Below are 138,741 nucleotides of genomic sequence, written 5' to 3' on the forward strand. Positions count from 1 at the left end.
AGAGAAAAAGCCCAGTCTGCCAAATCCAAAGTTCCAGATGGGATTCCGAATAGAGCCAAAGGCAAAAAAAAAAGACCACGGGCAGACCAAGAGGATGCTGGGAGAATCACAGCTTTATAGATAGCTTGGCAGGCCTGCATACAGCTGATATAGCACAGTGGGGAGGAGAGCCTGGCTGGGAGTGTAGTCTGTGAGTTCCAATCCCCGCTCATGTCTCCTGGGCGTCAAGGGCCAGCTAAAGATCACCCCCACGGTGAGTGGCTCAGGGGTCACGTGCCCTGCCACCTGTGCAGCCGTGGGCAAGCTGCACAGTCCCAAGGATCCCAGTTGCCCCCCAGCTGGCAGTTGCGGACAAGGAAGGGGCTGGCGTGTGTAGCTGTGGCAAGCTGAGCAGGCCCTCGCCAGCTGGGGAGGACTAGCCTCAGAGGGAGGCAATGGAAAAACCCCTCTGAATACGCTTACCATGAACACCCTATTCGTAGGGTCACCATAAGTCGGGATCGACTTGAAGGCAGGCCATTTTTGGCAGGCCTGCAAGGGAGTCAGTGATGGAGTCAGTCTCCCTGGAGGCATTGGTCCCACTGTGTTCCTGGTACCTGTTCAGAGATTAACCAAACTGAGCCCAATCTGCACTATGCATTTTAAACCCTATGATACCACTTCAAGCTGTTTGGTAAGGGTCCTGAGAGTTCTTAGGAGACTCTTATTCCCCGCCCAGAGCTGCCATTCCCAGAGTTCCCTGGGAAGAGTAGTCATGTAGCAGCAAATCTCAATGTGCAGAATCCCTTCATGATAATCATAGCCACGCCACACCCTTCTTTTTCCTGCTGGGTTGAGAATGTGATCCTTGTTAAAACCTTCTCCCACAACAGCAGACATCCCTAAGAGCCATTAAGCATGAAGGGGGAGTGTTAGCTACTGAGAAGAGTCTTCTCAGTGGCCGACTCTCACTTCTTTCACTCTGATTGGCTCCAATCAGCAGGAAAGGACAAGGAAGCATGTTAGAAGACTTAGTGGCTAACACATTCCCCTTTCATGCTGATTGGCTCATAAGATGCTGGAGACATAGGGACACTGCTGGGACCCTGCTGCCCAAAAGGTAAGAGGTTTAAGACCCCCCAAGACCCTGGACGACTACACCCCTGGGGAAGAGGGACTGAATGTTTAACCACTCTGGGAACTGTAGCTTTGGGAGGGGAAGAGGGAGTCTCCGGACTGTTCCCAGGACCGAACCTGGGACCCTTTGCCTGCAGAGCCGATGCTCTACAGCTGAGCTGCGGTCCTTCCCCATTGACATGATTTGAGGTTAAAGGGGTCTGGCAAGTCAATGGATACAATAAGCAGTTAATAATACTGATCTACCTTACAGGGCTGTTGTGAGGGTGATAAAATAATGGGCATGGGGTGTCTTGAACGCTCTGAAAGTGCTGTATGCTAGGAAGCTGCCTTATACCGAGTCAGACCATTGGTCCATCTAGCTCAGCATTGTCTTCACTGACTGGCAGCAGCTCCCCAGGGTCTCAGGCAAGGAGTCTCTTCCCAGCCCTCCCATGAGATGCCGCTGGGGACTGAACCTGGGACCTTCTGCATGCAGGACAGCTGGTCTCCCACTGACCTATGGCCCTTCCACAAAGCACTCAAGCCGAGTATCCCTCTCTAACTCTTAACATGGTTTCAGCGAAGTCTGGTTCAGGGAGGCAAAAGGAAGCCATCCATGCCACACTATGGATGCACAAAGGCCGCCAGCAGTTTCCCTTCTCGACAGCTTTCACTAGGCGTCTTTCGCAAGGCGTCTGGGCAGGTCTTCCCGTTGTGGTCGCTGTGGACACCATGGCCGTCTGGCCACACTCGGCTGCTGGATCAGGCCAGCAGCCCATCGAGTCCAGCCTCCTGTCCTCACAGCGGCCAGCCAGATGCCCCGATGGGAACCCCGCAAGGAGGACTGGAGCGCAAGAGCAACTCTCTTATGGCAACTGGTATGCAGAAGCATCCTGCCTCCGACAGAGGAGGTAGAACAGAGCCACTGTGGCTAGTAGCCACGGATAGCCTGATCCTCCATATATTTATCTAATCTGGTTTTAAAGCCCTCCAAGTTGGTGGCCTCTGGTGGGAGCAAATGCCATTGTTGAACTATGTTATTAAAAACAACAACAACAATAAATCACACCTTTTCTGCATCTATAAGCATGAAGAAGCTTGCCGGGGGTGGTGGTGTCAGTCAGTCTGCCAGTGGTCTGAATGCATGATTTGAGGTTATGTTGAGGTGCAGCAGGGTGCTCTTTCCTTCAAGGTTTCCCATAGGCATCTGGTTGATCACTAAGAGAACAGGATGCTGAACTAATTCAAGGTTCTTGTATTAATTTACAAAGCCCTGAACAACTTAGGTCCAGGGCGCTTTAGGGACCACCTGAAGCCTTACATCCGAGCTCGATCACTGAGATCATCTGCAGGAGTGCCGTTGGTCGTCCCCCATGACTCATCTCACAACAACAAGCACTCGAGCCTTTCATGTCATGAGCTCAGTCCCGTGGAATGCTCTGCCGACAGAGGTTTGGCAGGCACCTTCTGTTCCGAATGTTAAATGCCTGCTGGATTTTTTTCCCCATGGCACCAGGCTTATGCAGGCAATCACAACATCTTTCTGTGATTGCTTAGTCAATTGATTTCTGATTTTAAATTTAGACATGGTTTTATTCTGTGCTTATATGGTGTGAACTGCTTTGATTATTTTTTTTTACTGAACAGCGGTATGCAAATATTTATATATATGAAAAATGGAAACGGACTACCTTCAAGTCGACTTATGGCGACCCTACGAATAGGGTTTTCATGGTAAGCGGTGTTCAGAGGGGGTTTACCACTGCCTTCCTCTGAGGCTGAGAGGCAGTGACTGGCCCAAGGTCACCCAGTGAGCTTCATGGCTGGGTGGGGATTTGAACCCTGGTCTCCCAGGTCGTAGTCCAAAACCTTAACCACCACACCACACTGGGTCTCCAGCTGTGGCCCAGTCCAAAAGTCAATTTGATGCTCACAGGTCTGCCAACAGGACAGTTGTATCCTATGCCAGCCCTACTCAGGGAAGGCCACTTTGAAATTAATGGACCTAAGACGATCATGTCCATTACATTCAGTGGGTCTACTAAATCCAGAGTGTCCCCCTAAGGATCCCTCCCGCTTTGAGAGAGAGAGGGAGAGGGAAATACCCTCAGAATCAGCGACTGTAAATTGGGAAGGTGATTTCCTAATATAGGAGTTGCAGAGAATCTGCCTCCCCACCCCCTTTCTGCGCTCCAAGGGGTTTACACACACACACACACACACACACACACACACACACACACACACACACACACACACACACACACACACACACACACACACACACACACACACACACACACACACACACACTGCTGTTCTTCCAAAGGTTGATGGTGGCAGGTTGCCATGGACACCACATCCAGGTAGCACTCTCGGCAACGTCTCCCTGAACCAGCAGAGCCTGGGACTCAAGGCGCTTGCAGTTACAAAAGCAGCAGGAAAAGACCCCTGATCAGAGCCCCACATTTGTTCGGCAAGGTTTGAAGTTCAAAGTGGTCAAGTTTTTTTTTAAAAAAATCCATCTGTAATACTCCTGGGATCTGCTGTTAGAAGGAGCACTAGTGTAAGCACTCTGGAGCCAAACAGCATAAAAATATTTAACTCATTAAATTAACAAAGCACTTAACACCACCGTGGCCAGTAAAATGAACAAAGGGGACCATTCGTGAAGACTTAAAAAAAAAACCCAGCCCACAACTGCTCAAATTGCTGCTGGTCATTTGGAAACAGCAGATTTCTGGAAAAAATGAATCAGTAATGGCAGTTAATTGCAGCTATTTAGGTGGCAGGGTTGGTCTTGAATCCAGTTAGCCCTACACAGAGCAGACCCATTAAAATTAATGGACATGACCTCACTTAAGCCCATTAATTTCAGGGGGTCTTCTCTAAGACTTAGTTGGCTACCACGTATTGGACTGCCTTCAAGTCGATCCCGACTTATGGCTACCCTATGAATAGGGTTTTCTTGGCAAGCAGTATTCAGAGGGGGTTTCCCATTGCCTTCCTCTGAGGCTAGTCTTCCCTCGCTGGCTAGGGCCTGCTCAGCTTGCCACAGCTGCACACGCCAGCCCCTTCCTTGTCCGCAACTGCCAGCTGGAGGCAACTGGGCTCCTTGGGACTCTGCAGCTTGCCCACGGCTGCACAGGTGGCAGGGCACATAACCCCTGAGCCACTCACTGTGGGGTGATCTTTAGCTGGCCCTTGACACCCTGGAGACACGAGCGGGGATTTGAACTCACACACTCTGCACTCCCAGCCAGGCTCTCCTCCTTGCTGTGGGCTTCTGACAGGCATCTGGTTGGCTATGGTGAGATCAGAATGTGGACTAGATGGGCCATGGGCCTGATCCAGCAGCCAGGCTCTTCTGGTGTTCTTACCTGGAGACAGACAAGCCGAGCAGAGACAGAAGGTTGCATCTGCCAAACTTTTCACTTCAAGTAGACCCATTGACATTAATGAACCTAAGTTAGTCATGTCCATTACCTCCAGTGTGTCTGCTCTGAGTAGGAGTTCCTTGGATGCAACCTAGAAACAAAACCTTCTTGTGTCCAAATGTATCGGTGCTGCAGTCATTTAAAATTATGTCTAATTATTATTTCTACTGCGAGCGCTGCTTTCCGAACAATTTTTTTCAAATTGTATTTTGGCAGCTATATTATTTATTATTCCATTATTAAATTTATATCCCCACCTTTTGTCTTCTAAATAGCTCAAGAGGGTTGTACACGGTTCTCCCTCCCTCTCCATTTTATCCTCACAACAACCCTGTCAGGTAGGTTAGGCGGAGAGATGGTGGCTGGCCCAAGGTCACCCAGTGAGCTTAATAGCCAAATGGAGGGGTGTGTGTGTTGAACCCTGATCTTCCAGGTCATAGTCCAACCCTCAAACCACTACGCCACCACTGGCTCTCAGGGTGTTGCCTTGTATTGGCACCAGCGGCTCCATGTCAGTGGGGCAGTGGAATCCGCTCCGGGTTTTAGCCTGAACTTTCAAGGAGCTGCTTCGGACGCTCCGTGAGCAAAAAAAATGTTAAAACAGAGCTGAGGAAACACCGGCGCTCCAGATTTTGTCGGAAGCCACCTCCCATCAGCCTCAGCCAGCAGTGAAGAATGCAGCATCTGGAAGGCCGCACGTCTCCCCTCCTAGGTCAGCCATTGCGCACATTATCCAGAGCTCCTTGAAAGAATATGGGGGAAATGACATTTATAAGCGGGGTAAAGATCCTAACACCGAGGAAGGAGTCGCTTCTTTTTCAGCTCTTTCTCTCTCTTCCCCCCCCCAACAGCAACACACAAAGGCAGTAATACCCCAGTTAAAAGAATCTTCTAGGAATGAAGCTCCTTTTATAAGGCTTTTTTTAAAAGATGAAACTGACCAGCTTTGATTTCCTATGGATAAATTTTCAAGCCTGTGCCTTTAAGGTGCAACTGACACGTGACCAGGACTGGTGGTGCACACACACACGTTCATGCTGATGGGCTCATACATGGGACCCCACTTCCAAAACAAGTAATAGGTCTACGACCCACTGCAAACCTGGATGACTACACCCTGCATCTAGCTCCATACTGTCCACACTGGCTGCCAAGGTTTCAGGCAGGGGATCTTTCCAGCCCTACCTGGAGATGCCATTGGGGATTGAACCAGGGTCCTTCTGCACATAAAGCAGGTGCTGTTACTGGGGAGAGACCTATCCTGTCCAGATTCTTATTTTGCATCTGACCCACCTGGCAGAGAGTGCCCCTTGCCGGCTCCTACACTAGCCTTCCCTTGCAGGCTGGATGCTTCCCTTTCGCTAGCACGCCCTGCCCTGTGCTCCAGGGAAACTGGGCATTGTAGACAAACAAATGCGAGCCGGAAACCGTAACCAATCCAAAGCTTTATTGTGAATACAACCATTCCCTTCCTCTCCAAAGGGAAGAGAGGAGATGGGCATTTGGTTCGGCAGCAAGTGGTGTTAGCAAAAGATTATGCAGCGGCAAGAGGCAGAACTGCCAGTCGGAGAGGGTGTGTGAGGAGGAAGGCTGGTGTGTCGAAGGAAGGAGGGCTAGCATCCCATCCCGTGCACATGGGCTGCATTTGCACATCACACTTAAAAAAATGGTTCACGGCAACATTATCAAGCCTCACCTCCTCTGGGGCTTACGTGATCCGTAGCCTCTTATGTAGGCAAGACAGTTTCGGATGCTTCTGCAAGCTTTTAAACTCGGCTTGCATCTGAACCCGGTCCCACGGTTTAACAATAACGACGTTCAGTTTCAAAAGAAGCCAAATGCAAACCACGGTTTCATGAGGCTGGCTTGCTGAAATTAACCCTTGCTGTTGTGAAACCAGGATCCCCAATACTGGACACAACAGCATGCCAAGTTTAAAGGAAAGGTGAAGCAACAGCTTCTAACATCCTCCACTCCTGGCTGTGAGGCTGGACAAGGAGTGTGTGATCCCAGGAGGAGGCTAGGCTCATTTACAGGGCGCTAAACCATGGTTGAGTGTAGCACACAAACGTGGCCAGAAAAAATACTAGGTGTCCTCTAGCTATAGGGCAAATCAGGTTGCAACAGCTGCAATCCTTCACTCTGGTCCTAATTTTGCTTCCAATGCCAGCCCACATGACTACCTTAACACCCCCCAAGCATTTAACTCGCAATTCTGTCTTCTTCAGCTGCTAAACCCTGTTCTGGAATGTCTCAGTTTAGAATCCATTTTGTTCAGGTCGCCAACTCCTTTCCTCATAGAGGCTCCTGCGTAATCCCAAGTTGCCAAATGTGTTCCTGACGCGAGTAGAAAAAGCTCTGTGCCTTTGCTGTCACAGGCTCAAATCCAACAGGCTCAACCACTCCCACCCTGGCCTGGTTACACCCCCACAGCTGTTGAACATCTATCCCCTGCTCTCTCTCTCCCCCCCTCGTCACAAAGCTATAAAAAAGGCACAGGAGCCTTTGTCAGGAAGGAAGTTGGCAACATTACATGCAAATTAAGGATCCGGCAAGGGTTTCTGGGAAGCCGAGCAAGCAGGAATAGGACAACACTTAAGAATAAGGCACAGCAAGTCTCCCACCCCTTTAAGGAAAAGAGTGGGTGGGTGGTTATTAACAGAAGAAGCTAAAGTAGTGCTTGAAAACATTCCTGCCTAGGATAAAATCAGCTCAAATCTGGAACGGGCAAGGGGCAGGACTAGAAAACTCCACCCCAAAATAACACGCATATATCCTGTCCGCTGATGGGACCCGATCCTGCCCAGAGACAGCCGGATCCGAGTGGACAAAGCTTGCAGCAGGACAGGCAAACAGTTTGAAGTAAAGAAATAAGATTTATTGGGAAGCAGGTAAGTTAAGCTTGAGGTTACTCTGCCCCCTGGTGGCAAGAAGCTGCAAAAACGTGAACTGCAATCAAAGAGAGGGTTTGTTACTTTCGGGGTGGAAGTAAAACCTGAAACGGATCAAGAGAATCTCAGCACAAAAATGCATCCTTCCTGCAAGCACCATGCCCCGTTGCTAGATTGGGGGAGGTGCCAGTGCCAGATACGAGTGCGAAAGAGTTACATGTGTCACGGCAAGCAGGCAGCAGCTGGTCAGGATGGGGATGCGCGCGCGCGCGCACGCACACACACACAGAGTGCCTGGAATGGAGTTGCAGGAAGGGAAAAATGGCACTGGATTATGGCACTCACTCAAATGGACTCTTCTAAAGAAAAAAAGGAGCATGGGGTGGAATAGATCCACACAGCTCTGGAATTAAACCCCATCATCCCAGACACGCCTGGCCTGAGGAGTATCCGACCGCAGCAGAGTGGCTGCAACAACATTCTCCAGCTTTCTTTTCTTCGGTGATTCAGCCACGGCCCAGCCCAGCCACCGAAGGAATGGAGGCGGAGACAGAGAAAGTGAAAAAACGACGGCCGTGGGCCTGGGTTTCGCTACAGCTTGCTGTGCAGAAACTGGAGAAGTTCCTCCAGCTGAGCATCTAGAGACAGCTGGTCTCCGTCGTTGGTGATGACCCAGTCAAAGGCCACGCCTTGGTCTAGGCCGCATTCGGATTCTGTGTCGTCGATCCCTGGGAGAAGAGAGACAAGACAAAAGCTGGCATGCTCCCCAAATTCAGGTGGCGGGCGGGGCAGGGGTGGAGAGGGGATCAGATTCCCTGGGCAGGTTTTGGGCCAGAGGTCCTAAACTTTGAACACGTCATAAGGACTAGAAGCTTTTCCTTTTTTTGAAGGAGAACAGAGACCCACCAGGACACCGGATCCTGCACCAATGTTGCCTCCTACCCATGATGTTCCTTCCATGAGACAGTCAATTCTCCCCAGAGCTTCTATCCATGTTATGACTACGTTCTCCCTCTGCCGTCGGAGGTGGGAGGCCTCTGAATGCCAGTGGCTGGGAATCCCAAGTGGGGAGAGTTGCTGTTGCACTCAGGTCTTGCCTGGGGGGCCTCCCATTGGGGGCATCTGGTTAGCCGCTGTCAGAACAGGGCCACTGGCCTTGATCCGGCAGGGCTTTTTGTATGCTCTTAGGTGTCTAGATATCATACAATAGCAGAGCTAGAAGAGGCCTCTAAGGCCATCAAGGCCAACCCACTGCTCAATGCAGGTCTAGAGCCCACATGAGTGAACATTAGGGTTTTTTTAGTCTATAGGCAAACAATCTGACCAAGAACTGACTTTGTTTTCACTATTCACCAAGAATGTAGGACGCTGCCTTCCACTGAGTCAGGCCATAGATCCGTCTATCTCAGGACTATCTGCACTGACCGGAAGCAGCTCTCTGGGGCATCAGGCAGGGGTCTCTCCCAGACCATACAGTCTACTGCAAGAGTATTATTTTTATCATTACCATTATTATTATTACTACATTTATATCCCACCTTTCCTCCAAAGAGCTCAAGGTGGCATACATGGTTTTCCTCCCCCTCGGTTTTATCCTCACAACAACCCTGTGAGGTAGGGAATGCTGAGAGATTGTGACTGGCCCCCAAGATCACCCAGCAAGCTTCACAGCTGAGTGGGGGATTTGAACCCTGGTTGTCCAGGTCCTAGTCCGACACTCTAACCACTCCACTCCACTGTTCCCAAACTACGTGTCTGTAGATTTGTGGCTGAAGACAAGAGGTGGCACATCCATCGCTCTGCGTAGTCATATTGATTTTTAATCGTATTTTTATGGCTTTTACTCATCTTTCAAAAGCCCTGGCGCTTTTGCTCCCAAGCCACAATGGACAGAAACTTGTCCACCGCCGCAAGGGGCCAAACGTCTCATCAGACAGCAGGCCCTGCATTTCCCAAAGAGAAGAAAAATATGCATAGGCCTGCCTGTTGCCCACTCACCCATTGTGAACACCCAGTCTCGTCGTCTGCGGGCCTCCTCGGTGGCTATGACACGCACCACCTGCACCAAGTCGCCGTAGACGTCCCGGAACCACTCAATGTCCGACATGCGCCTCGTGTCACTGACTACCTGCGTGGGAAGGCCAAGAGGTCACAATCTGGGGAAGCGGGTTCAAATCGAGCAGGGCTCACCCTTTGCTGAAAGCAGGCCGTCACCCAACTCTTACCCAGATGGGCTGCGTGGCGCCCTCCACCACGATGCGGCAGAAGAAGCCGGGGTCAGTCCGGCGCCTCTCCTCTCCCCACCGGATCATATCCTGCCGATGCACCTCCTTATAGCTGCTGGCATCCAAGAGGCGCTGGAAATCCAAGCTGTGTTCCTAGGCCGGAGATGCAAGGCTGTTTATCACAGGTCCCCAACGGAACCGAATGGCCACTTCCGAACAAGACTTACCAGAGAGTGTGCTCCTGATTAGTCAGTGGGACTCGCTTCCACAGGAAGACAGGAAAGGCTAAGAGTTTTATGATAGGGTTAAGACAAATTTACAGAGGAGGAGAAAGGAAGGAGAGCGAATCTGCCAATCACCATTGCAGCCCAAAAGCAGTATATAAATAGGTAAGTAACAGCCAAGGTATCTAAGAATATCAGAAGAGCCTGGCTGCTGGATCAGGTCAAACGGCGCCACATCTAGCCCAGCTTCCTATTCTCACAGCAGCTAACCAGATGCCCCAATGGGCAAAGCCCACAAGCGGGACCTGAGCACAAGCAGCAGACCTCTCTCCTTCTGCAGTTTCCAGCAACCGGTATTCAGAAGCTGCCTTCAACAATGGAGGAAGGACGTAGCCATCATGGCTAGTAGCCATGGATAGCCTTATTCACAACAAATTGATCTTGTCCTTTTTTTAAAGCCACCCACGTTTGTAGCTATCACTGCCTCCTGTGGTAGTGAATCCCGTGGTGAATTCTAAACAGAGCCTCCGTAGTCACAGGAAGTATATCTCTGAATAGCGGATGCTGGGGGCAGGGGATGGGACACAAGGCAGGAGAGCTGTTCCTCTTATGACCCGTTTGTGGGCTTCCCAGAGATACCTGGACAGCCACTGATGGGAACAGAGTCCCTGGATAGATAAGGCCTTGGTCTAATGCAGAAAGGATGTTCTTATGCTCTTGGAACAAATGCTGAATGAATACTTAGAAAAAGCAGATAGAATACACGCACGTGTACACAAATTAAAACATGCTTATTACAGATATGTTGAAGACCACGTTATTGGTAAACATGCAGTATACTAGAGCGCTCAGAAGGTGAGGACCTCTTGCAGATACCATCTTATCAGGAGGTCCGTTCTGCACAACATAGGAAACGGACCTTTAGTGTGGTGGCACCGACCCTTTGGAATCCCCTCCCCTTAAATATTGGGCAGGCACCATCTCTGTTATCTTTTCGGTGCCTATTGAAGACCTTCCTCTTTCAACAAGCCTTTTAAGTAGAGACCTTACCCCAGTCTGCATCTATGCTGGAATTGCTTTTTAAGATGTTTTTAAAGCTTTTTTAAAAATATGTTTTTAAATCTTTTTTTTAAGGATGTTTTAATATGTTTGTAAAGATGCTTTGCTGTACTATTTTTTAAAGTCTCTTTTTATGATGTTTTAGAGTGTTTTTAGTGCTTTTGTCTGCCGCCCTGGGCTCCTACTGGGAGGAAGAGTGGGATATAAACCTAATAAATAAAAACAAATAAATAAATAAAATACTCTTGATGGGAATGTAGGTCTTTACAGGATCCCGATACCATCCTGTTTCGCAACACACGCTTCTTCAGAAAAGAAACATCTTTATAATACAAACTCAGTCACTGCAAAGAGATAATATATGTTTACCGCTGTGGTATTCCACATAATTGTGCATGTTTTAATTTTGTTCTAAGCTCCCCACAGTTCATAAATGATATATCTGTGCATACAACAATTCTCCGTCTGTGTGCTTCTTAGCACCGGTCTTTCGGTGTCACATTCAACGGGTGCCTTAGCCTGTATTGCCTCTTATGCACTTACCAGGCAAGGTAACGGGTACAAATGGGAGCGGAGACACAACCTACCTTCGCATACTGCTCCTTAAGGGGTCCCGACAGTCGGAGGATAGCACACACGTCAGGGCCCAGCCTGCCAGGGGAGGAAAGAAGAGAGAGCAGATACAGATGAGCCAGGCATGCCCAACTTCAAGAACCCTTTCTGGGGAAGGGCCGTAGCTCAGTGGTTGGACATCTGCCTTGCATGCAGAAGGTCCCCGGTTCAATCCCCAGCGGCACCTCCAGTTAGTGCTTGGAAAGACACCTTAGAGAGAGTCACTCTAGTCTAGACAATCCTGAGCTGCTAGATCAGGTGTGGGGAACCTTTGGCCCTCCAGATGTTGCCGAGCGACATAATGTTGTTGCAATGTTGCAGCTGTGACGTCTGCTTGTGGGCTCTGCCCATTGGGGATTCTGGTTGGCCACTGACAGAACAGGAGGCTGGCCTAGACAGGCCACTGGCCAGATCCGGCAGCCGGGTTGTTCTTATAGGATGAGACTAATTCATGGAGATTAAGGCTACGGAGGGCTACGCTCTATTATTGTCTTATTCCATTTGTACCCTGCTTTTCCACACAAATGCGCCCAAAGCAGCTCATAACACTACAGAAAATAAATAAAAAGGCGTTATCAACGTGGCACCGAATATATCACCAGATACTTCCACTGTTGGAGGCAGTGTGCTTCTTCTGAAAGCCGGTCACTGGGCATGAAAAGCGGGGATGGGCGCTGTGGCGCTCAGCACGTGGGCTTCCCATCGGGGCATCTGGGTGGCCACTGGGAGAGCCTGACGCTGGCCGAGATGGGCCACGGGACTGATCCAGCAGCAGGGCTCTTCCGATGGGCTCAGCCCTGGCTTAGGCGACGCCCAGTCCAAGGCTCTTACCCCTGGTGGGAGCGCCTTGCATACTTTGAGAGGTTCTCGCCTCTTTGGCTGTCCCCCACCAGAGACAGCTCACTGGTCTGAGGGCTGCGCCCATACCCATTTAGGCCAGTTCCTTCCCTTCCCCACCACCACCACCACTACCCCGACGCCGCTGCAACGGGGGCTTCCTCCGGCTGCCCAGGCGAACTTTTTCACCTTTCCCCGACCGTCACGCGTGAAGCGGCGGAGTGAGAGAGAGGCAGAGAGAGGTGGAACCTGAAGCGCCGAAAGGAGCTTCGCCCCGAGCACCGGCGGAGGGGGAGATTGCCTTTCTACCCCTTCTGAAGCGCAGGGAAGCCGAGATCGCGGCGATCTCGCCTCCCGCTTCAGACGTTCGCTGTAGACACGGGGACGGGAAGGAGGGAAGTCTTGCCCCCCTCCTCCAAAACAAAGGGGGGAAGTGGGGGAAAAGGCACGTTGGGAAGGTCTTTCCAGGCACGTGGATCGTGGGGAGGGTCTTTCCCTGCACGCACGTGGGCCGGTGGGTGGTCTCAGGCGGGCTTAAGCCAGCACCGGGCCGCCGTCCGACCCCTTCCTACTTACCGGCTCTGGATTTCCTCCGCCACGAAATCCTTGCCCGACTTCCTCTTCCCGTTCAGGAGCAAGAGCAACTTGGGCGCCCGAGCCATCCCGGCGAGAACTCCGCAGCGCCACTGACCAACTCCCCCCTCCCTTCCCGGCTGTCTCAATCGTTTCTTCCGGGACTGAACGTTCCAGCCAATCCTCCTCCTCTCCTCGCACCAATGGGGACGTCTCAGGCGGCGCTTCCTGCGACGCGGGCACTACCATTGGGGAAGCAAGAAGAAGGGGTGGGAGGGAAGAGGAGAAAACGAACCTCCGGAGAGGCGGAGGAGAGAAAAGCTGAATCACAGTGGGGGGCGGAGCTATTCTTGAGCCACGCCCCCGTTGGCAGGGTTGTGAAACCTGCATCCAGGTGAGCTGGAAAGAGAACATAAGAACATAAGAAGAGCCTGCTGGATCAGGCCAGTGGCCCATCTAGTCCAGCATCCTGTTCTCACAGTGGCCAACCAGGTGCCTGGGGGAAGCCCGCAAGCAGGACCCGAGTGCAAGAACACTCTCCCCTCCTGAGGCTTCCGGCAACTGGTTTTCAGAAGCATGCTGCCTCTGACTAGGGTGGCACAGCACAGCCATCACGGCTAGTAGCCATTGATAGCCCTGTCCTCCATGAATTTGTCTAATCTTCTTTTAAAGCCATCCAAGCTGGTGGCCATTACTGCATCTTGTGGGAGCAAATTCCATAGTTTAACTATGCGCTGAGTAAAGAAGTACTTCCTTTTGTCTGTCCTGAATCTTCCAACGTTCAGCTTCTTTGAATGTCCACGAGTTCTAGTATTATGAGAGAGGGAGAAGAACTTTTCTCTATCCACTTTCTCAATGCCATGCATAATTTTATACACTTCTATCATGTCTCCTCTGACCCACTGAGGAGTGAGGTGAGCCGCGAGGTGAGGCGAGGCAGGTGGTTATTTGCATATTTAAACGTAAGGCGTGGTGGTTTTTTTAAACTATAGAAAACTATGCAAGGATTCAGTTTAAGGACCTAGGTCACATTTACCAGAGATCAAGTAGAAGCCTTATGCCAGACTAAGGCTGCAAGTTCCAGGGCCATTGATCGACTTTTCCTTTTCCATTAAATTATGTACACTTTTTATATAAGGTGAATAGGCATTGCTCTTTCTTGTGACAGTGAATTCCATGTTGAATTGTGTGGTGTGCAAAATAGTATTTTTAACAGTCCTAAATGTAAACCCGCCCCCCAACAACTCAGTCTGTTACCACAAATTCTAGTATTAAGGGGGAGGTTTAAAAAAAGTAAAGCTGTAATTTGTCAGCCAGCATGCTTTAACCTGTGTGTGTGAGCGTGTGTATATGCACATACACACCCACCAACATTTTCACCGCCCAGAGAGCTATCGCTAGTCGGGCGGTATGTAAATTTAATAAATAAATAAATAAAATAAATAAAATTTTGGTTCAATTTAGGCACGTGATGGTGTTGGTTACAAAAAGCATGTGTCCAAGGGTATAGTTGTCCAGGGTCTCAGGGGGTCTTGGACCCTTTACTTTTTTGGGAACCGGGTTCCAATGTCTCCAGCATCCTATGAGACAATCAGCATGAAAGGGGAGCGTGTGAGCCACCGAGAAGAGTCTTCTAACACGCTTCCTTGTCCTTTCCTGCTCATTAGAGCCAATCAGAGTGAAAGGAAGTATGTCAGCAACCGAGAAGACTCTTCTCAGTAGCTAACACGCTCATCTTTCATGCTCATTGGCTCTTAGGAACATCTGTTGTGGGCAAAGGCATTAACAAGGATCTCATTCTCAACCTAGCCGCAAACAAAAGGAGGGGGAGTGGGCATGGCCATGGCTATCATGAAGGGACCCTGCACTTCTGAATTTGCCACTACACTGCTGCATATGCCACAATGGAAGCATTTGCCTCCCAAGGTTTGACAGCACAACTTTGCACAACCGTGAAAAATCGCTTGCGGATCTCCGAAGATGTCATCCTGGCCCTGGCCAATTTGCGGTACATCTGGTAAGAAAATGAAACTTCTCTCTCTCTCTGAAGGCGAACTCAAACACACACACAAATCCAACCAGTTGCAGGGACTTGACTAGTCAGGAAAGTACACAACTCTGTGGTATGACTGGTGTCTGGAGGACCCATCACAGGCAGCTGGGAGAAGACGCGGAAAGTAGACAAGGGTTGACGTTCATTTCTATATCCAGCAGTCTGTGACCTCTGGTGTGCATCCAGCTTGGCAATAATATTTGCACACTTGAAAACATGTCTTGCAAGTGGCATGCTGCTCCCAAAAATATGGTGCAGGAAGAGTTGGGGCTACCTAATGTTGTGGGAAAGCATTCTGCACATGCTCAGAGGTCCTGTCCCTCCTTTACACACACTCGCGTTGTCAGGAAGGATATGCGAGTTTGCACAGGGGCGGGAGGGACACAGGAAGGTCCCTTACACAGAGTCAGGATATTGGTCCTGCTAGCTCAGTATTGTCTACACTGACTGGCAGTGGCTTTCTAGGGTTTCTGACATGGGACATGCCTAGCCCTACTTAGAGATCTGCTGCAGATTGAACCTGGGACCTTCTGCACGCCAGCCTGGAGCTCTACATGCCAGCAATGGTTCTTTCCCCAAATTTAGGAATTCCTCAGACATCTAAGCCAGGAGAATGACAAAAGGCATTCTCGGCAGTTGTCCTTGCTTTTTTAAAAAAGATCGAGAGCTGTTGCCATGGCAAAACTCAAGGAGGATAGGTTGGAAGGACATTTTCAACCTGCCACCATCAAAACCTCCCCCCACAATCAATACCCACCACATCCACAACTTGCCCTCTGCTGGCCGCTCAATCCAACACAGCCTTCCCCCCCCATTTCATTCAGTGCCTTTATTTCATTTCTGACACACTCACAGTGCAAGTAGTTGAGGGGGTGGGTAGTAGAGTGGGGCGGGAAGGGAATTTTCCACAGTTTCTGGATTTGTATTTCTTTCGGCGGCGGAACAAACAAGAACTGTGCAGGAACCCCAATGTTTAGCGATGTTTCGGAGTCTAGGGGTGACAACAGCAAGGTGACGCACCCTGCACAAAACAGGCACACACTGGCAGGATCCGGTTTCTGATTTGGCCCACTTTTTGCTTGACACGGCGGCCTATCCCGAGACGATAGAAAAGCCAGCCGCGACCACCTGGATCTTGGGCGGGTTGGTTCCTGTGTGAAGACAAGCCTTTTTTTTTGCATTGGACGCAGAGGCCACACAGTGGTGGTGTTAGGGGTGGGCGCTCTAGCACCAGCGAAAATTTCACCCAACAGCGCAGCCTGGCAAAGAGTGGGTGCACAGGGAGGAGGCAGGAAGGACCACTTCTCTGGCTGAAGATAAGCGATCAGCCGTGTCGCTGCTGGTGGCTGCTACTGAGTGGGCGCACACTTCGGGGAACGTTGGAGGGCTCGGAGTGGACATGGGTGGGGAAGAGAGGAGGATGGATTCAGATGATCCCACACATCAGAAATTGGCAGGGCGGTACCTGCTGATAAAACGCCTACTTCCCCGCCAAGTTTCAGCATTGGAGCAATACCTCCAAACCCTCCCTTGGTATGTCAACAAGTCCTCATTAGGTCCAACTCTCCCTCCTTGCCCCGAGCCAAATTAGTACCGGCAGGTCCGCCCTCCTAGCCGTGGGACTAGCTGGTGCTCTCTCGGCTATTCTTGCGCCCGTGTCCCTCAGGGTTCCGCTCCTTGGCGTGGTGCTGGGCACCGTCTCGCTGTGTGAATCTGGAAAGGAGGTGATAACATTAGGGACAGAACACCAGGGAGCGTTGGGGAGACTGCCTCATTGTCACACACACTCGCACCCCACACATTGTTTCATTTGTTTCATTTCTTTGTCGCTTCCGACAAACCAAGGAAGTCTCCAAGCAAAAGACAGCAAAAGGAAAACAGAGAAGCCAGAGGTAGTGGTGATACTGTGGTAAAAGTGTCAAGACTAGGACGTGAGAGGCCAAGTTTCAAATCTGCAATCGGCTGGGAAGCTCACTGGGTGATCCTGGGCAGGCCACTGTCTCTCCGCCTTAATTGACCTCACATAGTTATTGTGAGGATAATACGGCCACCTTTGAGCTCCTTGGAGGAAAGGCAGGATATAAATGCCATAAAGAAATAACTAATGCAACACATTGCACACCTATCCATTAAAGTGGATCATGGAAGAATATGATATCCTTGCTTAAGGTGTTTGCCCACAACTGTCCGTTGCAAAACAAGAGGATCCTCCCTCGCCTAACAAGAGGTTGAGCAACTAAAATAGCTCTCAAACCAGCGTGTTATTATTGCCCAAATGACTAGTTCAATACTCAAACTTGCTCTTGAGGACTAGAGACTTTACTTCTTTGTAAAAGCATACATAAAAAAAACACCACTCACTTATGATTCTTTAACCATCCCATGAGTGCAACAAATAAAAGCAGTGACTGGAAGCCAGTTGACCCCCCCCCGGCCTTGTTGGACTACAACTCCCATCATCCTTGGCTGTTGCCCCTGTTGGCTGAGGCTGGAGTCCAACATCATCTAAAGGGCCTTGCAGGTCCCTCGTCCCTGTCATAAGCAATCCGGAGATAATTATTTACAAGATTTACAAGCCTGGGGCATACTAGAAAGAATATTAATGTGAAAAACAGCTTCATGTCTTATACATAGCATGCTATAGGCCAGATTAAACATCGTAATTCAGTGGATAGGCTTATTCACCTTTGTATATATGTGGTGAATACCATTACAGCCAGTGGTGGTGTAGTGGTTAGATTGCTGGACTGGGATCTGCTGGGAGACCCGAGTTCAAATCCCCGCTCAGCCATGAAGCTGCCCGGGTGACCTTGGGCCAGTCGCTGTCTGTCAGCCTAGCCTACCTCACAGAGCTGTTGTGACGATAAAATGGAGAGCGGGGGGGGGGAACCATGTCTGTATGCCACCTTGAGCTCCTTGGAAGAAAAAAAGGTGGGATATAAATGTAATAAATAAATAAATAATCAATCAGTCTCCAGAGGCAATTATAGATGGCAGACTTAATCGCCTTGCACTTCCCACCCCTCTTTAGATGTCTCTGGCTTCACTTCTTTCAAAATGTGGGACGGGCGTTCCCCGCCCTCCGCATTATCCTTTCCCCTCGAGTCCCCGCTGCATCCCTCACCTGCCCCTGGGGGCCGCCCCCAGCTGCCACAGGATCACCTCCTCAAAATTATCCGCTTCCTCTTCGCTGCCCCCCAGCAGCTCCGCCATCTCCTCCAGCGCGTCCTCCACTTCATCCAGAAGCTCCACGAAGCTCAGGCGGTCGTGGGCGAAGGCCCCGTCGCTCCCAAAGTAGCTGTCCAGGGCAGCCGCTAGGCCTCCGTAGTGTTCGGCCCAGCCCAGCCTAGTCAGGTAGCTCTGAACCATCTGCAGAAAGCTGGGCTTTTGCACCGGCTCCAGCCCCTCCTGGTGGGCGCACTCAACAACGCCAGCGCAGCCTTGGGGAGCCCGATACTGTAGCTTGGCCAGCATTTCCCACAATGCACTGGGCTCAGCGGGCTTCTTGGGCTTCTGGCCTACATGGTGGTGGCGCTCTGAATCTTGGCCTGGCTTGGCGTCTCGTGGGCCCTGATGCTTCCTGGAACGGTGAGGCCCATTGTCTGCCATTTTGGGAGCCTTATGTGGGGAACGGAGCTCCTTTCCCGGGCTGATTTCGTGATGCTGCGGGCGATGCTCCTCCTGGCCCTCGTGCTTCCTGTGCCAGGCTCTGTCCTTGCCACGCCTGGCTTTGTGGCCCTCTCTCCATGACGGCTTGGCGCCCTCTTCCCCCTCCAGCTCCCGGGCGAGCTTCCGCTCCACACCACCCAGCTCCACCCGGAGCCCTTCGCCCCCCTCGCCGGGCGGAACTTTCTGAAAGACTCTCCCTATGTCACGCTGAACCGAGGCCAGCAGGGAGTGCAGGCGGCGGATTTTGGCTTCTGCGTGCTCGGCCTTATCACGTTGGAGGTCCGGCGCGGGTTCCTCTTCTGGGAGCCGTCGGGATTTGACATGGGCCGCCTCGCCCAGGCTGCGCAGCTTCTCTTGGAGAAGGCGGAGCTCGGCCTGCGTGGCTAGGAGGGAGGCCGTCTCCCGTTGCAGCACTTCCGTGAGCCTGGCATTCTCGGTGGCCAGACTCTGCTGCTGGGAAGTGAACTCCAACGCCTCGCCTTCAGTCTTCTGCAGCAGAGCCTGCAGTTCCTCCTTCTGGGCCTGCGGAGTGTTAAATTAAAAAAAAAATGGAGGCATGTTCATTAGTTGGAGCCAAAACATGAGAAAAGAAGGGGGTTGGTCCATCTAGCACAGTATCGTCTGCGCTGACTGGCAGCCGCTCTCCAAACATTCTGGGGACATTCCCAGCCCTATCAGGACATGCTGGGGATTGAACCCGGAACCTTCTAAAAGCAAGGCAGGTGCTCTACCCACTGAGCTGCAGCCCTCTTCGCTAGATTCAACCAGTAGTGTAGTGGCAAATTCAGAAGTGCAGGGTCCCCTCATGATACTCACAGCCACACACCCCTTTTTTGCTGCTGGGTTGAGAATCAGATCCTTGTTAATGCCTTCCCCCAAAACAACAGACATCCCTAGGAGCCAATCAGCATGAAAGAGGAGAGATGCTGAGATGAGTCTTCCCAGTGGCTGACTCACTTCCTTTCACTCTGATTGTCTCAAATCAGCAGGAAAGGACAAGGAAGCATGTTAGAAGACTCTTCTCAGTGGCTAACACACTCCCCTTTCATGCTGATTGGCTCATAGGATGCCAGAGACATTGGGACCGTGCTGGGACCCTGCTCCCTAAAACGTAAAGGGTCGAAGACCCCCCAAACCCCCGGACAACTACACCCCTGGACCCATCCTCCCTACGCACGCCACCTGCAGTTCAGCTTGCATAAGCCGGATCTCCTGATTCTCCTTGGCCAGCTTGTCGAGCAAGTGTCCCATGGTGTCCAGGCTCTGGACGTCGCCGAGGTGCTCCGATGACAGCAGGGCTTCCTTGGCGTGCCGAAGTTTGGCGTCACCGGGGTAGTCCAGGGAGGGCGACGGCGGCCAGTCCTGCTGGGGGACGGCAGTCGTTACAACAGGTGACAGCCATGATTGTGAACATCGGGATTTGAGACCTCCTGGTCCGCTCACGTTGGCAGGACAGAGGAAGACAAGACCAGGACGCTGGTTTAGATAGGCCCCCTCTGGCCTGAATCGGCAGCCGACTATGCGAGAGGCATGGACCCGTCTGCAAAGGACCCCAAGAGATGGGCCGGCCCTGGGGGGGATGGACACGAACACCCACTGCGTTCCTCTTGTGTCAGCATGGAAAATAAGAGACTCACCCTCCCACCGGCGCCAGGATGCGGCTCTTCGCTGTCTGAGCTTTGCCAGGTGCTGAGGATGTCCACAGGGCCTGCAAGAGGCAGACACAGCAGGGTGGAGTGTGAGAAAAGAACGAGAACAGAAAGAGTTAGGTGCTGCCTCCAAAACCAATTCCATCGTGTTTTTCTATCGAGCTATCTGCTGGCTTTGCGTCAACTTACAAAACGTTCCCTTCTGCTTGCCTCCGCTTTGGGAGGAAGGGCGGGATATACATTTAATTAAATAAGGATAATCAATTCAATTAATCAATAGCAGCAGCAGCAGCCCGCCTGCTGGATCAGGCCAGTGGCCCATCGAAGTCCAGCATCCTGTTCTCACAGTGGCCAAACAGATGCCTCTTCATCCCCAATGGGGAGCCCGCAAGCAGGACCGGAGCGCAACAGCGACTCTCCCCTCCTGCGGTTCCCAGCAACTGGGATTCAGAGGTATACTGCCTCCAACAGTGGAGGGAGGGCACAGCCATCGTGGCTACTAGCCATTGACAGCTTTCCCGGGTCCCCCAATGCTTGCCAAATTCACATTTCGATCTATAGGCTGGGCGCTGAGGACAGGCCGAGGGAAAGAGGTGAGGGAAAGGGGTTTCCACAAAGCTTACCATCGTCTGGGTCAAAGACGACCCCTGTGGGGAGAGAGAGGAAAAGAGGCAGAGTTGAGCGAAGGAGGGTGGCCACTTATGTATCACCAAAGAAAGGCAACATGCAGCACCAAAACAAAGAGACAGATTTGCATAAAATTTGCATGTGTCAGTTTCTACTGGTGTACCTGCACATTTAGATATTGGTTTCCTTTATGAACAGCCAGCAGTTAACTCCCCACCTCACTAGGGTTGTCAGGTTCAGGGCCTGAGAGTGCTCCTGTATCTTTAGGAGAAGAGAGAGTCAGCCAAGTGCAGGTGTTCTTGCAACCCTGTAATGGGAAAAACCACACAGTGGAATTCTCCCTTCCCCCTGCACAACCTTTAAAGATACAGAAGACCTCTTGGAGGCCGGGCCTGGCAATGAAGAGGTCTTCTGTATCTTTAAAAGTTGTGCAGGGGAAAGGGAGAATTCCACCGTGTGGTTGTTCCCATTACAGGGTTGCAAGAACACCTGCACTTGGCTGACTTTCTCTTCTCCTAAAGATACAGGATCAGGCCCTGAACCTGGCAACCCTACACCTCACCCAAGCAAGGCCACTACTTACCCAACAAAGCCGCCAAACCCAAACCTAGAAGGGCGAGGAACCCAAACAGCCATTTTGTCCTGGGAAGGCCACCGACGCCCTCCTCGCCTCGATCTTGACTGGCCTCCAGCGGAACAGGGTGAACATCCCGGCCTTTCCGCCTGCGCAGGCCTTCGATGTCCCGCTCTTTGGCCGACTCTTCTCCGCTGCTGGATGAGTTGGCCTCCTCCACCAGAGGGCCTGGGAAGGAAAGGAGAGAAAAGAAGGTGCAAGGGGCCAAAGTCAAGGCATTTTATCAACCAAGCAAGTTTTTAAGTCCACAGCTGTTCGCCTATGGCAAGGGGGATGTTGCTCCAGGCGACCAGGCAAAGAAGTTTTTTAAAGTCGCAAATTGGGGAGGTGGGGGAAAGGACACCCGCTTTGTTCCTGAAGTCCCTCCAACCCTCAACGCTCTTTCTTGAAACCTAGCAGAAGAGCAGAATCTACATCTCCTGTGAAGCCTTTTGCGTAACCCCTTAAGTCCAGGGGGGTGGGGAACCTCTGGCCCCTAGGCCAAATGTGGCCCTCAGGACTCTTTCTAAGCTTTGTCCCCTCTTCCCCAGGCTACATCGCTCACTGTCCCCGCTCCATGTCCTCCTCGAGTGCTTCTGCATGGCTGAAACATGTCTTTGAACTGCAGGAATGCCTCTTGCACGCCAGGATGGAGGGAGTGAGGAAGCCAACATGTGTAAATAAACACACATACACACACACACACAAGCCTTTTGTGCAGCAAGAGTGGTTGCCCCTCAAAGCGAAGAGTAACATCTGTTGTTCCACTCGCTGTTGCCTCTGGCCCCGACCACCACTGGGAAGATTGCCCACAATGGAATCCGGCCCTCAGGTTAGAAAAACTTCCCCAACTCACCTTAGGCGATGTACACACCACACATTTCCACCAACAGCACCCCACACACAAAGAATCCTGGGAACTGTAGTCCAGGGGTCCCCAAGCGGTGGTCCGCAAGCTTCATTCAGGAGGTCCCTGACACGTCCGCATTCAACAATATTCATGTTGATTTTGGACTGCATTTTATTGTCTCTTTTATTCCTCACGTGACATTTGATTGTATTACAATCTGAATTCGATGGAGGGCAAATTGTAATAGAGCCAAACGCGGTGTATGAAATAAAAGGAGCAATTAAAAAAAACACAGTTAAAAACTGTACGGCATCTAGCACGGTGCACTGCAATTGGTACAACAGACAAACTAATTAAGGGGTATGTCAAGACCACCAGTATTTTTCGGGTGTGTGTGTGTGAACTACAATTCCCAGGATTCTTGGGGGGGGGAGTGCTTTAAATGTGTCGGGTGTATGCAGCCTGTGACCTTACACACACACACGAGGCCTAAAACATCTATAATCGCATTCATGCCTGGTAACCTTAACCTCTGCAGCCTCTGTCCTGCCTCTTCCCGACGCAAAATACAGATCTGTAGGTTCCTTGAGGCAGAGACTGGACATGCTCGTCTGTAAAGCACTGCATGCACTGATGGCATTAATCACCTGCTTTGTGGACGAAAAGGGTTCCTTGCGGGGCGGGCACAGATCCTTCCTCAGCATCACGGGTGCCTGGCTCCTTTGTATGCTCTGACAATAAGAGGGTGGTCTCTGGGGTCTTGGCTGGGCTGGGGGTTTCTTCAGAATTAGGGTCCAACACCAGCTCAGGACCCTGGAGAGAGAGAGAGATGTTTGTTAAAATTATAATGGGACTGTTGTCAAATTGTGCTCTCATCAACCACACGTCTCCTGGCAGTGAAACCCACAACAGGGCCTCCAAAGAGGAACACAATTGAGGGGCGTATTTGTTAAACCGAGAGACAATGACAGAAGGCCAGATTATGTGAATAATGGTGCATCCCGTTTGGCCCACAGGGAAGTGTCATAGGATTTCAGCCCTTACAACAATCCTGCACTCACTTTCCTGGCTGGGAGTAAGAGTTCGGCCGGGGGGGGGGCTTACATCTGTGTAGACTTGTGTCGCTTTTTGTTGTGAACGAAACGTATCAAAGATTTGTGGACCAAAAGGCAGGAGGAAAAGAATATTTTAAATGAATATCAAAAATAACAAAAATCCAGCACTCTAACGACGACACCCCTTGTGTGTTGTGTTTTTTTAGATTGTATAAGCCTTGTATAAACAGATTGCATGCAAGCCACTCTGGGAACCGTTTTGGCTGAAGAGTGGGGTACAAATCCTATTATTATTATTACCACCAGAGGCTCTCTATACATGCACAGACTCCCCCATCCCCTCGGTTAACATTCTACCTTGGGGTTGGCTTCGTCTGGATCGGGATATTTGCTCTCACCAAGGGGCGCTGCAAAAAGACATGTCTGTGTTAGAGCTAAAAAACAATTTTTGTACTTCTTTCATTTCAGTCCAGCTTTTCTTCCAACAAGTGCGAAGCAGGCTACACGGTCTCCCTCCCCTCAATTCATCCTCGCAACGACCCTGTGAGGTAGGGCAGGCTGAGAGGGCGTGTAGCTGGCCCAACGTCCCAAGGATTTGAAGCTGGGTTTCCCCAGTCTTCGTCCAAAACCCTCACCCCTACGCCACACTGGCACACTGCATATTGGCTCCTATCATGCCACCTTCCCTTCTGGACAACCTTCCGGGGGCTGCATGCCAGTGGTGGGTGGGGCCAGGCAAAAGTGGGCAGAGCAACAACTGCAAATTTTAGCTTGCTAGAGCAGGCTAGTTCCTGCACACACCCCTCTCTACCTTCCATCCATGCATGCAAGAGGCAGGATCAGAATTCAAGGATGCATCCCAGCCAGGCCAAAGTGCACAAAGCCGGGGCGGTGAGGGGTGTGACCTGCGCAGAGGGGGTGTGGCCCCAGGGAGAGTCCCGAGGGCCAGGTAGATAGGCCTGAAGGGCCGCATGAGGTTCTCTTCCCCTGCTGTAAACAAAACAAGCTATTACGAAAGGAGTTTATGGTACCTTTTCACGTAGGGAAACATGGAAATGGAAATGGACTGCCTTATTTATTTATTTATTTATTATTTCAATTTATATACCGCCCTTAGCAGAATAGCTCTCAGGGCGGTGAACAAACAAGATAAAATACAGTATATCATAATAAAAATCATAAAAACATATACAAACAAACAACAAAAAACACTACAAAAACACAATATGACAAAAATTAAAAATACGGATTAAAAGATTAAAATGGTTAAGAAAATTAAAATGCCTGGGAACATAAAAAGGTCTTTACCTGGCGCCGAAAAGATAAAAGTGTAGGCGCCAGGCGTACCTCTTCGGGAAGGCTGTTCCACAACTCAGGGGCCACCACAGAAAAGGCCCTAGATCTAGTAACCACCCTCCGGGCTTCCCGATGGGTTGGTACCCGGAGGAGGGCCTTAGATTCTGAATGAAGTGAACGGGTAGGTTCGTATCGAGAGAGGCGTTCCACAAGGTATTGAGGTCCCACGCCGTGTAAGGCTTTATAGGTAAGAACCAGCACCTTGAATCTCGTCCGGAAGCAAATAGGAAGCCAGTGCAGACGCGCCAAGACAGGTGTTATATGCGAAGACCGACTGGTCCTCGTCAGTAGTCTGGCAGCTGCGTTCTGCACCAGCTGAAGCTTCCGAATTGTCTTCAGGGGCAGCCCTACGTAGAGCGCATTACAGTAATCCAATCTTGAAGTTACCAGAGCGTGAACAACGGAGGCGAGGTTGTCCCTGTCCAGATAGGGGCGTAGTTGGGCTACCAGACGAAGATGGTAAAACGCATTCCGTGCCACCGAGGCCACTTGGGCCTCGAGAGACAGGGAAGAGTCGAGAAGAACCCCCAAACTACGTACCTGTTCCTTCAGGGGGAGTGTAACCCCATCCAGAACAGGTTTAACATCCACCATCTGAGCAGGGAAGGCATTCACCAACAATGTCTCGGTCTTCAAGTCGATCCCAACATATGCGACCCTATGAATAGGGATTTCATGGTAAGCGGTATTCAGAGGGGGTTGACCATTGCCTCCCTCTGAGGCTAGTCCTCCCCCGCTGGCTAGGGCCTGCTCAGCTTGCCACAACTGCACAAGCCTGTCCCTTCCTTGTCTGCAACTGCCAGCTGGGGGGCAAATGGGCTCCTTGGGACTATGCAGGTTGCCCACGGCTGCACAGGTGGCAGGGCACGTAACCCCTGAGCCACTCCCTGTGGGGTGATCTTTGGCTGGCCCTTGACGCCCAGGAGACACGAGCGGGGATTTGAACTCACAGACTCTGGACTCCCAGCCAGGCTCCCCTCCCCACTGTGCTATACCAGCTGTAGGGAAACATGCTCTGAACTTCCCTCCCCCAGAGCAGCAAGGTGAGTGTGAAATCCCTAAGCTAAGTAGCTTCCCTCTTGCATAATTAGGCCCAGGTTGCAACAGCACGTGGGAGGGGAGTGTGGACTGCAAAGCGAAGAGATGGCCAAGATATGCAGAGCTGGGTTAGGAAAGGGCACAGAGGGCAGCTAAAGGAGGGATAATTTATTCACTTACTATTAAATTTATATCCCACGCTGCCTCCCAAAGGGCGCCCAGAGTGGCAAAGAAATGAAAAAGCACTAAAAACATCTGTGAAAGCATCTTAAAAACAGAACATTTTTAAAAACATCTTTAAAAATATCCAGTACAGATGCAGACTGGGCTACAGGTATCTACTGAAAAGGCTTGGAGGAAGGGAAAGGCCTTCAAGAGAGCCAGTGGTGGCATAGAGGTTAGAGTGTTGGTCTGGAACCCAGGGTTCAAATCCCCGCTCAGCTATGACTCTCACCGGGTCACTTTGAGCCAGCAGGCCTCTCAGCGTAACCTATCTCACAGGGTTGTTGTGAGGATAAAATCAAGCGGGGGAGAAACATTTTTGTATGCCACCTTGAGTTTCTTGGAGGAAAGGTGGGATATAAATGTAATAATTAATAAAATAAAAGAGGTGCCAAAAAGACAGCAGAGATGGCCTCTTTTGAATTATTTATGGGGAGGGAATTCATAGAATAGTAGAGTTGGAAGGGGCCTATAAGGCCATCAAGTTCAAACAAAGGGTTAGGTGCCACAACATAAGATAATGGCCTTCATCACTACATGCCGTGGGTGTCATCCTTGGCCGGCTGAGACTCTGCCTGGGTTTCCTCTGACGCTTCCAAACCGAGATCCTCCACAGGTAGAGCCTGGAGGGGCAAAATGATCAAAAGTTAAGAGTTGCACACTTTCCCTTTTTCTCATAGAGCCAGATGGAGAAAATCTGCTGTTGTTGTTGTTATGTGCCTTCAAGTCGATTACGACTTATGGCGACCCTATGAATCAGCGACCTCCGATTGCATCTGTTATAAACCACCCTGTTCAGATCTTGTAAGTGCAGGTCTGTGGCTTCCTTTACTTATTTGGCCTTCCTCTTTTTCTACTCCCTTCTGTTTTTCCCAGCATGATAGTCTTTTCTAGTGAATCATGTCTTCTCATGATGTGTCCAAAGTATGATAACCTCCGTTTCAGCTTGTTGTGGCCCTAAGCTATAACATGAGTGAGGCCCTTCCCTCTTCAACAAATAATAAAAATTTTAAATGCAAAACACGGGCTGTACAATTAAACAGAATTTGATAGTCGTGTAATATAAGTATTAAAAATGCAGGTTATATGTGTGCACATTCTTTATTTAGGAGTTTGTCAAACACAATTAAACAATATAACATAAGGCTATAATATATAAATTAGATATAATTTATATATACACGAGGGCTGTTTTCTGCAAGAATCCAAAAGGCCGCATGTGTACGACATTCTGTAGAATTGTTTACTGTTGTCGGCAAGCGAGCCGCAACAATGATATTCAATACTTACCAAAAATTATCTTCATTTTGCCTGATGTTTATGGTTTCCTGGTGGCAACGTTTTTCTTCCCTTTCTTTCTTTCTAATGCGAAGCCCCTCGTAATGTGAGGCCCTAAGCTGTAGCTTGTTTAGCCTGTACGTGAATCCGGCCCTGCATGCATATCTGCCAATGGTGGGTTTTGGAGGAGACAGCCGAGTTCTACTGACCCACGACTGAGGTCTTCCTCTGCACCCCAGAGCCTTCCTCTCCCCCCCCTCCCCGCCCAGTTTGCTGTTGGATCCCAGCCCCGTCACTCACTCACCTCGGAACCAGCAATCACCCAGCTGTTGTTCTCCGACTCCCGGGAGTCTGAATTGTCAGCCATTTCTGCTCATGCCACAGGCGTGATATCCGCCCGCAGGTTACTGGTGACAGAAATTGACAGGGGTCTTCTCAGGTTCGGGGCCCTTATCAGATGGGGGCTGGAGGGAACCACACCTAGAGAATGAGGACAAGGGGAGACTCTTGAGCAGCCTCGAGAACAAAGCGCGCAAGGCTGGCAGTGTCACACCGGAGGAATTTGACTGGCAAATTCATTGGGGCAGAGACCGGAGATGAAGTTGAAATGGAAAAACCTGGCCCGCCTTTCTGTCTCCACCACAGTCTTGCCTTGCAACAGCCCTGCGGAGGAGAACGTGACTCACTGCCGGTGAGCTTATCTCCTGGGGGGTACATGTATGTATCAATCCTGACTTATGGTGACCCTATGAATAGGGTTTTCATGAGGCTGAGAGGCAGTGGCTGGCCCTAGGTCACCCAGTGAGCTTCATGGCTATGTGGGGATTCAAACCCTGCTCTCCCAGGTCGTAGTCCAACACCTTAACCACTACACCACACTGGCTCTCGGGGGGTACGTAGGAAACTGCGTTGTAGTGCATCGAACCATTCGTCCATCTGCCTCAGTCTACACTGACCATCAGCGGCTCTCCAGGGTTTCAGAGAAGGGTCATTTCCTAGCCCTCCCGTGAGACGCCATCGGGGCTTGAACCTGGGACCTTCTGCACGCAAGGCAGGTGCTCTTCCACTGAGCTACAGCCTTTCTCCATGCCTGGCTGCAAGTAGCCGCACCCCGAAAAATGCTGCGGTTAATTTCCTGTAACGCGCCAGAGTCCTCATCAAGAGCAGACCCACTGAAATTTAGTAGACACGACTAACTTAGGCCCATTAATTCCAGTGGGTCTACTCCAAGTAGACCTTAGCTGGATACAACCTGTTGATTGCAAGAGGCCGACCCCGAGTAGGAGTTAGCTGGCTGCGAGCCAGAGCAGGCAAGGGAGAGATGGGGGCGCCCCTGTCTCGCAGCATCTTTCCTGAACAGCTTGGAAAGGAGGGAACGGGCAGGGGAGGGGGAGAGAGGCAGCTTCCCTTTATTGGATTCTGGGGTGCTTCACACTCACAAAAAGGCACAACCCAGCAGATTGCTCTTTCTTTTGTTTGTTTAAAGAAAACCAGACACAACCGCGTAAGGTGCACAATTATGCAATCCACGATATCTGTGATGATGCGATTCGCTTGCTCCCCCAAGAGGCAGGGATGGCCGCCAGCTTGGATGGCTTTAAGAGAGGATCAGACAAATTCATGGAGGCTACCAATGGCTGGTAGCCACGATGGCTCGGCTCTGCCGCTGTAGGCTGGGGCAGTATGCTTCTGAAAACCATTTGCCAGAAGCACACGACAACTATGGATTTTGCTCCGACAAGAGATGTAGTGATGACCATCAACTTAGGCAGCTTGGAAAGAAGATTAGACAGTAACAATGTCTCTGAATCCCAGTTGCTGGGCATCTCAAGAGGGGAGGGTTGCTCTTGTGCTCAGGTCCTACTTGGGGCAGAGCTTGGAAAAGTTACTTTTTTTGAACTACAACTCCCATCAGCCCAATCCAGTGGCCTTGCTGGCTGGGGCTGATGGGAGTTGTAGTTCAAAAAAAGTAACTTTTCCAAGCTCTGCTTGCGGGCTTCCCATTGGGGCATCCAGCTGGCCACTGTGGGAACAGGAGGCTGGATTCAATGGGCCGCTGACCTGATCCAGCAGGCTCGTCTTATGTTCTTATAAACGAGTCGCAGAATTCAGCTTTGTGTTGCAGAATTTTGAACCTCACACACATAGGGCTGTAGCCAAAGTTAGTCCTACTCAGAGCAGACCCGTTGAAATGTAATGGAGTTAAGTTAGCCCTGTCCATTAATTTCAATCAATGCACTCACAGTAGGAACATAGGCTGCTGCCTCAGACTGAGTCAGACTATTGGTCCATCTAGCTCAGTGCTGTCTACACAGATTGGCAGCAGCTCTCCAGAGTTTCTGGCAGGGAGTCCCTCCTAGCCCTACCTGGAGGTGCCACTGCGGATCGAACCAGGGACCTTCTGCATGCAGGTGCTCTGCCCCTGAACTACGGCCCTTCCCCTAGTAGACCCATTGAATCCAATGGATTGAAGTCAGTCGTGGTCATTGATTTCAGCAGCTCTACCCCGGGTAGGATTGAGCTGGATACAACCTAGAATAGAAAGAGGGAGAGAGGAGGCCTCTGTCTGAAGCATCTTTCCTTGTCAGCTTGGAAAGAAGGAAAGGGGGGTGGCAGTTTTTAAACGTCTCCCGGGGCAGTGCTATTCTAGCTCGAAAGAGAATGTAAAGAATCTAAATTATGCCAGTCTCCGAATTACCGGCCCTTAGAAAGCAGCCTAAGTTAGAAGTGGTTAGGAAGGAAAAATCATTCCTTTTGCAAACACAAGGGCAGATCTACAGGGCTTGGAATAGCACAGAGTGGGTGGGAATTTGGGGTGTGTGTGTGCGTCAAAGGAGTAGGAACTCCAAACCTCCCTAAAACAAAAAAAGGGTCCTTGCATCAAGGCCTCTTCTCTTCCCCCCCCCCAAATAAATTCTTGTTGAAACTCTTCCCTCTCTCCCCACCCCGCTGTTTGCGGAACAGCTGCCAGGATGGGAGAATGACTCTTTGGGGAAAAGGGGGAGATATTTTTAGCCGCTTTTAATGCACTTTAGCAGGTGGAAATTGCTCCACAGACAGGCCGAGACTGCTCTGTAAAGGCATGGCGGAGCCTGGCTTCCACCGTCCCTCCTGAAGCCCATCTGAACGCTGAGGGTTTCTAGCTCTCAACGCAGCCTCGGAAGGGGAACAGTTGCATCCCAACCCAAACTTAGACAAGTAACTTTCCCCCATTCCTGTTTTGGATGCAGAATTTTAAAAGAGAGAGACTGACTGAGTGTGTTTACTTGAAAGGCACCTTTTCACATAGAAATTATTATAGCTGAATTCCTAAATCAGAGTTTGTTTGTTTTAAAAAGAGAGGCTGCAATCTGAGGGGTTTTTTAAGCAGACTTATCTGCACATTAAAACTCCGGATTGCATTCAACGTTCGCCATGTTTAGAGCAGACCCATTGAAACAACTGGAGATGGCAAAATGAGGTCCATCCATTTCAGTGGCTCTGCTCAAGAGGAGAACTTCAGAGACGACCCTCTCGACACATCCATCTGACCGGGGAGAAAAGAATGGGTTAGGTAGGGCAAGGGTGGTAGCCCCACTGGCAATAAACCCATTGACGTTAATAGAGATGACAAACTTAGGTTCGACCATTTCAATGGGTCTACCCTGAGTGAGACTTAGCAGGATACACCCGAAAGTTTCGGACTCGATCTTTTGAAGTGAAATGTATTCTTGGAAGTCTAATGAGGTGTGGCAAAGATCATGCCCTCCCATCACAGCCCCCTCCCCAAAATGTGCATTGTCCCTTATGATGATTAGATAGATAGATAGATAGATAGATAGATAGATAGATAGATAGATAGATAGATAGATAGATAGATAGATAGATAGATAGATAGATAGATAGATAGATAGATAGATAGATAGATAGATAGATTTCGACTGGACATCAGGAAAAACTTCCTGTTAGAGCGATACGACAATGGAACCAATGACCTAGGGAGGTAGTGGGCTCTCCGACACTGGAGGCATTCAAGAGGCAGCTGGACAGCCATCTGTCGGGAATGCTTTCATTTGGATTCCTGCATTGTGCAGGGGGTTGGTCTCGATGGCCTTGTAGGCCCCTTCCAACTCTACTATTCTATGATAGATAGACAGATAATTTTAATTTTTCTAGCAAAACCTCATTAGCAGAATCCTTATAGGGATCCAGAGCAAACCTGGGTGAAGTTCTGTTTGTTGCTTTTAAAACTCTCTCTCTCTCTCTCTCTCTCTCTGTTATACACACACATATATATTTCTGTTGCTTTCACTGTCTATTCTCTTCTCCCTCTCAACATACAAAAAGGCTGTGGGTTTTGCAGCCTGCATTAGGAGGTGCAAGCAGGAAATGGCCTTGTTTTGTTATTGTTTTTCTCTCTCTTCCTCCTCCCTTCCCCCCCCCCCGCACTGGATGTCATAGGAACCTTGGCAGGGATGCCCTTAATAGGCGATTTATGTGGGACAACAGAAGCCAGCTGGCCCCCATCCTCAGTGGCACTGGCCATGGACCTCTCACACAAACAAACCCATGTCCATCTCCGCCTGGATATCTTGACAGTGGCTCCCCCACCTCTTTGATGACTCAAGACTTCCTCCCCCCAAAACAGTCCTGGCCATCTTTAGTTAGGGGTGTGGGTGGGATTGAGAGGTGCCCCCCCTCAAAAAAAACCAGAAGTTAAAATGTCTCTTCCACATCCATAGGTTGCCTGGTGTCTTCAGGCATCCATCATACATGGGTTAGAGCACAGCTAGACAAGGTGATGCCCTCTTGATGTGTCACTGGGCGACAAATCTCATCACCCTTGACCACCGCTGGGCCCTTCTGGCTGCAGTTGATGGGGATTGGAGGGCACAATGTTAGCTAGTTGCTGCCCTGGGCTCCTGCTGAGAGGAAGGGCGGGATAGAAATCAAATAATAAATAAGTAGTGCCCCGAGCAAAGACTCTTTGGGAGTTTTGCTGGAACAGAGTAACACTGCGACTCCCCTGGAAATAGTCTTCAGCTGCAAATGCAAAACATGCCGGTGCGATTCACTCATCACTTGGCCCTAGAGCGCAGATGGGCAGCCATCTGTCGGGGATGCTTTCACTTGGATTCCCGCACTGAGCAGGGGGTTGGACTCGATGGCCTTACCGGCCCCTTCCAACTCCACGATTCTGTGGGGAACCTGCGTCCCTCCAGATGCTGATGATTTATTTATTTATATTATAGTACTCATCGTCCATGGCTTTTGGCCAAGCTAGCTGCAGTTGATGGGAATTGTGAATCCCACATCTGGAGGGCCACAGGGTAGCCAACCCCCTGTCTGCAATCCTATATGCACTTACTTTGACGTAAAGTCCCGGAGAGGTGTATGATACTTACTTTCTGAGCAGACATGCCTAGGACTGCATTGTTACTGAGATCACTGAGGTGACGCTCCTTGATGTTCACGAAGTGGTCTGTAAATGCTTTCTTTTATAAAACACCCGCCCAGGATTAAATCACCATTCTGGCATGTCACACTCAGGGCAAGGAAAGGATGTATCTCCCACGGACATGCCTAGACTTTAAGTGAGGATTATGTCTATAACTGAGGCACGACAGCCCTCAAGGGTTCAAGATCAGTAGTATTGTGGCAAATTCAGAAGTGCAGGGTCCCTTCATGTTACTCACAGCAACCACCACCCTGATTTTGCTCCTGGGTTGAGAATGAGATCCTTGTTAATGCCTTCTTCCACAACAGACATCTCTAGAAGCCAATCAGCATGAAAGGGGGGTAGTGTTAGCCACTGAAGAGAGTCTTCTCAATGGCTGACTCATCTCCTTTCCCTGATTGGCTCCAATCAGCAGGAAAGGACAAGGAAGCATGTTAGGAGACTCTTCTAAGTGGCTCACATGCTCTCCTTTCATGCTGATTGGCTCATAGGATGCTAGAGACATAGGGACCCTGCTCTCAAAAAAGTAAAAGGTCTAAGACCCTGAGAACCTGGACGACTACACCTGAGATGCAGCAAATTTTGAGGATATAAAGTTCTTCTCGCTTAATTAATGCAAGAGTACGTGGGCATGATCTTGTATGGGTATGAGGCATCGTGGCAGGTGGCCAACAGGTGGACTTTTGCAATGAGATAGGGGTGGCAGAACCTCCCCCCAGGTCCCTAAAATTATCCTTAATGTTCCTCAGCTTTTTTCCCCCATGGACCACTTGAAGATTGCCAAGGGTCTTGCTAAGGCTCAATGACTACAACAGGCAGGTTTTCTGAATTTTGAATTCCATGTAATTCTTCAGACATGCCACAGACCACTTGAAATAAAATAAAAAGGATAGCAACTCCCCCCCCCAAAGGCAAGACAAACGCAAACACACCCTCACAGGATAAATGCACCCCAGCAGGGAAGGCGAAGGGGCCCCGCGAGACCCTGTGGGGATTTTGCCATGGAAACTCTGCATCAGCAACCCTCAGGTATTCCCTCTGCTGGACCAAATAATGCCCCCCCTTTTTGTCAGGAAGTGAAGCTTGCTCCAAAAGATAATGGTAATAAAATCAGGGGTTCTCCCACGGACCTATGTCCCAAACCTCTCCCCCCCCCATTACCTTCCCACCCATCCTTACCTTAACTCCAGGGAGCTCCCAGATCTGGGTGGGTTTTTTTGTGGAAGAGAAAAAAGGATGTCTGGACTCCTCTTGGCAACTTTGTATCAAAAACTTCGCAGCTCTTTACTCTGCAGAGGAAGGGGGTGGGACAAAGGGGGCCAGGCAGCCAATTGCAGGGGTTGGGAAGCCAAGCCTGGCCAATGAAGGCAGGGGGCAGGGCTTGGGGATCTGCAATGCAATCCAGGGCAGGGATCTGAGTTAAGCATGTGAGCCCCCTAACTTGGGGGGGGGTCATGAGGGAGGAGAGGCCAGGAATGGAAAGGAGGGAGTTTTGGAGAGAGAGGAGTGGGATCCCCCATAAGATCAGCCTTCCTGAGGCTTTGTGGGGGTGCAGAGGTGTGTGCCCCCCCAGACACGCACATTCATCCATCTAGGGCCTCCTAGGAGGTAGGCATGACTAAGCTGAGCAAGAGGAGAGACAGCAACAGCTGAGTGCAGGAGGGGGGGGCAGACTCCTGCCTGCCTGCCTGGGAGCACTTTGGAAGGACTCACTGCACATCGCTCCCTCCCTCTCTCCAGCCTGATCTCACTGGCAGAGCACCTGCTTTGTATGCAGGAGGTGCCAAGTTCAGTCCCCAGTGATATCTCCAGGTAGGGGTCGGAGAGATTCCCTGCCTGAAAAACCCCAGAGGGCTGCTGCCAGTCAGCATAGACAATACTCATCTAGATGGACCAATAGCCTCACTCAGGATAAGGCAGTGTCCTACGCTCCCCTTCCAGGCCGGCTGCCGAAGAATTCTGTGCAACGCCAAAGAACACAAACACACACGTGTATTTAAAAGGTTTTCTTAAAAGACGTTTTGTTTTAATATATTTTAAAGTCTGTTTTGATGGTGTTTTAGAGTGTTTGCCGACCTGGGCTCCGGGGGAGGGGGGGGAGGACAGGATAGAAATTAAATAAACAATTTAAAAATGTAGGGAATAGGGGGCATGTAGAGCTCACCAACTCTCTAGGAGCAGGGGTTCCCAAAAGGTTTTTTCCCCACTTGAAGATTGCTGGGGGCCTTGACCACTCAATGGAAAGTTCTGCCTGTTGCAGCAATTGTAACGCACAACGCCAGATTCACTGTATGGTTTTTAATTGTATTTCATTGCCTCTTATTTCTGATATTGTATATATTTATTTATTTACATGAAACACAATATAAGAAATGTAAAAGCAGTCTGCGACTGTGTTGGAATTGCTTTTTAATATGCTCTTAAACTTTCTTTTTTAAAATGTTTTTAATCTTAGATGTTTTGATAACTTCTTTAATGTTTTGTTTTGTCGTGCTTTTAAGTTTGTTTTTATGGTGTTTTAATGTTTTTAGAGCTTTTGTTTGCCGCCCTGGGCTCCTGCCGGGAGGAAGGGCGGGATATAAATCAAATAATAATAGTAATAAAAATAATTTAAAAATAGTTAAAAATTGATGTGAACATTTAATGCAAGACGTGCCACAGGCCACCTGAATGAAGCTCACAGATCGCTGGTACTCCACGGACCCCGGCCTGCTCTAGAGCTCAGGGTAACCCGCCATCTTATCTAGACCATAAAAACAGTTCTGTCCTCTTTCCTTACGTGATTGGGATTTCCCTGTAAAAGCACTGCAGGCAGGCAGCAAAACCAAGGGCAGAGACTGCTGCCTTCAGATTCCCAAGTCCCTTGCCAGCCTTTTCCCTGGCCCCTTTGAGCAGCCTGGGCCTGTTCTTGGCAGCTCAGCTAAGCGGACCTGGCACCAGGGGCTTGTTTGTGGAGCAACCGCAGCCAAAAGGAGCGTTTTGAAAGGAAGCACAGGGTGCAGAGGTGCCACTTTGTCAAGGAACTGAACGTCAACAAAAAAAGAGAAACAGAAATGCCATGGGGGGGGCTTGAGTGGACTCTGCTGTTCTTTCAAGCCTTGCATAGTCCAACAGGGCAGCAGGCATTTTTTTGTGGCTTTGGCACCGGGGACTTCGCCAGCAAGTTTGGAGCAGAAAAACAGAGCGCTGGAGGGAAGGTCTGGTTTTTGACTGTTGTGCGATTATGCCAACTCCTGCTGGTTCAGAACAACTGTCCATCTGGTCTGGCATCCTGTTCCCTACAGTAAAGCTGCCTTCTACCAAGTCCAGGGGCTCCCAAATGGAGGTCCATCTGCCATCCATTTCCCCTGGGCCAGTGCGTACACCCAAGACCAAGCCCTGGAGTCTGCGTACAAAACCAAAGAGTGGCTAGTGGTCTATCTAGCTCAGTATTGCCTACACTGACTGGCAGTGGCTCTCCAGGGTTTCAAAGGGGTCCTTCCCCAGCCCCACCTGGGAGGAGGGGATGCTGGGCACTGAAGCTAGGACATAGCCTACTAATGTCAACCCTAACTGGCAGCAGCAACTCTCAAGGACTTCAGATCGGAGGTCTTTCCCAGCCCTGACTGAAGCTGGGGAACCTACAGTCCTTCCAGAGATATTCCCAGAAAGCCCACAAGCAGGCCTTGAAGCCAATAGCTTTCTTCTGTTGTTCTTAGCGTGTGATATTCAGAGGTAGACTGCTGCCGATCCTGGAGGTTCCATATAGCTGTCATGACCACAACCATCAGGATGGTCTGGCAATGCTGGTCATATGCAGCTCAGAATCGCAGCATGGAAGGATATAAAAGGAACAGATGGTACAATGCACATGCTGTTGGTTCCACAATGGCTATGCGCTACCTCAGGGGTGGGGAATCTTTTTGGCTCCGCCTGGCAGGCCAAATTTGACAGGCGGGTGGGTCCACCTGTTACTCACCGACATCACAAATGACATCAGGGCTTTTGGTCCTTTGACGTCAGGACTTCTTCACAGCACGGAGCAGGCAGCAATGTGCTAAAATGGAAGGACTGCCTTCAAGTCGATTCTAGACTTATGGGCGACCCTACAAACAGGGTTTTCATGGTAAAAGGTATTTCAGAGGGGGTTTACCATTGCCTCCCTCTGAGGCTGAGAGGCAGTGACTGGCCCAAGGTCACCCAATGAGCTTCATGGCTGGATGGGGATTCGAACCTGGGTCTCCCAGGTCATAGTCCAGCACCTTAACCACTACACCACACTGGCGCCCCCCCCCCTTTCATTTCAGCCTGTGCGGTGAAACAGCTGCTGGAAATGAAGGAGAGGATGTTCTTCTCCCCGCTCAACTATTACAACCCAACGGAGACACCCGATGAAGCTGTAGACTGAGGACAGACAAAAAAACCCAACGACTTCTTCACACAGCACATACTTCAACTGTGGAACCTACCGCCACAAGAGGTAGCGGTGCCCACTCGGACAGCTTTAAAGGAGGATTAGAGAAAATCAGGGAGGAGAAAGCACTCGGAGGCTACGAGCTGTGACGGCTACATTCAACCTCTACTTTCAGATGCAGTAAGCTTCTGAGTGCCAGTTGTGGGGAATCAGGAGTGGGGAGAGCAGCTGTTGCGCTCAGGCCCCGCTTGCGGGCTTCCAGAAGAGGCATCTGTTTGGCCACTGCGAGAATAGGAGGCTGGACTAGATGGGCCCCCTTGGGCCTCATCCAGCAGCCAGGGCTCTTCTGATGTTTAAGCACAGCTCAACAATGCATCCTTACATAAATGTATGAGCAAAGAGATCATTGCTACCCCTGCCCCCACCCAGCTTTCAAATTTTAAACTGTAACAGCACAGTACAAAATTTGTCTTTTAATATTTTCACATAAAAACAAAAAAAAGGAAGTTGTGCGTGTGCGCGTGTATGGACCCAGCGACACCTCCTCGCTCCTCCCAAATTCTCTTCCCATCAAAAGTTCCGGCAGGATAAAACAGAATTAAAAGAAAAAAGAAATTATCAAAACACATCAGTAACCACTTGACCAAACCACACACGCAAAAAACCCCCACACATACAAAAGTCAGGAGCAAAAGGAAGTCATTGGTTTTTCTGGTCACTGGTAAGAAAAAAAAATGTCCAGGTTTTTTTCCCCCCTCCCTGGCATGGCTCTCTTTGAATGCCCATTGACGTGGGAAAAGGTTTTGGGCAGGATTCGTCTGCTCTTCCGGTTCTCTAGAGCACAGGATCCTCAAAACTTCACACACATGCCCAGTGGTCCAAGCTTTGGCAGGCAAGAGTTCAAAAGAGTGGGAGATAAGAGGCTGAACCTACGCCAATGGGACCCATGCTGCGTTCACAGGAATGGCGGTCCTCTTCCATGGAGTCATCACTGGAGGAGAAAAGCTAGACTCACTGGTCCAAACCGTGGTAGTAACCACTCTCTGATTTATGCTAAACTGCCCCAGTGCTGGGCAAAATATTACATCTGCTGGCTGAGACTGGCCGTTCTGCTGCTTTGAACCACAGTAGCAGTCTGTCAACAAAGGGCAGGAGGAAGAGATGGAGAAGGAACGCTGTGAGGTCTGGGGTGAGGGAATAAACAGCCCCAGGTTTCTGAAGGTGACGAGGATTCTAAAGAGATGATCAAGGACTCCATACTCCCTTCCACCACGTGGTTCACGACCGGGAGGCTCTGAAAATCTACCACCCGTGTCCCTTGGACCAATGCCCACACCCGTGTGCGAGACCTGGAGTCCACGAATGAAACCAAAGAGAGTCTAGTGGTACAGAACACAGACGCTGCCACCCCTGGTGCCTACGAGTTCAGAGGAGGCAGCCACAGGGGCTCATGATAGCCGGCCCGCACCCAGTCAGCCATCGTTGGCGGCCACCAACTGCCCCATGCCCTCACGGATATAGACTGACTGGATCTCCTTGGTCTTCAGACAGAAGTCACAGGCCCAGACCGCAGACGCCTCGGTGGTCAGCAGCCCGTAAGCATTCTCTGTCATCCCTGTGCATTCCCGGTGGAACCACTTCTGACAGGAGGCCTCACACAGGATGGCGTCCTGGTCGTCGTTGACCTCGCTGCGGCAGGCCCCACAGGGGTACACCAGACCAGGTGGTGGCTGGTGACCAGAGTTGCCAGAGGCCTTGCTGGAGGGAGGAAGGCTGTTGGCCTCCGGCGTGCCCGCACCGCCGTGCCCCCCGCTGTTGGGGGCGAAGGTGGGCTGGGTGCCATTCACGGCTGCCGGCGATCCGGTGTGCTGCTCCTGGCTGAAGGTGCTAGGGGTGTTGAGGGGTTTGCCGCCGGCGCCCCCACCATTGTCTTCGCTGCTGGGGGGGAAGCCGGGGTCAGGCCCAGGAAAGGGGCTGGGGTTGGGGGGAAGGTTGGGGAGATTTTGGTTGGGGCGATGCATGGGCGACTGTCCAAACAGGTTGCCTGGCTGGCCAAATCGTTGTGCCATTGGGGGCCCCCCCGGGGGATTGAGTGCAGGCCCTGAGCCCATGTCCCCTCCGCGTGGGGGCTGCCCCATGGTTGGGGAGATCATGGGGCCAAAGCCTCCCATGGGGCCCTGCATCAGCTGTCCGCCAGGGGGGCTGAAGTTCTGTCCCAAGGGTTGGCCAAAGGGCTGGCCCCCAAAGCCCATCCCACCAGGTTGCACATACCCAGGGTTCTGGGGAGGCATGTTGAAGGCAGGGCCCATCTGGCTCGGTCCAAAAGGGGGCGGCTGCCTTCGCATGGGCTGCGGCCCTCCACCATAGCCAGGTGGAACCTGAGGCCCTATCGCCCCCTGCATGCGGAAGTTCCCAAAGGGGCCCGGGTTGCCGAGGAAAGGAGCAGAGGCGGAACCAACTTTGGGGGCCCCGAAGTCATCCTCAAAGGGGTTCGACGCCACCAGGTGGTCAACCATAGGCGTGGGCGGGGGAGCGAACTCCGAGAGGTGGGAATAGGCAGGGCCCTGCAAGGGAAAAAAGCACCATACAGTTAACAGCAGGGAAGCCCCTCTTGTAGGAGTAGGGTGCATATCAAACCAATCTACGTTTTACTTCCAAAGAAGTGGCAGAATTCCGGACTGCTCTGGACAGAGGTCATATTTTTGAAACATCCCCATCGTCCAGGAAGCTGAGTGACGCGGGTAACCATAACGACAAAGGGCATCAGTTTAACAAAGTTAATTCTGAATGTCTGCTGTTGTTACTGCAACTTGAAGACGGTTACAAATTGTGCCTTTTATCACACAAAAGAAAACGCTCCCTCTCCAATTGACTGAAGCATTAGAAATTGTACACAACAAAGCAGCAAGCAGGTAGGATTTGGGAGAAGGAGGAGGAAGATCCAGAAATCTTATTTGAAAGAAAATTAAAACAGCAAGCAAACGAACGAAAGATGGGAGTCGATAAAAAGACTCAGAAGCTTTTTTGCAGAGGCGTATTAATATCGATTTATACATGGTATTTGCGCACACACAGTAGCCACGTGACCGGATCTTCCCATATGAGTCTGAACTCTGAGATCATCGGGGGAGGCCCATCTCTCAGCCCTGCCACCCTCACAGGCACGTCTGGTGGGAACACAGGAAACAGCCTTCTCGGTGGCTGCCCCCAGGCTCTGGAACTCCCTTCCTAGGCAGGTTAGACTGGCTCCCTCCCCGTTGTCCTTCCATCGGCAGATGAACGCTTTCCTATTCCAACAGGCTTTTTGGAATTAACTGCAAGGACTATTAATAGGGTGCTGTTTTACTGATTTTTATTTTGTGGTTTTTTTTAATTACTATGTTTTACATGGTTTTAGTTCTATAGATAGCTTAATTCCATTTTAATTATAATTTTCTGAATGTTGTACTTATATGCTTTTAGCTGCATTTAGTTTAATTTTTGCAAACTGCCTTGAGTCCCAACTCTGAGGAAAAGGTAGGATATAAATGAATAATATCAATAATGATAATAATGATGATGATAATAATACCTGTGTATTGGACTTGCGACGCTTCTTCTCGGGACTCTTCATCTGAAGGCCTAATCAGGACAGAAGGGAACACAGAAAGTGTCAGCAAAAGGCCAACCATAGCCGAATCCCAAGCCAGCCACCGCCTGAATATCTTTGTACATAGCCTTAGTAGACCACTTTAAAAGAAAACAAAAGTTGCTTGTGCATGTACAAACAACTACCCTAAGCATTTGCAAGTCAGAAAGCAGGAGTCACCTTCTGCAAGATTATTTCCTGCCTGGTTTATTTATTTATTAGAAAAGTATTTACGTAGTGCTCTCTTGCAAAAACATCAGGGTGGTGTAAAATAACATTAAAAACATTTAAACACAAAATAGTTGCTTAAGGGCCAAGGGAGAGGGAAGGAGAGAGCCTTAGGACAGACATAACTGATGGGATAAACCGGCACAGAATATTGCGAAAGTCCCTGGCTTTGAGGCATTTGGGAAGATTAGATAAAGAGAAAGGAGTAGGATGGGCTACCCATAACCTTGGTAGCTGGGACAGATAAAACTGCCTAGAGGCAGAATGCCTTTGTCTATATTTTACTTTGGAGGATGAAGGAGGGAAGAGTACAAATGGTATGAGAGGGATCGCTGCCTTCAGGTGCTGCTAAAGGACCTGGCTGACCACTGTGGAGAACTGGGTGGTAGATGAGATGTGCCCATATTCAGACTCTGCAGTTCTTATATTCTTCTGGATTAGAGAAATGTGCACATCTGTCAGGAGTTGCCACTACAGCTAAATGAAACCTCCAAGACTGTCACTTTGTGGGGTAGAGGAAACACTGGGCAATGCTGCTGCCTTCCTGCCCCCCTTGTGTGCTTTACTGGAGGCTTTAGGCTGCTGGCCTTCAGTCTGATCCAGCAGAAGTCATCTTACCTTAATCACGCTGACTAAAAAACTGCCCCCTCCTGCCCAATTTGCATGACTCATGAATAAGCTACTCGAAGCACGACTGGAAGCCCACCTGACTTCAATGCACACTGACTCCATAAAAACCAACTTAACCCCCATTGATTTCAACAGACCTACTCTTAGAAGGGCTAAGGGTTGCATCCAACAGAATTTTACTCAGAGCAGACTGGCTGCAATTAACAAACCTAAATTTAAGCCATGTCCGTTCACTTCAATGGACCCACTCTGACTAGGATTACGCACTGGATCCAACCCTAAGGGCAGCATTGAATGCAAGTCCTGCTCAGAGAAGGCCCCGTAGAAATGACTTGAGCCTAAATTAGCCATGCCTGTTAACTTCAGTGCGTCTACTCTGAGTAGGACTAGAATAGGATACATGCCAGTGAATGCAGGATGAGGCAATTAACAGACATGGCTAATTTAGGCTCAAGCCATTTCGATGGCGCCTTCTCCGAGCAGGGCCTTTAACTTCAGTGGGTCTACTCTGAGGCGGCTAGAATGGGATCCAACCCAACATGAACTTTTTTTAAAAAAAGAAGGAAAATTAAATATAACAGGAAAAAGGGGGGGAAGGAGGGCAACCACAGCCAGACCTCCCCCATTAGCAGCCCGCTCTCCCGTCACTCATGTACTCCATCTCCATGACAACCCCTTCCCCCGCCTCCTTCGGCCCTTACCGGCCTTGCCCTGCTTGCGGCCTGGCCCCGTGGAGATGCTGCCTGGCGGCGGACCTGGAGCAGGCGGCGGTCCCACTGGAGCAGGCGGAGCTGGGCCCACTCCCCCCTCCAGCTTGTCGGGGTGAGGGGCCGCCATAAGAGGGGAAAGAAAGGGGGGGAAAGGGGGAGGGGAAGGGAGAATGGGGTGGGGGAGGGCAGCTACGCGAGCCGGAGAGGCCCTGCGCGCGCCATCGCGACGGGAACAGGAAGCGGAAGCCCATAGAGAGGACAAGGCGACGGAGAAGAAGGACGCGCCTAGGGTTCAGCGGGCTCTTTGGTGACACGAAAGCCCGGAAGACTTGCGTTTAAACGGGCAATAGAGGCGGAAGTGACGACAAGGACTGTGATAGGGAAATCACTCTGATTTTCTCTCTATGGCTTAAGTAAGAAGGCCCCGGACACAGGAGTAGAATGGGATGTACCATTTCGTCAGCAGGAGGGGACGGAGAGAAGCTGAAGTTATCGCAATAGTCCTCACTTGAATGAGACAGCTTACAGGCTAAGTCCACAGCTTTTTGCTGGATTGTATTTTTTTAAAGAACGGGTGACACACATTCTCTGTCCCCCCCCCAACCCCGTGGAGCATTCCTAAACAGACAGCGAAGGACAGGCTTATCCATGACACGAGTTAGCCAATCAACATAAAGGAATGAAAGTTTAGTAGCCAATGAAATTCAACGCCTGCCTTATGGCACCATGGGAGTTGTAGGAGACGGGTCCTTCGGTGCTGGGGATGAGCAGTAGCTAGGTTAGTGTTGGGAAGGCATCTATTGTGTGCTCGCTTGCCTAATAGCTCCTATCCGGCAAGCAGAGGCTGGGATCAGGTTTAATAACAATGTATAAAGATGCTCCGTGGCGCAGAGTGGTAAGCGGCAGTAACGCAGCCGAAGCTCTGCTCATGGCCAGAGTTCGATTCTAACGAAAGGAGGAAATCGAATCTCCGGTAAAAGGGGTCGAGGTCCACTCAGCCTTCCATCCATCCCTGGTCAGTAAAATGAGTACCTGGCATACGCTGGGGGGTAAAGAAAGGCCAGGGATGGAACTGGCAATCCCACCCCATATATACGGTCTGCCTAGTAAACGTTGCAAGGTAAGATGTCACCCTAAGAGTCAGAAATGACTCGCTCTACAAGTGCGGGGACATCTTTACCTTTTCTAAAGCATTAAAGTATAAACTTTAAAAATGCAGGATTCTTGAAGCCCGAAACGCTCTGCTGCTTCTCTCACAAGAGACCCCTGTTGCACTTTCCCAGCCATAGTACTAGAAGGGGGTTGTGTCCAATATTTTATGCAAATACCGAATCTGATTTAGGGGGGCAGTGCTTTAAACTTAAGCTTATTTTATAAAACTGCTGTTTGCAAAATATCTTGGCTGAAGGGACTGCTGGTTTGTTGTAAAGCGATTAAAAGAAATGTTTCACAGAACTCAAAAATGTGGACTTTATGCTTACAGCATGTTTGACTTATTTAAACCATTAAAAGGAAAAAAAAAACCCCACACACTTAAAGCTATCAAACCAAAAAAATCTTAATCTGTAGTCCCACAAACACATCCTATAATATGCAAGTCCCCTTGAACTGAAAGCTCACCTTTGCACAAGGGAGGGGCCCAGGTTTTTAAGAAAGCTGTTTGTTTTGGATGATGCAGGCAGCATCTCAGAGGGAATTACCCCTACCAAGGAGCTGCTTGCCTCTCAATATTCATAATCAATTGTTATTTTCAAAAACTAACTACCAAGCAATTTTTTAAAAGTTTTTAAATACATCAGTCTGATAGATTAACATGTGAGGCCGCTGCAGCCCTATTATTTCACTTATTTAAAAATGAAGAATTCTGTGAGAATATTAATGTCACAAAGAATTGCAGCGATACCATTCAGTCCAGTAAAAGGCAATTCTAAAAACAAATGCAAGCTTCCAAGTTACAAAGAATTCTGCACTGACCAAAAGGATGCAATGCCTCAGAAAGGAGTTCTATAACCAGCCCTGAAAGTTAATGCAAGGATGGGGAACCGGCTGTCCTCCAGATGTTGTTGGACTCCCACCTCAAAAGCATGTTCCCTTACAAAAGGACTCCAGCTCAGTGGCAGAGCACATGCTTTGCCTGCCACTCCCAGGTTCTCTCCCTGGCATCCCCAGGGAGGACTAGGAAAGTCCTGTCTAAAACCCCTGGACAGCTGGTACCAGTTAGTGAGGAATAGCCCTCTCTTGATGTTGTTGGATTCCAGCAGTCCCAGCCAACAATAGTCAAAGGATGGTGGGAATCGCAGTTCATCAACACCGGCTTCCTATATTCCTAAGAACCAGATGTGACAGGGACCAAGGGATTGCTTTGCGTTCGGGTGGGGAAATCTGTGGGCCCTCCACATGGTGCTGGACTACATCGTAACAGCATTACATCCAGAGGCTAATATTACCTAACTGAGCCACACCCTCCATCAGGACTGTCTACCTTGGGGCTGGGGGCCCTGTGGCCCTCCAGATGTTACTGGACCCGCAACATCCTTGACCATTGGCTGATGAGTCCAATCAGGAGGGCAACAAGGATGATCAGGGGACTGGAAACAAAGCCCTATGAGGAGAGACTGAAAGAACTGGGCATGTTTAGCCTGGAGAAGACTGAGGGGAGATAGGATAGCACTCTTCAAGTACATGAAAGGTTGCCACACAGAGGAGAGCCAAGATCTCTTCTCGATCTTCCCAGAGTGCAGGACACGGAATAATGGGCTCAAGTTGCAGGAAGCCAGATTTCAACTGGACAGCAGGAAAAACTTCCTGTTAGAGCCATACAATGGAACCAATTACCTAGAGAGGTAGTGGGCTCTCCGACACTGGAGGCATTCAAGAGGCAGCTGGACAGCCATCCGTTGGGAATGCTTTGATTTGGATTCCTGCATTGAGCAGGGGGTTGGACTTGATGGCCTTATAGGCCAACTCTACAATTCTATGAAGAACATAGTTAAATTACAACTCCCAGTGTCCTTGACCATTGGCTGTGTTGGCCCAAGGGCTGATGGGAGTTGGAGTCCAACAATATATGAAGGGTCACAGATCTCCCATCTCTGACTTGCCAAGTCTCCCTGCAGATAACAAGCCAACTTCTCCCACCCCAACAACCCGTGTTGCTGCTGTGCCCCCAGCTCTGCCCCGGCCCGCGAAAAGGAGTTTCCAGCAGCCACAGCTTAAAGAAATACCAACTTTTAATCATCGTCATTGGGTTCCTTTGGTATAATCAAGATAAAATCAAACCAATAAAAAGTGTGCGAGTGTGTGTGTAGGATTGGGGAAGGTGGGGGGAGTGAAAATGAAGTCCCACAGAGTAGAGGGACAGGCACAGTGATAATGGGGGCATGGGGAGTGGGCTACACTTTGGCTTCTGGAGTATAACAATGTACATGCAACACTAACATTATCAAACTTATGTACAGACCTGGGAAAGAAAGGAGGGACCAGTGGGGGGGGGTGCAGACAGTGCTGCACAGAAACATGGCTTTCTTCTAACACCCCTCCCTTCAGCCCTCCACTTCCCTCCCTCCCTGGGACCTTTGGGTGGTCTGGAAAGCTTTGCCTCTCACCCCACCCCGAGATCGCCTCCTTGTGGAAGGTCTTCAAGAACAAGCATCCCGTAACTCCTGGAGGAGTTGCTAAAACTGTCCTTTCTGCTGGGGTGTGGGGAGGAACTGTAGTGTAGGGCATAGCCTGGAGCAAGCCTCCCCACTTCCCATAAGGCAGCTGAGCTCTTTGCCAATAGGCATGACAAAGGGGGGATTTGCAGGTCCTAGGGCCAGTGGTAGATGGAGAAGCGCAGGGAGAGAAGAGAAAAATAGCCTGCTTCTCACTCCCCCCTCCTCCTCCACCAAAACAGGCCACCAGAGCAAGAGGGATTTTGCATAAAATCTCAGACCTGTAAAAGGGTCAAGGCACACAGTTAATTAGTATGTAAAGTGAGGGAGGGTTACGTATCTGGGGATGGGGTGGCTTGCCCTCTTTTTTTGTGCTTTAAAAAGGGGGGGGGAGAAAGGCTATTGCTTCCCTCCCACCTCCCTTCTCTCCCTCCCAAAAGAAAAAAATATATACAGTTAGAGACTTTGGTTATCAGCTGAATCTGTTGAACAAAGATTCAATAGGTCACTGTGACACAGGAACAGACTTCTGCCCCACTGCTTGAAAGACTCAGCAGCAGACAGATGAGGTTACCTGATATGGGGGTGGGGAGCAGGCAGGTGAAATTTGGGGTTCTCCTGTGCCAGCAGCTGAGAAAGCTGTCGGCATGGAATTCAGCAAGGGTTGTGTGAAATCGAGACTCGAGTACCCTTGTAGAGGACTAGCGCCCTGCACAGCGAGGCAGGGCAGTGCTCCACCAGGGTTTTGGGGGGGGGAGAGAGAGTGAGTGAGTGACGACAAGTGAGGGGGTTGGTGTTACCAAAGGGGGGTTCTGGGGGGGGTCCAGCTCAGGGGGGCAAAAGGGAGACACTTTGGCAGAGATGGCAGGCCTCTTGCTGCACTGGAGGGCACCGGTAATGCCTGCTTAAGCAGTGACACAGGTGACCCGGGGGGGGGGGAGCAAAACACCCGTAAAAGGCAGGACAAGCCGAGGTTGAAGCAGCCAGAAGAGGCGAGGCGACAATCCAGGGGTGGGTGGAATAGGGTTAGGATGGTGTGTCTGGCCCGTTGCTTCTCACGATCTCCGCTCCACGGGCTGCTGCAAGCACAGCTCGCTGCCCGCCGAAATAATTGGCAACCGATTGTCCATGTGGTAGCTGATGAGGTGGCTGACACTCTCAAAGCGGTGGTCCTTCGTCCGGACCTGTACGGGGAAAAAAACTTTGGCTTTAAAAATTCTCGAGTACCAAAACGTATTGCACTTTTATTTGTTCCATCGATATCCTGCTTCTCCCTCCAAGGAGCTCAAAAAAGGTGGCACACACACAGGTCTCTCTCTCTTTCTCTCCCGCTCTAATGCAGCCTCAACAACTTTGACAGGTAGATCAGGTCAAGGGACCAGTGGCCTGAGGCCACCCAGAGAGTTCATGGACAAACAGGAATCCCTCACGAAACATTTTGGGGGACCAAGGGCACATTTTGAATTCTAAGCATGTGCTGTGGGCATCACCCCTCTAGATGTCTCTCTCCCAGGCAGACAGAAAGCATGCGTGTCAGATTAAAACAAATCATCTTGAATTGGTATAGTTTTACATGGGCTTTCCCTCCTGACACCCCTCCCCCAAAATACACTGGCTGTATACACACCACACATTTTTGAGCACACTGCTTCCCTCAAAGAATCCTGGGAACTATAGCTTGTTAATGTGCTAGGAATTGCAGCACTGTGAGCGGTAAACTATAGTTCCCAAGATTCTTCGGGGTAAAGTCATGTGCTTTAAATGTAAAGTGTGTATGAGCTGCTATCAAATTTAAGCTTATGTTGGTAGACTGCACAGTAATACACAGAGAGAGAGAGAGAGAGAGAGATCTGGTGCTTGCCAGCACCCCAAAAGCACTGATTCAAGGCACGGATCCTCCCTGGATTTTCATGATTTTTACCTAAGTCATAAAACACATATGTGGACACAGAGATAACCTATTGACAGTGGTTTTCAGGGGAGCAAATTTTATGAGAATCTGGTGGCGCTGGGGAAAGCTCAAGAGGCTAGGCCTCAAAGAGCAATTGTGCCCACAGGTGCCATATTGGCGGCTTTGGTTCTTAACCATTGTGCTGGAGGCTCTGGTATGTTTTTGGCCCCTACGCCTATGCCAGGGGCCGGCCTGGGAACACATGTGTCAAGGTTCTTTCCTGCTTCTGTTAGACCCCTTCCCAGACTAGCTTTACATCAGGAACAGGGCACCATGGGCCTGGCTCACAGAACTCTCTCTAGGCCACACCTCATCCCTAGCCACACCCCCTCTTGTCCCTGCTTCACACTCCCCACCTGCCTGCCTTTGTATTCACAGGTAGTGGCACTGCCTATGAGCCTCCTTCTCCTTAGCCTCAGCATTGCCCCTTGGAGAATTCAGCACGGAGGAGGAGGATGGAGACAAGCCTAGAATCAGTTGGCTCCAGCTCCACCTACTGTTGGGCTCCCTTCTTTCCGCCCTACCTGTCCCAAGAGGCACCAACCAGCACTGTATTGGACAAAGGAAGGATTGTGTGTGTGTGTGTGTGTGCGCACACGCTATTCTGTAATTCATGTTTGCTTTATGCCACCCACGCCCTGATCAACAAAAAAAGGGCCTTACCACTCCTTCAGGGTCAACGAGAAGCAGGTGCTTTGGCTGACCCCCCTGCAGCCCGGTCAGCACATACTGGCCCGGCGTGGTGGTGCTCTCCCGCACGAGGAAGTCCCCGTTGGCCTGCAGCAGCTTCTCGGCTTCTTTGCGGCTCATCCGGCCGTGATACCAGGGCTCCCGGCGCAGCTGCTCCTCCATGGAGGCCACCAACTGGGCCGGCGGAGCAGGGGGCGGCACCCGCAAAGCATCCTCAAATGGCTCTGGGGGAGGGAAAGAAGAGAGGCACTGGGTGAGAAATGTACGCTTGCCACGATGGCCAAGGGTGACGCTAAGGTCTAGAAACTTGCTTCCTTTTTCGTACAATGCCAGTAAGCTGTTATTTGTCGGGACCAATGACAAGCTAATAGGTGGCCAGAAGCAAAAACTACAGGAGAGCAGGAAAAAATATAATTTTATTCATCAAATTTTATTGATAGGGATTTATTCCCCCCCCCCCAAAATTAAGAAAATTCCAGAAAACTCGCATCATGGAGCACACCAAGCATTCCCCACAGACCCTCCACCTCAAAACTGTTACTGCAGCCTTGTAAATAAGCCCACAAAAGTAACAAACAGCCCCCCGCCACCCTCCAGTTATGGAATGCTCTCTCCGGAGAGGACTGCCTAGCACCAATCTTCAGCATTGGCAAACATGTTATGCAATTTTATTATTGTGTTCTTTTAGTTGGTTGTATATGTCTTTGGGACATTAGTGGAAAGCACTGTACGGATTTAACAAGCCTAAACCCAACCAGCCTGCAATAATAACAAGAACAGCCGCCGCCACCACCACCTATTTGGGGGTTGGGAGAACAGGGACGAAGGGGTATCTCACCACCAGCAACCCCCCTGCATTTTTATGCTGGGCTCTTCCACTGGCCTGTGTACTCAGCAACACAGAATTCCTGGTTGCCTGTGGTGACCGGGAGAGTGCTTAAGTGCAAGGTGGTTGTCACTGTGCCCGTGGGTTTCTTGCACCCTCCGTTTGACACTCACTCATGTCAAAGAGATCTCTCTGGATGCTGCCGTTGGTGGTGACACCCGGACCCCCCTGCCGTGCTTTCTCCAGGTTTTGCACGTTAACATAGGAAGGGTCGTCAAAGAGATCCGTGCGGATGGGTGGGCCCCGATCCCTTCCTACAAAGGAGAGCAGAACAGCATTAGGAAGGCCATGAGAAGGGCACACCAAGCAGAACTCTGGGGGCAGGCCCGTCTGATAGTAAATGGGATGGGACGCTCAGCAACTGGAGAAGAGCCAAGAGGACACTCCACGCTCAGAGACAGTATACCTGGGAAAACCTGAGTCTGCAGCTTTTGGCGAGAAACGAGAACACAGGAACGTTGGACGCTGCCTTATACTGAGTCAGATCCTTGGGTCCATCTAGCTCAGTACTGTTCACACTGACTGGCAGCAGCCATCCAGGGTTTCAGACTGGGGTCTTTCCCCAGCCCTACCCGGAGATGCCACTGGGGATTAAACCGGGGACCTTCTGCATGCAAGGCAGGTGCTCTGCGCTGAGCCACGGCCCTTCCCCATCACCAACCCCTGGCTACAAAGGGTTCCTCTTTCCAAGGGAAGGCAGGGGCACCTTCTGCATGCAAGGCAGGTGCTCTGCGCTGAGCCACGGCCCTTCCCCATCACCAACCCCTGGCTACAAAGGGTTCCTCTTTCCAAGGGAAGGCAGGGGCTTGGAGAGGTACCTTGTGCGGCGGTGTGCAGCTTCCTGGATTCGGAGTCCCCACCAGACGTCTGGCCAACAGGCTACAGGAAGAAAGGCAGGGAGTGAGGCATCGCGGCACAGGCTGGATTCTGGGGGCACAAGAGTTCTGCCAAAGCAAACTTCCAGGGCCCTGTTTCCTAAGCCCCATACGACCCACTCCGTTTTTATAGCTGAGAAACAAAAACTGGGAGGCCAGGGACTTGCTGTGGTTTAGCTACCCAGGTGCAGGTCAGGGGTGGGGAACCTGTGGCCTTCCAGATATTGTTGGTCTACTGCTCCCATCACCTCTGGCCGTGCTGGCTGAGGTTGACAGGAGTTAGAGTCCAGCAACATCTGGAGGGCCACAGGTTCCCCAACCGTGCTACAGATGAGGTGGGGATTCCAACCTGCAGTTATGGTGGAGAGAAATGATAATTCCAGACTCCCAAACCCAGCCATAACATCATCTGGTGGGTCAGACCAAAGTCCCATCCAGTCCACCATCCTGTTCTCACAGCGGCCAGCCAGATGCCCCCAACGGGAAGCCCGCAAGCAGCAACAGCAACTCCCTCCTCCTGTGGTTTCCAGCAGCTGATACTGACAGTGGAGGGAGATCACAGCCATCGTGGGTAGTAGCCACTGATAGCCTGCTCCTCCATGAATTTGTCTAATCCTCATTACTTTATTGTTTACAGTCAATGACCAGTCATACAAATACAAGTATTTAAATGCAGAAAGGCAAAAGAATTAGATATAAACAAATACAAAGACTGAATTATATAGCTGATATATAAACAAACTTTAAAAAATTAATAAAATAAAATCTAGTATACTAAAATTAAGATGCATTAACCCCATCTGTTTCCTTATAGTACATGCTAAGACACAAAATTTTGCCACTTTAAAAGTTATTTCATTTCTCAAATCTGAGAGAAGGAGGTATAATATGTGTCAGATCTACCTGGTAAATTTTTAAAAATTTTAATGCCCCATTAAAGCCATCCAAGTTTGTGACCATCGCTACCGCTTGTGGGAGTGAATTCCATAGTTTAGCCATGTGCTGTGCAAGGAAGTGCTTTCTTTCGTCTGACATGAATCTCCCAACCTTCAGCTTTGTGGGATGTCCCCACTGAGTTCTGGTATTGTGTAAAAGAGAAAAACTCCCCCCATCCGCCTTCTCCACACCATGCACATTTAAGCACTAGCCAGGTCACTGGTTGCCAGGAACTGCACGCAGGCAACTGAATGGGCTAGCAAAGAAGTGAAGGAGCACTGACCAGGGTAGCTCCCAGGTGATTGGGCGTCTGGGCCGCTGCAGCTCCATCCCTTAAGCGCATGTCCACCACGCCCCCCAGAGGGGGCTCCTTCCCAGGAAAGTCATTGTAGTACTGGTGATCAGGTAGCGGATCCTCCTCTTCGTCCCAAGCGGAGCCATCGAATCCAGCCATCCTTAAGGAAGAGGATAGAGGTGAGCACAAGAAAAGCCCTGCCGAAGCAGATGAAGGAAGGTGTCGTGACGCTGGGCACCCCTTTCCCCACAGCAGCCAATCAGATGCGTCACAGAGGGCAACCAACAAGGCACAAAGGCTATAGCCCTCCCTCGTTATCTGATCTCCAGCAGCAGGGATTAATAGAGACACTGCCTCTGAATGTGGAAAAAAAGGAGTTTCCTCTGTTAAAAGGCAAAGTCACAGCTCAGTGGGTATGGAAGCAGAGGATTCTGAGCATTTGAATCCCTGGTTCTGCTTGTGAATGTACACAGAAGGTCAGAAGGTCAACATATGTAGGAAGAGAGCAATAAACTGCAAAGCAGAGAAAACAAGCCAACAACACAAATAACGGCCTCAGCATGAGCCTGTCATTTCCTTCATCCTTGAAGTATCAACTTCTAGGTGCAACACTGCCCGCTATCTCCCTAACATGGTTGCCACAGCAATTTACTGATAACAGAATGAGGATCAAAGCAAATCCTTTGTTCTTGCCTTCGCTATTACTCATGCTGCAAATGAGTGAATTTGAGTTCTGTTACTTGAAGACCATAAAATGCCTGCGTCAGGGACTGGGAGGCAGAGTTTGCAGCAGATTTCAGGTCTCTGCTCTGCTCTCCAGTGCTATTCAAGTTCCGAATAAAGAGATCTGCTTCTGCGCAAAATTGCCTCAAAATGAATTCCTCCACATGGAACGGCACACGCTTTGCCTGCAGAAGGTCCCCAGCATCATCAGCTAAAACAGGAGTGGGACACCTTTTTCAGTCTGAGGGGGTCACATTCCCTGTCTGGGCAGCCTGTCAGGGGCCGCATGTCAGTAGTTAGCGAGGCCAGAGGCAAAAGCGTGGGAAGAGCCACAAATGCAAATTTTACCTTCGTACAGTAGGGTAGTTTCCTACACACACACTTATCTTCCAAGCACACAAGCAAGAGGCATTATCAGAGCTCAAGAACGCATTCCAGCCAGGCGTTAATATTCATAGAGGGGTGAGAAGCAGGGCCAGAGCGGGGCGTGGCTCGGAGAGAGTCCCAGAGCCGCTTAGAGAGAGGCCTGGAGGGCTGCATTCGGCCCTTGGGCCAGAGTTTCCCCATCCCTGAGTTAAATGCACAAGGCACAGGTGAAGGGGGGGGGGAATCCCTCCTAGAGAGTCTGGTGAGCCTTTACTGGCCAGTGCAGACAATACCACGAGATGCCATGGACTGAACCGGGGAATTTTTGTATGCAAAGCTGGTGATCTACATTTGCGCTTGCAGCTCTTTCCATTTACTTTCGGAGCTCCCCTTTTGCAGGATCAAGACGTTTGATGCCAGAGGGGGGAAATCTAAATGGCACCGCCCCCACCACGCAGACACACAAGTTCACACGGAGCACCATGCATTAGGGCAGGCATACGTGCATTTAATACATGATGCCCAATTCGCTCGGACACAAAAGCACCAGGATAGATGTGGGGAACCTGTGGCTCTCCAGTTGTTTGTCAACTACAGCTCCCGTCATCCCTGGCCATCATCGCTCGCTGAAACTGAACGCTGATGGGAGCTGTAGTTCAGTAACATATGGAGAGCCACAGGTTCCCCACACTGGTGTCAGAGAAACCCTCCAGACCCTACCGAAATCCAGACCTGTGAAACTCTAGGAAAGCCACAGGTGGATAGGTGCGGAGGGACAGGTGCTGGGGCAGCACCTACAGGCAGGGATGGGGGACTGTGTGGCCCTCCAGATGTTGCTGAACTACAACTCCCATTAGCCTCAGCCAGGGATGATGGGAGTTGAACAACATCAGAAGGGCCACAGGTTCCCCATCCCTGAGAGAAGACAGGGTGCTCAAAGAAAGGAAGGGAAAAGGTATTGGACTTCTCCCCGAGGGCTTGGTCAAACCGGCTTGCCTTACCTGTCATGAGGGGTGACAAGTTTGGGCGGATTCTTGAGGTATTGCTTGAAGCGCAGTTCGAAAGCCTGGCCAATGGTGCTGATCACGTCTTGCGCCAGCCCCTCTGGGCACTCCAAAATGTGGCAGGCTGTGTGTGTGTATGGAGAGAAAGAGAGAAATCACAGCCCAGAAGACTGCACGTCCCTGTTGTGTAGGGAATTCAAGACACACATCACACTGAATGCAACTCAGGGTTGGATCCAATGGTAGTCCTACTCAGAGAAGACCCACTGAATCATCGTAACTAACTTAGGCCCATTTGTTTTAATGGGTCTGCTCCAAGCAGAACTTAGCTGGATACCCCCCATGCTCTCCCACAAACTACAAATCACAGAGTTCCCACTGACATTTCCTACACACGAGGCAGGAGGCTCCAACAGGATGTGAAGAAGCGTAACATTCCCAGGTGCTGAGCTCCCAGGGACAGTTGGAACTAACACTGCAGGTATGATTTACAGGCTGTACGTTGCATGTAAGGAAAGTCTGTTTGTTCTCTGGTTTCTAACGAATGTAGGAGAAACTGGCCCCATATCCCAACAACAGAGAGCAGTGTAAGCACATTTGTGTATAAATTAATGCACACAGCGCCCCCTGCTGTCATGTCTGGCTACAAGTGCAAATCAGAGAGCCAGAAGTGTACAAAGTTTAAAGCAGGGATGGGGAATATCTGTGGGGCCATCCAGATGCTGTTGCCCTACAACTCCTATCAGCCCCCAGCCAGCATGGCCAATGGTCAGGAAATGATGGGAGTTGTAGTCCAGCAACATCTGGATGGCCAGAGATGTTCTCCACGGTTGATTTAAATCACGTGAACTAAATTGACTTTTTTAAAAAAACCAATCCTTTAGCTTTTCAAGGAACACAGGAAGGAGACTTATACCAAGTAAGGCCATTGGTCCATCTAGCTCAGTACTAACTACACAATTTCCAGCCCGTGGGCCTCATGTGGCACCCAACTGTCACTCGCATGATGTCACATGACTGTCAGGTGCAGGACAGGTAAAGCCAAGGATGAGAAGGAACAACTGGGAGCCTTGCGTGACTGGCGTTTGGTGCTGTCAGCTTTCAGAAGACAGAAGATCTGTGCCTGATGTCGACTGACATCCGGTGACTGATAGGTGGCCAACCCCACTTGCCACCCCATATGGTCCACGCTGATGGTGGGCACGTTTGGATCCCCCCCCCCCCCAGTCTATACTGACTGGCATCAGCTCTTCAGGGTTTCAAAACAGGCAAGAGTTGGTGCGTGTGTGGGAACTATATTGCAAGCTTGCAATGCTTCCAGGGATATTATATCTGGGGGCGCCTTTACCTTGTCTGAGGGCTGGGACCATGGGCTTTACTGTGGGTTTGGCCCTGGGGATTTGGGGGAAAGAGAGAGAGAGAGAGCACACTAACAGCAAAGAGCAGTAAGGGTAGCTGATGTGATCCCAGGAATCTTCTGACCTGACATGGAACATCTTACCTCTGTGGTTGACAGGGTCTTTGGCAACGTAGGCAACATACTCAGCCGTGTCCTGTGAAGATTGACAGACCCCTGATGAATGCCAGATTAAGAGAAGGCATCCCACACCTAGCCCACATTGGCACTATCACATGTATATTTATTCACTTATTTTATTTAATGACATCTATATATTGCTTGATTCTAATAAAACCTCAAAGCAGTTTACAAGAAACATTAAAATTATCAATACAAAAAACTATTAAAAACAAGGAATTAAAACATGAAAAAGATAACTAAAATTAACAGTAGACTATAAAGAGATTAAAAGACGGCAACATCTACGTTGCCGGCTTGAGCAGAACAGTTTTAAGCAGGCGCCAGAGAAAGGACAGCAAAGGCTGATGTCAACAGGCAGGGAGTTCCGAAGTGTAGGTGCTGCCACAACGAAGGGCCAATCTCTTACAAGTATTATGTGGCACCTGTAACGGTGTCAGTTCCGCAGATCGAAGTGGTTGACTGGGCACATATGGGGTAAGGCGATCCCGTAAGTAAACTGGTCTTGGGCTGTTAAGGGCTTCATAGCCCACCTTTTCCTCCCCACAAGATCAAGATAGTGCATATTACTCCCCCCCCGCCCTCGTTTATCTTCATAACAACCATGCAAGGTAGGCTAGAGCATGTGTCTCAAAGTCACCAAGTTTGCTTTGTGGCCAAGCAGGAATTCAAACCTAGGTCTCCCCAGACTTAGTTCCAATGGACTAACCGCTGCACTACACCGGCTCTCAGATTCCCCAACGCAGAGGGGGATGTTAAGGAGATCTCTGGATCCTGCCGGAGATGGGAAGGGAATAAGAGAGACTGCTACTGAAAGGTTCCAGCCACTGCGGTGTGGTGGAACAAATATAATTGGGGCTGCATGAATGTTAACATTCCGCAGCACACAAAGGTGGGATTCTATAATCTATAAATTAAGCAAACGGAGCAAATCTGCATAACTAATATAGCTCCTGCTAGTCATGGGAAGAGCCTATGCATGGCTCCACCTATTCAGACACCCCAAGCTAGAAACTTGGCATTTTGGTTTTTAAAAACGGAGATCCTTTGGAAATGAGTATTGCGCTCTTGCATTACAACAGTATATACACAGCCCTGCTTAGAGGGGAATGTAACCAAGCCTGAAACCATACACACGCACGCACCCCCTCTTGACACTCACCGGATCCCCTCCAGATGCAAAAGAAATCGACTGCATATGATGATTGGCAATGATCTAAACAGCAGAATGAAGGAGGGATAATCAGATGCAAGGTGCAGCAAGGGCACTTAACGAGCCCATGCCTATTCCCACCCACCTCCCCAAACTCTTATAGTGAGTCAGCCTCTCTTGGACTACCAAGATTTGGCGTACCAAATTTCAGCTCTCTAAGCCAGCCTTCCCCAATCTGGTGACTTTTGACTCCAACTCCCAGCAGCCACAGCCAGCACGGCTGATAGTCAGGGACGATGGGAGTTGTAATCCAGCAACTTCTGGAGGGCAACCAGGTTCTCCACCCCTGTCCCTCCAGACGTCGTCGGACTCCAGCTCCCATCAGCCCCAGCCAGCATTGACTGATGGTCAGGGATGATGGGAACTGTGGTTCAGCAACATGTGGAGGGCCGCCAGGTTCCCATCGCTACATTAGAAGAAGACAGAATTGTGATGGAGGTAGCTAGAGGCAGGAAAGCAAGTGATGCTGCTGGACTCCAATTCATATCGGCCTCAGCCAGCATGGGTGATGGTCACGGATGATGGGGGGTGCTGTCCAACAATAACTGGAGGGCCACAGGTTGAGGAAGACTGTCTACGCTATGTGAAGTATCCACAATTTTTGACACCCCTACCTGTTGCTGAGGTTCACACGTCTGCCCAAGATCGTAAGCCCTGCAGGGGGAGGGAAGAGATCTTCTCACCTGTTTACAGTCAGACGCCATCAGGTTGAGGCTGCTGGTGGAGATGGTGAGAGTGATCGGCATGCCGGCAAACTTCAAATTGCTCTTGCCGAGAATGGTGTTGAGCGAGCGGCCGCAGGGCTACCGAAAGGGAGAGACACCCCAAGAAAGTTAGGAACGGGAGAGGTTGGGAAGGCGGTGGCACTGGCCGGAGATGCTGGGGATCGAACCTGGGGCCTCTGGCACACAAACTCGACCACTAAAGTTGCGGCCTTTCCCCTAAAAACAAAGTAAGATCCCAGTCCTCAAGGTTCTGGCTCATTTGAACATAAGAAGCTGCCTTCTACTGAGTCAGAGCAGTGGGTTCACCCGCCTCCGCATTGCCTATGCTGAGTGGCAGCAGCTCATTTCAGACATGGGGCTCTCTCCCAGCCCTACCTGGAGATGCCAGTGGGGCTTGAACCTGGGGCTTCTGCATGCAAAGCAGGTGCCCTACCACTGAGCTACGGCCCTTCACTCAGAAATAAAGTAAGGTCTGTCCCCACGATTCCGGACAAAGGCTGCCCTAAAAAGAAAGCTGCCTGATGCAGAGTCAGAGCATTCGTTCATCTAGCATAGCATTGTCTAGACAATACTGAGGCAGATGGACCAACGGTCTGACTCGGTGTAAGGTGGCTTCCCGTGTTCCTAACGGACGAGTCCGGGAGGGGGATGCACAGCAGGAAGAGGAAAGAGAGAAGTGGGGAAGGGCAGAGAAGAACAAAAGGGAGATGAGCTGATTACTTCCCAACACCACACCACCCTGCATGCCCTCCACCTTCCTCCCTGTCCATTAGACGGACCGTTATGGTTATCTATTGATCAGCCTTGCCTGCGACGAGGCTTTATTGCAGCCACTCTGCATCCATTTCCCAGCGAGGGGCAGCCTTAGGAGGGAACGGTGGCCGGGGCTGGAGACCTCATGTCAAATGATGCGGACACACCCACGCTCCCCAAAAACCCAAACTGAAAAACGCACCAGGCTCTTGCCAGTGTGTGTGCGCACAGCCACACACAAAAACACACCATGTGTGTCTTGCACTCTGAGAACGTCGCTGCAAGTGCACAAGCTCAGTCGTGCAAATTGTATAAAACCTTCAACGGGTTTTAAAGCCCTCTGCGGCTTGATCTATCAAGATACTTGGTTTCTCTTGTCTTTTTTGGAGACAGCTGGTCTACCCCTTGAAATGCATTGGGGGTTTTTGGCAGCCAGGTCCACTCGCTGGAAAGCACACGTTTTCTTGTTGAGACTCTTGGCCCACCCACTGAAAAAAGCATGGGAATTTCCGATGCTTGATGTATCTATTGAAATGCATGGGAGTTTTTGGGAGAGTGTCCTGGTTTACCAGACCCTGAAATGCATTTGGCTTCCCTGTGGCCAGAGAGGCTGGTTCCTATTCAAACTGACTTTGTCCTTTTTTGGCTTCAGCTTCCCTCCCTTCCTCACCTTGACCTATCCTTGCTCGGGACCTCTGCACCTTCTACTCTACTAGCCTCAGCCACCAACAGGCCTCCTTGCTCCCTCAGAAGCCTCCATCTTTCCTCATGCGCTGCTCTTTGTACCTAGAACTGCTCCCCAGGACCCTTGCTGGATGCTGCCGTCTCTTTTTTAGAACCCTTTTCAACACTGTTTAAGCCCAGGATCAGGGAACCTCACATTCAGAGGGCAAATGCAGCTCTCCAGGCTTCTCTGTTGGGACTCTTCTCAGGCCACACCCTCTCACCACGCTCCCCTTGAGTGCTTCTGCCTGGCCAGAATGTGTCTGAGAACTGTCTTAAATGCCTCAACCTTAATCTAATTCTTCATTAGAAATGCCCTGGTGGATCAGGCCAAAGGGCCGTCTAGTCCAGCAGCCCATTTCCATATGGTGGCCAGTTCAAATCCTCCTGGGAAGCCCAGATGCAGAGCAACAGCTCTATTTTTCTTTGCCCCAGCCTCTGGCATTGAGGTAGACCTCCTCTGAACATGGAAGCCCCATTTGTTTTTCTAAGTCACTTTGAGTTCACCTTCCTGAAAAAAGCAAAATAGTAATATTATTATTTAGCCCATCATGGTTAAGAGCAATTTTCAGACCTGTCCTTCTCTAGGAATTTGCCTAATTCCCCTCTTCAAATTCGTCTAAGCCAGTGCTCACTGTATCTTGTAGCAGAGAGCTCTGTAAGCCAATTCTGCACTGTGCAAAGGACGACTTTCATCTGTCCTGAATCTACTGTCCCAGCGGAGCAGGGGTAAAACCTCAGGCCTGGGGGCCAAATGCAGACTTCCCAGCCTCTCTATACGGCCCACAGGTCTCTCCCCAGGCCATGCCCCTCACTGCCCCTGCTTTGTGCTGCTTTCGAGTGTTTCTGCCTGGCTGGAAGTGTGTCCAACTATGATCCTGCCTCTTGTCTGCCTCGGATGGAGAATAGCGTGGGGTGGAAACTAGCCTACTGTACTAAGGTGAAACGTACATTCTCTACTCTGCCCGCTTTTGTCTCTGGCGCCACCCATTGCTGGCATGTGGCCTTGGGAAAGGTGCTCGGAAGGGCATGCGGCCCTCATGCTAGGACAGACCCGCCACCCACGAAGCAGAAAGACCAAGGAAAAAGAAAGAGTGGTGTTTTCTGTCCACCTCACCTTCCTCCTGCGCACAGCTCCCTTGGCACCAGGCACGGCTTCGCAGACTAGGCCAATCGCCTCCCTGGATGGAAAGCAGGAAACGAGGAGTGGGTGTGCATACCGGCAAGGCGACAGACAGGCTCACCGTAAACCACACTCCTTTCTTTCACAGAACCACCTTGCTGGACCGGGCCAAGGGTCTGTCATCGACTCCAGCACCCTGTTCCCCACAGCAGCCCCCCAACCAGATGCCTCCGGGAAACCCAGAAGCAGGACAAAAGGATCCCGTGTTTGTTTCCCACGAGGGGGCTGAAAAGGTGGACTCAGATTCCGCCTATCCATACATACCGGCTGTCGGGAACCTCAGGCATGAAGGCCAAATGCGCCCCCCTGGCCTCTCTAGCTGGCCCTCTCCAGGCCACACACCCTCACTGGCTCTGTTTCACACCCTCTGAGTGTTCTTGACTAGCTGGACCGTGTCCTTGAACTCTGACAATGCCTCTTCCTTCCCTGACGGAGAATGGGGGGGGGGGCGACGAAGCCAGCCTGATGTGCAAAGGTAAAAATTTGCATCTGTTGCTCTGCCCACTTTTGCCTCTGGTCCCACACACCACTGTCTCATGGCCCCTGGAAGGTTGCTCAGAAGGGAATGTGGCCCCCGGGCTGAAAAAGGTTCCCCACCCCTGAAATATACCATATTTTGGCAGGGCAAAGGATCTAGGGCCCCAGAACCAGTGGGTAGGCACAGGGAAGGACAACTCAAACAGGCAACAGGGTTGCATCTCATGTGCCCGTGACACTTGGTGAAGACGAGGTGGGCCTTCCCAGGCCTCCGATACTCCTCATAACTTCCCCAAATGAAAAACCAGAGGTGTACTTCAACTTGAACCCCCAAGAGGCGGTCAAGCTTTTACTGATGTTGGGAGTAAAAAAAAAAAAAAACAGAACCAAGTGCCAGTCCTCAGAGGAGTCCATTCCTCTATGCATTTGTAAGAGTCTCTGCATAAGGTGTGCCACTTGACTGGAAAGACAGAGACACAACAGGCAGACTCACAGGAGAATGGGTTAATTCTACTGTGCTTCTAGTTTGGGAGCCACTGGACAAATCTAGGCATATGCTAAGTAGAGAAGCAAGAGGATTACTTGCTCCCGGGAAAAGCTGTTTGGAAGGAAAGAAGCCCCAGAACAGCAGCTCTCCCAGAGATGCAACAGACACCATCCTCTGATGATGGGTACTTCAGCTGCGTTTTAGCATTGGAAGTGATAGGGTGATCCAAGCACACACCATGCAGAAACACAGCAGAACTGCCCACCCTGAACCAAAGTTGCCTGGAAGGTCAGGATAGTGCAGCAACTCACCCAGAGATGCAGCAGGCAACCTCCTCTCTGGGTGGGTGCTCTTGAGCTCATAAGAGTCTTTAACTCAGGAATGGGGAACCTGGAGCTCTCTAGAAGGTACCAGCTCCCACCAGCATGGCCAGTGGTCAGGGCTGAAGGGAGCTGTAGTTGAACATCTGGAGGACACCAAGATCCCAATCCCAACTTTTAAATGACTCAGTTTTGCCAACAGTCCAGGAATTACTGGGGCAAGGAACAGGAGAGGAAGTGAAGAGACATAGTGAGGGGTGCGAGAGAGAGTCTGGGCAGGTACAGGAAAGATAGCAGCCTTCAGTCCCTCTCCTCAACAATTCAAGACCCGGAGGGCTGAACAGCACAGGGATCCTGAGGCTTTTTCAGTCCAAGGGCCGTGTTCCCTTGGGAGGGGTGCATACCAGCAGTGGGCGGGGCCTGATGAAAAGTAGGCGGAGCAATGGATGGGATGCTCACCTTTGTCCATTAGGCTACATTCGTGCCATCTAAGCACACACATGCATGCGGGCCACACATTTCTCTTCACCCTCCTCCCAGGCAAGCAAGGGTGTTCAAGGACACGTTCAGGAATGGCCGGGCCTGGGGAGAGTCCCAAGGGCCCCAAATGGGAAGGCCTGGAGGTCTGCATTCGGCCCGAGACCTGAGGTTCTCCATCCCCGGAGTGGCAGCTGGAGGCATGCACACAAATTCACACACACATGCAGTGGCTTTCCAGGCTCCTTGGTGGCAACACAAGAATGGGAGGGTGGAGGAGAACATGAGCGAGGCCCCGTTAATATTTGATGATGCTGTATAAATGCTTCCTGTCTTTAGCAGATTAATTTTGTTTCAAAAAAATGCTGCTGATGGGGCTCGGCTGCTGAAGCTTTTCCATCTCCTGCAGGTTACTCCCTCCGGTCACCAATTTCCAGACCCTGTGTCTGCCCGGTAATGGACAGGCTCACAGGCGTGCACACACACTCACACACACACACCAGCTGGGCTCCACAGCCGATCCCTGCTTGCCAAGGCCAGGATTTGAAGAGCTGCTTGTTCTCGAGCATTTCTGAGCTCTCGGTTCTCGGGATCTAATCCCCCCTGGCCACAACACACACACACCCAAAACAGGGGTGCAGCGCATCCTGCTGCATCAATAGCCCAGGTTGCACTTGATGAAGAAGCACAACAGAATTATTCAGTCCCCAACAATGGGTGAGTGGGCAGCTTCTTATCCAGAGGCACAACAGATAGCCTCCTTTAACAGTGGCAATTCCACAGTGTTTCTGCACTGGGAGTGACTGACTGGGCCAATATACTTGGGTCCCCAACAAAGGACGATTGGAAGGCAGAAGCCTACAGCAGTGATTCATCCAGAGACACAGCAGACAGGCTCCTCTGAGAACAGGAAATAACCTGCATCAGGAAAAACTATCTGATCAAACCCCCATGCAAAGACCAAGCGGAAGAACCTCCACCTATAGAAGGCATATGGGAAGGAGGTAAACACAGAGCACTGACTCACAGAGATGCACAAGATGTGCCTCATGCAGTGCCTCATGCATCTTGATAGTCCCAGTCCTCTCTATGCAGTCATACCCAGTACAGTGCAGAGGTACAGCAGAATTACACACAGAGAGACTTATCTGGAAAGAAGGCAAGCCCAGAATAGCAATTCATGCAGAGATGCAACAGGATACCACCTCCCAAAAAGTTAGAGGATGTTTCTGCTTTTGGACTGACTGCTTGCACCCTGCGCAGAGACACAACAGCATCATCCCACCTCGCCCTCAAAGCCCCTCTAGAAGACTGTGCAGCTCACCTTGTGACTTGAGTCCTCGTGTTAAAGTCAAGAGCCCGCATGGACTGGAGCACCTCCACACAGCCCATGTACTGATGGAGAGAAGGAGGGAAGAATTTTGTCAGGCCCCAAAGTTCTCTACTGTTGTTTGTCATCATCACCAATGCAGCGTCATCCATACACAGGGGCCTTTTTTCTTTGTAAAGAACAAGGAGACAGGTATACACCCTCAGGGAATCCTCATGGAAAGCCTTCGAGCCCATCATATCCATTGTGAAGGAAGAACCACACAGGACAGGGATGTAGTCTAACCCACACAGTCCTAAACACTCTTCCCCCACAGTGCTGTCTTTGACTTCTAAAGCCTTATACTGCTCAGGACCACTATACCTAAAAGGACAGTCTTTCCCCGTATGAACGTGCATGCACTCCAAGGTCATCGTAAGGCCCTTCTTTGAAAGGAAAGAGTGTGGGGGGGAATGCAAATACAGGCACCAAATTCTTGATGTTACTAGGATCTTATAATGACTAGCACGGATAAGAATGGACTGCTCATAAACAGACCTTGATGGCCTATGAGAAATAGCCTAGTAAGGTCTGGATGGTGGCGACGAAAAAATTGGCTTTCTCTGCAGTAGCCTCACCCCCCGGTCTATGGAATACTCTCCCCTGGAAGGACTGCCTGGTGCCCAACCCTGTCATCATTTCAATGCCAGGCAAAGAAGTTTTTGTTTTCCCAGGCATTTTGGCAGCATCAATGATAACGATATGATACCGCACGGTTCAATCTGCCTTTAACAACGCTTACAGGGATTTATTATTATGGTTTCTACTTTGGCGGTAAATTGCTTCAGGACCTTTTCAGTGGGAAGCCACATACAAGCTGAATAAACCTAACCTCCTTCATCTCTGTCTCTCTCATACACGCGGGATGGTATCCAACTAAGTCCTCCTTAGAGCAGACCCACTGAAACTAATGGGCCCAAGTTAGTCATGCTGGTGAATTACAATGGGTCTGCTCTGAGTAGGACTAACACTGAATGCAACACACGGTGTATTTCTGCAGAGAGAAGCGCGCAGGCACTTCAGCTGAGCAGTCCTGCATGCAGAAGCCTCCCCGGCATCTCCAGCTCAAAAAGGCTCTCCAGCAGCAGGGTTAGAAAAGACAGACACCTCTCTGTCTGGGTGTCAGTTGCTGCCAGGACTCAGACAGGAAGCTGCCCGATGTGCTGAGCCACCAGAATGGGAGGTTGCAGCAGACGGCATCTCAGCAGCTGAGTGGCAGGTGGGGCAATGAGTGTAAATGCTACTTTTGTGCAGTAGGCTAGTTTCTACACACACACCCCTCTCGGTCCTCCATCCAGGCAAGGAAGAGGTAGGACCGGAGTCCAGGACGCATTCCAGCCAGGCCAAAACACTCAAGGAGTGTGCAAAGTGGGGCCAGTGAGGGGTGTGGCAGACAGAGAGGCTTGGCAGGGCACACTTGGCCCCCCAGGCTGAGATCAGAGAGTGTCATTCAGGACTGAGGAGACCCAGGTTCAATCACCCTGCTCAACCACAACGCTCACAGGACAATGACCTTGGAACAGTTGCTATCTTTGGGCTCAACCTACCTCACCAGGCTGCTATGAGGACAAAGTATTTGGGGTGGGGAGACATACACAATATATACTGTCCTAAGCTTCTTGGATAGAGATGTATAAATCAACCCTTATTGCCAATGTAAAAGAAAAAGAAAACTCTTGCCTAGGGAAGAGTTAAGGAATGCATCGAGGCAACTAGAAAAAGTTTTTAACAGGGAACAGAGTTTACGCCCCTTTTCCTTTTTTTGCAGCTAACTTGCCACAAATGACCAATGTAATCTTTGTAAGCAAGTGCGTTAGTTGATTGGGGGGGACAGGGAGGACAACCACCTTGAGGACTAGTACCTTCTGTAGACTATTTGCAAGGCTGCGCTAAGATGAGCTCAGTTGCCATTCTCTCACTGGCCAAATCCACACCATACATTCAGTGCACATTTAAAGCACGTAGCTTCCCCCCAAAAAATCTTGGGAACTGTTGTTTGTTAAGGGTGCCGGGAATTATAGCTGGGGAGAACTATAGTTCCCAGGATTATTTGTGTGGAAAGTCCTGTGCTTTAAATGCATGGTGCGGATCTGCCTCCTGTCTCTCCTATGAGAAAGAGCCTGCCCCTGTCCTGATCAAAAGGTGGCATTACCAGCCCTTCCACAAAACAGGGCACAGGAGAGTCATCAGTGTAGCCGTGCCCTAGGATGAAAACAGGCAGAGAAGAGGGGGAGGGAGGTGGCAAACAACTGGCACTGGATGTGCCACTGGGCACTTGCCAGGCACAAAGGCTGGAGAGACACCAGTGAGGCTGGTCTCAGGTACCGAGAGGAGTCAGAGAAAGGGAAAGCAGCAGGGCAGCACCATGTGCGCTTGGCCCCTTGGCTGAACGCTTCCAGGGCACTTTCTGTTTTCTTATCTTTTAACACCTTGGCAGCCATGTCCTTCCTTCCTTCCTTCTTCTCAAGTGCAGCAATCTCAATCCCTGCGAGGTAGCTTAGGCCTAGGAAGTGCGTGTGCACAAACGAACATGGCGCAGGACGCTCAGGCTTGAGCTTTGCGACCGAGAGGCAATTTGGACTCAGAGCCCAATGCTATCCCAGGGATAAGGAGACTATAGCCATCTACAACAGCAATTCTCACTTTTTTTTCTTTTTTGCGTTGGGGGTCTTGGTGGATCATTTCATGATTTCGCTGCCTGTTTAACACAGCACATTACGACTGCTACGATGCTGAATGTGTTTTAACTGCATTTTCACAGACATGCTGTGGACCACCCTTTGGGACCCGCTGTTCTAGACGTTATCAGACTACGACTCCCACCATCCCTGAGCCACTGGGGCTGATGGGAGATGGAGTCCAGCAACATCTAGAGGCCCGCAAGTCCCACACCACTGAGCTGGCTCTGCTGCCCTACAGCTGCCTCCGTCTGAGCCTAATCTGTGAACCACCCAGTCCGGCACCATCTGCTTTGAACGGCAGCAGCTCTAAAACCATCTTTCCCCACAGGACAGCTTCTTGGTTGCCTGGATGGAAAGAGAGGGGTGTGCAAGCGTGTGCAGAAAACAGCCTACTGTACAGGGGTAAACATTTGCTTTGGCTGCTCCGCCCAACTTTTGCCTCTGGTCCCGCCCTCCACTGGCATTGAATGTGGACGAAGCAATGGACGACAATTTCACCTTTGCACAAGAGGCTGGTTTCCCACACACACAACCTCGCATACTCCTCTCGGCCATCCATCCAGGCAAGCACAAGGCAGGATCAGAAGTCAGGGGCACATCTCAACCAGATAAAAACACTCAAGGAGAGTATCAAGAGGCCCAGCGAGGGGCATGTTCTGGGAAGGTGGGTTGGTGGTGTAGAGAGGCTCAGGAGGACGGGCTGGATTTGGCCCCCAAGCCTGGGGCTCCCCACTCCGATCGACAATGGCCGGCAGCAGCTTTCCAGGGTTCCAGGCAGAGAGTCTTTCCAAGCCCTATCTGGAGATGCCAGGGATTGATCCTGAGCTACAGCCCTTCCCGTAGAAACAAAGATCCCAGTCCTCAGTGTCCCAAACAAGCAACTGTTTTTAATTAGGGACATAGAAAGCTGCCCTTAATCCGAGTCAGACCCTTGGTCCGCTTAGCTCAGTACTGTCTACTTTGACTGGCAGCAGCTTTGCAGGGTTTCAGGCAGGGGCCTTTTCCCGCCTCTAACTAGAGACGTTTTGCACGCAAAGCAGGCGCTTGACCCCTCAGCTGCAGCACACTCTAAGAAGGCAACTTGGGAGATTGCAGCTGGGCACAGGAAAGAAGCAGGACAGGAAGCTCTCCCTTATGTGGGTTGTGGGGTGGGTGGGTGTGTTGGAGGCATCAATTCGTTTCCAGAGATCCAAGAGGATATGAGGGCGAGGGGGGGGGGGAAGGAAAGGGGTGTGTGTTTGCAGAACAAGCCACCTTCCTGTTTATCTCTGGAGATCTAGAAAACACGGACAGGAGAACTGGATCTGGATTCCTGTCCTTTGCTGCCCACCTCTTTCAGGGCATTATAGGACACAACCAGTGCCCCAAATTGTTCTCAGGAGATGGCAGACACTGGCGCCTCAACGGCAGAGACTCCCGGTGACACACGGCCATGTTGCATGTGCCTTGCCAGCCAAAACGTTCACAACGTCTTTCAGGGCAGGCTCCGGGTTACCACTTTGGCCCAAGCCTAGGATTTGGGGGAAGGCCCAGAGTCCAGTGTCAGAGGTTACAAGGGGTTTGGGTGGCAGCAGGGAATCTGCTTTGCATACAGAAGGTCCCGGCATCTTCAGGTAGGACTAGGAGAGACTCCCATCTGAAATCCTAGACAGCTGCTGCCAGTCAGAGTAGACAATACTAAGCTAGATGGACTACTGGTTTGACTAAGTATAAGGCAACTTCCTGTGTTCCTATATTCCTCTGCTGTCCCCGAGATCTTGGAGAGCCACTGCTGATCACGGCAGACCACACTGCAGGGGCCATCCAGACATTGCGGAGCTGCACCTCTCACCTACCTGACCACTAGCTATGCTGGGTCCTGGGAGCTGGAGTCCGATAACCCCTGGAGGGACCCCCAGGCTCCCCACTCCTGCTGACCCGACTCAACGTCACAGCTTCATATATGCATGCCCCATCAAGCAACAGTCAACAAAAGGGACCCATGCACATGATATATTTAAAGCAGCATTACACCACCTTTAAACAGTCATGGCTTCCTTGCAAAAGAATCCTGGGAAGTGTAGTTTGTTAAAGGTGCAGGGATTGGTTAGGAGACCCCTATTCCCCTTACAGAGCTTCAATTCCCAGAGTGCTTTAACAATCAATCCCTCTTGCTTGAGGACTCTGGGAATTGTCGCTCTGGGATGGGAATAGGAGTCTTCTAACTACCCACAGCACCCTACGGTTCCCAGAATTCTTTGCAAGGAAGCCACGACTGCTTAAAGTGGCATAATACTGCTTTAAATGTACAGTGCGGATGGGGCCAAGCACTCTGCACACCATGGGGGCGCTTATCTTTAGCATTCACCACTACTTTTTTCTTGCTATTGCATTCTCAGTATATAGAAAGGCAGCTTCCTACATTCACCAAAGGAAGGGGTGTGTGTGTGTGTGTTTTGGGGTGGGGGAGAACAACCTTTCTCTTGGATAGCCTCAGCTCCAAAAGCAGGTTGCAGCAGCGCAAAGAGGCAGACGCCTTCTCCTGCGTGCCTGGATCAACAACGAGCTGACTGTCCTTGGAATCTTCTGCACAACAGACGACAAGGGACCCAATGAGGATTGCCAGTGGGGCTGGAAATAACCACAGCCAGAGACTTGGGGGTGGGGAAGAGAGGGAAGGAGGACAACTCCATGCGCCTGCAGCACGCACGTATGCCATGCCCTGGGGGATGGATGCTTGGGCGCACGCTTGTCAGAAGCAATCATGTGGCAGAGTGGAAGACCTGGGGCAGACGCCTGCTGGTGAGGGCCGTGCAGGTGCTGGGTGAGCCTGGCTGCCAGCCCCTGCACAACAGCAGAGAGAAGAGGGAGACACGCAAAAAGGGTCATCGCTCCTCCTCTGTGCGCAAAGAAGACCGGATAAAAACGGAGTCCCTTGCTCAGGAATTTACTCTCCCAGGGAGGGGGAGCAGTGCTGAAGGGCCCAGGAAGCTGCCTTGCACTAAGTCAGTTCCTTGGCTCCGTAACTAGCTCAGTATTGTCCGCACTGACTGGCAGCATCTCTCCACGGTTTCAGGCAATGGGGCCTCTCCCAGCCCTACCTGGAGGTGCCACTGGGGATTGAACCTGGGACCTTCTGCATGCAGAGCAGATGCTCTGCCACAGAGCTACATCCCCTTCTGTATCCCGAGATATGCCAGCTATGGAAAAGGGACACACTCGAGAGAGGCACTGTTTTCCTCATGTGCACACACATATTTCAGCAAAATATACCCCACCCCACACTTTAGGACCTGACAACTGGACACCCAGGGCCAAATCAAGCCCCCCTCAGTAACACCAATCTCCCACACACACTCACCCCCAAGTAAGAGAGGGCGGTATGCAAGGAGGAAGTAGCAGCTGTGGCCAATCAGACTACCTGGCAGTACATTTTGAAAGAGAAAGAAAAATCTTTGGCCCACTTTTCCATACAGGCACTGGTGGTACCAGCTAGTTCCTGACCAGGGCTTATATTGCAGGGTAGGGAACCTATAGCCCCTCCAGATGATGTTGGACTCCAAACCCCATTAACCTCAACCACTGGTCAGGAACAATGATGGAAGTTGGAGTCCAGCCACATCTGGAAGGCACCAGGTTCCCCATCCCTGGCCTAGACCCATGTCCTAACCAATCAGGGTTCCCAGCTAATGTGATTTGTTACCAGATTGGTCATGGTCTCCATTCCCCTACTCCTCCCACCCACAAGTTCACATACACACATGCACAAACACACCAAAATGTCAGGCTCTGCCACCCCCTTCCTGCTCACTCACCCGGACGAGGTAGGAGACTCCGGGGCCCATCACTTTGTCGTCAGGGTGCAGCCAACCCCGGCTGGGCTTGTTGACGAAGCTGCCGTGCCGAGTCCACTCATCTCCGCCAAGCTGGCCGCCTTCCACCCGCATCTTCTTGCCGCAGCCCAGTTTGTTCATATCCTGGGAATAGAGACCAACAGTCCCCGCTGAGTCCGGGACGGGAGCAGAAGCTGCGACGGCAGTGGGAGGAGGCGGTGGCAGATGCTCCCCGGAGCCGCCTGCCTCCTTGGAAAAGGCACGGAGGCTAAGGAGGGTCGCCGGGTTGGAGAGCTTCAAGTTGGCCATCTTGGGGAAGAAGGAGCACAGGGTTGTGGGGCTGTCCTCTGATTCGGACGACAGCTCACCCAGTGGCAGCATGGGGCTCAGTGAGGAGGAGGATAGTGAGCTAGGCAAGGAGGAGGCAGCCACGAGGGGGTCCACAGGGGAGTCCCCGTCTGCTGCCATGGAACCCTCTTCCAAGGAAGAGAGGGAGTCATTGCGCAGGTGATTATATTTGCTTTTTTGCAGGAGATCCATGCCTCAGACAGACAGGTAGAAAGGTGGGGGGAGAGACTGGCAAAAAACGGGGGGAGCAGAAGATGGTTGTGATGTTGATGGTGGTGGGCTCACCCAGCCCCTAAATCCCACACGGGTTTGGGAGCCCACAAAATTCAGAACGGATCAAAGCAAGACTCCTGGCCAGCCCCCGGGCCGGCATCGCTGTTGAAAAGAGATATATTTGGGGAAGAGGTTAAAGATAAGGGAAAAAAGAGAGCTTGCTGTGACACAGGCAAATGACCGTAGTTGTCACAGTTTGCCAAAACAACTGGAGAAGCTGCCGGAAGTTGCGCCTCCCTATCCCCCCCTCCTGAGAGGTCCACCAGATGAACAGTGACCCTTGGACAGCCCCACCACAGTTGAGAGGGAGAGGCTGGTCTGCGAGGCCGGAGCAATGGCAGGGCTGCTTCGGAAGCGATCAGGAGTGGAGAGACCCACGCAAGCCTGTGAGAGCTATCAAGCCACCTGTTGAACAGCCACCCCGCCCCGGGTTCAGTTGAGGCTGCCTGCCGAACGCCTGCCGCGTCCCATCCTCTTCCGTGCCAGCCCTCCAGCAGGTCTTACACCATCCAGAAGAGGCCCAGAGAGAAAAGAGAACGCATAGGGCTGAGTGGTGGGGCAATGCTGAGAATGGAGGATGCGTTGGTCTTGCTCGTCTGCTGCTTTGCCAAACGGATGTGCATATATATAGATTCAAAAAGGGAGAAAAATATCATCCAAGCGACAGGAGGCCACGGAGCGCCACCCAGCTGGGCCCAGCTTGACAGGGTCTGCCAGGAAACCGAACAAGGCTCCTCTGTGAAGTCACGGAAGCCCATGTGTCAATCAATGGGCAGATGCTGGCCTCTCATGGCTGGGTTGGTAGCCTGAGCTGGAGGTGTGGGGACATTCCTGGAGCTGATTGGGGCAGGGTGGGAAGAGAGATAGGCTCCCCAGCAGGTCCAGGGGATGCAGATGGAGATGGAATCAGAGTACCCCTCGGAAGCCGGCAGGCAGCCCCGATCTCAGCCCACGGCAATCCTCTCTCCGTCTCTCTTCCTCTCTTCCCAGCTACAGCTGTTGCTGCCTTCAGAGCCTAGACACTAATTGCTACCGCATCCTGCATGCGATCTCGCTCAGCTCTAAGTGACTGCGGCTCCTTCCAGGGAAGGAGGGGAAGACAGAGAGAGAGGCCAAGCCCCCGCTATGAATGGGAGGGCAGTGCTGCTGACTCACACGAGTCAGCTCAGCTCCTGCCCTCTCCGTGTGAGGAAGGGAGGATGAGATATATATAAAAGGGGGTGGGAGGGAATAGAGACATGCATGCTCAGCTCCAAAAGGGGTGGGGTCTTGGGGGAGATAACTGGAACAAGACATAAAAGCAAGGTCACTGGTCGCGCATAAGCGGAAGCAAAGTGTGGCTTTTCCAGCAACTTGGATGGAAAAAGAAAGAGCAGAGGGGAGGAGGGAGGCAGAAAGAGCGGAGGGTGGAAAAAAGAATGGGGTTGATGATATAGGTCAAGGAGGCGATCTCAAGTCAATACACTCCCCTTCTGCTCAGCACCCTCCAAACTCCAAACCTGACAACCATTACCACCAACCCCTCTTGCTTCTATAGACTGCACTGTCGAGCGCCCCGCTTGCTACATAGCACACTCTGTCAGTTAACACTTCTGGGATACCCAAGTTGGCAGCCCCCTATAAGGTAGGCCAGTGTAACTTTGCATCGCAAAGTGGGTGAGGGGCTGGGGTGTGGTGAAAGAGGGGCAGCTAGGCAATGACAAGCACAGAGAGACAGGAAGAAAGAGGGACGGTCTCATTGAAGGAATCTGTGGCAAAACAAGATTGAAAGGAGTGTCTGGCTTCACAGCTCAGGCAGCAATTCTAACTAGGTCTACTCAAAAGTGAGTCCCATTGAATCCAGTGGGGGCTTACTCCCAGGTAAGAATGGTTAGGATGGCAGGTTTAGTCTCTTAACCACTGTCGGCACGCTTTCCCTTCCTTCATTTACACATTGCTCCCAGCACAAAGAAGCCAAGTCTTCATCTTGATTGGTTTTTGTCTTCGCAAAGTTTAAAAATGAAAAAAAATCCTTCTCACTCATTCAGATTAAAACAAAAACAAGGGAACCAAAGGCAAGAAAAGATATTAGCCTTAAAGGCAACACCTCCTGAGTCCCTAGACACCATGGGCGCGGAAGCACAATCTCAGAGTCAGGCTATTCCAGTTCACAAAATGGGGGTCTTTCTCTCTATCTGCAGATGGATGCTATCTGCATTTTTTCAAAAAATGACTTTGGATCCTGTAATTAAGCACTGAACTCCCTCAAACCAGGAGTGTACATGCCACCGTTTGTCAACTTGGTGCCCTCCGGAAGTCAGACTACAACGGCCATCCACCAGCAAGGCCAAGGGTCAATGTCGCGGTTCTGGTTCTTCTCACCAGAAGAGCCTAGCTGCTGGGTCAGGCCAAAGGCCCATCTAGTCCAGCATCCTGTTACCACAATGGCCAACCAGATGCCTCAATGGGGAGTCTATAAGCAGGACCTGAGCTCAACAGCTCCTTTCCCTGCTGGCGATTCCCAGCAACTGGCATCATTCAAAGGCTTACTGCATCTGACGGTGGAGGTAGCACACAGCCATGGACAGCCTTACCCTCCATGAATTTGTCTAACCGTATAAAATCGCAAGAGCCCTGCTGGATCAGCCGAAGGCCCAGCTAGTCCAGCATCCGGTTCTCACAGTGGCCAACCCCAGGTGCCTCTGGGAAGCCCACAAGCAGGACCTGAGCACAACAGCAACTGTCCCCGCTTGCGATTCCCAGCAACTGGTATTCAATGGCACACTGGATGCATGCTGGTTGCTCCGGCAGTGGAGGAAGAACGCAGACATCATGGCTAGCAGCCGTGGATAGCCTGACCCACCATGAATTCGTCTAAGCCCCTTGAAAAGCCATCCAAGTTGGTGGCCGTTGCAGCATCCTGGAAGAGGCACATGGCGCACAGCCCTTGCATAATGTTGCACTCCCACTGCTGCGGAGAAGGAAACGGACAAAAACAGACCTCAAACTCTAGTCTCTGGTGTCCCTTTTTACAGCTGGATCCCAGGAAAAAGAGGAAGAGAGAAGACGCAGGAATCTGGGCGGAGGTGAAGTCCCACCCTCTGGGATCAGGGAGTCCACTGGCAACCCCAACGTAAGGAGGGGGGAAGTTCCTGCGCCACAGCCGTCGCAGCTGACACATCGAGGTTAGGGCCACATGAGAGTATACCTTTAAAGCAGGATCATACCACTTTAAACAGTCACGGCTTCGTCCCCCAAAGCATCCTGCAAACTGCGGTCTGTTCAGGGTGCTGAGAGTTGTTAGGAGATCCCCTCAGTGGGTTCCCATTCCCAGAGTGGCTTAACAATCCATTCCTCTTCTCAGGGAACTCTTGGAATGATAACTCTGACAGAGGAAGAAGGGGATCTCCTAACAAGCCTCGGTCCCCTTCACAAACTACAGTTCCAAGATGCTTTGGGGGAAGCCATGACTGTTTAAAGTGATATGATAGTGCTTTCAGTGTACAGTATAGTGCAGAAGGGGCCCATAAACGGCTTCCTAACAGGTGGAAAGCCAGCCAGGGAGAGGGGGCAGCTGGAACGAACTCTTTTGGAATGAACTAACTCAAAGTTCACCGAATTAGTTCAGAAATCTCTGAACTGCACCTGAAAGTAGTTTTCATTATGGTTAGGATGAACTCAACATGGAGTTCATTTTGACGTACAACTTGGAAGATTCCTAGTTTGTCTTCAAGTTCATTCTCTTCCACGTGTGGCTTTTTTCTTTTCTTTTTTTACCTCTTTGGGCCCTTAAGGTTAAAGATCAGAATTGCTGGGGAAAATAATCTGAGTAACTCACCTTCCACTATCTGTGGGTGGCATCCAACTAAGTCCTACTCACAGCAGACACAGTGAAATTATGGACCCAAGTTAGTCGTTGGCTGTTTTCAATGGGTCTACTCTGTGGAGGACGAAGCATGGATTTTGATGGTTCTTTAGTCTTAAATATACTTACAGCAACCGGTAACATTCTGAGAGCTGGGGGTGGGTGGGAAATTGCTGAGAACAATTTGGAGGAACTGCGAACTGCACATGAATCAAGCTAGCTCGTTTGGTAAAGGGGCAAACGAGAAACGCCATCAGTTCCTCTTTAGATGTGTTCGAGTTTGAACTAGACATAGTTCCTTTTCTAAAAATGAACTTTCCAAGCTCCGAGAGGGGGAAGAAAGAGGGGAGAGTTTCACCCGCTTGCTCCTTCCTCTGCAGAAGAGGCAGGCACGAGAGGAACAACCGCGCCACTATGGGAACCTGAAGACCAGAAGGGTGGTGGAGAGAGGGAGGGAAGGTTTAAAAATAGCGTCACCTTTCGGATGTGCCTTTAGCCTTAGTTCAAGGGCTCTGGGGCTGCGGAGGCAGGAAGGCACACCCCGCAGAGGCCCCTCCGGCCCTTGGTACTCAGGGGGCTTTGGGAGGGAGCGGAAGAGGCAGCCACTTCCTGAGGAGCTTGGTGGTTTCTGGTCTGGGGATAAAGGTCAGGGGGCTCCTCTTACCAAAAGGCTAAGGGGGAAGGGCTGCGAAGCTCAGTAGGCAGAGCTCCTGCTTTGCATGCAGAAGGTCCCAGGTTCAATCCCCAGTGGCACCTCCAGGTAGGGAATGCCCCCCCCATCTGAAACCCTGAAGAGCTGCTGTCGATCAGTGTGGATAATACAGAGCTAGATGGACCAATGGTCTGACTTGGTGTAAGGCACCTTCCTATGCTCCTATTTAACTTAGCCCTGAATCAGCACACACTTTCTGTTCTAACTTTTAAACGCCTGCTGAAAACCTTTCTATTCCCCCAGGCTTATGCAGGCAACTAAGATGATGTCTGTTCCCAATAGCTGACCCTTGTTTTTATTGTATTTTTTGTGTTTTTATTGTATGGTGGTGGCTGTTTGTTTTTTTTAAAGCTTGTTGTTTTTGACGAAATAGCGGTATACAAATAGCTTTATAAATAAATAATTCAGAACCTTGGGGGCAGGAGAAGTCATCTCGAATGCTGTCTCAAAATCAGAAAAGCATGAAATACCTGAGCGGTTACTACAACAGCCCTGTACGACGGGGCTGTATTCCCACATCAGAGATGGCAAAGCCTGAGGCCGAGAGAGCTTATAGGGAATGAGGGGACAGAAAACACGGGGGGGGGGGTTGGGAAGGAGGCCACAGGGCACAGAAAACAGGGAGGTCTAGAAAGAAACAGGTCATGGGGGAGAAAAAATCAGGAGGAAAGAAAAGGCCTTGCAGAAGAGGGAAAACCGGAAAAGGTGTTTGTTCACATATTCATTCTGAACATCGCCAGCCAAATCTTGGAAGGCAGGATGTTAGTCCCTGTGAAATTCCCAGCCGCCCACCTTCTCTTCTCAGCATTCAGGGCTGTGATGCAATGTGCTCTTTAGCCACAAGGTGGGGTCATGGTGCAGCAAGAGAAGCTGTACAGAGAACTGGAACCAAGTAAACAGGAAAGGACAATCCAAGCCAATAAATAATCCAAGGATGGGGGAACCTGTGACCTTCCTAATGTTGTTGGACTCCAGCTCCCATCAGTCCCAGCCAGCATGGCCAATGGTCAGTGATGGGTGGGAGCTGTAGTCCAACAAGAGAGCCACAGGTTCCCCATCTCAGCAGCTGTTTAGTGGCGGGTAGTTATTCTACACAGTGAGCAAGCACACTGAAGCCAGCTGAAGGATGTTTCCTGGCTCTTACCTGTGCAGAAGGGGGGGTATGGTACTAAGCTCTTCTTCTCTGACAAGATCAAGCTTTTTCACTAGCATATTGAAGGAACCTCCAGCCCACAGACCAATCTTGGCCTGCCAAGGGGTCCAAGTTGGCCTACGAGGCCAGTTTGCCCCAAGCCACACCTACCTGTCCCATCAATGAGCACCTGATGAGCAAGGGTTAAATTCTGCTTGGTTCAGAAGGACTTTCATTTTAGCAGCACCTTGCAAGGTGCTTAAGTCCCAACTTCAAGGCTTCAAAGAGTCTTACCCTCTTGTCAAATGTGGCCAGCAAGGCCAATCCTAATAAAGAAATCACCCATGGAGCCAAAACGGTTCCCCACCCTGATTTAGCTGGCAATGCTTCCTAGTACAGAGATGGATCAAAGTCTAGCTGGCTGGCACTGTCACACAGCTAACGAAAAGGTGCTACAACAAGCTGGCATGGCTAAAAATAATAACAGTGTTAAGATCTCTGCAGGATCCAATCAAAAGTCTGTCTATCCCAGCATCCTGCTTCTGATAAGGGGTCAGCCAGATGCCTGCAGGAAGCCCACAAAGAGGACATGAAAGAGAACAGCCCCCCTGTGGCTTGTCCCAAATATCAAGTAGCTGAAAGTAGACTGCTTCGGAATATGGGGGAGGGCTATCACAGCTAGTAAGAACCAAAGTTGGAAGGGGCCTCAGAAGTAAGTCATGCAGGACGGCCCCATCCCCACCAGCATGATGCAGGAACCATGTACCAATGTACATCAACAATGTTAATGTATTTATGTTATAAGAATATTTGTAAATTGCAAACTCACTCAAAAAAAGTCATGGCGGTGTACAATAAAAGCATTAAAGTATTATACAGGACAGGTGACCAACAACGAATCAAATTCTCTGAAAATGCTTGGTGAAACAAATATGTCTTCAGTAAGTGACAAAACATGAAAGCTGTAGGCGCCCGTATGATTTCAGTGGGGTTGGCATTTCAGAATACTGGTACCGTTACACTAAAAAGCTTTAGTTTGCGTAGAAACTAAACAAATGTGTGATGTCAGGAGGGCTTCTCCAGATGATCTCAGTGATCTAGCCATCCCTGGCAGATGACCGTCCAACCTCTGAAACACCTCTAGGACAGGAGAGCTGACTAGCCGTCAAGGCAATCTGACATGTCCCACTGTGGAACAGCTCTTATGTCAGGGGAGTTTCTCTGAATGCAGAGGGTGGGGAACCTGCAGTCCGCAGGCCCACCAGGCCGCTTTTTGGCCAAGCCGTGCCCACCTGTCCTGTACCTGATGCCATGTAAGCTGGTTGCTGGCCGTTTGCAAGGCGCTGCACTTTGACAGGTGTCAATTACCTAACACCATTATTATGTCAGATGATTCAATGGCTGGTGGCTCTGCCCACCTGTCAAAAATGGCCCACAGGGGTGGTGAGAGGGAGATAAACATCTGGCCCAACAATTTCCCCACCCCTGCCCTACTGTTTAGCTGAAATTGGCTTTGCTGCAACGTCCATGTTCTGCAGCCATGGAATCCTGACCAACTCTGTGTAAAAATGTAAAAAGGGAGGCAAAGGAAATAATATAGCTGACTGGGACGGTGAACAAGAAAATACTCCTTTACTGCAATACTTTGTTGCGGGTCCCACTTCTTCATTAACAATGCTCAAGCGTCGATCCACAGCTTTAGAGGGGGGAGACCTTTGGCCCTCCAGATGTTGCTGAACTACAACTCCCATCAGTCCCAGCAAGCACAGCCAACAGGGCAGGGATGATGGGAGTTGTAGTTCAACAATAGCCAGAGGGCCGAAGGTTCGCCACACCTGTTTCAGAGTGGTTGCCTGCATACGCTCCCTCAGTGCTCCTTCTGCAACAGCTCCGTAAGGGTAGGGACAGGAATGTCACAGATGGGGAAGGTGAAGGCTGAGAGAGCAACAAAGGTGAGATTTGAACTGCAGGGGGGGGGGAATGCAGCTCCTCTTAGCCATTTCCCCCCCTTTAAAAAAAACACACACCAACTGTTACCTAGGAACACAGGAAACAGCCTTGGTCCATGTAGCTCAATATAGTCTACACTAACTGGCAGTGGCTCTCCAGGGTTTCAGGGAAGGGTCTTTTCACAGTCCTACCTGGAGATACTGGGGATTGAACCCAGGACCTTCTGCATGCAAAGCAGATCCTCTGCTGCTGAACTATGGCCTTCCAACTAGGCATTGAAATCATCTGACAGCTGCAGCCTGCAAGCTACAGACGAAGAAGCCAAATTGAGGGGTGGGGGGAAGGGGAAAGGCAGAGAAATGTATTGTAAATATTTCTTACGGTGCAGCTTTGCTCAGAGGGGCAAGACTCCTCTCCCAAAGAAGGGCCTGCGGGCCTACAAAACACACACACACACACACACACACACACACACACACACACACACACACACACACACACACACACACACACACACACACACACACACACACACACACACACACACACACACACACACACACACACACACACACACACACACACACACACACACACACACACACACACACACACACACACACACACACACACACACACACACACACACACACACACACACACACACACACACACACACACACACACACACACACACACACACACACACACACACACACACACACACACACACACACACACACACACACACACACACCCCCCCCCCCCCCCCCCAGGTTTGGACACAAGCACCCCTTTCTGCAGAGGTCTCATCTCCCTCTTATCCCGCAAAAGCAAGACCCCAGAGTTAGTAGAGAGAGAAAATGATGGAGAAAGAAAAAGAGGTTGCCACTGGCACAGCAGGGATCTTGAGAAACATCCTGGAGAGGGGAGGCTCAGATCCCACAGGAAGTTAGGCAACTCTGTCCTACCCCACTCCACCCCGTCCCTTTCGGATTCGTTTTAAAAAGCCAGCTTTTCATAATGGAAGAAAGGGTTCACTCACCAAAATAAATAAATAAATAAAAGTTTAAAAGCCCTCAAGAAGCCCAGAGAACTCTGAACTACTTATTTGCTTGCAAGGGGTAGCCCAACAGACAGACACACAAGTGTCCCCCCAACTGTGCAACTAACAAGCTTCCACGCCTCTATTTATTTATCTGATTTCAAAGGAGCTCGTGGTGGCACATGTATTTCTCCCGGCCGCCTACTCTTTTTATCTTCACAACAACACTGTGATGTAGGCTAGGCTGGAAAGAGAGTGACTGGATGGTGACTCAGTGAACGGGGATTCAAATCTTGGTCTCCGCAGTCCTCATCAGACACTCTGAAGCCAGGGCTCTCCTGACGTTGACAGGCTACAACTCCCCGTCAGGCTGGCTGGGCCTGATGGAGTCCAATGCCATCTGCAGGACTCACAGGTGCTGCCGCTCTGCTCTGAACCGTGACACCACATTGGCTCAAGCCTGATAATTCAGGGAGGGGACGAAAGAAGCACAGCTGGGACACAAGAGAGCTGGGTTTGGCACCAGGGCCTCCTGTTGCCAGACATTCCTACATGCATTTGCCTGGAGCTGCACCCCACCCCACAGGGTTTACTCCCTCAAACCGATCAGGAAGTTTGATCCTATTTGATTAGGCCTGAATCAAGATCAGGATTTTGTGTCCCACCAGAGGAGGCAATCAACATAGCAAAGCTAGAGCGGCTGTTAAAAAGCCAGAACAGCCTAGCTGGGGGATCAGGCGAAAGGCCCATCTAATCCAGCACCCTGTTGCCATGGTGGCCAACCAGATTACTCTGGGAAACCCATAAGCAGGACGTCATGAGCGCAACAGCAACTCTCCCCAACTGTGATCCCCAGCAACTAGTATTCAGCGGCATCCTGCCTCCACAGTAGAGGAAAAACAGAGCCATCATGTTAAGTAACCGCTGACGATCTTGTTATCCTTCAAGAATTTGTCCAATCCTCTATTAAAGCCACCAATGACTGCCTGTTGTGAACAGTCACTGTGCTCACCTTGCAGACATTCACACATGGCACAGAAGTGTCACTGACTGGACTTTTTGCAATTTGTGGGCCTGCTTGGACCTACCTCATTCCTATCTCCCTTGCCATCCCCTTCTGCATCTGAGGAATGTGGTCCCAGCCCGCAAAAGCTTGTATACTTCTCCCCAAACCCCACTCATCTTTTAAAATAATCTTTGTCGTTTCTGCTGAAAGAAGAGGCCACTGTAGCTGCCCGCCTAGGAGCAGGGCCACATCCACACCATACGTTGAAAGCACATGGCTTCTCCCCGCAAAGAAGCCTGGGTACTGTAGTTTGCTAAGGGTGCTGGGAATTGTAGCTCTGAGAGGGGTAAACTATAGGTTCCAAGTCCCTACAGGGAGCCATGACTGTTAAAGTGATATAAATGTGTTTTTCAGTGTATGGTGGGGACATAAGCTTTGTTTTCCTCGGGAAGCGTGGTCAGGATGGGAGTCCCAACACGCCATCAGAGAATGGGAAGATGATTAACGCCACACTATGAAGGAAGTGAGGAAGAGAGGGGGCTAACCCGCCACCACACCAGCTTGCTGGCCCTCCACCACACCCAGGGAAGGGAGAGGCAACCACCCTTACCTGTACTCCATAATTGGCAGCGCAGATGCTGGACGGCCCCTCTTCACGGGAGTGAAACCTGTGGTTCAGTGACAAAGAGGGAATTAGCCAGGACCCTCCAAGCCTTGGCGGACATTGGAAAGGGCTGGTGGTAGGTGGAAGATCATTGAAGGAGGGGGAATGGACGCCTGGAAAGCTGAACACTGCTCTGTGCAGACCAAGGGTGTTTGGAGGGAGAGGGTGGCATAGGCGAGGGGCTGCCATCGAGTTTTGCATGGGAGACGCCTCCACTTCCAACCCTGCTTAAAGCCAGGCCACAAAGTTCCTAGGACAAAATCGGCAAGTCAGGACTGTATGTAAGGAAAGGCTTGCAGGAGTCCAGAATGCTCTACTGGGGGCAAGTTCAGCTTCTTGAGAAACACTCAGCTTCCTTAGGGTTCCCCCCCCCTTCCAGTTGCTTAGTCCTCGCAGTGGCCTGCTGAAATTTAAAAAGGCAGAGAGGAGGCCTCACTTGCCCTCAATAGCTGACACAAACACCTTTACCGCCCAGGGATCTCAAAAATCTAGCAACTTGGAGGATGAGACTCTCTCCCACACTTCTCCCCCTCCCTTGCTGAAAGCACAAGCTCCAAGTGTCCCTGTTTACCAGCTTATTTTCTTGGTCTCTGTACTAGGCAAACAAACTACCCTGTTTTGCCTTTTAGGAAAATGCTGGTGTTTTAGAAGAGTAAATTTCCCAAGGCAGGAGCAGCTGGTTTCTTAACACTCGGGTAAAAGCATGTACATGGACCCAAAAAGGTCAGTGCACCAATCCCACACAGGAAGCTATTTGTCCATCCAGTCCAGTACTGTCTACTCTGACTAGCAGCAGCTCTCCACTGTGTCAAGCAGAGGAGAATCTCTCCCATTGCTTGCTACCTGGTCTTTCAAACTAGAGATGCCAGGGATTGAACCCGAGGCCTTCTGCATGTGCAGCATGTGCTCCAGCATTAAGCTAGGCTCCTTCCCCTAAAAATAAAGGAAGATCCCAGTCCTCATGATTCTGAGCAAAGGGCTGGGCTAAACAGGAACATAGGAAGCTGCCTTCTATCCAGTAAGGACAGTGTTGTCTACAGTGAGTGGCAGAAGCCCTCCAGGGTTTCATGACCAGAGCCCGGAAAAGTTACTTTTTTGAACTACAACTCCCATCAGCCCAATCCAGTGGCCATGCTGGCTGGGGCTGATGGGAGTTGTAGTTCAAAAAAAGTAACTTTTCCAAGCTATGGATTCATCCAGATGAAAGCCTCTCCCAGCCCTACCTGGAGATGCCAAGGCTTGAACCTGGGACCTTTTGCATGCAAAGCAGGTGCTCTACCTACTGAGCTATGTAACTAAAGGCTGGCACTTTGGAATTTAGATTGGGAGTTCCCAAACTGGTCCACGGACGACCACCACTGCTCCACGAGCTTCATTCAGGTGGTCTGCAGCACTGTTGTGGTTCTGTGGTTGAAGACAGGAGATGGTACATCCGCTGCATTTAATGCCTGCATTATTTAATTGCTTCTTTTATTTCTGATATTGTATTTTATTGTGTTGCAACTTGAATTCTATAGAATACAATAAGGCAATATATAAGATATAAAAGAAGCCATACAAATACAATTAAAACCATATAGCATGTAGCAGAGCACATTAAAACTGCTGCAACAGGCGGGGGGGAAATCATGAAGTGGTCTGCCAAGACCCTCAGCAATTTTCAAGTGGCCTGCATGGCGGAAAGTTTGGGAGCCTCTGGTGTTGACGCTTGCCCTGTGCATTTGAGTCTGGCCTGCAAGTCCCAGCTTTGGGCTAATGTGGTGATCGGGTCCTCTCCACAATCACCTCCAAAGGAAGAATGCAGAGCTCAAGATAAAGTCTGCAGCTGAGGGGCCAAGGGAAGCAAACAAACAGGATTTCAGCTTCCTTGTCTCGCTGGAGCCAAAGCAGGCCCTTTATCGGTGCCCCCAACCCCACCCCAGGCAAGGAGCCTGGCTACAGAAAAGAGACTGGAGAGAAGATAAGGAGAGCTCTGAGGGAGGAGCACCAGCCAGCAGGGAAAAGGCAGGCAGGAGAGCCAGCCTGGTAAACAAGTGGTGATTAATGAGCTGTCTACCAGGGGGCCAAGCCCAGGGAAGGACGGAGGGCAGGCTGAAAGCAGGACGACAGGAGGATACACAGGCAGAGCAGCCTGAGTGCTGCCCCAAAGGAACAAAATGGGCACCACAGCCGCTCCAGGTTTGCTACTGAAAAGAACGTAACAAGGAGGTCGCCAGCTTAGATAGCTTGAGAAAGGGAGGGGGAGGTTTGGATAGATTTGTGGAGCCTGTCTGTTCAAAGGCAGTCTACCCCAGAACAGCTGCTGCACAGGGGACAAACAGGGGAGAGATGTTTCATCTCTCCCCAACGTGGGGGGGGGGATTCCTAAAAGCATCTGCTGGTCCAGAACGCTGGACTGAATGAAGTCACGCATTAAAAAAATGGCATTACAATTGCCCGGAGAAGCATAGCTCAAGGTGGTTACAGGATGGTGCTTTCAAGCGGGAATGTTCTGCTGTCATGGGTTCAGGCCCCTGGTATCGACTACTGCACTTGGAACGCTGAAGGGAAGGGTCATGGCTTAGAGGCAGAGCATTTGAATAGCATGCTGAAGGTCCCGAGTGAAATTCCTGGCATCTCCAAGTAGGGCTGGGAGAGACCCCTTTCTGAAGCCCTGGAAGTCAGGGTAGATACTGAGCTAGACAGACCCATAGCCCAACTCGGTATAAAGCAGCTGCCTAAGTTCCTATTTAAAGAGTTTTCTTTCTCTTTTTTTGGTATATTCAAGCCCAAACTTTGCCCTAGAACAGGCACGGAGAACCTTTGGCCTTCCAGATATTGATGAACTACAACTCCCATCATCCCAGCCCCCTGGCCATTGTTGCTGTTGTAGTTCGGCAATTTCTGGAAGGCCAAAGGTTCCCCAGACCTGCTCAAAAATGTCCCACAACGCTGAAGATGGTTCCCAGTTCCTCATTTGCACTAAATGTTCAAAACACAGCTCAGTCAGAATACGGAAGAGCTCAAAGATTGGGGTGGCTTGAAATAAGTGAAATCATACATCCACACTTCCGGGAAAGTGTCCTCAATAAATGACGTTGAATTTCATTGGGTTGTATGCAACTGAGGCCATATTGTAGTAGAAGATGCTGTCCTGGAGCTGTAGGTGCATGTTTTGTGGCGGCCCAAAGTTTACTGCCAGACGCACGCCCTTCATTCCTCATTCATTATCATCATCTGAGATCATTGTGCATTCACGAACATGGTGCAAATGTGGCAATCTTGACTGGAGAAGATTATCGTTCATCGCGAAAGGAGAGAGTTTTCCCAGTTGCGGAGATGTATGACATGCAGTTCCCCAAGACTTACTTTGGGGTTCAGAGACATATATAAACTTCTGTTCTCTTTTATTCCCTGAGTTCTCTGACTGAGCTGTGTATCAAACCTTCGCACAATAAGGAACTGGGAATGAGTAACCAACTTCAGCCATCGCGCGTGACCCTGGGCTGCACGCAAAAGAGGCCCCCAACCGCATGTACATAAGCCGAAGACCACCACTGCGGGCTGTGTATTCAAAGCACCTCTGTAGAAGGCCAAGCACACTTCCTTCCGAACCTGCGTCCCTGGCCAGCGAAGGGAGACGTGGCACTCTCCCTCCACAACCTAGTTACGGCTGCGTACACCTTTGGCACTCAACAAAGTCAGGAAGGAGCTCGTCCGCGCAGGCGGCTGACCGACAAAAACGGGGGTGGGTGACATCCCTCATACATATGAATTGGGGAGCAGATTATTCTGCTGAAAGCTGACATGGAACACAGAGGGTGGAGCGAGGGATTTTCTCGACATCCACACAGACATTTCTAACTCTCATATCTAAAATGAAGAACAAACAAGATCAGAAACACTGGGGTGGCTGGGGGAGAAAGACAGACTTTCTGAAATCGCTCCTCCTCTTCCTAGAAGAGAGAAATCTCCCTAACTCAAAACTGCGTCTCTCCCCCACCCCGTTCCCTCCCACCCCCTTTGCCGATTTTAAAAGCAATGAAATCTGAGATATTTCCCAATCCTCGCTGGACAGGGCTGGACAACAACACAACCGACAACCCGAATCTGCCGCTCAGACATTCCTTTGTTCTCAGAGGTCCCTCAGGTGACCAGCCACCAAAGTAGACAGGGAAGGAACTCCCATCTGCCTCGTTTTTCAATCTTTTACCTGTCACGCCCACTGGAAGGGTTTTTTTTTTCCTGTACAGAGTTCAAACACATGCAGTCAAAGAGCGAGAGAAAAGAATGGCACTTTGATAGTGCTGTAAGCTTCATAGCAGAGAAATCACTTTGCACGAAGAAGATCCCAGGTTCAATCCTTGGCATCTCTCAGTAGAGCAGGGAAAAGCCTCCGTCTGAAACCCTGGACAGCTGTTGCCAGTAGGTGTAGCCAATACTGAGCAAGATGGACCAATGGTCTGACTCCGTAAAAGGGGCTTCCTGTGATGTTGCCTCCAAGCTCGGATAGGTTACAGATACACAAGCAGCTCAAGGGCAATATTATATTTTTGGAGGCGCCTCATAGTACTCCAGATGTTGCTAGACTACAACTCCCATTATCCCCCCTGACTATTGGCCATTGCAGGCTCCCCATCCCTGCCTTGCAGGGAGGGAGAACTTTGGCTCATCTTCCCAAGTGTTGTCTCACCATTCCACACAGCGGATCTCTTACAGCAACATGACTTTTCCAGAAAGTTTTAAATTGGGAGATTTTCCTATGCAAATTCAGCTAATTTGCATCGAATTTTTTTTTATGCCCTAGAGCAGGAGTGGGGAACCTGTGGCCCTCCAGATGTTGCCAAATAATGTTCCCCATCAGCTGCAGCAAGCATGGCCAGTGATGAGGAGAGCTGTGGTTCAGCAACATCTGGAAAGCCAAAGGCTCCCCACACCTGCCCTAGAGCAATGACGGGGAACCTCCACTCTGTAGGCCTTATTAGGCCTGCAAGGCCATTTCCCCAAAATGACCCTCACCAACCCAACACCCGATGTCACATGTGAAGTCAGGTGTGGAGCAGGTAAAGATGTGGCTTGGATCTGCTCTCTAGTGCAGTTGATGAAGCTGCTCTCAGTGCTGAATCAGCTTATGGGTGCTGAGAGGGAGCCCCAATGAAGTTGTCACCTGATGTCATTATGCTGTCAGGAGATTGACAGGTGGGTGATTCTGTCAAACTTTGCTCACGGGAGGGGGCTGTTGGGGGAGGTTGGGGATGTAAGGAACCAATTCACTGGCCAGATGCAAATCCCCAACTGCAGAGCTACAATTCCCAGCACCCTTAACAAATTACAGTTCCCAGGATTCTTTGGGAACTGTGCTTTAAATGTATGATGCTTTAACTGCATGGTGTGGATGTGACCTTGGAGAGCAATCTAATTTAATGCGATCATTTTACCTGTATTTAGTAAACAAAGCTGAACGCTTTTGAAACTGCCAAACTTTCCTAACTTTGCAGCTGGCATCCATCTACTGTTACTAATGAACTTATGAAATGAAACGTTTTCCACAGAAGAATGAAACACTGGAAAGTTTTCTGGGGAAATCCCCACCCCCACCCCACTCATCTCTTAAGATTTCTGGCAATCGCCCTTCCCTGACCTGGCTAGTGGAGATCCTTGTAGCTGCAAATGAACACCAGAACACAGGAAGCTGCCTCAAGCAGAATCAGACCTTTGACCCCTCCGGCTCGGTATTGTCTACACCGACTGGGAATGGCTCTCTGGGGCTTCAAGCAGGAGGGCATTGCCAGCCCTACCTGGAAACACCAGGGACTGAACCTTCTGCATGCCAAGCAGATGCTCTACCACTGAGCTGCAGTCCTTCTGCCAGGCATCAAGGTCCCCCAAGAGCATAAGCCTGGAATGGAGTCCACCAACATAATTGCTAAAAGGCATTTCACACACCTCAGCTATGTCCTGACTCAGTGCTTGTCAGAGCTCTGCTGGAGTAGTAGGACTATGTGGGAGGAGAAGGGCACCGGGTTCAAGAGTAAGGTGACTTTATTTTGAGGGGGGGGGGAAACAGCTCAGAAAACACATGATTCAGAGATGCTTCTGGCATCAACTGCACAACCAGATGGTGTTGGCACGATAACCCACAGCGGATTGATCTACGACAGGAATCCAACAGGAGCACCATTGACTAGAAAACCACAGCCAAGGATTTGCAGGCTCAGCTCCAATCGTCGTGGGACAGGGATGGGAGACCCACTGCCCTCCAGGTATCGCTAGGCTAGAGCGCTCATCATCCCTGGCCACTGGCCATACTGGCTGGGGCTGGCAACAACATCTGGAGAGCCAAAGGCTTCCCCCATTGCTGCAGCAGCAAATAGTGGCTGAAATGGATAGAACTTATGAAGCAGCTTCACAGAGACAGGAGGCAAAGGCTCCTCTGAAGGAAGGCAACAGTCTTAAAATAAACCTTTTGTGGGGGAACCCCACCAGTGTAGCACACCTGCTAATTTTAATCCAGACCAAAGCATGCTGCAATTATCAAACATTTGGGAAAAGCCAGCTTGGGCGTAAGCAAAATCCACAAAGGAGTGGCAGCCACACGCAAGGCTGGAAAACCCCACAGAATCAGACGCCAGTGCTTCGGATTTGAATATTCACTGCTGAAAGGATGGTGGCAAGGCCAAGAGCCCCTTTGAGGTCTGTTTATCTCATCTGTATGCAACTCATTCCTCTATAAAAGGGATGGGGGAACCCTGGAGTCCAGCAACATCAGGAGGGCTGCAACTCCCATCGGCCAGCACAGCCAATGGTCTGGGATGATGGGAGTTAAAGTCCAGCAACCTCTGGAGGGCCACAGATTCCCCATCCCTGCTCTATAGCTACCTGGACCTTCTGTTTTTAAACCCCTGGGTCATGTTATACATAGATTACCCAGCATGGGGGGGGGGGAGAGGAGGAGGAGAAAGGCAACTCTGCCTAGAAGAGAAAGGCTACATCTGATATTTTGTAATCACAGCATATTACTCATTGCTTACTCACATCCTTCTAAAAAAAACAATACCACCCGCAAAAGTAAGTTTCACAATGGGGTCAGAATCATGTACCTGGCCAGAATTACAACCCCCCCCCACCACCACCACCGTCTGCTCAACCCCAGTTCCAGCACACTCACCTAGTGCAGAAAACAGGCACTGGAGAAAATAGTGCAGTCATTGCCAAAAAGAGGATACGGGATTCCTTTACGACAGGGATGGGAAGCCTCAGGGGCAGGGGATGTGTGGCCCTCCAGGCCTCGCTACCTGGCCCTCTGGACTCTCCCCAGTCCACGCCCTGCTTTGCACCCTCCTTGAGTGTTTCTGCCTGGCTAGAATGTCTCCTTAAGCTCTGATCACGCCTCTTGCCTATCTAGAGGGAGAGCACAGAGGTGTGTGTGATTATGTGTAGGAACCAGTCTCCTGTACATAGGTAAAACTGACATTTGTTGGTCTGCCCACTTTTGCATGTGGCCCTCGGAAGGCTCCCAAAAGAGAATGAAGCCCTTGGCCTGAAAAACGCTCCCACCCCTGCTCTATGGGTCAGCAAAAGTGCAAGGATACCCAACACAGAAGCAGTGCAAACACCCAGAAGTCCTCTCTCCTCCATCTCCATAGCACTTTAAGTCACTGTGCCTCCTTGCTTTCTACAACCACTTCAGGGTTTCAATCTCCCATAAGCTATTGTGAGAGAGTAATGAAGAAGCTGTGGCCCTCCAAATATTGTTGGGACTCCAACTCCTATCAGCCGCAGCAAGCACGGCCAATGGCTAGAGATGATGGGAGTTGTAGTTCAGCAACATCCGGAGGGCCACAGGTTCCCTACACCTGACTTGGAGCAAGCCGCTCTTCTCTCAGACTAGCTTTCATGATATGGGAATGTTGGTCTGAGGCAGTATGCTTCCAAATACCAGTTGCTGGAAGCCACGGGAAGGGTGGGGGGAAATGCTCTTGTGTTTAAGTCCTGCTTGTGGGTTTCCCATAGGTATCTGGTTGGCCACTGTGAGAATAGGATGCCCATTAGAGGGCCCATTTGTTTAATCCAGCAGGGCTATTTTCATGTTAATACTGAGTTAACAAAAGTGGGAATGTTGTGAAGATTATTGTAAGAAGAGCCTGATTGCTGGATCAGGCGAAGGGCCCATCTAGTCCAGCATCCTGTTCTCACAGTGGCCTCTGCAACAGCAGGACTTGAACGCAACAGCAGGCTCCCCACTTGCAACTGGTATACAAAGGCATATTGCCTCTTGGCAATGGAGGGAGAACAATGCTGTCATGGTCGGTAACCACTGACAGCCTTACCCTCCATGAATTTCTCAAATCCAAAAGCCAAACTGGTCGCTGCCATTGCCTCTTGTGAGGAATTCAGAGGTAACTGCCGGGATTTCAAGAGTTTTAAGATACACAATAAACAGCTATAAGGATCATCATCACAGCTAAAAGGCTCTATGATTTCCTTTCAGTCTCCTTTCTGTAGCATTTGCCCTGTGCTAAGAGCAGGGCTGTGGAGTCGGAAGCAATTTTGGGTGGAGTTGGAAGAAATGTACCGACTCAGACTCCAGCTTCAAAATAAGATTAATAATTTAATTTTTTTGTTTTAATATATTTTAAGGTCTTTTTATGTCTTAAAGTGTTTTTAGCGTTTCTGTTTGCCACCCTGGGCTCCAGTTGGGAGGAAGGGCGGGATATAAATCAAATAATAACTAAATAAAATAAATAAATAATATACATTTGCCATTTATGAAGGAGTCGGACAGCAGAAAAATAGAGGAGGTTTGACGTACCGACTCCACAGCCCTGGCTAAGAGCATCCCTCACCCCAGCCTCCCCCTTTAAGAATGCAAGATTGGGCCACAGATGGGAAGCAGACCCATGAGCTATCCTTGCCCAGCATCCTGCTTCCCACAGCAGCCAACCAGGCCAACCTGGGAAACCTACAAGTAGGGCTAGGAAGGAAACAGCCCTCCCCGTCTGCCCCCTACCAACTGGTATTAGAGGTAGATTGCCTCTGAGCCTGGAATTTCTATTTAACTAACACTGCTGAAAGCAGATTGCAGACCTCTCTTGCTCCTCCAAGAATTTGTCTTATCCCATTTAAAAGTGAGTTGCCGGCACAATCCTAAGCATGTCTCCTCAGAAGTAAGTCCTATTTAATTCAGTGGGTTTACCCCTAGGGACGCAGAGTTAGGACTGCAGCCTAAACCAATAGGAAGGCTGTCGCTTTCACACCCTTCTTGCTGGCTTCGTCAAAACATTTGACTTACTCTTGTTGGAAACATGACACTGGACTAGATGGACTCTAATCTGGTCCAGCAGGACAAATTCTCCACTTCCTGGAGAAGTAAGGGAGGGTTCTGGGTGAGAATTGCCTTCCAGCTGCTCACGGTAAGCATTACTGTGCGGCTTTAAGAACGGACCCAAATTTGCTTGTTTTGCTCTTCCCTCCAGCTCCTTTTTTTCTTTTGTGTTGGGTCTCTTAGTCTGTAAGCCCGAGGACAGGGACTGGATTGTGATTTATTACCGATCTGTAACCCGCTCTAGAAACTTTTTGAAAGTTAAAGAGCAGAGTAAAATGCTCCAAATAAGATAGACGAATAAATAAAAGCTTCTTGTCAGGGAAAGAAGAGGGTGGATTTCACACATCCACCAAGTAAAGCAGCATACCTAACCTGCCTCACAAGGCTGTTGTGAAGATAAAATTGAGACTTGAGAGGCCTAGAGGAAGAACAACGAACGGCACCTTGAGCTCTTTGGAGGAAATGGAGCCACGCATGTACTTAACTAATTAATTAGAACAGGAGGAGGGCAACCACTGCTATGCAGAGATCTCAAGTTGGGAAGAGATGCAGGTTCGAATCCCGCACTCAGCCATAAAGCTCAATTCAACCCAAACCCTCCCTCTCGCTCTTTTTTGATCCTACTCACCCTGCCTGGCCTACCTTGCAGGACTGCCCCGAGGATTCTGAAGAGAACAGCCCCATCCCTATCACTCCTGTCACACACACACACACAAGAAGCAAAAGGAAACAGAAAAAAAGGAGGAAGACCAAATCCAGAGGGAAGATACAGCGTCGTTGGGAGAGGGGGGATCATTGCCCTCAAGTCAATCACGAGGAAGAGGCGAGGCTAGAGGAAAGGGGCGTATCTACCCTTCTTACCGGGGCGGCGTCACCATGGAGGGGGGGGATCCCCAGGCTGCGGCACAGGCTGCCTCCTTCCCTCGCGGAACAGCTCCACAACAAACTTGTGGGCCGCAGGGCGCCCCCACCGCTTTCTTCCTCTTAAATCACTTCCCGTTGTAGCCGCGCCCCCACTACCTCACTTCCGTCCTTTGGGGAACAACTTCCGGCTGCTCTCCTTCCGTGATTTGCGCCCGACACGGGTTCAGCCTCTTCCGGTCTCTTTTATCATTCTGCTCCCCACGCCGCCCCTAGAGACAGAAATAAGGTTAGAGTGACATGCGCGTTCAAAAACACTTTTTAAAAAAAAGGCTTCTTTTAAAGTTTATATCCGTATTGACATCGTTGTGTCACACAGCCACACTTTTTTCTAGCTGGCTGAAAGTGGCAACCGAGTTGGCTGGAGATGAAACTTCCTGGTTCTTTTAAAAATCCCAAGATTTCTCTATTGGCAGCTCCGACTTGCGGACGGAGAGGGGTCTACAGATGCCTTCTACACATTTCTAGACTACAACTCCCACAGCCCCTGACCATCAGCCAACATCTGGAGGGTCGCAAATTCTGCGTTTGGCTTTAAAAAAACAAACAAACTTTGCCCTAGGCAAATGAGAGCTTGCCCATATTAGGAGAAGCCTTGGATGTTTACGGTAGCTGCGACTGGACATTGGAAGGGGGTGGATTTTGTGGCTGAGAGAGGATCCTACCCTACACCACCCGTCTTGTAGCCTAGTTAATATTGCAGGATTAGAGATGGGTCTGAGGCTGTCTTGGATTTCCATCCCCAAATCTTCCATAGGTGTACCTGAGTTAGCTTTGCCCTATCAGATATATATGCTCCCACACCCACCACCCTCAAGAGGAGTGGTGGCCATTTTGGTTTTTTTGGGGGGGGGGTATGCTGGGAATGACAAGTTTCTGGCTTGGTCATTTCCCCCTCCCCTCTTTTTTTCTGACCAAGCTTGTGTAACCTTCATAACATTGGTCCACTAGGGGCTGGGCAGAGTTCTAGATCAAAGGGGTCCATAGCAAGAAGCATATCTTTTTTTTTATTTAACAAAATGTATATGCTGCTTGATTGCAAAACAAAAACAAAAACAAAACCTTCTAAGCAGTTTACAAGAGACATCAATAAGTTAAGAACAAGTAATTTAAAACATTTTTAAAACAATTAAAACAGCTACTAATTAAAAGATTAAAACAGATCAATGACTGTATCTGGAAAGGCTTGCCTAAACAGAAAAGTTTTAGGCAGGCACTGAGAGGAATATGGCAAAGGTGCCTGCCTCATGTCAATAGGCAGGGAGTTCCAAAGCAGAGGTGCTGCCATGCTAATTATTTCTTACAAGTGCAGAACAGGTATTATGCATCACCTGTAATGGTGTCTGTTCCACAAATCAAAATGCTCGAATGGCCACATACGGGGTAAGGTGGTCCAAGCTGTTAAGGGCTTTATATACTTATAGTACCACCTTGAACATGCCTGGGTGACATATTGAGGGCAGGAAGTAAGAAACACAGCGATTATCAGCTCATCTCCCAAGCCAGGCAAGTGAGACGGGATGTAACAGCCACAACGTACACAGCATCAGCATTTTTGGAGAGGGAGCAGGAAGAACAAAGTACTATGCATCAGAGGCAGTAAAAGCAGCCCAAATGCATATTTAATCTAAGTAAGCCAACTTCTTGGATCAAAAGACAGGCCAGAAATCAAATAAAGACCTTTGCCTGCTGCGGGGTACTGGTCTAACCCCTCTCCATCCTTGCCCTGCACTTAACACCACTGGCTTTATTTCTAACTTGGAAGCTTATCAAGATTTCTCCTCCTCACTGTGACTTAATGTTCCTGCACAGACCTTTCGTCACTGCCTCAGGGAAAATGAGGTGCAGCTACCAGAGCAGTTTCCTCCTTGCTGGGCTCCTCACAGCAACTTGGTTTTCTGTGCTTTCTACACATTTTGCAATCATGTGGTTGTGTTGTTTATCAGCCTAAAAAAACAAAACCAGAAGACCAATGTGTACTTGAGATTAATGTTGTTTTTATTATAGCTGCCCTGACTGCCCTATTGTAGGGTAGAAGGGCGGGATATAAATATTTTAAATAAATAAATATAGCATTTCTATCAGTTTTAGCTAGAAATCAGCTCCCAAATCTTGCCCTTCACCCTTGGCAAATTTAGAGACATGGGCAGGATAAATGTTGAGGGAAGCTCAAAGAGGCTGCTCTTTGGACAGTCAAATGATTAAGATAAGGTGGCGTGCTAGATTTATTAAAAGGGTCAACAGAAACCAAACTGGTTTGCTTCAGCTAGCGCTTAGGAACACAGAAAGCTGCCTTGTACAAAGTCAGAACATTCATCCCTCTAGTTCAGTATTTTCTACACTGACTGACAAAAGCTCTCCAGAGTTTAAGGCAGGGGTCTTTCCAAGCCCTACCTGGCCATGCCAGGAATCAAACATGGGACCTTCGGCAAACACTCAGCCACTGACCTACGGCTTTTCTCTGTCCATAGGAAGCTGTATGAGGCCATTGCTCCATCTAGCCACGGATTGTTTCTACAGACTGGCAGCGGCTCTGCTCTCTCTGACAGGAATCTTTGCCCAGCCCCCTTCCTGGAGATGTCTGGGGCTGACCCTTGGGTCTTCAGCATGCAAAGCAGGCGCTCTCCCACTGAAGGTAAAGGTTCTAATCCTCCTTGGAAACTGCCTTATACTGAGTCAGAACATTAGTCCATCTACGACAAGGGTTCCCAGACTGTGGTCCATGGGCACCAGCGGCCCACAAACTTCATTCAGGTGGCCCACAGTGCAAATTACAAAAATACATTTAAAATCATACTTCATCTAGCACAGTGGTTGACAATCTCCATAACAGGCAGAAAAATCATTAATCAGTCTGCCAAGATCTTCAGCAGTTTTCAAGTGCTCCATGGGGAGAAAGGTTTGGGAGCCGCCGGTCTACAATGACTTGCAAGTGGCATTTCAGGGTTTCAGACAGGGGTCTCTTCCAGTCTTGCTTGAAGGTGCCAGGGACTTAACCTGACATCTTGTACATGCAAATCAATTGCTCTACCCACTGAGATATACAGCCTCTTTCTGATGGGCGGTATGGGGATTCAAACCAGCCTCATCTCCGGCCACCAAGGTTAACAAACATCATACTTTGTTTTAATTCTGATTAATTATTTGTAATATTTGTATCCCCACCCTTCTACCCTACAATAAGGCACCCAGGCTGGCTCACAATAAAATCATACACAATAAAATCACAAACATTAAAACAGATAAAAATACATAAAATACAATTAAGAAATATAGGGGAGTGATAGAAAAAGGGACTAAACAGGGAAAAAGCTAAAAAAGTTTTATAGCGTTTCCTTTGCTTTCAGGGCAGCTCTTGTTAGGGCCAAAAGGTGATATAAAATGCTGGTTTTTTTATAAATATATATATAATGTACATAATACATTACATATAATTTACACTAAGGGCAAAAGGCAACAAACTTGTTGCTATAAATTTTTGATATATATAAAGATATATACTTATAACATTTACAACATAATTTACATAAAGTTATTTATATTAAAGCTAAAAAGACGACATAAGCATATTGTTATAAATTGCTATCTTCAAAAAATATCTAATTATAACGTTTATAACTTAGTTACATATAGTGATCCATGATAGGGCAGCAAAGCGACATAAAATGCTGTTTTAAATTAATAAAATATTTATGTTTTAAACATATATATTAAAGGTAATATCTAAAACATACATAGATATATAAAACGTATAATTTTTTCCCACACGTTCCTAATTTCCCTCCTCTTCCTTCACCTTCCAGTATTAAATAAATACATAAAAAGAGCGAGTGAGCGAGGAGAATCGGAGGGGGAGGTGTAAGGGAAAAAAAAAAAACAAGCTCGTGCCAATACCAGCCAATCAGGCCTCGTTGCGTCAATACGCTCCTCACCCCTCCTTCTTTCGTCCAATCAGCGCCAAGCGGCGGCAGCATTTGAAAAGCGGCAGTTGAGGAAAGGGGCGTGTGCGTGTCTGTGTGCTTGAAGCGAGGAGGGGCGGGGATTAAAAAAAACGCGCCAGAAAGAGGCTCCTCCCTCGCCCCGCCTCCTCCAACGGGCGCCAGTGAGAGAGGCCTGAGCGCGCGCTGCTGCCCGCTCGTTGGCTGCTATCGCAGGGGTTGCCGGGATACTTTGGTGACGAGCAAAGGGGAGGGGGAGTAAAGAAGGTTGGGGGGGGCGTTTTCACCTCAGTATTGTTATTATTGTTATATTATCCTCCATCGTTCTCATGGCGCACAATCAGATCTACTATTCGGACAAGTACGACGACGAGGAGTTCGAATACCGGTAAGAAGGGGGCGAGGCCTGAAAGGCAGGAAGGGGGCGGGGCTTTCCGCGAGAGGGGGAGGGAAGAGAGAGGAGGGGGCAAATGGAACGGAGGGGACGGCGCTAGGGGTTGCTATGGCGACGTTACGGGATTGGGGGCGGGGCCCTGGGGAGTGGGGGACCCTGCTTATTGGCAGGGGTGAGTACCGTTTCATGGTGGGGAAAGGGGTAGTGTGGTGTAATGGTTAGAGGGTCAATACTAGGGTCTCGGAGAAACCTGGGTTCAAATTTCTCCGTTCAGCCATGAAGCTCTCATTTTGACCTGCCTTACAGGATTGTTGTGAGGATAAAATGGGGGGGAGAGAAACATGTAAGGCAACTTGGGCTCCTGAGAAGAAAAGGTGGGGTAGAAATGCAATAATAAAACAAAATAATTTTAGGAAGAACCTCTCAGGGTAACGAATATGGGAGGGGACGTTTTCCAAGGAAGAATACCCTCCTCCCCATATTATTATTATTTTGCAGCAGGGGACCAATATTTAGGAAGATTCTCTCACATTAATCATCACAATAATGATTTAATCAGTTATTGTCACTGTGGCAGCCCAGTGAATCTGTTGGTATAAGCACTACTCTACTGGGAGGAAGGGTGGGATATAAATCTAATAAATAAATCTTGTTATCTTTTCTATTATTTATTTATTTTCAGCATTTATGCCCTGGCCTTTAGCCAAAAAGGGAAAAGCCATAACTCAATGGGTAGAACGTCTGCTTTGCATGCAGAACGTCCCAAATTCAATCCCCAATGGCACGTCCAGGTAGGCGTGGGAGAGACTCCTGCCTGAAACATTGGAAAGCCACTGCTGGTCAATGTTGGCTCTGCTGAGCTACATGTTCTAGTAGTCTGACTCAGAAGGCAGCGTCTTATGTTCCTCAAAAGGCTCTCAGAGCAGAAATCAGATGGTTCCTCCCTGCCTTCAGCCTTGCAGTCTAAAAAAAAGATACGCAAAACAGTAGGAAGGGGAGGGAGCAGGAAAAAGCAAGGTCAGGTTCTTGAAGTTACAGCTGACATCAGTTATATGACCTCAAAGGCTGCTGGATGATAATATTATGTTGTGCATTTTATTACTTAAATTTTTAAATGCTGCCTTGCAAAGTCAGATATGGAATATAAAAATAGGTTGCTGTTCCTGAGGAGCTTACAATCCGTTTTAGGAATGAAGCAAAGAAATAAACCAAATTTTGCATACCATGCTCATTATAAACAAAACATTTTTGTCCCTTTTTCCAGACTGTTAGTGCCTCCCTTAATATCATATCTCTCAGCGGTTTGCATTGCCAGCTTTCAAGGAGTCCTTCACAGCATTGGAAAGAGATAGTTCACAGTTTTTAAAAAAATGAATAATGTGATTGGCAGCAGGTTCATGACTGGTCAAAGGAAGTTCTTGTTATATTTTCTGTGTCACAAAGTTAGGGATTTCCCTGCCCCAAGATGAAATGAAGGCCACAACAGCCTGTAAACTGAACCCTTTATACTAGGCTGATGATTTGGATTGGGTGGAGGTGTCTCTCCAATGGCTACTACTCATGATGGCTGTATACTCCATCCAATACTGATTGGAGTGTCTCTGAGTACCAGTTGCTGGAGAATGATAGTGGAAAGGTCCAGGCTTGTGGGCTTCCAAGAGGCATCTGGTTAGCCTCTGTGGGAAATGGAATTGTTGGACTGGATGGGCCTTTGGTCCAATCCAGCTGGGCTCTCCTTACATTCTGATGACTGAGTTTTAATGGTCACAAAATATTTCACGACAATCCTTCCGCTTGCTTCTCTTGCGTTTGTTTAAACGTTCCCTCCATTTTGTCTGGCCCTTGCAGGCACGTGATGCTGCCGAAGGACATTGCAAAGCTGGTTCCCAAGACCCACCTCATGTCTGAGTCAGAGTGGCGGAACCTGGGGGTCCAGCAGAGCCAGGGCTGGGTTCACTATATGATTCATGAGCCAGGTGGGTTCCACAATGGGGTGGGAACAATGGTGGCTGGTGGCTCCATGTCAGTGGGACAGTGGGATCCGCTCCAGGTTTTAATCTGAACTTTTGAGGAGCTGTCTGAGGTGCTGAAAGCACTGGCTGGGAAGGCAAATGACCAGGACAACTTTTCTCCACCTGTAAGCCTGGAGAGTTGCCACCAGTCAAGAGTAGGCAGTATTAGGCTAGATCAGGTATGGGAAACCATGGGGCACAGCTCCCATCATCTCTGACCGTTGACTACGGTGGCTGGGGCTCCTGGGATTTGGAGTCCAGCAGATCTGGAGTGCCACAGGTTCCTCACCCCGGGCTACACAAGCAACCAGTCTGTCCTAAACAGATTCCTCTGTTCCTGTGAGAGAGCTGACCCATTCAGAAAAAGGCAGCGAGGGGTGCAGATTATAACTGCAATCTCAAGCCTTTGAGATGTAGAAATACAATACTGGACTAACTATATACATGCCCCGGCAGAGAGCCACTGCCCTGTAAAGCACGTGTCTTTTAAAGCACATGACTCTGTTTACATGGATATCTGGGCCTACCCTAGGAGCAGAGTCTGCAGTAGAGGACACCGTGGCCCAGTTTGCTGCAGCTAGTAGTTCATTTTTGGCTCGTAGTTCATTTTGATTAGTTCATTTTTGGTGGTGACACCACCCTTGATATGTAATTAATTTGAGAAATTGATATGAATCCTGGCCTGTATACTGTATACAAATGTAATAAATAATAATAATAATAATAATAATATATCCTGCCTCCCATGTTCTTCGAGCATTCACAGGAACTGTGACGAATGGAAAACCCCACTTCTCTTGATTCTTTCTCTAAGCAAACTTTTAAGGCTTAATCAGTTGTGGCTTTTAAGCTTATTGTTTCAGCAGTGAGGAGTAGTGACATTAAATCAGATTTGGGATTTGCCAGAAACTGATGGATGCAAGGAATGCCATTTTGGCAGCCAGGCTTGGGACACAGCCATGACCATGCTGTGGACACAGCATCTATCTGCTTTTCACCATAGATATGGGAACACCCAGGCTAAACTGAATAATCTGGCGTTTGAATTACTTTCAAGATCCTTTTTAACATGCAGTTTCCTCTCTCCCTGCAGAGCCCCATATCCTGCTTTTCCGAAGGCCGTTGCCAAAGAAACCAGAAAAGTGATGCGTGTTGACTCTCTTCCGTGTTTTAGATATAAGCACCTTTTTTAAAAAAAACAGTAACTGTATTTTTGTTTTTTTGAAAAGTTTGACAAATGTTTTCAGTATGTCTGTCAAGACGCCACTCAACACAACATTTATGCCACCCAGGGAAAGCTTCACTTGCTGCAGAAAGATTGCCTCCTGCAAAGGACTGATTTAGCTGCTGAAACACTGATATTTTTTACACTGGCTGAAGGCTCCTGCTTCATCCCGCACAGCAGGCTGGTTTGGTTTTTAAACAGGGGAGAATGCAGTGTGTTTTTCTGCTTGGAGATTTCTAATCTAAGTTTTTATTTCTTTTCTAAACTTTGTTTTTCATGTTATCCTTTGGAACTTTTAAAAGGTTTTCTTGATATGATTGTTCTTAAAGCTCTATCAATAAAAAGCCAAGATTTTATACTTCCTTTTGTTTCTTACAGATACTCCTTCAAACCTCCTGGTTGCTGCTTGATGATTATTGCAGTGCAGCTCAAACAGCTTAGTATTCAACAACTCACTTTGTCAGAATTGCAGGGCATGGAGGCAAGTGAATGGGCTGGCAGAGGAAGGACAGATCTGCCAGCCTGCTTGTTAGAAGTCAGCTTTTATTTTTAACTAGTCTTAGGCTGCATACACACCATATTTCTCACACACATCCCCCCAAAAAGGAATCCTGGGAACTGTAGTTTGTTAAGGATTCTAGGAATTGTAGCTCTGTGGACTACAGTTCTTAGGAGTCTTGGAGGCTTTAAAGGTATGGTGTGTACACAGCTTAAATCACTACTAGTCTGTGTTTCCATGGTGTGGGGGGAGCTTCCCTCCTACGCAGCCACCATGGAAATGTAGGCAACTAGCCTATAACTCAGCTACTGGAGCAATAAACTTATAAGCTCTTAGAAACTACTTCCATCTCAAAGTGGTCTATTGCATTCTGCACCAGCAGAACTTTGAACAGTTTCTAAGCCTAGCCTTGTTCTTAACGTGCATTATGACATTTGAGCTGATGTGTACAGGCTTGGGCATAATTGCAACAGGGAAACAGCGCTCAGAAACAGCTTCTGGATTTTGTACCACAATGAGAGCTTACCCAAAAGAAGTCTGCCTGGGCAGATTTACATTATAAGTCACAAAGAGGACATTTGCGCACACAAATGTGAGAAAAGTACATGTGCAGAGTGATGTTTCCCAACTTTTTTCTCCTTTGAGGAAATCTTTTCCATGCTGCCAGGTCTGTTGAGGGAGTACTGCTTACTTGCAAAGGATTCTGGGAGAGGTCCAGGGTGCAGCCTTAGTTTACTGGGTTGGCCTACTTTATATTATTTATATTATTATTGTTATCTTTATTTCGACCCCGCCCTTTTTCCAAAACTGGAACTCAGGGCGGCTTACAACTAAAAATGGGTACATATAATTTGGACATATAAAAATCTACATTTAAAATAGAATTAAACTCATTACAGCATTAAAACAATTAAACATCACCTAAAAATACCTAAAACCAATTTAAAAATAATGTAATCAGACAGTAAAACAATACGGGATACCTCTAGAAGTCCTGTCTTAAACAACTTCTACTCCAAAAGCCTGCCGGAATAAATAAGTCTTCACCTGTCGACGAAAGGACAGTAAAGAGGGGGGCCATTCTTGCCTCCCTCAGAAGGCAGTTCCAAACCCTAGGGGCAGCTGCCGAAAAGGCCCTATCTCGTGTCCCCACCAATCGCACTTGTGACGGTGGTGGGACTGAGAGGACGGCCTCTCCCGAAGATCTCAGGGCCCGGGTAGGCTCATATAGGGAGATACAATCTGACAAATAGCCTGGGCCTAAGCCATGTAGTACTTTGACTGCCAGCTTGCCTTAGAACACACCTCACCCTTCTGCAGTGCCCAGTTTGCAAGGGAAGATGGGTAGTTGTGAGCAAGCTATAGGATAGTCTCCCCACCCCACCTCCCAAACAGAATTTGAAAACTGCTGGTATGGAGGATTTCTTTCTTTACAAAAAATGAGATGGAATATACAACAAAATGTTGCAGCGTGGAGTGCTTCTGTACAGTGTTTAATCACTTCCATCCTCGCCCCAATGGTTGGCATTCTGTAGCTACTGAGCATGTACAGTCCTCATCAGGCTGTTTTAGGAGTTTCTTCTCTCCCCCTCCCCCTTTTAGGGTCCCCCTCAAATATTTTTCATACTTTTGCAAACCTTGGGGTTCTTCCTGAGTTTGTCTGCAGGTGGTGCCATTTTGCCAAATAAGCAACGGCACTTGCATCCTGAACACTGGAAACAGAAGGAATGATGAAGATAATCAATGGCATGTTGAGATCAAAAAGAACAGCCAAGCGAATCTGCAGAAGGTATAACGAGACCAGCAATTCCCCAACTTTTCCCCCAAGGACCACTTGAAAATTGCTGAGGGTATTGGCGGACCGCTTCGTGATCTTTTTCTGTCTGTTTTAGCAATTGGAATGTGCTGTGCTAGGTACTGTATCATCCTGAATTGTATTTCATTGCTTCTTCGGTGTCTTATATATATTGTATTTTATTGATTTCTGTAATATTCAACATGTAATATAATAAAATAAAAGAAGCAATAAAAATACAAAATTCAATACGAATATTTAATGCAATGGATGCGCCATCACCCGTCTTCAGCCACAAATCCACAGACACACTGGAGACCACCTGAATGAAGTTTGCGGAGCCCCTGATCTAGAGCCATTGTGGTCTGGCTTCATGCCTGGGTGTGGTACTGAAACTGCCGTGGCCGCCCTGACTGATGACCTTTACAGGGAGAGAGACAAGGGGAGTGCTTCCCTCTGTCTCACCTTGATCTCTCTGTGGCTTTCAATCCCATGATATAAAAACGTACGGAGTTGCCTTGTACTGAGTCATAGCATTGGTCCATCTACCTCACTACTGCCTACTCTGGCTCTCCAAGTTTGCAGACAAATGCATTCCTCAGCCCTACCTAGAAACACCAGGGATTGAACCTGGGATCTTCTGCATGCAAGACAGGTGCTCTACAACTGAGCTACAGCCCCTTCCCCAAACTTAACTATATTATTATTTTATTTTATTACTTACAATAACCTGAAGATTGCTGGTGAAGGAACGTTTTTAAGGTGTGCTTTAGAATGTTTTAAGTGTGTTTTACAATATTTGTAACGTTTTGCAATGTTTTGTTTTATTTTATAGCTTACCGTTCCTCTAAGTAGCTCAACGTGGTGTACATGGATTCCACCCCTCCCTACAACAACCCTGTGATGTAGGTTAGGCTGAGGCAGTGACTGGCCCAAGGTGAGCTTCATGTTGAGGGAGGATTTGAACACTGGTCTCCCAGGTCGTAGTCCAACACTCTAACCACTGCACCTCACTGGCAACACTTTTTAACTGTTTTTAGTATGCTTTCTTATTTTTCTTGTTGAATGGTTTTGTTTATGCTTGCTGCCCTGGGCTCCTTTGTGAGGAAGGGTGGGATATATACATTCAATAAGTAGCAATAACAATTAATCGTAACAGCAGCTAAAATAATTACTACTATTATTATTAATAATAACAATGTAATTATAATATCAGATATAATAATAGTCTCTTCCTAAGAAAACAGCTTCCCTCCTGGCTTTCAAAGCCATCCTCACCTGCTACACACTTTAATATAAAGGCGAATGCTGCAAAGCACGATGGGAATTGTAGTCCTACCTCTCCACGAGTCTTACTCATTCTCCATTTTCTCTTCTAGTTAGTGCATCAGGTTTGCTGTGGGGCGGAGCTTGTTGTGGCCAACCGGTTTCTTTCCATAGCGCGTTCGATCCCCGCCCCTTTCCTTGCAGTCCAATAGGAGGGGGAGAAGGGGAGGCGCAGTCTAAGGAGCAGCCAATTGACAAGGGACGGGCGGGGAGATTCGATGAACTTTGACCTGGGAAAGGTGAGTGAGAGGGAAGACCGAGGAGAGGGAGAGGCTGGGCTGAATATGAGCTGCGGGGCTTCACAGGGTGCAGCCCCAGAATGTATTTTCGGTGCTGTTCCCCCCCCCTTTTGTCTTGGTGGATGTGAAGGAGAGTATCTCTGGCCATGTGCAGAGTGCCTTCCCCCCCCTACATCCGCTTCCTTACCTTCAAGCGACCATAAAATAGTAGGTCAGAAATCACATAGGATTAGAGTGGACTGAAGCTGCCAACTTGTGAACTGGCTACTGTTAGCAGTGTCTTTTAACAGCCCCTAGATGTGCAGCAATCAGCAAATGATACTATTTAATATGTGTGCCAGCCAGATGTCACCTGATTAATTATTATGATTATTTAGATGTCTTACCCTTCCTTCACCATGAGGTCCCAGTTTAAAAATGCAGTACTGTGTACAGTCTAATATTTGTTTTTATTGATTTGCAACAAATAATAATACAATATTTGTTTTTGTTGATTTACCCCCCCCCCCAAAAAAATGTTTTCATTGCTTTTAACAAATTCTAGTCAGAAGGATAGCGTGGGCTTGTTTTTTGTGTGTGAGTATAAACTAGATGTTTTGGGAGAATATTAATGGTTTATATGAATTTTTCAGTGGTATAATGTATTTGTGTTTTAAATCACATGGAGGCCTTGGTAACAAGTGCCTAATAAATCAATAATAATAATAATAATAACAACAACAACATGCACATCAAAACTCTGTTAATGTTACTAGAGTAGGTCAGACTCGAGTGCTTTTCATCCTTGCTTTCCTTATCAGTTGGCAACTGTACTCAAGATTCCTGGGTTCTAGGCTTGGCGCACAAGGAAGGAGCAATGCCTAGTGATTTATAACGCAGCTGGGAGAGAAAATGGGGGGTGTAGCTCAGCCTTCAGCAATGTGCCCCCCCCCCGGTCAGATGTTTCGGACCACACCTCTCAGCAGCCCCAGCCAGAACAGGGTCCTCGCTTGGAAAAAAATCAAGTACAGCAAGGCATACCATGTCATCAGTTTGCTTGTTCTTCAGTTTTAGCTCGTGCCAGCTTGCTGCTTGGTCATGGGGCCGTCCCGGTGCCATACTTAAGAGCTGTCAGTGATGCGCTGGAACCTTTGGCTGTGCCAGGGCATTCTCCGTGTGGGACGGCAGAGTAGGTATCTCCGAGCCATGGCGGCACAGAACAGCCAGGCCAGTTCCGGAACCAACGAAGGAATCTCAGGTGGGGAGGTCATGACAGCTGGGATCATCATTATCGGAGACGAGATTTTGAAGGTACGTGAGTGGCATGAGAATGCAGCGATGACTACTGCATTGGATGGCTTTGAAAAGGAATTAGAGAAAGGCCTGGAGGGTGTGTGTGTGTGTGTCCACGGCTATTCGCCATAGCAGCTAAATGAAACTAGTGTGTTCAGAGGAAGTATGCCACTAAATACCAGTCAGCGGGTGAGCAAACAGTGGGAGGGGTCTGTAGGTATGTGAAGGCCTGGGATAAAATAGGGGGAAAACTGAGTTAGGAGAACTGTGGGTCCTCCCCTTTTTTCCTTTCCCCACCAATTTTTCCAGAAGATAATAAACTCCTCCCCCACCCCATTTTTCTGGGTTTTCCCCCAGGTCTTCACATCTCTAGGAGCAGTTGCCTTCATGCCCTGCCCTCCCTGTAGGGATGCTTCTGATTGGCCGCTGCAGAAAACAGGATGGTGGATTAGGTGGACCTTTGGGTTCTTCTTATGTCTGCCCTGTCCTTTGCTGCGCAAGCAAAGTGGTGCATTTAACGTGTCCATGACTTTTGAATTTTGAACCAGGGGGATAGTCGCTATTCCAGATCAATTATTTCAGGATGTAAATCCATGCTTTTGTGTGATGTGGATGGCTAAACAGAACATCCACGAGCAGAGGCAGTCTGTCTGTAAATGGCAGTTGCTGGAGGACAAATGATAGGGAAGGGCTCTTGCCTTCAGGCCTTGGCTTTCATTACATAGAAAGCAAGTTCCTAGTCCTTGTAGAGACAAATTTGAGAAGGTGGGAAAAAATCTCAAAAGCCAGAGGGAACTAGAGCAGGATTTTCAGTGGTGAAAGAGCAGGGTTTCCGTGTCAAAAATAAGGAAATGCATGCAGATTTGCATAGTCTTCATAATGAAAGGTCTGCTCCTGTGCCTTTGAGAAAGGTTTGGTGTGCATAAAATCAGCAGGGGAAGGCTTTTCTATAAATAAGTTTGCTTGGGAAATTGTTAATGGTTCAAAAGTGAAACATATAACAGGTTGCAGAATTTGGTATATTTGTTGATCTCCGTTTGCCAGGGCTACACGCAAGACACAAATTCGTTCTTCATGTGCAAGAAGCTCCACTCGCTGGGCGTAAAAGTGTCCAAGATCTCTGTGGTCCCCGACGAGGTGGATGCCATTGCCGACGAAATCTCATCTTTTGCCAGCAGGTTCACCTATGTCCTGACGTCAGGCGGGATCGGCCCCACCCACGACGACGTGACTTTTGAGGCGGTGGCCCAGGCTTTTGGGGAGAAGGTCTTCCCCCACCCAGAGATGGTTGAGCTGGTGAAGAAGTTTTTTGGCAAGACAGAGGCTGAGTGCCCGGAGATGAAGCTGGCCCGCATCCCTGAGTCATCGCTGCTCAACTATGGCGTAGATGACAAAACAGGCCGCCCCTTCAGTTACCCGCTCATCAGCGTCCGCAATGTCTACGTCTTTCCGGGCATCCCATCGTTGATGAGAAGGGCCCTTGAGGGTCTTGGCCATCTCTTCCGTAATGAGAAGACCCAATTCTGCTCCCAGGAGATCTATGTGAACACTGAGGAGATCCTCATTGCACCCATACTTGACCAGGCCAACGTCAGCTTCAGGCGTCGCACGAGTCTAGGCTCCTACCCTGATTGGGTCAACAATTACTTCCGGGTCAAGCTCACCCTGGACTCTGACTCGAAAGAGCACCTGGAGGAGGCTGTCTCCTTCCTGATGGAGAATCTGCCCAAAGGGATTGTGGTGCCCTTGGTGGCCAACCCTGTCTCGCAGGCAGCCAAGGACGTGTATGCCCTGGCTGAGTCTGGTAGGGTAATAACGCCGTATGTACTGCTTGGCCTTTGGAGTTAGAGAGTTCAGAACGCAAGCGTGCATGGGTGCCAAAGTGAGAGCCAGTGAGGTGTAGCAGTTAGAGTAGGCACGGAAAACTTGCGGTCCTCCAGATATTGCTGGACTCCAACGCTCATCAGCCCCAGCCAGCATGGCCAATGGTCAGGGAGGATGAGAGTTGTAGTCCAGCAACGTTGGAAGCGCCGCAGGTCTCTGCTGTGGACACATGCAACACTCAAATTCAGGATGCTTTCTGTACTTTAGAGCGAGGATGGCGAGCCTGTGCTCTTCCAGATGTTGTTGGACTCTAACTCCCATCAGCCTTTGCCAGTATGGACAATGGTAAGGAATGATTGGGAGCTGTAGTCCAGCAGTGTCTGGAGGGCCACAGGGTTTCCATTCCTGGGTCACGAGTGTTCAGCTATGACTGGGGAGACTTGGTTTCAAATTTTGTTTGGGTGATCTTGGGCCAGATGCTGTCTCTCTCTCTCTCTCTCTCTCTCTCTCTCTGACCTTCCTCATGGCTTAACCTGCTCTCTCTCGACCTAACTTGTCTACATAGGAAGCTGTCATCTACTGAGTCAAACCATTGGTCCATCTAGCTTGGTGCTGTCTGCACTGACTGACAGTGGCTCTCCAGGGTTTAAGGCAAGGAGCCTCTCCCATCCCTTCCTAGAGGTGCCATTGGGGATTGAACCTGGGACTTTTGGCATTCTGCACGCTGTACCACTAAGCGATGGCCCTTAAAGGCGGAAGGGCTGGATATAAATAAATAAATAAAGGAGCATAAAACTGCAGGGTGGCACCATGCATGCTATTCCCACCCCTCACAGGTGGGCTGTAAATATAATAAATCAGTAAACATTTTGTCCCTTTTTAACCCTTTTGGCTTTCAAAGGCAGACTGCAAAATATTTCACATTCATATAATTAAATGGTTAGGAACCGTTTTGAGGGAACTCTTCCAGATCAGGTTGGCTAGTGACTCTGTGTTTGCTTGTTTCTTCTTCAGGACTGTTCCCCTGACTGAACAAATCTTGGTTAATGAATTGTGCTGGCTGAATCTTTTAATTAATCCAAAACAGCCGACAGAGTCCTATAGCGCCGAAAAGCAGTCATGGGGCAACCTCTAGCAACTGGTGTTCAGAGTCAGACTGCCTCTGTATGTGGAAGTTCTATATGGTCATCTGAATAATACAAGGTCACAGATTGGTGCTTAGGCCCCCCTTGCAGGCTTCCCATAGGGGCAGCTGATAGGCCACTGTGAGAACTGAATGCTGGAGTAGATAAGCCTGTGGTCCAATCTAGCAGAGCTTTTCTTATGTTCTTCAATAACTGATCTGGAATAACTGCTGTCCCCCGGTTCAATAAAGAGTCATGGACGCATTAAATTCACCGTTTTGCATGCATGGAGCATTTGCATGGATACTAACCACCGTAATTAAATGAAACCTCCATGTTCAGCAGTAGTCTACCTCTGGTTGGTCGTTACTGGAGGATAAACCTTAGGGGGCTTCCCAGAAGCATCTTTGCTGCTCACTGTTGGAAACTGGATGCTTGGGCTAGGTGGCCCTTGATTCTGATCCAGAAGGTCTCTCTTAAGTGGTTAAGGACAGGTGGGCTACCTTGCAGCAAGGAGTTAGCCTTGATGGCCTTTTAATTTCTTTCAAATTCAAGATTTTGCAACCTACAAAAAATTGTTCTTGTAAAAAAAAAATGCATCCCAGATCTTTCTACCTCTCCGCAGATTCCCCTCTTGGCCAGAAGGTGGCAGCAGCAATTCGGACCATTGAGGAAGCCCTGGACCGGTACATTCTGTCAAAGCTTTGCGTTGGGTTCAATGGCGGGAAGGACTGTACGGCCTTACTTCACCTCTTCTATGCTGCTGTACAGAGGTATATCCCACTCCCACTGGCTGAAGGGAAAACCTTCTCTGCTTGAGACCTTGGGGAGCTGCTGCCAGTCAAAGTAGGCAATACCAGGCGAGATGGACCCTGGCCTGTTGTACGGCATCTTCTTAAGTCCCTACTGAAACAGATGATCCTTGTGTTCTCTCTTCCACCCAGACGGTACCCGGAGAGGTCCGAGAAGCTGCGAGCTCTTTACATCCGGACCGTGTCCCCTTTTCCCGAGATGGAGGAGTTCATCAAAGACACTGCTCAGCGGTACGAATTAGGGATGGAAAGATCTGTCAATTTATGTTCTTTTTCCCAATCTTAAATTCAGTTCTCCACATTTGTGCAGCAATTTGCTATTTTTTTTAAAAAAATTCTTTTAAAAATTCTCTAGCATTTTAGTGAGAATTTCTCCTACTAAACACATTCTTGTATGTAGTTTTGACTAATGTACACATTTTTGCAAGCAATTTCTCCTAAGGTAATGCATTTTTGTATGTTATTTTTATTCATATATTCACTTTTATACACACTTTCCCCTAATATATGCATTTTTGCAAATGTTGCTTAGTTGCGGAACTGCATCCCAAAATTCAGAATGTGAATTTGATAAATCTGACTTTAAATGCAAGCTGAATCAAATTTCTCGCCCATCCTTAGTACAAACCCACGGTAGCTAAATTTGTGGCTCAACTCTAAATGCTTTCTTTTGCTTTGTATTTTGTTACGGCTTATAGCTAAACAAATACAATTATTACCTCCTACCACACATTTATACATACACACTCTGACACACACACACACTGTGACAAACGATGAAACTGAAACAGTTAATGTAATACAATACTATACAAGTTAATCCAAAACTCTAGTGCAATGCAATATAAGACAATAAAATCCCCCCAAAAGCAAAAAAAACACTTTTTGAACACTTCTTAAGAGTCAGGAATCCCATCCATGAAATCTCCTTCCTTGCCATGTCCATCCAGATCTAAAATGCACCGATCCTCAACTATTATTATTTGTTAAAAACAAAATGGGCAAATAAAAAGGTCTTTTTTGCCTGCCACCACCAAAAAGATCCCAACATTAGCACCAGCTGAGTCTCAGCTTGACACCCTCTTACACCTCCCGCAGGTATAACCTTAACATCTGTAATGTCCACGGAAACATCAAACAGGCATTGGGTGACCTGAAGGCGCAGCAGCCAGAGCTGGAGGCCGTGCTGATGGGCACCCGTCGCACCGATCCTTACTCCTGCACGTTGACGCCTTTCTGCATGACGGACCCCGACTGGCCTCAGTATATGCGGGTCAATCCTCTCCTGGTACATGGCAGCCCGTAACAAAGGGGAAGGACCTGGGGGGGACCTGGGGGTCTGTTTTAATATAGCTGTCTAAGCAGAGGATTGCAGCTAAGGGTCTGACTGTGTAAAGGGATGACCTCAAGCCAGGACACCCCAACAGTGAGGATATGACTCCAGCAGTCTGAATCAGCCACAGAGCCCAGCAGACTGAACTCTGGGCTTCTACAGCACCACCTAGGCTGAATTCTGCCAGCTGATCTCCACCAAGGGCCAATGGGTACCATCCAGGACCTATAACACACTGGCCTTGGAGCTTGATTCTCAGTCTGATCCAGGCCGCATTTACACCATACATTTATTCCTCTATTATTCCACTATAAGTATTCGTGGCTTCCTCCAAATCATCCTGGGAAGTGTAGTTTGTGAAGGGTGCTGAGAATTGTTATGAGACTTCCCTGTTTCCCTCAAAGAGTTACAATTCCCAGGGTTTCCTGGGAAGAAAGATTGTTTGTTAAACTGCTCTGGGAATTATAGCTCTGTGAGGGGAACGGGTCCCCTAACAACTCTCAGCACCCTTCACAAATGACACTTCCTAGGATTCTTTGGGGGAAGCCATGACTGTTAAAAGTGGAATAGTAGAATAAATACGTGGTGTCAGTGTGGATTGTGTCAGCCACAGAGCACAGCGGACTGAGCTCTGGGTTTCTGTGGCGCCACCTAGACTGTAGTACCAGCCTTTCCTGAGAATTCCGTCAGCTGACCTCCCCCAAGGACCAATCCCTGCCCTGCAGTCCCTATAAAACACTAGCCTTGGAGCTTGATTCTCAGTCTGATCCGCACTGCTGGCTAGAGAAGACCTTGCCTGGTTAAGCTTCTGCGTTCCCATTGCCGCCATCTTTTCGTACATAAACTCTTGGCTGCTAACTTGGCATACCACATTACCTACCTTTGGTTCTTCTCGGATCCTCTGTAGGGAAATTAACTGAATGTGCATCGGTCAAAACATCTGTTGACTCAGCATTCAGGTTCCCTTTGTGCATAACTTGGGGAGGGCTGGGCTAGGGGCAGAGGGTGGCCAACCCTCTTGATGATGTGGTTCTCCTTTTTGTTCACCCCACAGGATTGGACATACCGGGATATATGGCAGTTCCTTCGCACCCTCTATCTCCCTTACTGCATTCTTTATGACAAGGGGTAAGAGGACATACCCACTCCCCCATAATTCCTGGGATTGTAATTTGCTTTTAATTGTTTTTAACATGCGGTCTTTACTTACTTATTTACAAAAACGTTTCTGTACGGCTATTCATAACATCAAAGCAGTTTACAAAAATCATACACATATATATTGCCGCCCTGGGCTCCTGCTGGGAGGAAGGGCGGGATATAAATCAAATAATAATAAAAATAATATATACACACATAGTAAACCTGTATAAACATTTAAAGGCAGAAGTCACTGACTATAGCCCAGAGATATCCTCTTAATTGCCAGCATAAGCCTGGCAGCATAGAACAGTTTTCAGCAGGCGTTTCAAAATCAAAATTAATAATTATTCATTTCATTTATATCCCACCTTTTCTCCAAGGAGCTCAAGGTGGCATACATGGTTCAGTTGTTCTCTTCCTCCTCATGTCATCTCCACAACAACCCGGCGAGGCACATTAAGCTGAGAGACGGTGACTGGCCCAAGGTTCCCCAGTGAGCTCCATGGCTGAGTGGGGATTTGAACCCTGGTTTCCCAAGTCCTAGTTCAACACTCTAACCACTACACCACACTGTCTGTGTGCCAGTATGCTTAATAATAGGATGATGATTAGAGCCCTTCCGATGATGGGCCATCTTACGGGACTACTTGACTGCTTGCCGATGCACAAATGAAAAGGTTCTTTGACATAAGAAGGTGACTTATGCCAGCGCAGACCAGTGATCCATGTAGCTAAGTATTGTCCACACGGACTGGCAGCGGGTTTCAGGCAGGGAGCATTCCCAGCCCTGCTTGGAGATGCTGGGGATTGAACCTGGGACCTTCTAAGTAAAAAGCAGATGCTCTACCCAGTGAGCTACGGCCCTTCCTAAAACGAGCAATGAGATGCTGTTAGGGCCGGCCCTTCCATTAGGCAAACTGAGACAGCCATCTTAGGAACAGAGGAAGCTGCCTTGTACAGATTTGGCCTGAGATTTCCCACCCCTGAAATAAAGAAGAAGAATAACACCAACATACTGGGTTGTCTTCAATGTTAGTGCTGCTTAGAGTACCCCCGTTGAAGTTAATCAGCATGATTACCTTAGCAGTTATGATGGATGGATGGATGGATTGAAATACCGCTTGTATGCCAAAATGGTTTCTCAGCTAAAATCAATCATAAAACACATGCATAATTAAAACATACACTTGCAATTCAGTCCAAACATTAAAACATCCCTCATTGAAACACCCAGTAAAACAAACCAGTTTGAAAGCTTGGCCGTTAAAACACACCTGCACACACACCAGCTATTAAAATCTGAAGTTCAAATTCAGAGGCATGAATTAGCTCCGTTAATTTCAGTAGGTCTACTCTAAGTAAAAGCCATCTACTTGTGGTTGGATACCATCCGTTGAGATCAGAGATCACGCATCCTAGAAGGTAATACTCAGGGGTTGTTTTTTTTAATGGTGCTCACTGGTACAGAGTACTGACACCTCTTTTTTGGCTGGCTGTGGCAACCATTTTGTGCTGGCACCCACAGCATTTTTCTCAAGGTATGAGTACCGCCGCCTCATTTTTTTAATGAAAAAAAGCACTGGTCATATTAAATATTACTTGCTCTGGATGAAGTCAGAGAGCCTGTGTGGTGTAGTGGTTAGAGTGTTGGACTAGGACCTGGGAGACCAGGGTTCGAATCCCCACTCAGTCATGAAGCTTGCTGGGTGACCTTGAGCCAGTCGCTGCCTCTCAGCCTAACCTACCTCATAGGGTTGTTGTGGGGATGAAATGAGGAGGACGAGAACAACAGAACTGTGTATGCCACCTTGAGCTCCTTGGAGAAAAGGTGGGGTATAAATGCAATAAATAAATAAAATACCACCTGCCACTCTCTCTTCCTTCCCCCCTCCATTTTGGCAGCTACACTTCTCTCGGGAGCATGAGCAACACGCAGAAGAATCCGGCCCTGTGCTACACAGACGCCCGAGGGCGGGAATGCTACCGGCCAGCCTACGAGCTAGAGAACGAAGAGGACGAACGCAACTCCCGCCACTGAAGCCTGGCTAGGCCTGACTGTCGTTGCCACAGCAACCACTGGCCAGCGCTGCAGAGCTGACAAGGCCCGAAGCCTAGCTCAGTTAAGGCCAGAGACAAAATGGCCACTGCCACTACCGCCGGGGCACTGAGGGGCTGTCCCCCCATGTTATTGGCTAGCCTCATCCTTGTGACAGTTGATGGTAAGCTGTAAGCACCTTTGTCCATCGTAGTAGACGGTGGAAATAAATTCCATTAATCCCAACCCTGTGGAGTTCTTCAATTGCCGCTTTGGGTTATGTGCTGCTGGGATGAGGGCAAAGCGGCATGAGCAAGGGATTCTGGGAGTCCAACAACACTTGGCGTTTTTCAGCAAGTGATGCTCAGGTCCCGTTTTTGAATCCCCAAAGGACGTTGCCTCAAATTTACTATATTAGGGATGGGGAACTTGGTGCCCTCCAGAGGTTGCTGGACTACAATTCCCATCAGCCCCAACCATTGGCCATGCTGGCTGATGGGAGTTAGAATCTGACAACATCTGAAGGGCCCTTAGTTCCTGGCCACATTCACACCATCCATTTATCCCACTTGAAAGTCACAGCTTCCCCCAAAGAATCCTGGGAAATGGTAGTTTGTGAAGGGTGCTGAGACTCCTATTCTCCTCACAGAGCTACAATTCCCAGAGTGCTTTCAGAGTCCGTCCCTTTTCCCAGAGAACTCTGCAAATTGTAGCTCTATGAGGGGGTCTCCACACCCTTCCCAGAATTCTTTGGGGGAAGCCATAATTGTTTAAAGCTAAATTATAGTGGAATAAATGTATGTTGTGAATGCAGGCCCTGTCCCTGTATTACACTAATATAGTGCCAAAGTAATCATGGATGGTCATTGAATTATTTCTTTGACACGGTGTCGGGTGTAAAAGAAGACCCTGAGGAGCTTATAGTCTAAAATTAAATTGTGATTCGGACCCCTTCTGTGCCGTACACTTTAAAGCATTGGAATAACACTTTAAGCAGCCCTGGCCTTGCCCCCCCCCGAAAGAATCCTGGCAACTGTAGTTTGTTCAGGGTCCTGAGAGTTGTTAGGAGACCCGCCTCTTCCCCTCACAGAGCCACAGTTGCCAGAGTCTCTTGGGAAGAGGGCTTGACTGTTGAACCGCTCTGGTCTATGTGAGTGAAAATAGCATACCAACATCCATTCCTTTGGGGAAAATGGCTTTGCAAAAATGCATACTTTAGGGGAAACTGCATCCAAAAATAGGTGTATGTTAGGAGACGTTCACACTAAAATGCTGATGAATTTTCACAAGGATTTCTTTTTTAAACTGATCTGGAAACGTGGAGGACTGGACTCAAAATTGGGGAAATGAGAAATGAAAAGAAACGGAAACTGACACACATACCCCTAGTGAAAGCAAGTCAATTTCCCACAATGCCTCAGGGTGACACTGGGGTAAGGGCTTTGTGCAAGACCCCCTGAGACCCTGGACGACTACACCCCTGCCTTTGACACCTGAAACGTGTGTTTTTAGGACCTACCCTTTTCTTGTGACTGTAACTTGTTTTAGACAAATATTAATGTTGCATTTTAAATTGTCGTGGCCTTAGAGTAAAAGGCAGGCAATTAATAATGACAATGATTCAGCTGCCAGACATGGCTGGGTTTTGCTTGTTAGCTTATGAGCAGGAACAATCTGATCTGAGAAACAGGAGTCTTTTCACCGGGGGGCGGGGGATACTTTTGCTTTCTCCTATTTCGTTGCAGGCTCCTGAGGTGCAAAAACAAAAACAGGAAAGAAAAAAAAACAAACACCCAGCCACCGATACAACCCACTTTTTTGCAAGAGCGAGGGCTCAGCCAGGACAAATGATGCTCAGCTCTGGGAAGGAGCCAGAGAGGCCAGTGTCTGTGTTGGATTTCCGTCAGCTGTGGGCCTGGGGATGTAACAAAAGAAACAGAAGACTCCAAACAAAGATATACAGGCTCCCGGCCTGTATCCAGCCAGCTCATTCAGAAAAAGCACAGCGTATATAATTCTGCAGTTCCACCATTGCAGTTTGGGAAGACTGTAAACCAGAGCTAGGAACCATCTGTGGCCCTCCAGATGTTGCAAGACTACAATGCCTATCATCCCTGATCATTGGCCATGCTGGCTGGTGGGCTGATGGGAAGCAGGATCCAACAGCATCCAGAGAGGCGCAGGTTCCCCAGCCCTGCTCTATAGCTTGGATTTGAGTGTTGCACGTTGCAGGACTACAGCTCCCATCAGCCCTGACCCCTGGCCGTACTGACTGGGGCTGATGGGAGTTAAGAGTCTAACATCATCTGGAAGGCCGCACGTTCCCCCCTCCCCGCATTCCCCTCTGTCAGGAGGGAATGCCGCTTCTAAACAGAAGTATTCCTCCACCTCTCGCATGCAGAATAAAGCCACTGAGTCTTTGCCCTTTCCGTGCTGACTGGGGCCAATCAGAGCAAAAGGAGCTGAATCAGCCACTGAGAAGACTCTTCACAGTAGCTAACACACAGTCTCCCCTTTCAGGCTGATTGGGGGTATCTGTTGTAGTGGAGCATGGACTTGGAAGGCAACAGGGAGAATATGGGAAAGGAGGGGAAGTGGCAAGGGGGCGTGGCTATGAGGAGGCGTGGCTGTGGTTATCATGAAGGGACCCTGACCTTCCGAATTTGCCACTACACTACTGCAGGGCAACCTGAATGATCAAAGGGATGGAGCTACTCCCCCACGAGGAAAGGCTGCAACATTTGGGGCTTTTTTGTGTAGAGAAAAGGCAAGTCGGAGGCAACATGGTCCAAGCGTGTAAAGTTATGCATGGCATGGCGAGAGCAGGGGTGTAGTCTTCCAGGGTCTCGGGGGGGTGTCTTAGACCTGCTACTTTTTTCGGAGCAGGGTCTCAGCAGGGTCCCTATGTTTCCAGCATCCTATGAGACAATCGCTGATTCATAGGGTCGCCGTAAGTCGTCATCGACTTGAAGGCACATAACAACAAACGAGACAATCAACATGAAAGGGGAGTGCGTTAGTCACTGAGATGAGACTTCTAACATGCTTCCTTGTCCTTTCCTGCTGATTGGAGCCAATCAGATTGAAAGGCAAGTCAGCCACTGAGTAGACTCTTCTCAGCAGCTAACCCACTCCCCTTTCATGCTGATTGGTTCCTAGGGATATCTATTGTTGGGGGAGAAGGTTCTCATTCTTCACGCAGCAGCAAAAAAAGGGGGGCATGGCCGTGACTAACATGAAGGGACCTGCACTTCTGAATTTGCCACTGCAGTGCTGGGCGAGAGTGGGCAGAGGGAAGGTCTTCTCCCTCTCAAGTAACACTAGACCTCGTGGACGTCGAATGGAACAAAGCCATCATGGCGAGTAACTCTTGACAGCCTGACCCTCTAGGAATGTGCCTTAACCTCTTTTAAAACCATCCACGGTGGTGGCCATCCATGCCTCCTGTGGGAGTGAATTCCACAGCTGAACACCACGCTGCACAAAGACGCATTTTCTCCAGTCCTGGATCTTCCAACAAGCCGCTTCCCCTTTCTCTGTGGCAGTCGCCACTTCCCCGTTCCTAACTCCCGGCTGGCCCCTGCCGGCTTGTCTCCAGCTCTGCTGCAATCCGTTTCCTGCTTCCCTTGATAAGATCCTCTCCCTTTGCAAAATCCCAGACTAGCTGGAGCTCCCAGCAAAAGGTCACTGCCTGGCCAGGCCGCAATCTGGCTAAGAATGCAGGCAGGCTGGGGCACTCCCTTTTAGGGGCTAGGGCTCCGCCACATCTCTTGGCTGCTTGCGGGGTCGGTCGGTGCCAACATCTGATATGGGCTGGTGATGGTGTCATTGGCTGGCATTAACCTTGGCTGCTCTTGCAAGCTGCTGTTCCCTGCACGGGGTGGCAGCCTCTTGTGTGAATAAGACCACTGGTCCATCTAGTTCAGTATTGTCTGCACTGATTGGCAGCGGCTCCCCAGGGTTTCAGGCAGGAGTCTCCCTTTCCTAGGTAGAGAGGCCATGGATTGAATCTGGGGCCTTCTGCATGCAAGGCAGACGCTCTGGTACTGAGCTATGGGCCTTCCGCAGTTCTGTAGGCTTGAACTTGAGAGTCGGTTCTGTCCGTTTCCCATTTTTTCATTCTGAAATTCTCCACATTTCTGCAAGGGCGTGCACATTGAAAAAACAACAACAACCCTCACAACAATTCATAAGCATTTGAATTTCTCGTAACGTACACATTTTTATCGGCAGCCTTTACTCGTGCGATTTACTGATTTTCCGCAAGCACGTCCCTAATATTTTCACAGCTATATTCCATTTTAGGCACAGCTACCCCGAATCTATGCATTCCGGTCAATATTGTCATGTATGCAATCTACGCAGTTTTGTAAACGCCATCGCAAAATCCAGACAAGGGTGGATTTTGAAGGGCAGCGGGGTTTCGCTTCTGCAATTGTTCCAGAAAGTGCAGCTTGGATGGATTCGCTTTTAATTGTGAACTGAAACAAATTCCTCCTCCCATCCCTATCTGGTTGGGCTCCCCTAGGCCTAATCTACAGGGGTGGGGGGTGGAGAGCCACTGGGTTCTGACCACCCAGTCCCCAAATCGGAGCTGCCTGTTCAAAGGGGGATAGAGGCAGCCCAGCGGCGCCAGTCAAAACTCGCTTATCTCTCTGGAAAGTTGGAAGAGGAAGTTGTGAGAGATAGTGGGCTTGGAGCCATCACACTTGGCTGCTCTGTGTTCTTAAAGGGGCAGCCTTTCTGCCGCCATGCAAGTCACAGCATTTCTCTTTCCCTCTCTGCGTTTAGCAGGTGCCAGGCCAGCGTTGAGCTGAATTTTGGCCCAGTTCCCCTGGCCTCCCTGTTGCTTGAACCTGCCTTGGGGCTGACCACAGCTTCCTGGCAGAGCTTACAAAATGTAGGAAGCTGCCTTATATTGTGAGTCAGGCCGGGAGTCCATCTAGCTGGGTATCTTCTTCCACTGGTTTTCAACCATGGGTCCCCAGATGTTTTTTTTATTTGTTATACTTATATCCCGCCCTTCCTCCCAGTAGGAGCCCAGGGCAGCAAACAAAAGCACTACAAACACTCTAAAACATCATACATAGACATTAAAGCATATTACAACAAAACATGCTTAAAAACAAAACATTTTTTAAAAAAGCTTTAAAAACATCTTACAAAAAAAAAGCTTTAAAAACTTCTTAAAATGCCATTCCAACACAGACGCAGACTGGGGTAAGGTCTCTACTTAAAAGGCTTGTTGAAAGAAGAAGGTCTTCAGCAGGCGCTGAACAGACAACAGAGATGGCACCTATCTAATATTTTAATTAATTAATGGAGTGCCTTCAAGTCGATTCCGACTTATGGCGACCCCATGAATGGGGTTTTCATGGTAAGTGGTATTCAGAAGGAGTTTACCATCGCTTTCCTCTGAGGCAGAGAGGCAGTGGCTGGCCCAAGGTCACCCAGTGAGCTTCATGGCTGTGTGGGGATTCAAACCCTGGTCTCCCAGGTCGTAGTCCAACACTAGACACTATGCCACACTGGCTTTTGTCTAATATTTCAGGGGAGGGAATTCCAAAGGGTCGGTGCCACAATACTAAAGGTCCGCTTCCTATGTTTTGCAGAACAGACCTCCCCGGAGATGGTATCTGCAGGAGGCCCTCACCTGCAGAGCGCAGTGATCAACTGGGTACATAAAGAGGTAAGACGGTCTTTCAGGTATCCTGGTCCCAAACTATATAGGGCTTTGTACACCAAAACCAGCACCTTGAACTTACGTTCTTGGACTACAACTCGCATCATCCCCAGCCAGCTTAGGCACTGGTCAAGGGATCATGGGAGTTGTAGTCCAACACTACCTGGGGACCCAAAGTTGAAGACTGCTCTACACTGACTACTAACGGCTCTCCGGGTTTCCGGCAGGGAGTTTCTCCTACACCTACCTGGAAATGCCAATGGGGATTGAACCTGGGACCTTCTGCGTGCAAAAGGTTTGTCTTGCCGCTCAGCTATGGCCCTTCCCTGAGAAATAAAGATCCTAGTCCTCATGATTCTGAACCAATGGCTGATTTTAAATAGGAACATAGGAAGCTGCTTTATTCCAAGTCACACCATTGGTCCGTCTAGTTCAGCTGTGTCAACACTGACTGGCAGAGGCTCTCCAAGGTCTGGGTCTGTGTTGGAATTGCTTTTTAATATGTTTTTTAACCTTTTTTAAAAAAAAAAAATTATGCTTCTAACCTTTTTTTAAAAAAAAGATGTATTCAAAGCTTTTTTAAAAAATGTTTTTAAAGGTGTGTTTTGGGGTCCGTTTTTGCAATGTTTTAAAGTGTTTTTAGTGCTTTTGTTTGCCGCTCTGGGCTCCTGCTGGGAGGAAGGGCGGGATATAAATCAAATAATAAACAAATATCAAGTCCATGGTGCAGGTTGCCCGATGCTTCTCTGCACGATTAACTGTTCTAGGGTTGCACCCTTCTAATTGGAAGGCATGCTCAGACGGTGACTTATGAAGAAGCACAGAGAGGAAAGAGCTCCTCTGGAGTCTGGTATTCCTTAACTTTTTACACCTTTTGTTTTGGAGTGGATTACACCTCTACTTTTAAAGATAACGTGCAATAAGCTCTCACAAGCACATATGTGAAACTAAAGGCAGAGAAGCTCTGCCCTTCTGGCGGGGCACCTTGTTCTTATAAAGCTGAGCCTCGAGGTAGCCCTCGAGGCCTCTCTCTCTACCCCTCAGAACTCTCTCCAGGCCACACCTCCTGCCTAGCCACACCCCCTCTCTCCAGGCCACGCCTCATTGCCTCTGCTTTGCCCCCTCCCAGACTGCTTTTGCCTCTTGCTTGCTTGGATGGAGGATGAAAGAGGGTGGCGTGAGCATGTGTAGAAACTAGCCTACTGTTCAGAGGTAAAAGCCACATTCATTGCTCCGCCCACTTTTGCCTCTGGCCCTGCCCTCCACTAGCATGTGGCCCTCTGGACGCTGTCCAGGAGTATATGCGGCCCTCCAGCTGGTAAACCAGAGCAGTGGACTGGGGTGGGGGGGCTACTAGCAGGAGGTTAGCAGAGTGGGAGACAGACAGAGCTGACCCACAGGGCCATGATACAGCAGGCAGTGTTTCCTGCGCGAACTCCCCGCCGGAACGAACTTGGTTTAGGCAAAATGTTAAAAGTGCCCCGAGTTACGCAGTGGGAGAGGCTTTTTAACGTCCCAGGCAACAAATCTGTGTGCGTGCCATGCATTTAAAGCCCATGTAACCCCTCCTCCCGAGAATCTCAGGAAAGGTAGTTGATTAAGGGCGCTGGGAACTGTAGCTCGAAACTACAGTTCCCAGGATGTGAGAGAGGGATGTGCTTTAAACGTGTGGCGTGTGCACAGCCCTAGAGAGCCCTAACGGACCCTGACTGTCCACCTTGTCTGCTTCCAGTCACATGGCCGGCTCTGACCCTGGCCAAGACTCTTCCAGACCAAGGCTTTTTCAAGCTCTCCCCCCACCCCGTCCCATTTCCTCCCCCTGCCTCTGACTCCCACACAGAGAGAGGCTGAGCTGGGGAAGGATGGGGAGGGAACAGTCAGCAAGAAAAGACCTTGCCAGGAAGTCTGTGAGCTGAGCCGTCCCAGTCTTCTGGCGGGGTCTGCACCCAGTGGTGTGTTCAGCCACCCGTTGCCTGCACAGTGAGTGATTTGTCCTCTCTCGCTTTGACTCTCGTCCGTAACTCCTCTCAGTTAGGAAACCTCTGTCTGGATATTTGTGTGTGTGTGTGGTGGGCACATGTCAGCATCAGCATGCATGTTTGGCACGACGTGGTATAGAGCTTGCTTGGAACCGACGTGTGTGCGCCTGCTTTGAGGCATGCACCTGCATGTCCCCCGCACGAGTGTCGCTTGCGCATGCACGCCTACGGTGCACGGGTGTCGCACAGGGAGACTAGCGTGGGGAGAAGCTGCGTAACCACAGTTGGATCAGCACCGTCGGGGGGGTCATTCATGTGTGCCTGTGTGGGTTAGCGTGCTTAGGTCGCGGGATGAGTGCATGGACGTAGCACGTTGCGATTGCAGGGATCTGCTGAGCTGGCTCCAGCTTTATCAGCTGGGCTGCCTGAATGTGTTCCCCCATAGATATGAGAAAGAACCACAGAATTTCACAGTTGGAAGATGACTTAGAGGTCATCCAATTCATCCCCCAGCCTGATGCTGGAATCTTGTAAGGACAGCACCCCTGGCAGATGACCATCCAGCCTCTACCTAAGCACGCTGGAGAGATCACCATGTCCCGAGTCAGACTGCGCCACCGTGGAACAGTTAAGGACCTAGGCAGCTGTCTTCTAGTGGGTCAGACCGTTGCTCCTTCTAGGTCAGTACTGACTGGCAGGAGCTGTCCAGGATTTCAGTCAGGGTTCTCCCACAATCCCACCTGGAGGTGCCAAAGACTGAGCCTGGGACCTTCTGCACGCAAAGCAGACGCTCTTGAGCCAGGTGTTTCCCTTAGGAAATTTCTTCCTAACGTTTCGCCAAAACCTGCTGCCTTGCAATCTCCGATTGGTTCTAGCCCCGGTTGCGAAGCAGCCACAGGACAAGCCTGCTCTGGCTTCTGCATGACGCTCCTTCAGAGAGCTGAAGACAAGCGTGCCTCTAAGCATGTACAAAGCGTTTTGTTGCCGTATCCACCCGCAGGGCGGCATCTCATATTAATCAGCTTCCAGGGAAAAGGCTGAGATGGCAAGGCGGTTGTTTCCTTTTTTGCAATTAAATCTGTTGAACGGATCACAGATTCCTAACGCCATGCTGATCACAGCTATGAAGAACTGTCTATTTTGGTTCTCTCAGTTTCTCGCTTTGCTAACGTTAAATTCAGTCCTCTATAATCCTGCAGCATTCTGCAATTTTTAAAAAAATCCTCCACCGTATTAGTGCGAATTTCTCCAGATAAACACATTTTTTGTAGGCAGGCAAGCCATTTCTCATCAACGCCCTTTTGCATGTTATTTTCACTCATGTATTCATTTTTATGCACACTTTCCCCTAATATGTGCATTTTTGTAAATGTTGTTCAGCTGGTGAACTGCATCCCGAACGTCTAATAAATACGAATTTCGAAGGATGGCTGCGTTTCCGGTTCTCATATTGTTTTGGAAAGTGCAAAATCCTGCTTGAAATGCGAACTGAATTGAAATTCTCAGCCATCCCTAGTGTATACAATGCTAGGCTAGGTGGACCAATGGTTCTGACTCAGTGTAAGGCCGCTTCCTGTGATGGGTGTCTGTGCGTCAGACCAAATGTATGTGTCCACCCAGATTTGTCCTGCAAAGTTTGTGCGTATTCAGTGGTGCAGTTAGGTCCCTCCGGATGAGGGCTAGAGGAGCCATCCAGTTCCATTTGCTTTTGAAAGCGGCCTTCCCCAATTTGCACTTTCCGAAACAATAAGCAGAATGAAACACCCACCGCCATCCTTCAAAACTCACCCCTCTCCGAATGTTGCAACGCGGCGTTTCCCCAGCCACATAATGCGTGCAAAAAAGGCATATATTAGGGCAAAGTGTGAAGAAAAGGGCATCCGTTCCTGAAAATAGCACACCAAATGCATTCTATCAGAGAAAATTGCTTCACAAAAATGTGTACGTTAAGCTAAAGTGCATACGAAAAAAAGAGACGTTTGCACAAAAATACTAACGAGTTTTTGTGGGGACTTTAACAAAATACAATCGCCAGCTGATGTGGACATGTAGAAAACTGAAGTTTGAAGATTGGGAAAATGAGAAACCTAAATTATCAGATTTGCCCCTCCCTGCTCTAAGCTTAAGGCTCTTACTGGGGTCCCCTCTTTAGAAGGCACCACAGGTTACAGTAATATCTCAGTTAGCAATGTCCTTGCGTTCCTGGACATTCCTTCTTTAACAAAAACTATGGTACCAGAGGTAGGAATAACATGGAAAGAATAGGGAGAGGTTCCCACACCACAAAAAAAGAAAAGCAGTTCAACATATTTCAGCAAACCTTTCATTCAAAACTAACAACATGTACGTCTGAAATGAAACAATCAGGTCAGGCAGGCCTTGCACAGAAACCACTTGAAGGCTTCTTCCAAAAGGCACCCAGGGACTCCTGCCTTGCCTTTTTTCTTTTATCATGTATCATCTTGCTATAGCAATTGAAAGAGTTGAGCACAGTTCTCCTCTCCATACACTCGAGCAGGCAGGTAAAGGGCAGCCACACCCACCACCCGGTGCTTGGTCTCTCTCTCTGCCACCCTCCCCTGCACTTGAGCAGATGCATCTGCAGTAAACAGTGCTTCCAGGGCACCCAAAGCACCGTTTACTGCAGAGGCACCTACACCACCTGGCAAGGAGCGCCATTTCAGCCACGCATGAGCGAGATGCCTGCAGCAGTCACAGTCCAGTAGACAAGGAGCCACATTCTGACTATGTCAGAGTGTGCTCGCCCCCATGCCCCCTGCACCCAAAAAAGACTTTGTTAAAAGGAGCTTATTTCCTGGGTGATTTGTTAACTGGGGTACTACTGTACTTGACAATGTGATAACAAATTGCAACGTGCTGCAGAAACGTGGAGAACCGGGATTTCAGACGGGGAAAATGAGAAACAGTGAGAACCAAAATTAACAGATCCTTCCATCTCTAACTCTGAGTTGAATACAGCCCCAAACGACCAGGCTACCTCACAGGGTTGTTGTGAGAATGATTGAGGGATGCTTTGAACACCCCAAAACATGAAATGGAAGGGGGGGAAATGAATGGTGTTGTTGTTTATGTGTTAAAGCCTCATGTTCCGGCCCCGGCGAGCCAACTTAGCACAACGGCTTTGGAGGCACCGCTGCATCGCGTCCGGCCCAGACGACAGCCACGGGGCCCTGAAACCGGCCGCGCATGCCCTCTTCAAGAAGCTGAAGGAGAAAGAGCTGGAGCTGCTGCTTCGGGCGGTGGAGAGCAAGGGGGCAGGGGAGCTGGGCTGCGTCTGGGTGGAGCCGCGGGCTTCCAAGCCAGGCCTCCCAGCCGCCCTCCTCCTGTGCCGCCTGTTCCGCTGGCCAGACCTGCACCACCTGCAGGAGCTGAAGCGCCTGAGCTTCTGCAAGAGCGCCGGAGGCGAAGGCGCCGTCCACTGTTGCAACCCGCATCATCTAAGCCGGCTCGCCCTCTCCGGTGAGTCAGGCTGGGGGAGGACGGGGGGGGCCTCTCCAGTGGCGGCTGGTGGCGCCATGTCAGTGGAACCCGCTCTGGGTTTTAAGCTGAACTTTCAAGGAAGTTCCCCAAGGTGCTGGGAGCTTTTGGATAAACCGGGGTTGGGGAACGTTTTTCAGTCTGAGGGCCACGTTCCCTTCTAGGCAACCTCCCAGGGGCCACACGCCAGTGGTAGGCAGGGCCAGAAGCAAAAGTGGGCGGAGCAACAAATGTTAATGTGCTCACGGATTCGATCCTCCATTCTGGCAAACAGGAAGCACAATCAGAGCCTATGTAGGTTTTCATTCTGTATAGGAGAGCTAATTTCCGCATCTACTCTCTCACAACCCTCTCTTTACCCTCCATCTAGGCCAAAAAAAGGCACAATCAGACCTCAAGGACCTATTCCGGCCAGGCGAAAACACTCAAACAGAGTGCAAATCAGGGCCAGTGAGGGGTGTAGCCTGGGGAGACTCTCAAGGGCCAGGTAGAGAGGCCTAGAGGGCCTGAGGTTCCCCATTCCTGGACTGAGGTGTCTGTTTTGGTCCGACTACCTCAACCCAGAGAAATGTGCCAAAGGAAGGCAAACTCTTGCCAAGGACCAGTGATCCACAAGCCAGACAGGTCGCCGCTGTTGGAAGCGCCTTGCCCAGTGGAACAATTTTGGCACATTTGCATCGACAAGCGGTCTCCCCACTGAACTGTTTGCCGTCGGCCGCAGCAGTGAACTGGGTGGCATGTAACACGGACAGGTCTCTGCCCCCAGGAGCTTACAATCAAAGCGGTTAACACTTTGTGGTTCAGTCCCGCTTTCTGCAGGGAACGCTCTGGCAAAGCAGCACCCTGCGAGATAAAGGTTCCAGTTCCCCATGCAGCTGCAAATTGACTCTTGTCCCCCTCCCATCAGTGATGTCAGCTGATGGACAGGTGGGCATGGTTTTGGGGGGGAGGAACGACCCCAGGAGCCAATCTCGGCCCACGGACCAGAAGTTCCCCACCTCTTGATCAAAACACAGGCCCTCATCACTGTAAACCGCGTTAAGCTGAGCAGCCTTGACCAGGGCAGGCATAGGGAGGAGTTAAATGTTTCTCACGATTTTTTTCTTTTCTTAACAGAGACTCCCCCGCCCCCCTACGGCAAGACCTCCCCTTTCGCCAGACCTTTGAAGTGCCCCAACACCTTGGACAACAACCGTAAAATATGGCAAGGTGAGAAAGTGGGGAAATTTGGCAAGGTTAGGAAAAAAGCCTGTTCCGGAGCTGGGGCAGAATCCGTGCCAGGGCTCAGCCAGGAAATGTGCGATCAGCTTCTAATCTGGATTCTCGGCTGAGAATCCTTGAAGGGCCGTAGCTTTGGGGTTGAGCACATGCCTTGCCTACAGAATGCCCCAGGTTCAATCCCCAATGACATCTCCAGGTAGGGCTCAGAGAGACCCCTGGAGCGCTGCTGCCGGTCAGTGTAGACAATACAGAGCTAGGCGGACCAATGGTATGACTCAGTATAAGGCCGCTTCCTATGTTCCTGTTTAAAATTAGCTGCTTGTTTAGAAATGTATTTGTAAGGGCATGCCGTAACTCAATGAAAGAGAACCTGCTTTCCATGGAGGAGGTCCCAGATTCAATCTCCAGCGTCTCTAGGTAGGACTCGGACAGACCCCTGTCTCAAACCCTGGAGAGTTGCTGCTGGTTAGTGTAGACACTACTGTGCTAGATGGACCAGTGGTCCATAAAAGACAGCTTCCTGGCATCTCCAAGTACCAGTTGCTGGAGAGAAATAATGGGCCGCTTGTACTGCCCTTCAACCGTGGGCCCCCGGATGTTGTCGGACTACAACTCCCATCAACCCCAGCCAGCTTAAAGGTTGAAGGACAGTGGGCTATTGCATTTACGCCCTGCTAGTGTGGTGCAGTGGTTAGAGTGTTGGACTACGACCCAGGAGACCAGGGTTCGGCTCCCCACACAGCCGTGAAGTTCACAGGGTGACCTTGGGCCAGTCACTGCCTTTCAGCCTCAGAGGAAGGCAAAGGTAAACCCCTCTGAATACCGCTGACCATGAAAACCCTATTCATGGGGTCGCCCATAAGTTGGGATCGACTTGAAGGCAGCCCATTTCCATTTTTGTAGGCTTCTCAGAGACGTCTGGTTGGCCACTGTAGGAGAAAGGAGGCTGGCCTACATAGGCTTGTGGTCTGATCCCGCCGGGCTCTTCTTGTGTTCTTGTGCCTGCCTCGCTCAGAGCCACTCATAACAGTGGCCCAAACCTGCCACCTCCCTTTGCCCAACAGTAGAACCAGCCACCTCTGGCAAAAAAATACCATACAAACCAACCAACCCACCCAACTCCTGCAGTTAGAAGAACGTTTGAGTGAAATTTGGATCCTGAGCACCGACTTCATTGCTCTCTCCTCAAGAGGAGGAAAAACAGCCAGAGAGGGAGGGAAGGGCTGGGGGCTGAAGGTCTTCCTGAATCCTTTGCAGAGGGAGGGACGACGACAGACGCCTGCCCGTTATTTCTGGTTCCCGGCGGCTGGTAGGAAGTGAAGCCCGCAGAGACACAGACAATGTGCCTTGACGTACAAAGCGGCCCGGGATCTTGGCGCCCGGCCACGCCGCCCGGTCTGAGAGAGCTCTCGGCGCCTGGGCTGGCCTTTCCTCTGTCTCAGCCAAAGATGTGGCCCCGGCAAGGAGCTGCGGACCTACGTGCTGCTTTGCAGCGCTCCGGAGCGGCTCGGAGGCAGCCCCAGTGGGATTTCCCGACCCCATTGTCCCAGGAGGCCTTTGTCCGAGCACAAACTCCAACTCTCCTTATTCACCAGGAGGAACCGTTCATTGTTTTTTTAAAAAATCGATCTTCTCCAGTAAAATCAACATCCCTATTTTTTAAAAAATTATTGTCATTATTGCCATTTGGAGGGGATGCCTTGCTATGATTGGTGAAGGGCCTTTTGGAGAACAGAGGGACCTGCTTTATACAGAGTCAGACCATTGGTCCAGCTAGACTAGTATTGTCTACACTGACTGGCAGCAACTCTGCAGGGTTTCCGACAGGGAATCTCTCCCAGCCCTACTGTGAGATGCCATTGGGGACTGAACCTAACCCTTCTGTATGAAAGACAGGTGCTCTGCCACTGAGCTATGCCCTTTCCCAGTGGTAGAGTCATAGAGTTGGGAGGGGCCTATAAAGCCATCAAGTCCAACCCCCTGCTCAGGGGCATCCAAAAAGTCCCAGGCATCTTCAGGGAGAGCAGAGAGAGAGAGACCCCCTGCCTGGAAATTCTGAAGAGCGGCTGCCAGTCAGGGTAGACAATATTGAGCCAGATGGATCAATGGTCTGACTTGGTCTTATGTTCCTAGTCAAGGGCAGCCCTTTGTCCAGGACCAGGAGGACTGGAAACTTCATTTGTTCATTTGTTTTTAGGTGATGGGCCGTAGCTCAGTGGCAGAGCACCTGCTTTGCATGCAGAAGGTTCTGGGTTCAATCCCTGGCATCTCCAGGTAGGGCTGGGAGAGCCGCCCCCTCCCTGGAACCCTGGCGAGCCACTGCCAGTCAGCACAGACAACACTGGGCTAGAGAGATCCCGATGGTCTCAATGCGCCGGTCTCCAGCGCATACGTGTGTGTCAACAAAACATCACAAAAAGGCAACTTTGATGTGACCGAGCACCGTACATATGGTTGTCCAATGAGCTGGAATCCATCCCCCTTCATAGGGTTCCCCAGTGCAATCCAGCAGAGATGCTCTGTATTTCCATTTAAATTAGAGTTGCTGTTTCTAAATTTCGTTGCACGCACCCCAATCTCAGAGTGGCAAGAGATTTCTACGGTCTCTAGCACTTACCCAGGGTTTGGTTTCCTTGGAATGAAGGGATGGAAGGATCCATCGATTTTGGTTCTCTCAGTTTCCAATTTCTCCCATCTTAGATTCAGTTTCTCTGCCTCTCTGCAGCAATTTGCAGCTTTTTTTTTAAACCTCATGAAAATTCTTCAGCATTTCAGTACAAATTCCTCCAAATAAACAATTTTTTTGCATGCAGTTTTGACTAACATACACATTTTTGCAAGCAAGTTGGCAAGCATGTTTTGCAGGTTGGCAAGCATCTTAATGATATTTTCACGAATATCTTCATTTTTATGCACCCTTTCCCCTATTATATTAATTTTTGCAGACATTTTGCATTGCAAAATTCAGATAATAAGTGCAGGTTTTGTAGGACGGCTGTGTTTTGGGTCTCAGATTGTTTAGTAAAGTACAAATTTGATAGAGTTGGCTTCAAACCGAATCTAATTTCTCTCCCATCCCTGCTGGAGACTGTGGTGTCTTTAGATGTATGGTTTTGCTTACACATGCGTATACAGGCATACCCCGCTTTAATTCCGGGGAGGGCTAACTTTTTTGGGATATTTTATTATCTATTGATCGCCCTAACTGATTTCATGCTGCTGTGATTAATGATTGTACTGATTTTATTGTATTTTATCTGTATTGTAAGTTACTGAATTTTAGTTTGTACGTCGCCTAGAGTGGCTTCGGCCAGATAGGCGACACAAAAATTAAATTTATTATTATTATATTATTAACGTTCGCAATGGGACCGGAGCGTATACTTTAAGCGAAAATAAACTTTAAGTGAAGCAATTGTCTTCACTTGTACTGCACGCAATCACCACTAGATGGCAGCGGCGTCATGCCAATAAAGTGTACGTTATTGCGAAGTGCGCGAACGTTAAGCGGGCTATGGGGACGTATGGAGCATGTACGTTATAGCGAGGCGACGTTAAGTGAAGCGACGTTAAGCTCGGTATGCCTGTATACAACTTGCAGATAAGATGGAAGGGCTAACGGCATGAACAATCCAACAGACCTTGCTTCCCCATTAGGCAGAGCTAGCGCCAGAGGGTGGCCAGGTCGGGCTCTGGCTAAGGGCTGCTGTGGCCCCTCTTTAGACTGGAAGGGCAGCACTCCCTTTCTGCGATTTGTGGCAGTGTTGACTCCTGACACTGCCGCAGATCACAGACAGGGAGCTCCCAGGCACACACACACACACAGACTGTGTGGGCTTCAATAAGCTTGCACGCACACCCCACCTACCTCTCCTGTTGCTGGGAATGCTGTATGCGTTGCCTGCCATCAGCCAAGATGGCAGCGGAGGCTTCCCTAAGGAGCTGATGCCCCTGCTGCCATCTTAGTTGATGGCAGTCATGTGCACATGCATAGCATAGCATGCATGCATGCTGTCAACTAAGATGGCAGCGGGGGCATCAGCCCCCTTAGGGAAACCCCCGCTGCTGTCTTGGTGGATGCGCAGCGCGCAAGCGGTTAACACAAGGCGATGGGAGAGGCAGGTGGGGTGTGCGGGCAGGTGCTGTGGGCCCGGGGCAGGCTGGTGCCCAAGGGCCCAGTCATGCCTGGCGCCAGCCCTGCTGTTAGGCTTCAAGAGAGTTGCCCCATCGCCATAGCCTTGGATCCACCACAGGGAGTGAAGCAATTTTCCAGCTCCTAGTTTCAGATCAGCCCAAAACACACAAAAAACTACTTCCCCCTAGAGTGGGGGATGGGATGGGCTCCAGTCAGGTGGGGAGGAAGGCCGCCCTCGTTCCTATGGCAACATATCTGCTTCTCCACTAAGTCTTCAGACATGTAAATCAGGCCCATTGGCTTCACAAAGAAACTGGCCTGAGCAGCTCAGCAGGACAGGCTTGGAGGATCCTCGCAAGGGATGGGGGGGGGAGACATTCGATTCGGCTCGCATGTGAAGCAGAATCTGTCACATTCCCACTTTCCGAAACGACACGAGAACCAAAACCCGAGCCTCCTCTCCGAATCTTGCAATGCTGTTCTCCAGCCGAAACAATGTTTGCAAACGTGTACCTATTAGGGGAAAGCATGTGTTCGACTGAATATATGAATGAAAATACCAAAACACCCCCGAAGATGCATACTATTATGGGAGCAACGGCTTGCAAACAAAGTGTACGAGAGTCAAAGCTGCCTTCAAAGACGGGTTTCTTATTTGGAGAACCGAATTTCAGATGGGAAAGCACCCAGCGGACATCATGCAAAGCAGCCTCTCAATCCTATCACAATATGTACCCCCTTTTCTCATCCCGCAGACACCAGCCTCTCTCAGCACTCCCTCAAAGATGGCTACTGGTGCAAACTGGCCTACTGGGAGTACCGCCTGCGAGTGGGGAGGCTCTACCCCGTGCACGAAGATTACGTCAACGTCTTCTCCGACCTCCCTGCCGGCAGCGGGTTCTGCCTGGGCCAGCTGGCCTCGAGGAACCGCAGCCAGGTGGTCCAGCGGGTCCGGGCCAAGATCGGGCAGGGCCTGCTCCTGAGCCATGAGGGGAGCGGCGTCTGGGCCTACAACCGCAGCGACCACCCTCTCTTTGTCTGCTCCCCGACCCTGGGGCCTCCGGGGAGCCCCAGCCCAGCCGTTCACAAGCTCCTTCCGGGCTACTCCATCAAGGTGTTTGATTACGAGCACGCAGGCAACCTGGCCGACTGGCCGGGCCATGGCGAGGGGCCTTATGATGCTCACACCATCCGGATCAGTTTCACCAAAGGCTGGGGTCCCTGCTATTCCCGTCGGTTCATCACCTCTTGCCCCTGTTGGTTGGAGGTTCTGTTGAACGCACCCAGATGAAGAGGATGAGAAGGAGCCAGGAAAGGGGGTGGTGGTTTGGTGCCCCCCTCCCTCGCTCGGAGCCCTGGGGAGTTCAATCCCAGTTTCCTTTAGTGGAAAGAGTGAGAGCTCTGGGAGCATTCAGTGGCTTTTCTGAATTATCTGTTACTTTATACATATACAGGTTGAGGGGGTAGCATAATACAGGGTAGCATAAAGGAGAGCAAGTAAGTACAGTTAGTCGTAGTCACAAAGCAGAGCAGGGTCCGACAAGGTCAGGTTCACACTGGACGGCTTTTTCTAGAACGTCTACACTGCGCAAGTAGACCAGTTTCTCTTAGAAACTGGTCCGACCGATTCAACCGCTTCCTCCCAAAGTACCCTGGGAATTGTAGTACTTCTGCAAAAAGGAAGTTCTTTTCCATTTTGGGGCACCCCTGCCCCTCGATAGAACTACAATTCCTAGGGTTTGTCGTGTAAATGTGGTTGCTGCTTTGGGGCTGGAGGGCAACAACTCATAGCAGTCTGTCTTTGCAACGAGGAAAGGTGAAAAACACTTGGGCCTTTAAAGGGGAGAAATACAACATGAAATTATAAGCTGAATGGCAATAGGTGTAGGACTGGCAAGTCAAAGTATTTCTGTATCCAACCACACAGTTCACTTCTGCCATTCACTGTGGGTGAGGGCCCCCGCTGCCTTAGACGGTCTTAGGAAAGGGGATTAGAGAGATTCATGGAGGAGGATTGGTCTACCCTCTTAAACGTGGTAGCTAAATGGAACCTCCATTCGCAGAAGCAGCCTACCTCTGAATACCCCAAGCTGGGGATAGGCAGCAAGGGGAATGACCCTCAGCTTCCCACCTTGCATGTAGGAACATAGGAAGCCGCCTTGTACGGAATCAGACCAATGGCCCATCTAGGTCGGTATTGTTTACCCCGGCTGCCAGCGGCTCTCCAGGGTTTGAGGCGAGTCTTTCCCAGCCCTACCTGAAGATGCCAGAGATCAAACCTGGGACCAAAGCAGGTGCTCTATCACTGACTGACGGCTCTTCATGTAAAAAAGTTTCCAGCCCTCGTGGTTCTGAGTAACGGGGTGATTTAAAGAGGAATCAAGAAGCTGCCTTCTACCAAGCCCAGGCCACTGGTTCTTCAACTTTGGGTCCCCAGATCTTGTTGGACTACAGCTCCCATGATCCCTTGTCCAGTGGCTAAGCTGGCTGGGAATGACGGGCATTGTAGTCCAAGGACGTCTGGGGACCCAAGGTTGAAGAACAGCAGTCTATAATGACTGGCAGTGGCAGGGCGTCTGAGAGGGGCCCATTTCCGACCCTACCTGGAGATGTCATTGGGGATTGAGCCTGGGACCTTCTGCATGCAAAGCAGATGCTCTGCCCCTGAGCGGCGGTCCTCGTGAACTTCCCAGAGGTATCCCACGGGCTGCTTTTGGGGAACAGAACACTGGGCTTAGATAGACCTTTGGTCTGATCTGTCACAATCCTCCGCATGTAAGGCAAAGAAGGGAGAGGGAGCCAGAGAGCTAAATGGTAGTGTAGAAAAGGCAGGTAAGGAACTATTGCTTGCGTCCCGACTGTTCAGATCTTTAACGTTTACGTAAGTGCCCAGCTTTGGCTGAGATGGTTTTCTTCCCTCGATTTTTATTATTATTTGCTGTCAGTACTTTGTGTTTATTTCTAGCGTGCTAGGCGCTGCATAGAGCATGTAACGCAATCCTTGCGCAGGAAAAAACAACATTCGCACCGCCTGCCTTCCAACCCGCGTCCGACTGTGGCGTAGAGGGAGTGCTCCAGGGGGGATCCTTAGTGAAAAAGAAGGGGGGGAGGTGATTGTGGATGGGAGGCTGAGAAACCTTTGCTGGAAAGGTGGGTCTCGCGGAGGGGTCTGAAGAAGGAAAGAAAAAGGACAAATACGTGGGAGGGAGGAATGCGCCACCTGTAAGGAGCATGAAGAAGCAGAAGGGTGCAAGACGCCGGGGTATGTGTGGATAAAGGGGGAGGCTGAGGAAGTTACACTATGACTATGTAGGAGCCTTATAATACCTTTTGTAGGCATGACAGGCCAAACATTTTTATGCCCAGTTTTGCTGTGAGGGGTGGGTGGGGCAGAGATATGCTACCATGATGTGGGTATCTCTTGCAACAGCAGCATACCTGGCGTTGCACCAGCGTCTGCAGCAGCACTTCTGCCAGATCCTGTCGGAAACTGCCTAATATCTAGGCTGCCTAGTTGGGCCATCTAGGTCAGTATTGTCGACGGTGACTGGCAGCAGCTCTCCAGGGTTGTTGTTTATTTTCCCAGACAGAGAAAATTCTCAGCCCGTACCTGGAGATGCTGGGGATTGAACCAGGGACCTGTGGCATGCACAGCAGATGCCCTACCGCTGAGGTATGGCTGCCCCTAAGCCAGCATAACTGGAGGATAAGATTGTGCCTCAAAAATCACAAAGGAGGAAGCTAGCTTTTGAGTTATACAGAATTCTTCCTCCTTGTCCTGGATTTTTTTTTTTTTTAAAGGAGAAAAAGAGAGTTACTAGAACAGGGCTTAGCAAAAGTTCTGTGTTTAAGATGGTGATTCAGGAAGGACAAATTAGGTTAGTTGGTGGCCAGGACAAAATTCCTCATGCTGGAACAACGGCTGATTATTCAGTTTGGGAGAAACAGGAGTGTAGACGTCTGGGGTGGCAGAGGGTCATAGACCCCTTGCTTTTTTGGAAGCAGGGTCCTAGCCAGGGCCTATGAACGAGCCAATCATCATGAAAGGGGAGCGTGTTAGCCACTGGGGAGAGTCCTTGTCCTTTCGTGCTGATTGGAGCCAATCTAAGTTGAAAGGAGATGAGTCAGCCACTGAGAAGACTCTTCTCAGTAGTGAACACACAGCCTCCATGCTGATAGGCTCCTAGGGATGTCTGTTGTAACGGAGTTGGAGATGACATGGAGGGCAAGGAAGATGAAGGAAAGGGGGCATGACTGTGACTATCATGAAGGGACCCTGCAACTTCTGAATTTACCACTATGCTGCTGGATAGGAACGTATTATGTGTGTGGGTGAGGCAAAGGGATATCCCTGCTGGGGAGGGGGGATGTGATTCTCAGCCAGATTTAAAGGCCTGCTGTCAGATATACTCAAGATTAAATTGCCAAAAAGTGGCGTATTAAAAAAAAGTGCTGTGGTTTTTAACCAAATCGGATCATAATGGCAAGGTTATCGACACAGATCAAATGGTCTCTCCAGTCAACAAAACACTCTCATTAATGTGTGTGTGTGTGTATATATATATATATATACACACACACACATATATATACATATATATAAACCTGGGACCTCTGTAGGATTTGTGCCGTTGGCACGCCTATTTGGTATGGAGGCTGATTTCATGGTTTGCACTGAGGACGAAATACAACCCTTTTCAGCAGAGTGGACCATTCACACGCTTGGCTGAAAGTGGCCTGTTAAATTGTAAGCGTCTCGGAGCGGGGACCTATATTTTTTTGGAAAAAGTGCCGTGCATTCAGGGAGGGGGGAATCATCATCACTTTCAACCAGTCCAGTGATATACATTCATGGAGAGGTGAGCAACCTCAGGTCTGGAGGGGATAAACGTGCCTCCCTGCCTGCACACGACTCTCTCTGGCTCCTCCCTAGCCACACCCTCTCTTCTGAAGCCACACCCCTCTCTGGCCTTGCTTCACACTGTCCTTGAGTGGTTGTGCTTGACTGGAATGTACATCTCTGACCGCAGATCACGTCTCTTGCTTTCCAGGGAGCTAGAGAGGTGTGTGAGTGTGTGTAGACATTAGCCTTCTGTACCACATTAAAATTTACCTCGCTTGCTTCACTTTTGCCTCTGGCCCCTACCATCACTGGCATGCGGCTCCCGGAAGGTTGCCCAGAAGGAATGCGGCCCTCAGGCTAAAAATAGTGGCCCACACACAATGTTAGAAAGATGGGCAATCTGTCAGTGGCAATTCATCTGTGATGAAAGACACCACTGGATTTTATAACTGGCATCTATCTTTGGTTCTAAGCTTGATCCATCGGCTGGGCCAGTGGTGGGCAGACTTCAAGCCTGCAGAAGATGATGATGATGATGATGATGTCACATTCCGTGCAAAGCAACCCAAAGCGACGTAACAACAAGATTAAAACCAATTATAACAAACCCAACCCAACTTTAAAAACAACTTTCATGTTGCTTTTTTACTAGAACCCTGAAGCTGACCAAAGAGATCCAGGTGCAAACTAGTGGCTTGGCCAGGCAGACGTAAGGTTAAGCAGCAAGGTGTCCCTGAGTACATCCTCAGTCCAAGAACTTGTGATCAGTACCAGATCCAAGTTCGCAAGTCCTTTCACACAGCCGAGCCCTTGGACAAGACAGTCTCTCGAGGGGCCGCCTCCCTCACTGAAACTGGAAAGCAAATGGGTGCTTACAGCAAGAGTACCTCTGAGCACGTCCAGAGCCATGCAAAGAAAGGTCATTTGAGCATCCCTGAGCATTTGCAAGGATTGTGAAGACATGTTTTTTAAAAAGGGCCCCTCTGGTGGAAGGATCTGTCAAAATCAGTTCTCCCAGTTCCTCATTTTTCCAGTCTTAAATTCAGTTCTCCGCAGCAATCCCCAATTAAAAAAAAAAAATCCTCCTGAAAAGTCTTTGGCATTTTAGTGCTAGTTTTTCCTTATAAGCACATTTTTGTATGCCTAATGCACACATATTTGCAAGCAATTTCCCCTAATATAATGCATTTTTGTCCATTATTTTCACAAACATACACATTTTAATTCACACTTTCCCACCATTTTCTAAACGTTGCTTGGCGGGAAAACTGCATTGCAAAATTCAGATCAGTGTGCATTTCAAAGGGTGGCTGTGTCTCGGTTCTCATAAGTGTTTCGGAAAGTGCAAACTGGATAGATTCGCCTTTAATTGAGGACTGAATCAAATTCCCCCCACCCGCAATGGCTACCCTGAACATGTGCAAAGTGACGTCTCCCTGCAATACCACTGAGCAGCTGCATTTGAATTCGGCACATCTGGAAAGGGGCAGGGGACAGTCAGCAAGCTGGCTGCCAAATGAGAAGGAGGTGGGCTAGCTTCAGAGTCCACTGCCCCTCCGTGTTTCCTGCCATTCTGACAATGAATTCGTCTGCTCAGATTCATCTCTACTCAAAGTGGAGTCGGTGTGCCTGCCAGTAGGGGGCAGCGTATCCACAGGTAGTCCCAGCTGTACCAAACACTTTACAGCTCTGTTACAGGGTCCATGTACGTAGGAAGCTATTGGGGATTGACCCGGGGGCCTTCTGTGTCCAAAGCAGGTGCTCTACCACTGAGCTGCGGTCATTCCCTGAATAAGATTGTAGTCCACATCGTTCTGAATTTTAAAAGGACTGTATTAACTAGGAACACTGGAAGCTGCCTTATCCCAGCTTGACTCCACGGACTAGTGGCGGCTCTTCAGGATTTCAAACAGGAGTCTTTTCTAGCTGTACCCGGAGAGGCAAAGGAATGAATCTGGCGCCTTCTGCATGCAAAGCAGGCGCTTTGCCGCTGAGCTCCAGACCTTCCCTCAGTGTACGGTTGCTGCTTCCCTTCCCCTTTTCTGGCTCCTCTCCTGTGTCTGCCCATACAGCTGCATGTCAGGCAGAAGCCCGACAGGTTTGGCTTTTACCCAGAGAGGGCAGTAGTGGTGAAAAGGACACCTGCCCATCAGGATAGGAGATAGGTGTTATTCTTTTATTGATCACAGGGATGAGGAACCTGCAGCCCGGCAGGTATCACTGGACTACAACACCCATCATCCCTGACCATTGGTCATGCTGGCTGGGGCTGACGTGTGTTGGAGCCCAGCAACATCTGGGGTGGAGGGGTGGCACAGGTTCCCCAGTGGCAATGGACTGCCTTCAAGTCGATCCCAACTTATGGCGACCCTATGAATAGGGTGTTCATGGCAAGCGGTATTCAGAGGGGGGTTCCCATTGCCTCCCTCTGAGGCTAGTCCTCCCCAGCTGGCTAGGGCCTGCTCAGCTTGCCACAGCTGCACACGCCAGCCCCTTCCTTGTCCGCAACTGCCAGCTGGAGGCAACTGGGCTCCTTGGGACTCTGCAGCTTGCCCACGGCTGCACAGGTGGCAGGGCACGTAACCTCTGAGCCACTCCCTGTGGGGTGATCTTTAGCTGGCCCTTGACACTCAGGAGACATGAGCAGGGATTTGAACTCACAGACTCTGGACTCCCAGCCAGGCTCTCCTCCCCACTGTGCTATACCAGCTTTCTGGCTTATTACTTCTAACATGTATGGGGAGCCTTTGGCCCTCTCAATGTTGCTGCAACTACAACTCCCATCAGCTCCAGCAAGCATGGCCAACAGCCAGGGAAGATGGGAGTTGTAGTTCAGCAGCATCCAAAGGCCCAAAGATCCCCCACACCCGATATAGACAAACCCCCACATACACATACACACACCTGACTTACCACATTAAAATAGCACATTCACTTCCTCTTTAATAATGGCAGAAGTGTTGCAGCTTCACTGTGGGATGCAATAAGCTTCTGAACTCTACTTGCTGGAAACCGCAGGAGGAGAGAGTCGCTCTTGCATATATTGCACATATCCCTGTGATAAATCTCTCCGGTCCTGCTTGCAGGCTTCCCATTGGGGCATCCGGTTGGCCATTCTGAGGAGGATGGACTACACAGGTCCCCTTTGGCCTGACCCAGCAGGTCTAAAACAAACAAACAATATATCATTACAACAAAAACACAATCTAGCCCCCCCCTTCCACTTGCAGTCTACATTTAATGCGGCCGTAGGCCACATCTGTACTATAAAGCATATTGATACTTAAACAGTCACAGCTTCCCGCAAAGCATCCTGGGATCTGTAGTTTGCTCAGGGTGCATAGAGTTCTTAGGAGACCCCTGTTCTTCTCACACTTCTCCAAGTGGTTTAACAATCAATCCCTCTTTCCCAGGGAACTCTGGGAATGGTTAGCTCCGCGAGAGGAAGAAGGGTTCTCCTAACAACTCTCAGCACCCTGAAAGAACTACAGTTCCCAGGATTCTTTGGAGGGAAGCCATGGCATAATACGGCTTTAAATGTATAGTGCAGAGGGTGGGGGGGCTATGTTCTGTTTTTGTTCCAGCGATATATTACTTGATTGTTTTAGACTGTACCGTGCGTAAGAGATTTTCCCCCCCCAGATTTGAAGCGGTTCAGCCATGCTTTTAAATCAACCAATCAGCTGGAAACGGGTGGCGTGTAAACGGCGGCCCCGTGACCTGACTGCATCGCCTGCATGCGAGTGATGCGAGTTATTTTGGGGCCTTTTGCGTTCCTAGACTGCCGCATGACAGGGGAAGTGACGGCTTCCTCCCCACATCGCTTCCCGCCCACCCCCCAACCCGCAGTGTGATTCTCAAGTCTTCGGAGAAACCAAAAGACTTAAAAGAATATAGAGTGGTGGGTGGGAGGGTTAGGGGAATAGCACGAGCCAGAAAAAGAGCTGCTTGGTGGTGTCATCTGGTGGAGGAAGGCCACGCAGACAGGGGACTGTTGGAAATGCACAAGCATGTCACGATGGCTGGGTTCCCCCAGAGGCCTGGTAGCCAAGGGACAATTTCTCTTTCGCCCCCGCCTCCCAAATTAAAATATGGGAGGCATGATTCCTTGGCACAGCCGTCCTGCCAACAGGGAGAGGCCTTTGTTTGCAGGCTGCATGACTAGGGCAGGGGCCGTCGCTCACTGGACACCCAGGGCTTCCTTTGCATTATGTTTGTTATGTTGGGGTTTATTTTTAGGCCGCCTTTTGGCCAACAAGGCCTGCAAGGCGGTTTACACACAAATGGAAAAATACAATTACAAAATACAAATAAAAACAATACAATTTACAAACATTCAAGCCAACACAACCGTAGCGTTTCTGAAAAGCAACAGCACAGCTAAAAACCAAAAGCATTCATCTTCCTGGTAAAGGACAGTCCTCAGAAAAATGTCACTGAGACATTTCTGTCTGTGTGTGGCAGCGGTCACCAGAATGGACGGCTGGCACCTCTTGTTTTGTCTGCCCACAGCCACCCATTGGGGTGCTGGCCCTCCCAGCACTTTTGCCAAGCTATGAGTACTGGCACGGCACCTTTATTTTTTTACACACCCCCTCACAAAAAAGCACTGGGTGCAGCACCTGGAGAAGATCCCAGGTTCAGTCTCAGACTTAAGTTCTCCAGGCTTAAGGCTCCAGATCTTAAGTCTTGTGATACCAGGCTTAAGGACATAAACTCATAGAAATAGTAGAGTTAGAAGGGGCCTGTAAGGTCATCGAGTCCCAACCCCGTGCTCAATACAGGAATCCAAGTTAAAGCATCCCTAACAGGGGGCTGTCCAGCTGCCTCTTGAATGCCTCCAGTGTCGGAGAGCCCACCACCTTCCTAGGTCATTGGTTCCATGGTCATACGGCTCTAACAGTTAGGAAGTTTTTCCTGATGTTCAGCTGAAATCTGGCTTCCTGCAACTTGAGCCCGTTATTCCGTGTCCTGCACTCTGGGACGATCGAGAAGAGATCCTGGCCCTCCTCTCTGTGGGAACTTTTCCAGGTCCTGAAGAGTGCTATCGTATCTCCCCTCAGTCTTCTCTTCTCCGGGCTAAACACGCCCAGATTTTTCAGTCTCTCATAGGGCTTTGTTTCCAGTCCCCTGATCATCCTGGTTGCCCTCCTCTGAACCTGATCCAGTTTGTCCCCAGGAATTAGGTCCCATGTCCCATGCTTAAGGGCCCATGGTCCTGGACATAAGGTCCTAGATTCAGTCTCTGGCATCTCCAGATAGAGCTGGGAATGTTCCCTGCCTGGAATTTTGGAGAGCTGCTGCCAGCCAGTGTAGACAATACTGACCTACATGGGACCAATAGTCTGACTGAGTAGACTTCTTCCTGTGTTCTGAACCTCAGTCTGCCCCCAGCTAGCTCCTGCCTGCCGGTCTTCTTGCTTAGAAACAGTCCAGGGGGTGGCTCTGTTTGTCATTGGCTCTGGCTCCACCGACCGCTGGCCACCCTGCCTTCCACAGATTCAGACCATTGGTCCATCTAGTTAAGTGCAGTCTGCACCAACTCTCCAGGGTTTCAGGCAGGGGTCTCTTCAACCCGTCGGGGATTCAACCTGGGAGTTTCAGCACCCAAAGCACATGCTCTGCCAGTGAGCCGTGGCCCTTCCCTCAGAAATAAAACAAGGTTCCGGACCTCATCATTCGAA

The 138,741-nt window shown here is 49.6% G+C and overlaps 7 protein-coding genes and 1 long non-coding RNA gene across 20 annotated transcripts in view; 3 read left to right on the forward strand and 5 right to left on the reverse strand.

Moving 5' to 3' along the window:
* Positions 1-7,391: 7,391 nt before the first annotated feature.
* Positions 7,392-14,943, reverse strand: PMVK (phosphomevalonate kinase). Its single transcript, XM_061606760.1, has 6 exons — positions 14,908-14,943; positions 12,960-13,198; positions 11,522-11,585; positions 9,652-9,804; positions 9,425-9,554; positions 7,392-8,154 (listed from the first exon to the last, which is right to left on the reverse strand). Exons 1-6 carry the CDS (start codon positions 14,941-14,943, stop codon positions 8,018-8,020), a joined length of 759 nt encoding a protein of 252 aa, XP_061462744.1. The 3' UTR covers positions 7,392-8,017.
* Positions 14,944-15,823: 880 nt separating this feature from the next.
* On the reverse strand, positions 15,824-34,096 carry PBXIP1 (PBX homeobox interacting protein 1). Of its 4 annotated transcripts, XM_061605881.1 has the most exons (12): positions 33,983-34,096; positions 27,671-27,846; positions 26,630-26,711; positions 23,830-23,879; positions 23,065-23,230; positions 21,538-21,756; positions 20,951-20,974; positions 20,316-20,386; positions 19,861-20,040; positions 18,134-19,200; positions 16,604-16,722; positions 15,824-16,160 (listed from the first exon to the last, which is right to left on the reverse strand). In XM_061605881.1, the coding sequence occupies exons 2-11, from the start codon at positions 27,731-27,733 to the stop codon at positions 16,632-16,634; spliced, it is 2,013 nt and encodes a 670-aa protein (XP_061461865.1). In that variant the 5' UTR covers positions 27,734-27,846; positions 33,983-34,096; the 3' UTR covers positions 15,824-16,160; positions 16,604-16,631. The 4 variants fall into 4 exon arrangements, with proteins under 4 accessions (XP_061461865.1, XP_061461864.1, XP_061461867.1 ...); XM_061605880.1 differs by having other exon boundaries at positions 15,824-16,722; positions 33,983-34,095; XM_061605883.1 differs by lacking the exon at positions 33,983-34,096 and adding an exon at positions 32,751-33,191 and having other exon boundaries at positions 15,824-16,722.
* A 3,553-nt stretch (positions 34,097-37,649) lies between these two features.
* PYGO2 (pygopus family PHD finger 2) lies at positions 37,650-42,754 on the reverse strand. Its single transcript, XM_061605885.1, has 3 exons — positions 42,384-42,754; positions 40,768-40,817; positions 37,650-39,760 (listed from the first exon to the last, which is right to left on the reverse strand). Exons 1-3 carry the CDS (start codon positions 42,517-42,519, stop codon positions 38,669-38,671), a joined length of 1,278 nt encoding a protein of 425 aa, XP_061461869.1. The 5' UTR covers positions 42,520-42,754; the 3' UTR covers positions 37,650-38,668.
* Positions 42,755-45,604: 2,850 nt separating this feature from the next.
* SHC1 (SHC adaptor protein 1) lies at positions 45,605-94,562 on the reverse strand. Of its 5 annotated transcripts, XM_061606732.1 has the most exons (16): positions 94,462-94,562; positions 92,542-92,674; positions 90,827-90,939; positions 80,449-80,506; positions 69,511-69,672; positions 62,991-63,061; positions 59,840-59,903; positions 57,205-57,324; positions 56,471-56,524; positions 55,273-55,324; positions 53,769-53,895; positions 51,667-51,838; positions 50,391-50,451; positions 49,686-49,826; positions 48,660-48,910; positions 45,605-47,229 (listed from the first exon to the last, which is right to left on the reverse strand). In XM_061606732.1, exons 5-16 carry the CDS (start codon positions 69,667-69,669, stop codon positions 47,101-47,103), a joined length of 1,401 nt encoding a protein of 466 aa, XP_061462716.1. In that variant the 5' UTR covers positions 69,670-69,672; positions 80,449-80,506; positions 90,827-90,939; positions 92,542-92,674; positions 94,462-94,562; the 3' UTR covers positions 45,605-47,100. The 5 variants fall into 5 exon arrangements, with proteins under 5 accessions (XP_061462716.1, XP_061462718.1, XP_061462715.1 ...); XM_061606734.1 differs by lacking the exon at positions 92,542-92,674 and having other exon boundaries at positions 94,462-94,541; XM_061606731.1 differs by lacking the exons at positions 90,827-90,939; positions 92,542-92,674; positions 94,462-94,562 and adding an exon at positions 90,668-90,820.
* Positions 90,875-98,657, forward strand: CKS1B (CDC28 protein kinase regulatory subunit 1B). 3 transcript variants are annotated; one of them, XM_061606739.1, is made up of 5 exons: positions 90,875-90,956; positions 93,199-93,362; positions 95,010-95,053; positions 96,908-97,035; positions 98,165-98,657. In XM_061606739.1, the coding sequence occupies exons 2-5, from the start codon at positions 93,207-93,209 to the stop codon at positions 98,215-98,217; spliced, it is 381 nt and encodes a 126-aa protein (XP_061462723.1). In that variant the 5' UTR covers positions 90,875-90,956; positions 93,199-93,206; the 3' UTR covers positions 98,218-98,657. The 3 variants fall into 3 exon arrangements, with proteins under 3 accessions (XP_061462723.1, XP_061462724.1, XP_061462725.1); XM_061606740.1 differs by lacking the exon at positions 90,875-90,956 and adding an exon at positions 91,207-91,335; XM_061606741.1 differs by lacking the exons at positions 90,875-90,956; positions 93,199-93,362 and having other exon boundaries at positions 94,699-95,053.
* A 3,403-nt stretch (positions 98,658-102,060) lies between these two features.
* FLAD1 (flavin adenine dinucleotide synthetase 1) lies at positions 102,061-111,944 on the forward strand. 4 transcript variants are annotated; one of them, XM_061606736.1, is made up of 8 exons: positions 102,061-102,155; positions 103,203-103,445; positions 104,472-105,231; positions 107,001-107,148; positions 107,320-107,418; positions 108,286-108,475; positions 109,575-109,648; positions 111,566-111,944. In XM_061606736.1, the coding sequence occupies exons 2-8, from the start codon at positions 103,272-103,274 to the stop codon at positions 111,699-111,701; spliced, it is 1,581 nt and encodes a 526-aa protein (XP_061462720.1). In that variant the 5' UTR covers positions 102,061-102,155; positions 103,203-103,271; the 3' UTR covers positions 111,702-111,944. The 4 variants fall into 4 exon arrangements, with proteins under 4 accessions (XP_061462720.1, XP_061462721.1, XP_061462719.1 ...); XM_061606737.1 differs by lacking the exon at positions 102,061-102,155 and adding an exon at positions 102,171-102,366; XM_061606735.1 differs by lacking the exon at positions 102,061-102,155 and adding an exon at positions 102,171-102,362.
* A 7,298-nt stretch (positions 111,945-119,242) lies between these two features.
* Positions 119,243-133,275, forward strand: LOC133374936 (mothers against decapentaplegic homolog 6-like). Its single transcript, XM_061606284.1, has 4 exons — positions 119,243-119,361; positions 122,461-122,840; positions 123,975-124,067; positions 128,970-133,275. Exons 2-4 carry the CDS (start codon positions 122,465-122,467, stop codon positions 129,503-129,505), a joined length of 1,005 nt encoding a protein of 334 aa, XP_061462268.1. The 5' UTR covers positions 119,243-119,361; positions 122,461-122,464; the 3' UTR covers positions 129,506-133,275.
* Positions 133,276-136,049: 2,774 nt separating this feature from the next.
* LOC133375069 (uncharacterized) overlaps positions 136,050-138,741 on the reverse strand; it is a 5,101-nt gene continuing 2,409 nt past the window's right edge. The window contains exon 3 of the long non-coding RNA XR_009760062.1: positions 136,050-136,221. This is a non-coding gene — a long non-coding RNA (uncharacterized LOC133375069). The remainder of the gene's footprint in view (positions 136,222-138,741) is intronic.

The sequence above is a fragment of the Rhineura floridana genome, chromosome 22 (genome assembly GCF_030035675.1).
Source record: "Rhineura floridana isolate rRhiFlo1 chromosome 22, rRhiFlo1.hap2, whole genome shotgun sequence".
In the NCBI taxonomy this organism is placed as follows: Eukaryota; Metazoa; Chordata; class Lepidosauria; order Squamata; family Rhineuridae; genus Rhineura; species Rhineura floridana.

Bases quoted from the DNA above. Each gene is read 5' to 3' on its own strand.
- CKS1B (XM_061606739.1), top strand. From the start codon at position 93,207: ATGAGGCCATTGCTCCATCTAGCCACGGATTGTTTCTACAGACTGGCA. The intron at 93,363-95,009 runs GTAAAGGTTCTA...GCGCACAATCAG, and splicing joins CAGGCGCTCTCCCACTGAAG to ATCTACTATTCGGACAAGTA. The intron at 97,036-98,164 runs GTGGGTTCCACA...CTCTCCCTGCAG, and splicing joins CTATATGATTCATGAGCCAG to AGCCCCATATCCTGCTTTTC.
- PBXIP1 (XM_061605881.1), bottom strand. From the start codon at position 27,733: ATGGCTGACAATTCAGACTCCCGGGAGTCGGAGAACAACAGCTGGGTG. The intron at 23,880-26,629 runs GCATGTAGTGAT...GTCTTTTTGCAG, and splicing joins GGCCAAGGATGACACCCACG to CGCCCCTTGGTGAGAGCAAA. The intron at 16,723-18,133 runs GTGAGGGATGCA...CCTCCTTTCCAG, and splicing joins GGGGCGGCCCCCAGGGGCAG to ATTCACACAGCGAGACGGTG.
- PMVK (XM_061606760.1), bottom strand. From the start codon at position 14,943: ATGACATCTTCGGAGATCCGCAAGCGATTTTTCACG. The intron at 11,586-12,959 runs GTAAGTAGGAAG...CTCCCCTGGCAG, and splicing joins GCGGAGGAAATCCAGAGCCG to GCTGGGCCCTGACGTGTGTG. The intron at 9,555-9,651 runs GTAAGAGTTGGG...CTTCCCACGCAG, and splicing joins GCGCCACGCAGCCCATCTGG to GTAGTCAGTGACACGAGGCG.
- FLAD1 (XM_061606736.1), top strand. From the start codon at position 103,272: ATGCGCTGGAACCTTTGGCTGTGCCAGGGCATTCTCCGTGTGGGACGG. The intron at 103,446-104,471 runs GTACGTGAGTGG...TCCGTTTGCCAG, and splicing joins TCGGAGACGAGATTTTGAAG to GGCTACACGCAAGACACAAA. The intron at 108,476-109,574 runs GTACATGGCAGC...TTCACCCCACAG, and splicing joins TGCGGGTCAATCCTCTCCTG to GATTGGACATACCGGGATAT.
- PYGO2 (XM_061605885.1), bottom strand. From the start codon at position 42,519: ATGGCGGCCCCTCACCCCGACAAGCTGGAGGGGGGAGTGGGCCCAGCT. The intron at 40,818-42,383 runs GTAAGGGCCGAA...TGTCCTGATTAG, and splicing joins CCGCAAGCAGGGCAAGGCCG to GCCTTCAGATGAAGAGTCCC. The intron at 39,761-40,767 runs GTATTATTATCA...TTTCCCTTGCAG, and splicing joins GTCGCAAGTCCAATACACAG to GGCCCTGCCTATTCCCACCT.
- LOC133374936 (XM_061606284.1), top strand. From the start codon at position 122,465: ATGTTCCGGCCCCGGCGAGCCAACTTAGCACAACGGCTTTGGAGGCAC. The intron at 122,841-123,974 runs GTGAGTCAGGCT...TTTTCTTAACAG, and splicing joins AAGCCGGCTCGCCCTCTCCG to AGACTCCCCCGCCCCCCTAC. The intron at 124,068-128,969 runs GTGAGAAAGTGG...CTCATCCCGCAG, and splicing joins CAACCGTAAAATATGGCAAG to ACACCAGCCTCTCTCAGCAC.
- SHC1 (XM_061606730.1), bottom strand. From the start codon at position 70,068: ATGGATCTCCTGCAAAAAAGCAAATATAATCACCTGCGCAATGACTCC. The intron at 63,062-69,510 runs GTGAGTGAGCAG...TCTCTCCATCAG, and splicing joins GAGTCTCCTACCTCGTCCGG to TACATGGGCTGTGTGGAGGT. The intron at 49,827-50,390 runs GTACCTCTCCAA...TCTCCTTTGTAG, and splicing joins GCTGCACACCGCCGCACAAG to GAAGGGATCGGGGCCCACCC.